Source organism: Phallusia mammillata, chromosome 2 (genome assembly GCF_965637545.1).
Source record: "Phallusia mammillata chromosome 2, kaPhaMamm4.hap1.1, whole genome shotgun sequence".
Classification (NCBI taxonomy): domain Eukaryota; kingdom Metazoa; phylum Chordata; class Ascidiacea; order Phlebobranchia; family Ascidiidae; genus Phallusia; species Phallusia mammillata.
Genome location: NC_137253.1, coordinates 32637140 through 32759035, shown reverse-complemented (window position 1 = coordinate 32759035; position 121896 = coordinate 32637140). Strand labels below are relative to the sequence as shown.

The 121896-nt window shown below is 39.9% G+C and overlaps 5 protein-coding genes, 1 long non-coding RNA gene and 1 other non-coding gene across 14 annotated transcripts in view; 3 read left to right on the top strand and 4 right to left on the bottom strand.

Annotated features, from left to right (window-relative positions):
* Positions 1-1807: 1807 nt before the first annotated feature.
* On the bottom strand, positions 1808-6536 carry LOC145212796 (uncharacterized). Its single transcript, XM_080081048.1, has 2 exons — positions 2047-6536; positions 1808-1881 (listed from the first exon to the last, which is right to left on the bottom strand). Exon 1 carries the CDS (start codon positions 6221-6223, stop codon positions 2360-2362), a length of 3864 nt encoding a protein of 1287 aa, XP_079937174.1. The 5' UTR covers positions 6224-6536; the 3' UTR covers positions 1808-1881; positions 2047-2359.
* A 5066-nt stretch (positions 6537-11602) lies between these two features.
* On the top strand, positions 11603-40794 carry LOC145212795 (protein capicua homolog). Of its 6 annotated transcripts, none has more exons than XM_080081042.1 (43): positions 11603-12479; positions 12956-13054; positions 13293-13439; positions 13924-14073; positions 14729-14880; positions 15235-15330; positions 15484-15555; positions 15626-15744; positions 16034-16186; positions 16504-16716; positions 16944-17022; positions 17339-17564; positions 17895-18245; positions 18802-19003; positions 19962-20119; positions 20740-20964; positions 21494-21835; positions 22876-23103; positions 23610-23791; positions 24185-24424; positions 24918-25132; positions 25421-25564; positions 26212-26428; positions 26899-27084; positions 27664-27820; positions 28361-28533; positions 28830-29054; positions 29517-29606; positions 30081-30204; positions 30836-30958; positions 31290-31651; positions 31872-32019; positions 32557-32698; positions 32859-33493; positions 33866-34074; positions 34937-35047; positions 35436-35596; positions 36448-36591; positions 37076-37227; positions 37655-37843; positions 38770-38886; positions 38955-39034; positions 39392-40794. In XM_080081042.1, the coding sequence occupies exons 1-43, from the start codon at positions 12224-12226 to the stop codon at positions 39455-39457; spliced, it is 7860 nt and encodes a 2619-aa protein (XP_079937168.1). In that variant the 5' UTR covers positions 11603-12223; the 3' UTR covers positions 39458-40794. The 6 variants fall into 6 exon arrangements, with proteins under 6 accessions (XP_079937168.1, XP_079937173.1, XP_079937169.1 ...); XM_080081047.1 differs by having other exon boundaries at positions 11604-12479; positions 14729-14871; positions 20752-20964; XM_080081043.1 differs by having other exon boundaries at positions 11604-12479; positions 14729-14871.
* A 375-nt stretch (positions 40795-41169) lies between these two features.
* LOC145212798 (general transcription factor IIH subunit 3-like) lies at positions 41170-43744 on the bottom strand. Of its 2 annotated transcripts, XM_080081050.1 has the most exons (6): positions 43441-43744; positions 42929-43122; positions 42695-42817; positions 42237-42370; positions 41651-41924; positions 41170-41417 (listed from the first exon to the last, which is right to left on the bottom strand). In XM_080081050.1, exons 1-6 carry the CDS (start codon positions 43632-43634, stop codon positions 41410-41412), a joined length of 927 nt encoding a protein of 308 aa, XP_079937176.1. In that variant the 5' UTR covers positions 43635-43744; the 3' UTR covers positions 41170-41409. The 2 variants fall into 2 exon arrangements, with proteins under 2 accessions (XP_079937176.1, XP_079937175.1); XM_080081049.1 differs by lacking the exon at positions 41170-41417 and having other exon boundaries at positions 41532-41924.
* An 819-nt stretch (positions 43745-44563) lies between these two features.
* LOC145212799 (uncharacterized) lies at positions 44564-98412 on the bottom strand. The gene is made up of 106 exons (XM_080081051.1): positions 98181-98412; positions 97688-97815; positions 97000-97144; positions 96386-96540; positions 95156-95259; positions 94622-94813; positions 94157-94260; positions 93622-93747; positions 93209-93371; positions 92238-92440; positions 91425-91609; positions 90900-91086; positions 90434-90618; positions 89795-90038; positions 89131-89292; positions 88659-88830; positions 88033-88187; positions 87422-87583; positions 86965-87120; positions 86379-86512; positions 85911-86045; positions 85577-85841; positions 85296-85355; positions 84964-85118; positions 84496-84652; positions 83892-84083; positions 83320-83529; positions 82763-82895; positions 82464-82583; positions 81679-81856; positions 80915-81128; positions 80540-80693; positions 80034-80159; positions 79806-79974; positions 79028-79262; positions 78276-78509; positions 77809-77925; positions 77353-77469; positions 76737-76870; positions 76158-76228; positions 75771-75892; positions 75283-75438; positions 74836-74954; positions 74285-74472; positions 73645-73942; positions 73413-73573; positions 73016-73226; positions 72458-72640; positions 71611-71851; positions 70900-71067; positions 70466-70585; positions 69848-69985; positions 69043-69322; positions 67866-68681; positions 67554-67651; positions 67130-67269; positions 66982-67063; positions 66441-66659; positions 66033-66190; positions 65846-65966; positions 65620-65782; positions 65013-65232; positions 64676-64893; positions 63415-63697; positions 62927-63110; positions 62481-62558; positions 61949-62095; positions 61295-61483; positions 60757-60847; positions 60585-60689; positions 59483-59703; positions 59018-59219; positions 58786-58953; positions 58407-58669; positions 58004-58087; positions 57728-57911; positions 57177-57336; positions 56639-56741; positions 55969-56175; positions 55341-55481; positions 54799-55042; positions 54009-54092; positions 53736-53925; positions 52983-53295; positions 52508-52669; positions 52076-52236; positions 51532-51660; positions 51106-51307; positions 50741-50815; positions 50490-50673; positions 50358-50422; positions 50174-50288; positions 49714-49869; positions 49033-49264; positions 48467-48634; positions 48181-48310; positions 47821-47925; positions 47640-47751; positions 47062-47210; positions 46468-46732; positions 45938-46135; positions 45682-45737; positions 45531-45620; positions 45115-45213; positions 44972-45051; positions 44564-44904 (listed from the first exon to the last, which is right to left on the bottom strand). The coding sequence occupies exons 1-105, from the start codon at positions 98394-98396 to the stop codon at positions 44983-44985; spliced, it is 17637 nt and encodes a 5878-aa protein (XP_079937177.1). The 5' UTR covers positions 98397-98412; the 3' UTR covers positions 44564-44904; positions 44972-44982.
* Trnas-gga (transfer RNA serine (anticodon GGA)) lies at positions 50025-50098 on the bottom strand. The gene has a single exon. It is a non-coding gene; the product is annotated as a tRNA-Ser (tRNA).
* Positions 95253-97386, top strand: LOC145212800 (uncharacterized). The gene is made up of 4 exons (XR_013856787.1): positions 95253-96107; positions 96393-96577; positions 96636-96746; positions 97011-97386. It is a non-coding gene; the product is annotated as an uncharacterized LOC145212800 (long non-coding RNA).
* A 12976-nt stretch (positions 98413-111388) lies between the features above and the next one.
* The window catches only part of LOC145212684 (uncharacterized), a 20511-nt gene continuing 10003 nt past the window's right edge, over positions 111389-121896 (top strand). For both annotated transcript variants that reach the window (XM_080080905.1, XM_080080904.1), the window contains exons 1-4: positions 111389-111684; positions 112239-112347; positions 113850-114063; positions 121827-121896. The exon at positions 121827-121896 is cut by the window's right edge and continues 19 nt beyond it. In XM_080080905.1, the coding sequence (XP_079937031.1) occupies positions 111512-111684; positions 112239-112347; positions 113850-114063; positions 121827-121896 (566 nt within the window). In that variant the 5' untranslated portion in view covers positions 111389-111511. The remainder of the gene's footprint in view (positions 111685-112238; positions 112348-113849; positions 114064-121826) is intronic.

The window sequence follows — 121896 nt, the reverse complement described above, 5'->3', positions numbered from 1 at the left end:
AAGAGGTCGCTTAAAGCGCGATTTTTTAAACCATAAAAAGACAGTTTTTCGAACTTTGACAAAATTTGCTCTCTATTTATAAAACAACCCTCAATAAACAACGTAGGTTTATATTTTGTATGTGAAGAAAAATTAAAATTTACAAGGAAACTAATTGCTGGTAGAGCAAAAAAATACTACGTGTGACGTCACAAAGGGCATTAGCTGGTTATTGTTGACGCAATGATGAGTAACAACGGCGATTGCATGATTCTCTAAGTTTGGTGTCAAATACAGAAACGTTTTTGTGGTGGTTCAGTTGCAATTGCCAATAAAAATTGGACTGTTTTTCTCAATTAACTGATCAAAGAAACCTTCAAAAAAGTGTTATTATTATTTGTATTATTATTTGTTTAGTATTTACTCAGTGGGATTGCAAAAAAGCAAGTTAGGAAATTGTCTCAACATGCAATTATAAGTCAGTATTTCATCATGTTAAATATGTGGTAAAAATAATTGTTACTAGCTTGAGGTATCGCTTTGGTCAACCCGTCATTCTGAAGCCACATTGGCTGGTTGAACGCCAGGGTTTCATATACGCCTTCCACAAACTTACGAGTTCATAAACAACCATCGGAGTGTTGTGCTCTCGGATCAGCAACTGTGAAGAGACAAAAGATAGACATTCGCTCGTCGCCGGCTCGCCCGCAGCTCAAAAGAGTGGGAGCACCTCGGTCACTCCAGCGAAATAAAAAAGAAAGAAAGCCGGAGCAGACGTGTTAAGTTTTAAACACGTTTTGAACTCGGCTTCGCAGTAAATGTTAGGTTATATATGGTTAAGAAAATTGCTTGTGCAGCCTTTAAATCAAAACTGTTACAGTATTAGGTTGAAATTTGATTAAAGAAACGTTTCTTTTTGCCCAACTTTCCATTCGCGTTTCGCAGAATGCTGCAGCAACAGCATGACAATCCCGTCTGAGCTGACTGGTGACGTAGGCATGAATGAGACGCTCTCGACCAATAGGAGTTGTTGCACCGCCCTATTGCGCAAGCCCGACCAATCAGAGCGCAGCTACTATTTCATTGAGAGAGTGCTCTGGAGCCCATTCATTGCATGATACTAGCTTTGTGAGGGAGTTTTACACGCAGTTTGGGCTGTTAGTTAAGGCCGGCTAAAACTTATTGGTGGTTTGCAGCACAAGTAACGTCTGGCGGATTTACGCAAGGTTGGGACATTTCTTTGTTTGCTGTTTTACAACAGGCGTTACATAAAAGTCAAAAAGGCTGGTTTGGTAACTGTTTGTGATAATCTAGTGTTTTCAGTAGGTCATTATTTTCGGTTAAAAGTTGTTTATTTTGAAGTTGAAGTATCAGTTTGGTGTGATGTGTAATTATTAACTATAAAAGTTTTATTTCTTCTAAATGATTTTGCAAAAATGAAACCTGTAACGTCCCGTGAACGCGCCCCGGTTATAGCGCGGAACGTCACACGAGGAGAGAATTGAAACGCGATTCCTAATAGCCTCCAACAACCAGTCCACACAGATAGATGTTTTGCTGATCTTATTAGGCGAATTCTTTGAATGTAGGACGATGAAAACGAATAGGAAACGTATAGGAAACGTTAGGAAACGTATCGGAATCGGTTTCTGCATAAAGCATGACATTAACACACTGCGCTTTAAATGCAGAAATATAGCACAAATCTTACCAACTGTTGTGGTAACCGGAGAGTAAATAGCACGGGTATTCAACTCGCATCAATTACTGGTACACACCTAAACATACAATAACATATATCACCACACTGTGCCTTTATGACGTCACACACAGTTCTTACCAAGCTATGTTGGGTGACAGTTCAGAATAAGTCACGCTTCACGTGAAGATAAAACAGAAATACTGCGTAAACAAAATGCAACTTAAGCACCTTGTCTAAACCCAATTACACGTACAGTACAAATATTACAAAGCGAATGACATATCAAGTCATTGCGGTTAAGTTCGCATTCATTACAATAATTCACATTTTGGGGTCATTAAGCACATATGTACAAAGTGACTCACCAATAATCGTCAACACGACAATAAATAGCCTTTTCTAATTCAACCGACGCAGCACCGTGCTCCACGGAAGTCAGCAACAAAAAGAACTGAACCACGTTGCGTTATCACACAAAACTGGCAGCCGATTATTACGTCACACAACGCCATAGATTACAACACAAGTTGTACTGAGGAAATGCGGGAATCAATAGAAATCTGCAATTACTGGCAAATAAGATGTAACATACCCCCCCACAATGTACGAATCCAAGGAGTACATTTACAACACAACACACAAACATCGGCAGTAATTGCGAACACAATAAACACACAACTAATCACGCATCGCGTCGTCGCGGCATAGCAAGCACAATTTTGCAATTGGGCGTCTGAGTGCTCCAGTGTGAGTCTTGACGATCACCTGACGCACTACTCCCTTCCGATCAGGAAGCACATCGGTCACGCGACCCAGAAGCCATTTGCTCCTAGGCTGATTATCATCCGCTACAAGCACAATGTCGCCGACCGTGAAATTAGAATGTCCATTTGCCCACTTCGATCTGGGCATTAGCGTCGGCAGGTACTCGCGCGACCATCGTCGCCAAAATTGGTCGGCCAAGTATTGTACTTGGCGCCAACGGTTACGATGGTAACAGTCCTTCCCCGTAAACAGTCCAGGGGACATATTCGGCGCTGCACGTTGCAGCAGTAGGTGATTTGGTGTAAGGGGCTCCTCATCCTTCGAATCGAACGTCACCGGAACCAAGGGACGAGAGTTCAGGATGGCCTCGACCTCCACCATCAGCGTCATCAATTTCTCATCGGACAATGTCTTCAGGGGGGCAACGCGTGCCTTGCCTATTACAAACGAGCAGTGAATGCATCCTCGCTCGTCTACCAGCCTCAGATAGGTCACCGCACCGTAAGCTGTAGATGACGCATCTGCAAAATGGTGCAATTCCGTTTTTCGCACCTTACCAAAATCGTGGGGCTTCACGAATCTTGGCAGAACGACGTCTCCTAACCGCGGTAGTTGCTGCAACCATTTTGCCCACGATTCGGAGTCTTCATCGGTAAGAACGTCATCCCATCCCAGCTGCTTTCTGCAGAGATCTCTTTGCATCGTCTTTGCCACCACGATCACAGGCGCTGCAAAGCCAAGAGGGTCGTATAAGGAACTTACCACCGACAGGATTGACCTTCTGGTGTAGGCTGTAAGCTGCTTTACATCGACATTGAAACCGAACTCGTCCGAAGAAACGTTCCACCGAACGCCAAGTACCCTCTCGCACGAGGAACCATCCACGTCCAGCTCCTTCACCGATTTAGCCCGTTCCTCTTCATCAATAGACGCGAGAACTCGCTCGCTGTTGCTAAGCCACTTGGTTAGCCGAAATCCCTTCTTCTTGAGAAGTGCACAAATACCTTTGACCAACTGAACTGCTTCTGCTTCAGTCGACACGGATTTTAAACAGTCGTCAACGTAGAAATTCTTTTCTACCGTCTCGACGACTTCCTTTGGAAATTCGCTTTGCAGATCATTAGCGGCTTGTTTAAGACAAAAACTCGCGCAGGAAGGGGAAGAAGTTGCTCCAAACAAATGAACGAGCATCCTGTGCGCGGTGGGCTTCTTCGACACATCGCCATCAGGCCACCACAAGAACCGAAGCGCATCGCAGTCTGTCGGCTTCACACGTATCTGATGAAACATGGCCTCGACGTCGGCGACAAGAGCTACCTTTTCCATCCGAAATCTTGAAAGAACTCCTACTAAGGAATTGGTCAGATCCGGACCCTGGAGTAAAGCATCATTCAACGACTGGTCGCGGTATTTGGCAGCACAGTCAAAAACTACCCGTACTTTCCCGGGCTTGTGTGGATTTGTAACAGGGTGATGCGGCAGGTACCATACTACCTCTGCAGACTGTTTCTCATCTGGAACTTCTTCGGCATAGCCCTTAGCTATGTAACCCTGTACCGTCTTTGTATACGCATCGCGTAGCACGGCGTCGCGTCTCATGCGACGTTCCAAAGAACCCAAACGATTTAGCGCCATGTCCCGGTTGCACCGAAGCGGTTGTGCGTTCGGGCGCCATGGCAACGGCAACTCATAATGACCTTGCTTGAATTGCACACTGGTTTTCATTTTATCCAAGACGAACCTGTCTTCACGCGACATAGGCATCGCGTCGGGGTTGGTGTCTTGAAAGTCGGTCTTCCACATTCGCTCTAACTTCCCTTGCAGCGAATCATCGGCAACTTGAGTAAAGTTGACGGAAAACAAATCGGTTGACTTGCTAGAGACAGGTCCTGCCAATGCCCATCCAAGTGGAACTCTAAATGCAACAGGTTGCTTCGGTTTTCCCTTTCGTACCTCTTGCACGAGAAAGGCCTCTGGAACGTCCAGCCCGATGAGCAACAAAGCTTCACTGCAATCTACCTGTGGGAATGACAGGTCTCTGATATGTGGCAGCGCATCCAATTCCGCGTTTCTCGGAAACTTGTTGGCGGCAATAGGCAGACAATCAACAGCGAACACCTCGGGAAGTTCCACAGTTGTGGAGCCATCGAGCGAAGCAACAGATAAATTTACTCTTTTGCCCTTGCGCCTGCGACTGTCCCCGTTGATCGTTTTAAGCGTCACGTTGCTAGGTTCACCTTGCAGCCCAAGCTTATCTGCCAGTTTCTTGTCGCACAAGGTAATGCCCGAGCCAGTATCTAAAAGAGCGTATGTATTAACAGCCCTACCGTTAGCACGGACTTTGACCGCAACCATCATCAAGTTGACGCTCTGTCTACCAGAGGAAGCATGACAGTCCTTTCCAATCGCCGACACAACCGAACAAACTGTCCGTTCCAGCGCAGGTCCTTTGACAGGAGACTCGTCCTCTCTCTTCTCTGGCGGATGCAACAAGGTGTGATGGGCTTCATTGCAGTCCCTCACGGTACACGCTTTGGGGCTGTTGCACTTAGTGGCAAAGTGCCCAAATCTGAAACAATTATCACAGAGTCTACGGCGCCGGGTGACGCGCAGACGATCGCGGTAAGGAAGGGATTTAAATTCCTCGCACTTAGCAAGCACGTGGTTTCCCGAACAGCACTGGCACAACGGGGTAGTGGGAAAATGGGAAGGTCCGGCACGAACCTTCGGCCTAGATTCTTGTTCGCTTACAACGACATGACTGGAAGCCTTTACATGACTACTTTTACCTTTCGCCTTCTTAGCTTCGTTGCGATGCTCATCGAGCATGCGGCTGAACAACGAATTTGCAATCCGATCCTCAGTTTCCACAAAGTCGACAAGATGCTCAAACAAAGGTTCACGGCCAGTATCTCTGAGGATTTTCTCAACACGCCGTTTCCAAGCCTCCTGCATCTTAAACGGTAGACGATTCACAACAGCAATCAACGTAGGGTAATTATTCATCTCGGAATGCTCGTCAATGTCTGAAAGTGTAAGTAAACAATCGCGCAGCGACTGCGCAAACTCGCTTAAACCAGCAGCATCGTTCGGTCGCAATTCTGGACCGTTGACAACACACCTCACACATGCATGAGCGATTATGTGTGACTTGCCAAAGTGGTCGTACAGTAACTGTCTCGCTTGTTGGTACCCGTTTACCTTTAGTCTAAAGCAGTGTTCAATCAATTTACGGGCTTTGCCATCACAATGCTGCGCCAAATATGACAATTTGGCACCGTCGTCATCGACCTTGTCGTCGATACGAGAATCAAAATTGCGGACAAACTTCCAATAGTCCATTGGATTGCCGTCAAAAACGAGAACTTTAGGCTTTGGTCTGTTTATGTGCTTCACAAGCGATGCAATCTCATTGTCATGTACGCCAGTTGGCTTGACTGAACCATATATACAAGAATTATTTACAATTGGGTTTGTTGCGGTGAAAGAACCTTTCTCATCAACCGAAGATTTAAATTTAGGCGCATATTGGGACAGGGGATCTGACGGAGCAACATAGTCAACCACATACCGCTGGTCAGGAGGGCTTCTCTGCGACGTGACAGGCGGTGACGTGAACAACACGCGACGTTGATCCCCGATCGGCTCCTCCAGGGGAGGCGTGGTCGATTCACCAGAACCTTCCTTCACCGTCACGTACTCCGTGTTTCCTGACATCTCGTCCCAAACCTTCTCTTCAATCTCTGCGGCTTGTAGCTGATGCTGCAGTTCCAACATTTCTATTTTATCTCTTTGGCGCCGTTCTTCTTCAGCACGACGGATTTCTTCTTCGGCCCGTCGTCTGTCTTCTTCTGCGCGTAGTATTTCCGTTTGCCTGACCAGCTCCTGCTTCTGCGCAGTCTGTTGAATAGCAAGACGCGCGAGCTGTGTCGTTACTTTAACTCTAGTTCTACTGTTAGTCGAAGAACTCGAGCGCCTACTTCGTCCGCAGAACGAGTCGTTGTCCTTTGGACTCTTATCACCGCTTCCACTCGGACTAGCTATGTTAATAGGTAAAACATTGCTAGATAAAGAATTTACGTCACGAACCCAGTGAAAAACACGGTCATCGAATTCGGTCTTGTTTTTTCTCACGCTTGCTAGTTCTTCGGCAAGATCAGGATGCGCCTCGTAGGCAGCAACAGCATCGACAAAAAGATGTTCAAGCGCAACCAATACCGTCTCGAGCATCTGCTTGTTGTGGTGGTCCTTCATCAGGTACTCGGCGACTAGGTACTGTTCACTGAGACGTCGACGACAATCAGCGACCGCATCAGGAGTCGTGACGTTTGATTGACTCATCTTTGAACCGCTTAAATATTTAACAAACGGTTAAACTTGTCTTCAACACACAGTTGAAGCTTATTTCAAAAAGCAGTTGAAACTTGATTTCAACTGCAGATTGTGTTCAACACCCAGTTGAAACTTGATTTCAACTGTATTGTTCTGTTCAACTAACAGTTGAAACTTATTTTAAGAAGCAGTTGAAACTTGATTTCAACTGCAATTGTCTTCAACAAACAGTTGAAACTTTCATGTAACGTCCCGTGAACGCGCCCCGGTTATAGCGCGGAACGTCACACGAGGAGAGAATTGAAACGCGATTCCTAATAGCCTCCAACAACCAGTCCACACAGATAGATGTTTTGCTGATCTTATTAGGCGAATTCTTTGAATGTAGGACGATGAAAACGAATAGGAAACGTATAGGAAACGTTAGGAAACGTATCGGAATCGGTTTCTGCATAAAGCATGACATTAACACACTGCGCTTTAAATGCAGAAATATAGCACAAATCTTACCAACTGTTGTGGTAACCGGAGAGTAAATAGCACGGGTATTCAACTCGCATCAATTACTGGTACACACCTAAACATACAATAACATATATCACCACACTGTGCCTTTATGACGTCACACACAGTTCTTACCAAGCTATGTTGGGTGACAGTTCAGAATAAGTCACGCTTCACGTGAAGATAAAACAGAAATACTGCGTAAACAAAATGCAACTTAAGCACCTTGTCTAAACCCAATTACACGTACAGTACAAATATTACAAAGCGAATGACATATCAAGTCATTGCGGTTAAGTTCGCATTCATTACAATAATTCACATTTTGGGGTCATTAAGCACATATGTACAAAGTGACTCACCAATAATCGTCAACACGACAATAAATAGCCTTTTCTAATTCAACCGACGCAGCACCGTGCTCCACGGAAGTCAGCAACAAAAAGAACTGAACCACGTTGCGTTATCACACAAAACTGGCAGCCGATTATTACGTCACACAACGCCATAGATTACAACACAAGTTGTACTGAGGAAATGCGGGAATCAATAGAAATCTGCAATTACTGGCAAATAAGATGTAACAAAACCCATTACTTAAACTACACGAACATGTTTAAATTATACAATTTAAACTTAGTGATTGTTTTGAGTCAAACTTACTGGTTGTGGTTCACACAAACATTTTAGTTTGTTGCTTAAATATTGGTCCATTTTTGCTTAATTGACAGGCCGTTTGGTTTCAATTCAAAAGTTGTTAGCCGTAAAGTTGCTGAAATTAAATTACTAATAAGCAACTTAATTTTAAATTGTGCTGCTACGATTTTGCCCGGCAAAATAAACTCAACTCGACTCTTAGAAATTGTGCTGTGATACTAGTGTTAGAATACTGGATTTAATCAATGTTAGTCTCAAATAGGGCTGATAGACTATTGGTTTTAATCTTAAAGCAAAATATTTGTCATAAACTTAAAAAAAATGCAATCTGTCACAGCAGTGATTATTGGTGTTTATGATTTAGGAAAATGACAAACTTTTACTCAATGCAATGTTATGGAAGTTGTTTGTTCTTAACATAACGGAATGGAATGTTCCAGTTGTTGTTTTAATGTTCAGTTGTGCATCATATTTGCATTTGTAACACATAATTGTAATTGCAGCATTTCGTTCAAATGGTTGTGGCCTTTTCAATGTTCCTTTTCAACTGCAGTTTTTAAATCAAAATTCTAAGGTTTGTCAAAATAATAAAACTGTTTCATCAGCAATTCATCATTAATTTTTTTCTGTTGTTTGTTATATATCCAAGTTATTGAATTTAAATACACATATAAACCAATTATCTTTTGACTTTTAAGGTTTATTGTAAAATAATGCTTATTTATGAATTAAAAAGGTTTATGCTTTTGATTTGCTTTTGGAAAAGTTATTGCCAATTGTGTTGTGCAGTGCTCTGGATAAAAACAAGAGTTTTTTGCAAGTGTCTTTATTGGCAGCACTGCATCGTTTGTGCACTCAGGCTGATCACTGGAGTGTTGGCTGCATAGGGTTGATGTCATTTCCTGCTAGCGCTGTTGCGATAGGGCAGGGGCTTCAAATGCATCACTACAGACATCTCACGTTGATTTGCTAGCGTATGAGAGGCAATAACAAATGAGTGGATACAGAGTAGTTGAATACGTGCCGCTAAAACTTGATGTATGCCTTCGAGCGTTAGCTTAATGGTCGCCACGCGTAGAAATTGCCCTTTACAAAATGCGGTCGTGGCTCCTGCATTGTTCAACGCAGGCTTGTCTTGTGACTTATACCGTGTAGAAATGACTGTTACACGCCTCTCTACTTGTCATTAACGCAAAAAAAAAACTATTGCACATTGCTTTGCCGTTAACTATGCAATGTCATTGTATGTGTAGAATTGTCAACGGCGCCTGCTTAAATCAAAAAGCGAAAGGTCAAACTTAAATGCAGCGAGCTTTATTGCAATCTTTTTGGTATTTCGACCTTTCTTTGCATGCTACAAGCGTTTGGGTTTGCAGTGGTAGCAGCCACGCAACTTGACCCAGTTGCATTCACTTCACGGTGTTGGGCATGACTCTGACTTAGTGAAGTTGATATGTTGCACGAACTTTAAAGGAACGTGCCAAAAATATAAATGAATGATTCCAGAGCTCTATTTCCGGTCGGCCTTTTGCTATCAGTCTATCACGCTATAGTAACTGCAATGTTTAGTGTCTTTTAGTCAATTTAATTTTTTACGCCGAAATAAGTGCATTTTTTTCCTTTTTTGTTTTGACTGTTGGTGTCTGCTAATACCTGTTTATGTTTACATAAATGTGTCCAAAAAATACTTAAATTACATAAAATATAAATTACAGAAACATAAATGTCTCCAAAAAATAAATCGTTTGCAACTTACGGAGAAGAAAGTTTCTGTACCGCATTTTAATGAACTATTATCCCGTTTTTGCTTGAAGTTCCTTTTCTGACTTACACAGAAGTTAATCATTTATTGAAGGGACGGGAGTAGTCTGTTTGGTGCCTTGGTCGATGCTTCCACGCTTTAAGTGTAACGCAATGAACTGCCATGTCACATAGCAAGCACATGATGCTTTGTGCGTCGTTGTTACCGCTTCCTTTGCTACGAGTTGCATTGAGTGGAGCTGCGCTGCTCAACGAGCAATACTATAAAGCTGTCTCTTGCGTTCTGACAAAATGCTAGTGTACATTTGGCAGAAAAGGAGAGTTTGTGCAGTGCAAGGAAATTTGTAGGATCAAATACACCACATTGAAAAGCTTACACCCTTGAAAAGCGGCCAGTCCAAGCACATTTATTTAATTGCCTCACATTAATGTGTAAAATTTTCAGGAAAATATACCTAAAAGTTGTTTTTTGTGCGCTTAGTGTTTTAGTGAAACCGCATTGCAATTTATTTAATGGTCCGGGCTGCCACGTGCTTTTGCTTTTCATTCGGTGTCAGGGGAACTGGCTGCTAGCAGTGTCGTGGAAAGGACAAACAGCGAAGGACGAATCCCTATCGATTTTTCTTTGTGGGCAAACGGGGAATGCCCGTTCATTGAAACTGGCAACTCAATGAGGCAACTCCTCCTACCCATTCCAGGCCTGTCATTAAGTCGGTATGTGGAACGACGCTTTGTCGCTGTGGAGTCGTCCCTTTTCACAAAAGCTGTGTTGTCTGGCCCTGTTGTGCCTTATGTACTGGCAGTTCTAGGACTTCATTGTACTGTTGATTGATAAGTTAGTTTGGTAATGCAGTAAAATCAACCTGCAGTTTTAATGTACATTGAAATTAAGGCATAAATGCGCGCATTTTCTTTGTACGTAGTTTTGCAGCAGTTGGGAAATGTACAGTGCACACGAGGGCGGTTAATGTATTTTAGATCCTTGTTATTCCATATCACGCATTGGGCTCGTGACACGCGTATGTATTGGTGTGTGACGCATGGAAATTGCTCCCTACGTTCAATGACAGCCCGAAAAACCGGCGCAGAACTCTCACACAAATAAACACGCCGGTTGGCACGGTAATTTGCTGTATCTCTGGTATGTTGTGCCTAATATCGGTTAGTGTATCTGCGCAAAAACTGTAACTGCAAGATAGTATTGGATAGTAATAACTAAAAATGTAATTTTCTTTTGAAAATAAACTACGCAAAAAATCGTGCTTTCAAAGGTGGCGTGAAAGTACATTACAAGAAGTGTTCTGGGTGCACAATAGCGTAGTCGTTAGTAGGTCAGTTTTTTGTTGAAAAGTTTTGGAGATCGGAAACAGTTAATGGGTTTTATTTGCTGACGGGAAGGTCTCATTGAGAAGACTCACAGACACTAAGTTCTTTGTTGTTTTGTTTGCTCTGCGATTTGATACTATCACTAGCTTGGTGGCAAATCAAAGCGACGAAAAACAGGTTGCTGCTTTTTGAGTTACACAATGCTTGCGCTTTTAAGAAGCAAAAATGTTTGGTAAATTTATTGATACTGAATGAAGTTGACCACATTTTGTACGCCAGGAATAACTGAAACGTGCTGTGTTTGAGGTGTCACACTTGTTGTGTGCATAACTGGGCGTAAGCTAAAGTCCATTGTGGTTTGTGTTAACGCTAAAACGTACCTTGTTAGGTCACCTCACCATTGTAAACATAACAATTACTGCTGGATACTACATCACTACTTTCCGTAACAATAACAGTATTCTACACACCAACTTTGTTTGTTTAATATAACACACACTTGAGAAGAGTGAATGCAAAAAGTCATTGATCAATAGGTTTTGGTGGCGGTGGAACTCACATCGTGAGCGTGACGTCACACGTTTGTTTGTTCGTTGTATTCCCTTTTTCCTTTTTCGCATTGTGTCGCAATAACCGGCTCGCAGTTTCGCTTGGCTGCTTGCGACCGTAGTGGTGGTGGTGCGATGTAAAAGGCAAACAACATACTTGCCTTGCGTCGCTGCTTTACCGCTGCGCTAGTGTGTGTTGGTCAGTTCAGTTGTAGTTCTGAGTTTTCGCATCAACTGTGTTGTTGTGTTAAAGATTTGACTTTTCAGTTTATGAATAACTCACTAATTTGTTTGATTGGTTTTATACAGGCTAAAGTCAGTACATCTTAATGCAAAAAAGTGTGTTTGGTTGTTTTTTATCAAAGATTTGTAAGGCTTACTTCTAGGGTTTTTTCAGTCGATTTTATAGATATGAGTGTGTTGGTTGTATGCTGTTGTCTTTTACTTGGAGTTTAGAAATTGTTAAGATACATTTGATTAAAACATGTGCTGTATTTGTTTTGTGATGACAGAATTTTAATGTAAAAAAAACTTTTTTAGATGAAAATAGAATAAAGTAGGGATGCAGGCCAAGCCCTACATAAACCTGATCTTCTGCTGATTAATCTTTGCTCTTATCAGTAACTTTCATGAATTACAAGAGAGGGTTATGGCTTCGTTTGTGGCGGGCCAAACCAACAATCCACACTCCCACAAGCCCTTGTCTGTTCCAGTCAATTCCAACCAAGTTTCACTCACAGCCCCCAATTTATCTGTGAACCACTCAGTAATTGTTGCTCCACATTCCGTTGCAAGCGGTAGCAGCAACGTGTCGATAATCCAACTTTCCCAAGCACCTTCTGCAACTATCAACGACAGCAATAACAACAACAATAGTTCAAGACCTCAATCACGAGACCCGAAAGGTTTGTGCCTTCAACATTGAACTTTATTTTGAGATTAAATTTCATTCACTGTTAACTACTGCTGTGCTGTGTTAAATGCATATGTTCCTTTCCTAGTGTGTATAATCAGTGGTGGTTTTCACCCGGTTCACACCGGTAATAGAACCGTCTCACGAAATTTATGAGATTAGCTAACCCGTTAGCATTACCGGTTACTGTCAATGGACTTTTTGTAACAGAACCGGCTGAAAAATATGACTTTTGTGATAGAACCGGCTGACAAAAAAATTGAATCCCACCACTGTGTATAAGTATGTAGTAATAAAATCACAGTTGTGCAAACTTGAAATTTGGGTTTGTTGCAGTTTTTAATTGTCAGTTGGACCCTGTGGCTTCTTTGTTGCTGATTTGTATGACAACTGTATAAACATATGTGTGTTTTTAACGTATCATGTGGTGCTATCTATTAAATTTATCAGTCTGTTTGTTTTTTATAGACATGTCCTCGCAAAGCAATGTTTCGGTCTCGAGTACATTTCTACCAATTTCAACAAACTCTGCGTCGTACCAGTGGGGAACAGAAGGCTTAGTGCAAGGTTGGCACAAATAATTTTGTTGTGTTAGTGTTGAACATTGGCTGACTGTCACTTTCATTTGTCTTTTTTGCAACTCGACTTTGCCATGTTTTTTCTGTAATATTTCAGAATATTTTCTGATGACAAGTTACAGTTTTTGATTTACTATACAGTAATTAACATTGTGTGTACAGCACTGAAAACAAACACAAATTTTTAATTTTGTCGTATTTACTTAGTGATTTTGTTTCATTTCTAGGGTCTGGTTTTGTGACTCCTGGCATCCAAGCCGGGATGTCAACAGCTCATTTGCATCCTTCTTCTTCTCAACTTCATCATGCCACCATTAAACCAAGTCTCTCTAACGAACTGGATGCGATTTCTTCATCACAAGGCAAACTCCAACGTATGACAGCTTTCTTTTTTTATATTACAATAAACTTGACGCTGGGTTGCAGTTTAATGGTAGCGTTATCCAAAATTACCCTCCTACTGTGAGCAGAGGTACACTAGTGTAAATGAAATCTTTCAACTAATTTTGTTATTTACAACAGAAACAAGGTGTGTTAAGTCACTACTGGCTTTTCACTGACCACAAAAAGCAATTTCTAAGTATGTAAAACTGCCTTGCTGTCATAAGTTTTGTGTGGCCAATCTGCTATAGTTGGTTTTCTGCCTAATCGGTGGTGTCCCACCTTCCAACCCCACCTTTTTTGGGCCCATCTTGAACCAAACTTAGTGATGGTTATATCTTAAAATGCATTGTTTTTTTTTAAATGATGTTTTTCTTGAAGTTAATCACTATTATTGAACAGTTTATTAAATGTTTGATTGGTGATTCCTTCAGCTTGTTACAGAGCACAAATCTATCTCTGTTTGTGTTTTATCAGATGCACATGACTTGACTTCTCCAAGAATAGTCCAAGCAGCCTCAGGTTCAATGGTTCTTCCCTACCCTGAAGGACTGGGTTTATATTCTTCACCACATTTACCACGAAGACATCCATCCGGTCCTGTGATGGATTATGGATCTGCTGCAAGTAAGTGCTGAAAATTGTAAATAAACAAATAATACTATGTATCTGGGTATCGGAGAGCTTTGTATGTTCCTATGACCAAGTAAAGCACTGGGCAATTGTAGTGAATGGCATTTTATGTTGGGGTTATGTAGCATTACACTTACTCATGCAGAGTTCCTGCGGGTATAGAAAACCTGGAAAAGTTATGGAATTTAAATTTGTATTTTTAAGGCCTGGAAAAGTTTTGATAAAGCCAACTTTTGCAAAAGTCCTTGAAAAAGTATAGAATTTGGCGCCTGAAAAGCCTCTTTACTAGTTTTACTCTGGGAATAGCTCGATTTTTTTCGAGTAAGGTTATGGAAATTTGTTTTTTTCCTTGAAAAGTTTTAAAAGTTTTTTTGAAAAGTCATGGAATTTGTGAATGAAAATTGTGCGGGAACCCTGCTCATGTTATCGGTATGTTATCCAGTGAGATGAAATGATGCATGACTTATTCAACAAAGTTTACAGCGTGCATACAGTAAAGGGACTCCCAATAGACCTTTATATGTGAACATTTAACTGGCAATTGAATGCTTATTACTTGTTTTACAGCCATAGTAAATTAAATAAAATTGTTTTTGTGGGATAAATTACCTTCTTGGTTAAAACAATTTACATGCTGTTGTGTTTTTAGCAAATCTCATGCGGCCAATCCCAAACACCCCACCTAGTGGCACAGTATCTCGGTGTTCGTCGTCAATGAGCGGAGTGGGGCTTGATGGGGGCGGGAAGCGGAAAAGAAGACTGGGAACTCCCCTACAAAACCCAAGCCAATGGGTAAATAGGGTATTTTCCTTTATAACTTTACTAATTATACAAGATTACTCATTTATGTGTTTTATTATGGGTCACCTTCCCTGAAGGGGACGCATCTTGAACCAAACTTACTGATGGTTATCTCTTAAAATGCATTGTTTTCAACTTGTACATGTGTAGGGACCCATAAGTTTCTGCCTGCAAGGTTATAAAATACGGTGGATAATATGGGACTTATTTTAAAATTAAGTGTAGGAAATATGTTTTAATATAGGTTATAGTGTATGTGCAAAGGCAATATGTGTTAAGCAACTATTTTAGTTTCTTGTCGAAATACAAGTGGCTTGGGTAAAGTTTTTCTCACAATTCTTATAATTTGATCAGACGCATCTTCGTCGTTGTATCGGACTTACCGTGTTAGCTCGGCGAGGAGATACCTACCGACCAGCCGAAGTGGTCAAAGTGAGGTCGGATGGACAGGTACTGGCACTGAAAGTATTGATATCAGTGGTTTACTATCTTTCTTTGAAAAAATACTTGCCCGTTTTTGCCTCCTTGCTTTTAGAATTAGAATGTTTGCCATTGCTTTTTTTTTTTAAGTTTTTTATCGAACTCAACTAAAAACTGTTTTAGATTGGAGTTTTATTTGTGGGAGACAAAGAAAAAGCAATCAACTATTTCATGGACCCAGAAACAACCAAACATGTAATTTTTTGTTAAAAAATAAGTTAAAATTCTGCACCAGTATGTTAGTACTATGAATTTTGCTTCACAGATAATAGCAGATGTCCCAGTTTGCCGAGATGCTGCACCGATGTCACCGGGACAAAAAGTTTATGTCAAACCTGCAGTGAATTCAGCGGTGTACAAAGCTGCAACTGTCAAGGAATTCCAGTAAGTTTTGCTATTGTGTGATTTTGTGACAAGCAGAAATTACTTGGACTGTAAGCGGGATTTCCCTGAGAATAACTCAGACATACAGCTTTTATATAGTTTTGGTTTAATTTTTAACTAAAAAAAAATACAATTTGCATTTATTTTACTACAGTATACCTGTATTGACACAATTGTATTTATGGTTGTTTATTCTCAAAAGCCATCCTACTGACTTTGAAGTAATCAAGACAAGAGTGCCCTTTTAGACAAATGTAATCTCTCAAATTGAACTGTGTGTTATTTCCAGACATGATAGAGACTCGTACCAAGTCCAGATACAATTGGACGACCCTGATATGGGAACCTCTCCTCGTGATATTGTGTCAATTCCTGTCGATCGAGTTCGTGCCGATATCGCCCCATGGACTTTACCAGGCCTTAAAACGCCACCTCCGGGACAGTAAGCATGGATTGATACCATAAACTTTAGTTTGTTCTTGCAATAGATTATTTGTACCAACAATTTAAAGTCCTAACCCAGGTCACATTGATTAGGGAAAATGGCAAATGTTGAATATTTGTGTATATAAGTTGTTTTTTGAATGCTTGGGGCAAAATCTTCCTTAGTTTTGTGATATGTCTGAAAATTGGTTCAATTCAGCTTTAGTCACTATGACACACTGTTACAAACCAGATTTTAAGACTGTAATCACTTTCTACATTGAGCCAAATATACATATCATAGGATGATTTTGCCCATATTTCAATATTTTTCAGTGACTCTGACTTGTCGGATGACGAAGTTACAGACACAGCTTCAGAATCGGACAGTGAAAACAATCAGTCGTCGACGGCAACCACTCCGGCTCCTGTTCATCACACACCTGTACGATATCACAATCACGGGAGTCGTCACGACGTCAGGTTCGCTTTTCCACCCTCCACCACTGCCAGAGGCCAATATCCTGAGCACGCCATCGGCATAACAAAGTGAGTGTTTTTGATTGATTGATTGCTTAAAATAGTTTGACAGCGTCATTTTTCAATTACAAAATTCAATTTTGATAAGGTAAAAAAAGATTTCGATTTGCCATTAATGTGTTCGTGTTGTTGATTTTTAAGTAATATTTTAACCTATTTCAAAAATTTAGCCCCAAGATTTATGTTTTCCTATTAATCTTCATGTTGTTGATTCTTAAAACATGTTTTTTGTACAGCATTGAAACATTTATTGGTGACCGACCTCGACACTGCTCAGGAGCCAGTGAAGTCAGCATCCCAAGTCCAAGACCTGAGGTGGGCAAACCTATGTTGTTTGTTGGGTGTAAAAATCATTCTTAACAGAGAAACATCTTTGGAACACTATACATGGATTTGTTCATAAGTTTTATGACTAATATAACGGCCCAAATAGACTTAAAAAGTGGCATGATTTGTTACTCAAACGTTTCAGCAAATGCTTGTGCAATCATCTGCTATATGAGGGGCTACATCAGTCGCACTTGCACCTGTATATAACCACTTGAGGTCCTGTTTGTAACTTGTTGCTTTGGTTTTAGTGTCACTTAATGCTTTCATGTTGTCTGTTGTTTCAACCTAAAACTTTTTTCAGACTCCAAGAAACAGTCGATCTGCAAGTCGGACTTGTACACCGATGTCGCCACAGAGCAGGGCGTTGTCTGGTTCGATCGCTGGTTCCAGACCGACGTCGCCGTTAAGTGAACGAAGTATTAGTCGTGCATCAACACGATCGGTGACTCCTATTGGTGGACCAGGTCATAAATACAAGAAGGGGGAGATCGTCACACTACGGACTGGTATAAGGAAAAAATATAATGGTAGGTTTTAATGCTCGATATATTCTTGTCCATTGGTTTTGTGTTTTCACTGTTCTTTGCATAAAGTTTTATGTTGGTAAATATTATAGATGTAAACCAGTCTGCATTGCAAGAATCACTGTTGGTAGTAGTACCATCTATGAATATTGTTTTTTGGAGCAATTACATTTGATTTATCACACTATGTTTACTTCTGTATTGTATTTTAATGTAATCTACAATTGGACACAAATTACATAAACCATAGTCCGAATGTCTAAATGTTGACTGTAAATTACCACTTCGTAGTTGGGCAACAGGATGGTAATATTTCAATGTTCAACTTTGCAGGCAAGCAGTGGAGAAAACTCTGTTCGAAGGGAGATTGTATGAAGGAGTCGCAGCGTAAAGGATTCTGCTCTCGTCACTTGTCACAGCGGAGTAAAAGCACAAACACAACACCGGAGGGCCACCAGATGGCGTCACCGAGACCCAATCGGTCCGCCTCGAACCCCCATCTTGACGCCCACACAAGCTCACCGGGGCAGGGCATGGTACAGCGTCGGCATGACAACCAGCCCCCTCAGTTACCCATGCATTCCCCTGTCACCCCGCGTCGCAACGTTCATCCGATCCCTGCTTCAAGCAAACGGACTCCGCTGGAGGATGAGCAAGCTGCTGCAAGGATGCTCTGTGCTCTCAGTAAGTTTGGTTGCTTTTAAATGAAATGTCTAAATTTTACTCAGACAACCAGCTGTTATCCTTCAGTGTGACAAACGTTTTTGTAAAGTTGTTTGAAACTTATAAAATTTCAGTTTATGGAACTAAATATTTGAAAGGAGATTTGGTAAATTGTTTTGCCTTGAAAGTTTATATATGTTGTCTTAGTGAATTAAACACAGAAATATGGCCTCATGGTTAACTATTTACACCCATAGAATTATTTCTTTCCTTAGAAGATATTTGTACTAAGCTTGAATGAAAGGGATATTTAGCTTGGATTGTATAAGCTGTTGCTGCCAGGCATAATAGAAACTCTATAGAGCTCTTTGGGCAGTTTTTTTTGTATAGCTTGGATTTATCCTATTAACAGGCAGAACAGTAGACTTTGAAAACAAAGCAGGTTATTTTGCAACTTTGCACTTGTATTAAAAGCAGTTAATAGTGTTGAACATTGTCAATGTAGCAGGCTTTACGGCCAATACAAACTTGTTGTACTCGGGACAGAAATATTACAGAAATATTTTATGATGTTCAGGCACGACAGGAGCAGGGAATGGAAACTCAGCTAACCTTCAACCGAACAAGCCACTTCACAACACAGCGACGTCTGTTCCTCCTCCAAACATGCCTCGTAACTTTTCACCCATTAATGCGGTTGGATGTGAATCTGGGAATACTCCTCGCGAGTCGACATGGATCGCCCCCAAACCTCGGTCTGCTACTGCTTCACACTACAGGTACAATACAGAGTACACAATACTTTAATATATTTGTTCCAAACTGAAAATAGTTACATTGATTAATGCAATTATCAATTTGCAAATACACATAACATGTTTCCATTTGTTTCTGCTTTTAGAAACAAACAGTTTTGAAACAAACTGATATTTGACTGAATGCAGGGTATAAATATGTATTGTATTGTTTATAGTGAACCTATATTTTTATTAAAAAGGTTGACTTACAACCGTAGGTGGGTTACAAGTGAGTGGATAAAGTAATAATACTCATTACCAAAGTCATATGCAAGTTACCAAATAGTTTATAGAGCAGGGTTTCCCAAGCTTTTCACAGCATGACCCCATTCAAAACTAAGCTGTTTAATACAACCCCAAGTCAATCCACAGCTTATAATACTGTAGGCCAGTGGTTCTCAACCTTTTTTTTGTTGCGACACCCATGGAAAAGTTTTCTGGACTTGCGACGCACCAGCAAATAAAAGTTAATGGGGAAAATTATTATTAAAGTTAGTTTTATTGATACAACAACAAAAAACCACGAACTACTGCCGTAGGCAACTACAACAATGTCTTATACGAAGTCACAAGAACTATATCTACACAGTTTCTATGCAGGTCTACACGAATACATATCAATGACTTTAAAATCACAAAATACACATACTGAGCTTGATACAAAGTTCTAATGTGAGATATTCATTATTAAAACTATACAAATCTCTACAAAGTACTTGATTCCATTCAAAGCATACTCTCTGCTTGAATGTTTGTTCACTTATTTCTTGACAATACCTCAATGAACCCACCGACCCCATGACCTGTGTGTGACCCCACATATTGACCATTTCGACCCCACGTGGGGTCCAGACCACTGGTTTGAGAACCTCTGATATAGAGTAAAGCCACTCTTCTACTGTTTAATTTGTTGGTTTTGAACACATCAAAATTGTTTCAGACAACCTGACATCAACCCTAGTTCGATGTTTGCGAAGAAACTAAACTTTCAGTCAAATTCCCACTCAAAGATTCGAGGTCCACCTGGTTCAATAGCACGAAGTGTAAAAGGTGACTATCTGAAGAATGAAAATGCCGACTCCGGCGTTGAAAGCATAGGTTAGAAATCTTGTTCCTGCATTTATTGCATTTCCAACCAAATTTGTATTTAATAATTGTCCAAGGCGAAAAAATTTATGCCCAAAATATGCATTTTTTGCACAATAACACTAGATTAATGAGGAACAAACAAGCCAGTATTTGTATAAAACATAACATTTCAACAATCATCTTTAGTCATTCTCAAATTTGTTTCTCGTTAAAAATTTTAAAACCATGAATTGTGTACCTAAACACTAGATTAGCATTTTTGAGCCAGGACCCTTAGGGAGGCATGATTTTTTTTCCAGGGTCCAGAAGTGTTGGCATCCACTAGTAATATCGGCCAATTGATATATCTAACTATAGACATCAGCGAATCAAACACTTTTTAAAGTAGTTTAAATGACCACATTGTATGGCATTTTGTGTTGAGTAAACTATTGTCCATTATGGTGCGTCATATTTCTTCATAATGTGCAGAATTCTTTGTGATTTCTTGTTAGCAGTTTACTTAGGAAACAGGCTACTAACTGTAAAAGGTTTAGAACCATGTGATTGTTGAATACTGTGTGTTACCAAGTAGCATAGTGTTTATACCTTTTAAAGTAGTTCTTGGATATTCTCACAAACAACTGCAGTATCTTTTCCAGGTCATACCCCCACACCAACAACCCCTGGCGTATCATCTCGACCGATCACCCCGTCAACCCACATCAGTCCCACTACAGTGGGTTCGGTTCACCCCATGCACCAATCCACGATCGTGTCACCCCCTAAACTTGGCATGAAACCCCCGCTATCGGTGACCGGACCCACTCCTGCTGTGGGGACAAGTAATGGGGCGTTTGTTGTGCCAGGTCAAGGTAAGAATGTGAAACATAAATATCAAACAGTGTGCACTGTCTGCAGCCTAAGAATATCAAAGCTTGGTAAAAAAATCCCCTAAAACAATGGCTCTTAACCATTTTAGTATAGTTTCCCACTTAATTTAATCAAATTTACCCCCCTCTGTTATTTTTATGATGATGATTTTTGCCAACTTTGATTAAAAATATTTCACTTTGTGACTAAATAATCACCTTTATGAGGTATTTAAAAGAACCACTGCCCTAAAAGTTTATTGTAAAAAACTGCACGAACCTGTGAGTTTGCAAAGGCTGTGTGTTGAAGTGAGTTTATGTGCATTTCAAGTGCTTGCACATTTTGGGATTTATGACAATAGTTTTTTACATATACCTGCCAGATGTATGGCTTGCGGTTTTATTACAAACAATCAATGTTTCGACGTCCCATACAAGAAGCCCCATCAGAAGAATGTCATTTCTAAAAACACAAAATCTTATGAAGCAACAAAAGCATCAAACTATTACTTAACCATCATGTCTCTTATAGTGTTAGAACGTCAGCTCCAACCAACCGATCTCTCGAAACACTCGATGAATTCAAACAAACTTCCCACGTCAATTCATCCTGCTCCGAACCTTGACAAACCAACGAGCAGCTCGACGTGGCAAATGTACAAGAGTGGTGGTGGCCACGATCCTGTCGCCCAACCGTTATCCGCACCTGCTCCTCATGTTTTGGACACTAGAGGGCAACAAGCAGCCAGTTATAAAGTTGAGAACCCGACCCCCGAACATTCTCAACATGTTCCAAACCCTCCAAGAAGCCGAGCTGAATCGCAGACAAACTTGGATGCTTTGCTCTCTGTAGCAGCTCAAGTCCGGGCCTTGGGTAAGTTTTTAATTGTTTTTGTAACTTGGTTTTGACAAAAATATTTCATGGGTAAAGCTCACAAAAGGTTGGGAAATTAAGTTAAATATATAAGCTGTTGCTGCCGGCCATAATATCAACTTTATCAAGGTATTCTGGCAATTGTATTTTTGTGCCAATGCCAAATATTACATGTTTTTTTAACAAAATGCTTTCTGTTAATTTGTTAGTTACCTGGTTTTGATGAAGCTGAATTCAGGGTTGATGTAAGTTAGATATTTAGGTGTAATTTAGGTTGTGTGATTTAAGGAAAAATATTTAAGCTTTGAATAAGAGTGGAAAACAGCATAGGTGTTTGACAAGCTTGTAAATACTACAAAGCATTGTTTTCATTTTCCAGTTATGACTGATGTAACAAAAGTTTTTCACAACTGCGAAATGTTTTCCACAATTGGAGTGAAACTGGTTGAATTTAACAATTTATAGTGACAGGAAACTTTTACATTTTACTTTTTGTCTGACTGACCTTTGCTCCTTGATTCCTAATTAATACCTAATGATACCACACTAATGCGCTATAATTGATTTTTCCCGAAGAACTACATATATGTTTCAGTAGGTTTGGCTAATGTTACAGTGCATAGTAGTGGAGTAGCAAACATGTAGATTTTAAATGATTTTTTTGTGTTTAATGCTTTTACTATGTTACCAACAAACTGTTAACTGACATATGCTACCGAGAGATGTAGCTTAATATTAAAATTTCGATTCTTAGAGGAATAAGAAATACTTTTTACTTTTTTTCCTTGTAACAGACCACATCAGAACTGAAATATTTTGATTGAATTGTTTTGCATTTAATGCTCTTTTCTGGTTACCAATAAACCATTAAATAAGACTCGTTACCAATAGACACAGTTGCAATATATATATACTGTGATTAATTATTGTGACAAGAAAAAAAAAAGTTTGAAAAGTTTTGTGTTTGTTTTTAAAAAATAAATATTAAAGTAATAAAAACACCATCATTTTCTAAACTTATTATGTATTTGTTATTTCAGACCAGCAAGCACAGAACATGGTTGCCGGTGTTCCACCCTCTGCCCACTCTACAGTGGTATATGCTGGCCATCCATCGCATGTTGCAACTGCTGGCAGTTCACAGCATGTCATGGTCAACCCTGTGGCCCAGAATCAGCCACAAGCACCATTGTTTTTCGCTAACGCTGCACCACGACTGCCTATGATGTACCCAAACACACCAGTATTACAATATTTGATGCCTCAAGGTGAGGAAAATTATTTGTTGCATGCAACATTGACATTGTTTATGGTTGAAAGCTTCAATTACAAATTATTTTTCTATTAAAAACTCATAGTTTGCCAGACCCATAGAAGGTGTTTTCATGTAATGCCTTCAATGGGCCTGGCATACTGTGATTTACATATGAGTGTGCTGTGATAGCTGGTCTGCATGAACACTTCAAGGCTGATCCCAGTTATTCATCTTAACAGAATGAAAACTAATGTAGAGTTATAGTATATTGGAGATTTCTTGGATAATGCTAGGTTTCCCCACTTCAAGTGAGGGAACCCATTCATTTTTGTTTGCAAAAACAACCATATATGTGGAGCAAATGATGTGTATAGTAAATTGGTAAAAAGGAGATAGAATAAATATTAAATGGAAATATATCAGAAAGCCACCTTTCTAGTATCAGAAAACCTATAATTTCACAAATAGCAGGTTGTTGGTTATGCATTTGCGAATAACCATGAAATACTTGTGCAACAGGAGATGGAACAGCTGTGCCTTACTGTGTTGTGTTGCCGACGAGCGACGCAAGCGGACAAGCTGCTCCTCGCTTGATGATGCTTCCTTCGATTGCTCCGATGTACGGCGCACAACGACCGATGTTGTTCCAGCAACCCATCCAACTCCCTGTTGCCGTGGAGACGACCAGCACAGAAGCTGAGGTGGGAATAAAATACTTGCATTTTTAACTTGTAACTGGTTGCATGTTTTAGTCGAAAAATACAGAAAACCTTGGTTAATCTGGACCTGTTAGGACCCAAACAATTTGTCCGGATTGGTGAAGATCCAGATTAACCGATGTCGATTAGTTAAAGTCTTACCACATTACAAATCATTTGTACCTCAAGTTTTGTCCGAATTAGGACGAAGATTTTTTATCACCCCCTCACTGGCACGAATAATATCAGAAGTTTATGCTTGTGTATATTTTGTTTTGTAGTTTTGTCCACTTCACAAAATGCCTTGACTAAAGAAAAGTATTAGTTACCTGTTTCATTTCCTTCTCAAATAAGGTTTGAACCACACGGTTTCAATTTTTGCGCTGTTGTTTTCAGAGCCAGCAGATCCCTTCATCATCTGTAATTGCATCTGCACCTGCTGTAACAACTACTTTACCAACACATACAGCCCACGCAGCACTTCCAACACCTGTACCACCCGAACCACCTGTACCACATGCACCACCTGTACCACCTGCAACACATACAGCACCCACCGTACCACCAGTGGCAATGGTTGCTCCGATGCCTGCTGCTGCAGATGAAACTAATCGTAATATTACTGGACAACATGTGGTAAGTTTGAAAAACATATTTTTTGAGGAACAAAGTAGCCACTGCTTCTTGGTAAAGTGTAGATTAAAAAATCACTGTTTTGGGGCATTTACTCTGTTTTTAAGTGTAAACAAACCGTGTTTAATTTGTTAAGGTGAAAATAAATTCATATCTGTGATCAGCCCGGAAGAGTTCATGCAGACCAGCAATCATGGCACACTCATATAGAAATCACAGAATGCCATGCGAAATCAGAATTTAATGGGTCTGGCGTATTGTGATTTGTTTAATTATAAATCTTTTCTGGTATATGAGGTCAAGTACAGTTGCAAATCATCGGGTATTTGCTGGCACATGGGCACCTTTGACAAAAACTTTCCATTTTTAATTTTCTGTCTGTGCAGTTGTGTGAGATTGCAACTTTACCAAATCATCATAACTGACTCTTACATACATTTTTAACAATTCCATTTTTGCAGTTTTATTCATTATTTTTCACTTCTTACTCCACCAGTATGCTGATGGAACTCTGATGTCGATTGGTGACCGTAGTGTTTACCAGTGGCACCAACTGTTGCCGTTCCTGGGTCAGGTACAACCCACCGAACAACCCGCTCCACAAAATTATGTCGTGTCCTCTTCCCCGGCGACATCCCTGCAAGGTAACCATGACAACAGCGACAACAGGGCACCGACTTCCCACAATGCACCAACTGCTGTCGATCAAAGGTGAGAAATGGTTTTTAATTTTGATGTCAGAAAAGTTTCAATACCCAAATATTAAGCAGCTGATGCTGGTAAAAACTTGTTTTATCATAAGTCAAGTTGTACAAATACCAATTTTGGTTTGTTAGGTGCCAATTCAATTTCTTGTAGTTGCCTTGCTTAATGCTTCAACATGAAATGTCATGGCGGTGTGTGTGTTATTGTTTACAAGCTAAAATAATGAAATGGTCACATGGTGAAACCGTATGTTCTTTGCAAGTGTGTGTTGTAACTGAGATTGTATGTTCCCAGATACCCGACCGGTCACCACCCATCAGGTCAGCAGTCGGTCGCTCACACACGCCACCGTGTGCTTGAAGTTGAACCACGTTTAACTCTACCTCACGAACCTGAAGCAGTGCCACCTGCTGGTCAACGAGAGTCAGAAGATGAAGTGTAAGTTATGATGTCTATTTTGCCAGTTTTTTCACAAACAAAACGATCAGATGATTAGATCCAAATTGTGGGATATTCGGTTGTGGAAGGTTTTGTAGGAATATTTGGTTGGATATTTGACAGCTGTTGTCCATTGTTATGTAGCATTGTGTAATTGGCTTTAGGATGTGAGAAAGTTTATCTTTTTCGTAGAAATCATCAAAACTTCCTCTATGTCTTATTGGTTCAAAGCATGATGTAACTTTGCAGCATAAATTACAGATTTAAGCTTTATAATATCTAGAACTGACCCTTACACAATGATTTTTAAAATATTCAGACAAATTCCAAGTTTATATTTAATCAATATTTTTCACAACTGCTCCTTTATTTTTCAACTCAAAGTTTTTTTAGCAAGTCTCAAACTCAGATAAAAACCCACTTATGTTGTCAGTGACATGCGAGTATTTCGCCTACCATTAACATTACCTCAATACCTGACTAAAAACTTTTACAAGTCTGAAGTCATGTTTTTTTCATGTTTTGTTTCTTTTTTCTGCTTTTTAAGATATATATGACTGTTGTTTCCATCTCTCATACTCTGGTGACTTGTGACTTTATAATACTACACACAGTTGATAACTCAATATCTGCTTTATGTGTTACAGATTTTTCCGATTCGGTGATTCAAATTACCACCAGATAAACACCGATGAATACTTGATGTCGCCGAACGCTCTTCACACCTCGACACCATCAACCAGCTTTGACGACCCAAGCGGAACCAGTGCAAGTCATTTTTCATCGGAGGACGGAACGCCGCCGACAAAACGACAACGTCACACATCTGAAGTTGATGACAAAGACCCAAGGAGTCCAAGAAAAGTAAATTTATTGTTTAAACTGATTCTGAATTATGGCTGGAATTTTTCTGACTAGATGAAAATTAAAATAAGTTATTGTGAAGTTTTACAAAGTCAATTTTTTATTGATTTAATGAAAACATCCAGTCTTATCTTTTTTTGAACCGGTTGTTTTTGTCAGTATACTTTTTTTTCTGTCCAATGCTGGTTTGTTTTAAGCATTTGGTCAAGAAAGAGTGCTTCAAACATGTTTAAATTTACATACATGTTATTTAGTTATCCAATATTGGTCCTCCTGAAGTATTTGTTTCACCTAAATTTAAATTTTGCCCTTTATTACAATTCCTGCTTTGTGCAATCATCATTCACTTTTCCTTAAGACTGCAACATTAATTAATTTAATTTATTCCAAGTACATCTACTAAGTAAAGTCTTTGTATACTTAATAACCCAGCAAATAAGTTTGACTGATGCAAAATTTTATTGTCACAGAAACAGGGCAAGGACCACATTCGACGACCGATGAACGCTTTCATGATATTCAGTAAGCGACATCGGAGTCTTGTTCACCAGAAACATCCGAACCAGGACAATCGCACCGTGAGCAAGATTCTCGGGGAATGGTGGTACGCTCTGTCACAGGGAGAGAAACAAAAATATCACGATCTCGCTTTTCAGGTAAACCGGACTTTCAACAAAATGTAACAAACCTGAATTACAGTAAGTCTTGGTTAATCCTGACCTGTTTGGACCAAACAAATTGTCCAGATTAGGCAAAGGTCAGGATTAATGTATTGTATTTTTTTAGAAATTTAGCAAACAACAAATTAAAAATGGTATTTACAAAATGCAGAAAAAAATCTCCTAATCTAGTAATCAATTAACTTTTTCTTTTGTGTCAGAGAAAATTTTTAAATTACAAATAAGCCAAGTGTTTGTATGCTTACTAGCTAGGTATATAATTTAAGAAATAGGATATTAGACACACTTAAACAATTTCCAACTTTGATAGTTGATTTTTGCTACCCTAATCAGAAAGATAAAACTTGTCACTTAATCTACCCATTTAAACAGGGTTTAGGTTGTATGTGACAATAAAAAATGTAGTAAGGTGGTACACCATCAGTATAAGGTTGAGAATCACAGCTTTTAAAAAGTTGAGAGCACTTAACATTATATTCCGTTGCACCACACAACTGTCAACATGTTTCTGTTGACAATTTTTGTACAAACTGCAACACAACTGCTCCTACACAGGTGAAGGAAGCTCACTTCAAGGCTCATCCAGACTGGAAGTGGTGCAGTAAGGAACGGAAGCGATCAGGGAGTATTTCGCGAGTCCGTAAAGCTTCCGAGTCATCAATTGGTTCGGTTGAGTCAGCTCAAATCCATCAACAACTCCCAACATCTGATGGTGAGTAACACTCCTGTGAAGTTTGAGATGAAATTCAGTAAAGCAGAAACACCTTTTCCTATCCCAGCACACCAAGATTAATTTATTGTTTAATTCAGAACTGGAAGTAACAGTGATTGTATGCGGGTTTAATTTAATTGCATAAAAAAATGTACACAATTATTCAAGATAAAAGAGTTTTTTTAATGTAATAGACTTACCTCCAAGTGGTACTTAATATTTAGAAAATTTTGATGTGAACAATTGGATAAGTTTTCATAAAAAATACTTCGGTATAGTTTACCTTATTAAATCTAACTGTTTTGACTATTGTTTCACAGCCCTACCAAACCTACTTGAAGTAAATTATGCAGTGAAAACTCAAAACATGTGATGTTAATGTAAAAGCAACAAGCCAAAAGATAATAATTTGCAGACAGCAGTACACAGTGTTTTGACCTATAAGGTCTCATCAGTGTAGCTGGTAACGAGAGATCGGCCGTATTGGCTAGTGTAGCCTAAACATGTGGTGTTAACTTTTACAAATTGTCATTTTTCCAGTTGCTCCACTTGGCATGCCTGCCATGCACATGCTTCCCACCCAACACAGCGGTAACATTGTGGTGCAAAGTCCTCATGAGACGTCGATCATGTTGGAAACATCCCAACATCATGTGAATGTTGCAGCCTCAACTCCACAGAAACAACTGATTCGAACTCCTGATATTACAACTGTGAGTAGATGTCAAAAGATTGATTCATGTTTCTTGCTTTGAGTTCATGAATTGAATTTTTTCCCACTGTAGTTGTTGTGTAATTAAGTGTTATTTAATATATTTAGCAAACATACTTTTTTTTAAACATAGAGCGGTGGACAAATGACTTAAAACCAAGTTAATGTTGGAATTATGCAATAGCACACCTAAAAAGATACAAATGTTGTGTCACTCAAAAGATAGTAAACCTATTTTGAAACAATCAGATTTTTTACCCAGTAAAACCATAATTTATGAAAACAACTTTTTCGCAGGGTGGAACACATTTCCAAGTTTCGATCGCAGCAACTACAGCAACTACTGAACACTTGGTGGTGCACCATGAAAGCAATCCTTTATTTTCACAACCTATTGCACCACCTAGTGGTCAGCAGTGGATGGGGCAACCTGTCACTCATGAGCGGTTGAGGGATATGGCGCTATCTGGTGCCCGAAGTCGCAACCCTTCGATGGAGATTGATTTGAAATGCAGTGAAAGAGTAAGGTTTTGTTTGATGCAAGCTTGTGTTGTAAAGTCTTAAACTTTCGCATTGGGGTTGCTGGTGTTTTTCCCGACTTAAAACCATCTCCATAGGAACGGTATATCAGATTAATCATGGCTTGATTAGAAATATAAAGGAATCTAGGTGTTTAATAAACTGCTCCTAGACGTTTTCAAACTTTTTCTCTGGGGTAGCTTTTGTTTTCAAACTTAAAAGCTCTTTCATAGGATTGGGAATATTATATCTGGCTATAAAGTGGGTAATGATTAGAAATAGAAAGAATCTGTTTTTAAGATTTCCATTAGCCTACAGTGGGACTGCTTTTGTTTTGCAAAGTCGATTGTTCTGTCCGAGAGTGAAATCATTCATGAACCAATTGAGTGTAATTTTTAGAGTTGATTCTTGAAAATGTACATCGGCTTAAAAATATTTCACCTTTAAACAATTTTTCGTTTGTAGGTGGTCACAGATAGTGAGGATGAAACTGATGGAGCGCGACAAGGAGGTTTCAACCGACAGAAGTTTCTCCCGAACAGTGCTTATATGCAGGTGAGGGGTAGTGTGGATACCACATATAGGTTGAAACAACTAGTCTTTTTCTGGGGGCTGGTATGAAGAGGCATACTTCACCTGTCAGTGTTTACTTTACAAGTTTTTCGTCTGAGTTAGCCAAACTTTTCAAACCCTTTGCTGATTATATTTCAAACTAAAGAGTATTTTATATCAACCCTGCCTTATGTTTTGTTTCTTTTTTGCAAAATTATGACCACATGAGAGTTTTACAAATTACAAACAAATTGATCAGACTTCGCACACTGCAACTTATCATGTATTGGTTTAAGGGTTAAATATTGATTGGAAAATGTTTTTTAACATAGGTTTAGGCAATTTGTAATCACAACTTTCATTTGAGTAATACATGGCAGCTTCAAGTAAACTTGCTATGACACAAGTGAATGACCACTGTTGTACCAGTCTTTGAACCTTGAATACAAAGTTTGTTGATCGAATTATTTTCGACAGCCTACTGGTTCACAAGGTTACAAGCGACCGAAACCGATCAAACCAATGGGAAGTGGGTCTGTTAGTCCGCTTGTTGGGAATGCGTTGAATGAGAGGAAAGATTCAAGTCCTTTCCAACCAACAGGTATGATGAAGTACGATATTTACTCGGTGATACTGATGGTGTTGCACTGGTCCCTACTATTATTTATTACATCGATTAGTACAGTAGTTCCCAACCTGTTTCTGGCCATGAACCACCAGTCCAACCAAACAAATATCGTGGACCATTCCATTGTTAAGTAAGGATAAAAAAAGCATCCACCACAAGCATGTTGGCTTGAAATATTTTTTGCAATGTATAATTTTATTTTAAGGAAAGATAACAGTTAACGACAAATGGCTATTAACTATACTAAGCTTTTATCGTACTAAATATTCAATAAATTATATGCAACTAGCCTATTTCCAATTTACCACCCAAAATAATTAACGTCCTATGGACCACCCAATAAGTCATCATGGACCAGTATTTGAGAACCACTGCCTTAGCCAAACACAATATTACCAGTTTTGACCCAATTGTGCCAACTAGTGTCAAATTCCAGAGGAAATTAGGTTTGAAAACAGTGCATCTGCTGTCACAGAGCATATTGTCAAATAATAATAACTGTTACATAACATTTAGTGTCTGCATTTTTTCTTTTTGCAACTGTTGTGAAAATTCAATGCAAGCTTAAATTTAGCACTAATGGTTTACCCATTCTGATACGCAGGTAAAGTTTTCAAGAGTCTGTCACCTCGCCTCGACAAAACATCGAACCAAGCTGTCGTTCCATCTGCTTCACATGCAACAACATCAACAGTGCATCTGTCTCAAACATCTGTGATTTCATCAGGTATTCAATTGAACAATGTTGTGCGCACCACTACTAAGATCCAGATTAACAGAATGTTGATTAGTTAAAACCTCGCCACATTACAAATCATTGGCAACTTAAGTTTTGTCAAAATTAGGTGAAGTTGTGGATTAACAAAGGTTTGCTGTATACCCATTTCCCTGCTAATGATACAAACCACTTACATCCATAACTATGTTGTGTTGTTGGTCATAAAAAACTTTTTACTCCATAGGAATTAGGAATCAATTCGTTTTCACCATTTGCACACGGTTTTTAAGCAAATCTAATTTAAAGTTAAAAACAGCTGAAATCACAAATTATTTTTCAGCTCCAACCAATCAACGACAAACCTCCAGTCACGTGACAATACCAACCAATCAGCAAGCAGTATTCATGGCAACAGGACTTAACAGCAGCATGAGCAGTAGTAGCGTCATCCAGTACATTCCCCACAACTACGTAGCTCCCTGTGGTGGCAGTAGCAACTCCGCGTCGCCTAGCAACCCAGCGTTACCAAGCAATAGCACCTCATCCAATCCCATGTTCAAGTACAAAACCGAGCCCGGTGTCGTCACGTCGTCATCATCGGTGATTGTGACGAAACAAACCCCTCCTGTGATGTATGAAGGAAATGTGGAAGCACCCAACTACCCAGTCTTGCTGCCTCACACAGTTGCCATGGCAACACAGGTTGGTTAAAAGTCAACAAATTGAAGTTATTGACATTTTTGGTGGGATCTTAGATTGTTTTCGATGCTTTTTTGTTGTTAACTTGAAGCTGGATTAAAATGATTTTGTGATGTTTCGGAACCAGTTTTGTTCTTGTACTTTTGCTGGCCTCGCCCACACCAGCTTGACAATTTTTAATGTTTTAGTCGCTAAAAATCGCCATGGTTTTTTTGACTTTCAGTTGGTGAACAGCGCACCTGATATTGTCGGTCTACCAGTCACATCGTTCAGCGCAACGACAGGCAAACCACCAGCTGGAAGTTTTAACTCCAAACCTGTGATGCAGCCTCAAGTCCGATATGTTCTCCCACCGATGCCAACCAACTCTGGTCAGTTTCGTGTAAAGTTTGAATTAATCCATGTTCACAGTGGCTCTAGTTTTCCTTGTTCAAACTTTGCTGGGGTAAAGTTTTGTTATTTTAAAGCAACGGTTTCTTGACCTATTTCTTTTCACACACCCTCACCAGCCAGTCTTACCCCTGGTTGTAATTTTCACATTATTCCATAGTCCTGATGCTTTTGGTTCTTTTACCCCCTATGAACAGGTCTTGCACTCCTAAGAAGTTCTCGCATTCCAAGTTAAAAACCACTGGTTTTGAACGTTTGCAAATATTCCTACTGTTTTCTAGAATGCAAACTAACTCATGTTATTATTTGATACCAATAGTAAAGCATTACTTCTGCCTAACAGTCAAGAAAATAGTTTTTTCTAAAAAAAATATATATTTACCAACATGTCACCCATCATTCTACGATTCAAATAGATACTACTATAATTGTAAGTTAACCACTAAAGTTTATAAACCCCATAATGTAGGGGTGCTTGTGCAATTACCCTAACCTGTATTATTTCACCCACTCCACAGGTTCTCGTGTGAGTGGGGCAGGCTACAGTGTCGCTCCCAGCCTTCCGACCCTTCACACTAACATGGCAGGAAAGACTGAATTGCTTGAAAGTGGAGGAAGAGACTCGAAACCTGGAAGTCCTGCTACATCTGCAAGTGCAAAGTAAGAAACATTGTAAATTGTATATCTGCCACAAAATATGTGTGTTGTCTTGAAGCTCCAAATTAAATACCAAGCAGTCTGTTTCCAAACACATCAAGTTTAAAAAGAAATATCTAACGGTCAGACTTTTTGCTAATTCAATTCTTCGTTTCTTTCACAGCAAAGTGAACAGTCGCAAACCGACATCGGTGGTCGAGCTTCTCGCGCAAGCCAGTGCCTTACAACCTATGGTGACACAATCGTTACCAGCTCCACCAGTCAGTAAAGTGAAAACACAGCATCAGCACATGCGACAAAATTCACTTTCCCCTGCTTCGAAGCAGATCACAGTGCCAAGCCACATGGCCCCAAGACTCACCGACACCCGCCGTCCCTCGTTACCCCCGATGCCCCTTCTACAAGAACAGGGTCGAGTTGGGGAGCCCCTTACTTTAAGGGTGAAAGCGCGGAGTATCCTTCCCTCCGCAGACAACCACACACCGGCCGAGGAGACCATTATGACCACAACCCGACAATATCATCCCTTCTATTCATTCAAGACCGACTCACAAGCGATGCAGGACGCGGGAATCCAGGAGCCAAAACGTTCGGAACAATTGATCACCATAGCGCCCTCCAGTGTACCAGTTGTCCGCTCTACTTCGTTCAGTCAAGCTGCAGCGTCCGACCATACTCTCCCGCACCACCTAGTGCCGAGATTCAGCAGTGTTATGGAGCAAAGCGTTCCTGTCGCGATTCCAGCAACTCTCACATCGGCTCAACACGTCTCACATTCTTATATCATGAGTGTTACAGGTTCGTACATGCAGAATTGGTTTTGTAACAAGAAACACAACATAAATACATATATTCTGTTTTTATTAATCAGTAAGCTGCAGACAGTGCACACTGTTTCCAACTTTAAGATCTCATCAGTGCAGCTGGTGATAAGAGATGGGCCGTGTGTTGCAAATGTTGCCAAAATATTTAAACTAGAGTATAAATATTCAAGTAACCACATATTTCGCATAATAGAGGGTTTTCCAAAATGTTTTTACCGCGTTTTGTGAAATTTTTGAGACTTCGAAAATCTTGATGTCGCTTTTTGTTTATTTAAGATTGTAAATATAACGTTTTTGATTTTTTTTCGTGTTTTCGAAATTTATTTAAACTCATTTTATTTTCCAGGATCTGCTAACATGAAGAACGGAGCGACCGAAACTGTTGCCATAGCAACGGTGAACTCGAGCGGGAGCAGCGTGGTCACGCTTGAGTCGCCAGCCTCCGCGCCACAGGAGGTAGCACAGGGCAGGTGCGGATTGTTCCAGAAAGTTCGAGCTTCGGTCGCATCAGTGCCAGTGATGTCAGAATCTTACGTCAGCACACAGCCACATCAGGTGAGGTTTCGTGAAGGCAGATGTTGGTTGATTTGTGATAAATAGTACAAGGTCTTAAATTAACTCAATATATAAGCTATTGCTGCCAGGCATAGTATCAAGTTTGTAGAGCTCTTGTGGCAATTGTAATTGCCATTTGCCAGAAGAGCTCTACAAACTTGAGAAGGTCTTAACCTTTTCTTGTTCTTTCCCTGATTCAAGATACAGTTAAATGCAACTCAAGTATTCTCTAAATAGATATTAGTTTATTTATTGGTTGACCATTAAAGGTTATTGACCAATAATGTAAGGGTGCTTGTGCCCCCATACATGTATTGTTTCACCCCTTTCCAGTTTAGTAGCAACTCTTAGTTAAACACATGAGGCAGCAGAGTTCTCAACTTTTTCCTTGCGCTTGTCCCTTTGCCAGATGTTTAAAGACATAATATACCACATCTTTTTCTTTACCACAGCAATCCCACTTGCATGGCTGTAGAGTTAGTTTCAAATTTCTGCCTCAGGTTCCACTTATTTTATGTAAGCAGGCTCCAACACCATAACAAAGCCTTAATGCTGATGTTGCACAATATATTTAAAATTGGCTGCAAGTCAGAGCCGTCAAAACTTCCCAGCTTCCAGATTTGGGGTAAATGTAACCCCAGTTAGGGTTAAGAGGCAATGTTGCTTGCATTTGTTTCATTAAAATAGAAAAACAAACTGTGTATTTGACATGTTTAATACAACACCAAAATTTGCTGGTTTGCAATAACATTTATGTTAGTGATCAGTTGAAACCTTTATAAATTCCCCCCAAAACAGCCTTTAGGGCCAAAGAATAACTTTCAAGATCTGGAACATCATGACATGTTTCCTTTCATTTCAGATCACAATGAAACCTGACAGCACAGTCAGCACTACGGCTTGCTCAACTCAACTTTCATTAACTACATCAGATATTGTGGTGGAAAATAAACCGGTGGAATCATCAGTACAGGTAAAAACTTGCTTTACATCAGTTACCGTTAATTGAGACTCTCCAAGCTGCATGTGCTATGATAAGAGTTAAAATATTAATTTTGATGTTTAGAAAAATTATATTAAAGCTTCTGCATTTCAAATTCGTTTCCATAGTAACTAATACACAATCACAACACAACATTCAACCAATTTAAAAGCCTGACAAACGGTTAAATACAATTTAGATGCAAGAAAACCTGATCATAAAACCTTTTTAAACCGGGATATTGCATTTGTCACTTTTAAAATTCCTTTTAAATCGAAAACAGAGTATCAATGGGACCAAACCGATTAATTTTGTGGAAAAAAACGTTGAAAACTTTGGAGACGAACTTTTTCAACATGCTCTCTGCTTTCCACCACAGATATCTCCACCTTCCTCTACTTCAACAGCAGCGACATCTAGTGACCCTGGTGGAGTGTTAAAACTTCGTCCAGTCCCACATAAGTTCCCCTCTCGGCGCCGTCAAAGTCTCATGCAGTCGACATCAGAAACATCAGACGGGGAAGGCGACAGCGGACAGAGGTGGGTTGTATGCAATAGAGTTGTAAGTCGGGCCGGGTTCGAGTTTCAGTTTCCTACCAATAACGGGCCTGATTCGGACCTGACTTTACACTCTGTGTCAGTATTTTTGTTGAATAAATTAACTAGCGAAGTAGCCAGTTGCTTGACCTGACCTAATGTTAAAAACAGCCCTGAAACGCCTTGTTCAAGACCAATGTAAATAGGCTTATCAAAACGATTCATGTTGGGTTTAGGGCTTGTGCTTTCGGGTTCCGGGCTCCAATTTCAGGCCCGTTTACAGCCCTGGTATACGTACTGTAGGGAATGTATGCCATGGGTGCAATGTATGGTTTGAACCTGAACACACTCATATGTCAATAACAGTACGGCAGGCCTATTGAACGCGCCATACCGATTCAGCCGGTTTCATACGCTGACATGTGCAGCGTACAAGGCAGGCAACGGTGCTTGTGATTCGACTTGCGGCGGATTCTCCACTGAGCCTGCGTAGCTCTGTTGGTAGAGCGCGAGTCCCAGGAAAGACTCCTGTCGTGGGTTCGAATCCCACCGCAGGCTAGATTTTTCTAGACTCTGCCTTCCCATGTGGGGGTGAATGCTTGGTGACTGGCAGATTCGGTAAAACGACCTCAATGGACCTGGCGTACTGTGATGTGAATAATAAATTTGGTTAGTGGAGTAAAATGTTTAGCAGCCCTGGATTGAACTGTTGGGGTTTCGGGGGATTCTAAACTAAAATAAAGGCGTATAAAATTATTTTTTTCGCAACTTTTTAAACTTATCTGACAAATAGGTTACGAAAATCTATACCTGCTTTAAACCTTGACATAATGTGCTTCTAAATGTCTTTGTAGGGAAGTTGATTTTGATCCACTAGGGGAGCCAGAGGGTGAACTTGTGATTTGCGAAACTCCGAGAAGCGAAGAAGAAGACGAAGTTGGTATGGAAAATGTGGAACTGAAAGCTTCAATGAAGGAACAGGATGATAAAAGAGACAGGTATCGATGTCACATGTGAAAAAACATGATAAAAGATTGTTTGCATAACTTAAACCTTTCCTCAACCATGGCCTCAAGAGTGTTAAGGCCATCAATCTGGTTATCGAGTAACAAGAAAGTAAGCTTTGGAACACTGTACACGAATCTGTTCATAAAGTTTAATGAGGAAATAACGTGACAAATAGGCATGAGCATTTGCCGAAACGTTTAATGGTAAAGGATGTCGCTTTTTACCTCTATTAGTGCCATTATTCTCCACATTAAAGAAAATAAGAGCTGTTATGATTCAGAAGGTGTTGCCAACAAATGTGTAGAGGGGCTCAATGTGAAAATGCGCCCCCAGTCACATTAACATAGAAATTGAATGACCTTGTGATAAGGCTGGTGGTCCAAGCCCTGAGAGGCTAACTTTGTGCAGAATAAGCACACCTACTATTGATCAATATATAAATTTTGCCACAACTTCAACAACAATCTGTTGCAGGATTTTGGACCAAGTCAACTTTAAAGCCCAGTTCAGTCAACTTCCCAAGTTCAAACCTGAGCTGATTCCGACACCGGGAACACCCAAAGAACTTCCAACCACTCCTGATGTTGTGCTGCAAAGCTACAGGAAAAAGAGGAAAAACTCAACAGGTATTTAAGTTGCTGTAGACAGTGCACACTGTGCCTACCTATCAGGTCTCATCAGTTCAGCTGGTGATGAGAGATAGGCCCCATTAGCTAGTGTAGTCATCTGACGACACTCCAGTTTGTTGGGAGTAACAAGCCATGCCTCACCTATTCTGTTCGATGCCACAACTGGACATTCACCACTAAGTAAACTGGCTCACAATGGCCAAGCAACTGCTTTGAAACCAAAGTGAATTCGGCTCAGTGTCACAGTATCTATGTAAAAGCATCCAGCCAATAATTGATAAGCTGCAGACAGTGCACACTGTTTCGACCTATAAGGTCTCATCAGTGCGGCCGGTGACAAGACATTGATCGTTTTGGCTACCGTTTTTGGCTATTTGGAACCGTATGATGTTAAAGTTTGGCCAATTCTTTATTCTTTCCACAGATTCTCCTGTTACCCCAAACTCTCCCTTACACAAGAGACGACAGAAACAGCGCAAGGGGAGCAACACAGCCGGGGAAGTCCCCATCACTCCCCTGTCAGCAGCTACGTCAAGTTCAAATCTGACGTCAGCCACAAGATGTGAAGGAGATGTTTTCACTTTCGATAATGGAGAGGCCGTCACAAGAAAAGGTTGGTAGTTAACTTTCATTCATTGCCCTAAATTCTTGTGGTTTAATAACCTGGAGTTCCTCTGCTCATATTGTTTAATGTATGTACAAAATAGATTCTTTTTCCACCCGATTTGATAACAATTTGTACAGACTTACAAGGTTTTCGACCTGTGCGTTCTACATTGTAGTCTTTAGTTCAGTGGTTCTTAACCTGGGGGTCGCGGACCCCCAAGGGGTCCATGAGATGGTTTCAGGGGGTCCACAGAGGGAAATATGTTAAGCATCATTAACCAACAGAAGAACATTTTTAAGTATCTCAACCGTTTTTACAATCCTGCATATGAGTGCGCGCTGTTTATTACACCTTAATTATGCCAAGAACAATTACTTTTTGTGATTGTCTTCCCTATTGTGACATCATAACACAAATGGACAATAGACTTTATAGGACGTGATTTGTGAAATTATATACACCATAAATATTATCAATTAGATGCGTTGGCCACTACAATACAGAACGTCATTTAATTTAAAGGACTGTGAAGGCGGATTTAAATGCTTCAAAAGCATGACAGGGTATAATGCAAGAAGCGTGAAACATAAAAAGACTTATCGTAAATTGCGTTGGGGGTCCGCAGACTTACAAAATTCAAAAAAGGGGTCCGTGACTACAAAAAGGTTAAGAACCACTGCTTTAGTTGGAGGCAATATGTTATATGTAGGCTTCTACAAAAATAATTTGCGCTCATCGAATTATGGCGTGACAAAGTATATTTTTTGTGTTTCATTGGCATTTGTATTTTGCGTGTAAAAATGCTTAGATGTTGCTACACTAGATGTCTTCTTCGTTTTATGCGTACTTTAATAATGCAATGCGGTTAGAGCAGACTGCTTCGTTTTATCGTAATCTGAAACATTCCGATATAATCATTTTATTGTGAACAGACGAGTCTGACACGTCAGAACCTCCAGATTCGAAGGGAAGTACGTTACGTCAGATTCTGGATCAACGAAGGTTGCTCGTCATTCAGCTATTTGAGGAACAGGGGCTTTACCCGAAAAGTAAACTCTCCTTTTGTATTTTAACGTAAGTCTGCTTTGGTCGAAATTACATGCAACTTTACTCGCAGGCCAAGTTACTTCCGAATTTCAAGCAAAGCATTCGGATGTTTTTCCATCCAAAAACTGTCTCCAACTCAAGATCAGAGAGGTGATTTGCCGAGTTTTTTTGGGGAAATTGTAGCTTTTTAGGATGCTCAAAGTCAAATATGCACATGTTGCAATGTGAAGAAATCTTGTAAACCAGTGGTTCCCAACCGTTTTCGACGAATTCCTCACTTAACAAATCAAAACATTTTCAATCCTCCCCAATAGACTACATATAGTAGTTGCTGAACCCGACAAAGATCATTTAAAATTGGATATTTTATCAACTTCACAAGTTATATTCCCAGAGCTTAAGTGTCAAGTTAAAAACCGCAAGTAAATATTAAAGTAAATTCCTCTCCTTAAGTTTTGAAATTCCTCCCCACGTGGAAACCAATGTTCTTACCAAATGCTTGTTTAGGTTCGCCAAAAAATGATGCAAGTCCAAGACGAAGAGAAGCAAAAGCAGAGCAATGATCTGGAATGAGCTTGAGAGGTTACTTTTGGTCATTTAGAGTGAGCTTGAGAGGTTACTTTCGGTCAGGTTGAAGGTGTCGATTGTTTTTGTAAGGTACACACGCCAAATTTGTTGTTTCTATGTATCGTTCTTGTACGGACACGGTAATTGTGCGGTGTGAGTGTGGGTGGAGCGGCTGGACCGCCTCAAACAATGAAAACATTCCGGTATTTGTGTCTGAAACAATTGCGATTGTTCACGCGTTGAAAAATATTGCGAGGCGGAAGTGTGGATCTTTCCCGATATGAGAGTCGCCAACCGCGGGTCGTTCCTCTTCAACAAACTCAGTTCCACTTTTCCTACACTTTATCTCTTCTATTTTTTGCTTGTTCTTATCACAACTTTTTCCCGCTTTTACTGCGTTCTTGTAAATTTTACTTCCCGTTTCCCGTTTTTGTACATGGCGGCGTTTAATCGATGACGCTGTTTTAAACATTTTATGCCAATTATTTCGTGTTTTTTTTCTTCGCTTTACTGCGTTCGTTTTGTACATGTGTACAGAGAGTCATCATAACCCCCTATCTCCCGGTGAATCCCCTTTTTAACCCCCCTGGCACCCGAAATTTGTTGCGAGGTGCTTTTTTTACATCGACACCTGCATAAGTGTCCAGTAGAACCGTCTCACGAAATTTTATGAGATCAGCGAACCGGTTGGCATTACCGGTTACCCTCAATTGAATTTTTGTAACAGAACCGACTGAAAAATATGACTTTTGTGATAGAACCGGCTGACAAAAATGTGAATCCCACCACTGCAAAAATACCCTATTACCCCTCGAATTCACCCCTACGTACGTGACTTATTTCCATTTATTCGGTACCCTGTGTTGCCAGCAAATAACGACTTAACTTGCAACATACGTAACAGACTTCAGTATTCTATTTCCGCCCACGTGTTGCTGCCATACTTGCTCCCCAGCGCCACCCAGCTGAATAAGGAAGTTTCGAACACTCGATGGCACAAGAGCGCTTGTTGGTATTTCTGCGATGACACATTTTTAAAATGGACGTAAAGCACTTTTTCAGTCCATGCTAATTGATTTCCAGGGTAACGCACCAAAGTTACACTCCCTCGAATTTTAGTGTTTCTAAACGCCACTTTGCCTAACAACTTTTCTCTATAAGTTCCATCGACTAACGACGAACCTGTTAAGATTTTGCGAAGGCACTTAGAATTTACTTCAATCTTCGATAGACGCTTCCACACGGTGTCGCACTCTGACCCCCGAAATGTGCCGCTTTGCACTCCCTACATTTGTTTCCTTATTGTTTGTTAACAATGAAATTCAGTAGACTGCAGATTTCAATGGTTTGTGTGTTGATGTTCAAAGTTCAGTAGCTAGTGAGGTCAGGTTGGGATTTCTTGATATTAGTTCTTGGCTGTGATTTCACAACTAGCTTGATTTTAATTACAGAAGCGGGAAAAATTAAATGGCGTATTGCTCTTTGCTTGATTACGGAGAAATATTGCTCATAGACATATTTTTAGGAACAAAAATCATAGTCTAGTCCAGGGGTGGGGAACCTTTTTGTTTGTGAAGGCCGCCAAACGGTTTATTGACACTCGTTCAGGCCGCACAGACTATTTCTCAGGCAAAGGACAGTGGCATTCAAACTTTTTGACATACAGAATGGTTGATCCAAGCTAAATAAAATTCGTCACTACATTTCCACCCTCACTACAACATTCACGATTTTATTAACGTAGAAACTCGCTTGTTTATCAATATCAATCTAAGAGCAGCTTGCGACATCACAGACGAGTTTAAGACATTCGATTATGCGCAAACAATTGTTTTTTCGCAACACAAGTAAGATTGTAGAACCTTGGTCTCTTGGCAGTGTTCAACATCCAAAATTGTATTCTGACATCGAAGGCCGCAGGTTCCCCACCCCTGGTCTAGTCTTACTGAAAAATGGATCTAAAAGCCTGCAGTATAAATTTTTACATGTTAGCCTCAAAATGCTGTTCGAACATTTGGAATGAAAGCATTTCACCATTCTGTTAAAAACCTGATCAGTAATACAAAATTGAAAACGGGGATCTTTCTGTGGCAATGTTTAATAAATGAAAAAGTGCACAATGAAAAAAACAAACAAATTCATTTGACCCTCTATTATGAGGCAGACAGAAATGTTAGGCAAGCAATCATTTCAATACACCTTCAGTGTAAGGTGAATTAGATCGTCCTGCAGGCAAGCGTCGCTTTTTTCTGCTCTTTGCTGACATCGGTGGTGGTTTGAAAGCAGTTTCACATGTTGAGCAGATAGGACTGAATTGGCAAAATATTGAAAGACACACAGAACACACAAAGCCGACGTCAACTAAACTCCGGTGGCAGAAACACGCTGCACGGTAATCAACATCGCGAGAACTGTTTGTTTGTGAAAAGTTGAAACTGGATTTCCGAACTTCAGCTTCAGAAAGGAATGCAGTCTGTAAAGAAAATCACAAAAGTAGCAAGAATTTGTTTCGGGATGTGAATAAATGAATCCTTTTTTAACACTCTGGTTCATAAAATTTTAGGCAAATAAAACAATGTTAAGATTATGGTGCAGACAGTGCACACTGTTATAAATGTAGCTCTTATGACACTCCAGTTTGTTGGGAACAGCAAGCTGAAAAAGCCATGCCTCACCAACCTGTTTGATGCCACAACGCAGACCTTATAGGTTGAAACAGTGTGCACTGTCTGCAGCTTATCATGTATTGGCTCTATGCTTTTATATTCATAATGTTAACATTCACCAGTAAATATTGCAGCAACACATCTTGTGTTGGGACTTTCAAATACATTCCACCCGTCATGTCACAAGCCTGTTGTAGAAGTCCAGAGTCTTGCCCAAGAACACAAGCATCTATCACCACATGCTCCTTTTGAGCTGAAAGAAAAATAATTTTGAACAAATCACCTCAAATCCTTGGATAAAAAAGTATTGCTGCAATTTAATAACTGGTCAATGAAAGAGACTAGATTTTTACCCATATCTGGTTTTGTTGAGTAGGCTTTCAGGGTTTATCCAAAAAGCAAAGGTGTTACTTTAATGTGCTACAAGTTCTAAAATTTAGTTGTTAAATATGTGGTTTTCAACAACTACCAGCTGCCTTGATATTCTGACCAAAATCATGCCCAAATTTATACACAAACTGTTCAATGTAATTGCAAATTTGCAAAGACAAGTTGAAAAATTGCTGTTGATGCTAACCAGCAAATATCACATTCATGAAACTCATATACTGAGCGGCGGCATCATCTGCAGCTTTTACCACCAAAATCCGCGGGTTGATTTTTTGTCTCGATTTTGCTTCTCGCATTATTCTGTGTATGTCTGAGATGTTTGTCAGGTTAAGGATGCAATACAATGTAAACCGAATAATAATAGGCTATTGTCTTCACAAAGTCACTTCTATTACATCACAGTAAACAATATAAAGGATACAGCATAGGGCAGTAGACATTGAACCAGCAATTAGTGAGTCACTTCGAATATCCTTATCTTCACAGCCATCTGCCATTAGTTGTCTGAAATCTTGAATTATTGAAGAATCCACTCTTGCGAAATGTTCGTATCTGCCGTCACTAATTGAGATAGATTGTTCACCTTCTTGCGAAGAGGAAGGGTAGAGAAACACACTGCAGAAAGAAATTATTAAACCATAGTTTGCAACCTTAATTAACGTTTGATCTTTTGCTAACATTCTACAAGAAGCATGAGACATCAAAACATCGAATGATTTGTTTGTATTTGCTGCTTCAACAAAAGGAAAGTTTATAAAAAACGCCTGGCAACAAGACTAATTTATTCTACAAGTAGGGTAACACATCACACAAATTATTGGCCCTATTCTACTCCTTTAAGCCTATCTAATACTGCCAATGTTTTAACTTATATAAACAATAGTTCCTGTCTTGAACATTTCCTTTTATATTTAATAAAACATAGGCACTTACCTTTTGGTTGAATGACTTGCAATTATAGCAAGTTGGTTGTCATGACGTAACATCAGAAACGAATTGACAAAAACCAGCAGAGCATCCAAACATTTTGTGATCTGAGCTTCTCCATGTAACGATTTTAAACCCCACCAAACCGGGTTGACGTCAAATATCACCACAAGGAGTTGTCTGTCTTCGCTTTCGTCCATATTTTCAGTGAAAATTGTTGAAAACTAAAATATTCCGTTTAATACAAAGTTTTGCACACTGGAAAGTATCAACAAACACCGCGGCGCGTTACGCATGACTTATCACGAACCCTGCCGCATAGGATATTTGACATTGGCATATTGTACTGCGACCCGCCGGTCAAATTTTAAACTTTTGTGTTTCTGTGAAGTAGTAATTCTAAATTTTAACAAAAAGCTCAATTAACGCTTAGTTTTCAGGGCCATACTGCTCAGAGGAGTTTGAAGATATATTTACTCAACTCAACCATAGAAGGCAAATCAGTTTTTTAGGTCTTGGGATTAAATATGCAATTGAATTTTGCATATATCTGGATTCTGGATTTTATTTGGATCCAAAATTTAGAAACGAAAAACCAATGCAATGGAAAATCAGGTACTACGTTTTTGTCACTTCACAGTTCTGGTCTTTTGTTTGTAATGACAAGGTTGAGTATAAGTAAGCAATGTATTTTCAAGTGCATTACAAAAGTTTTTCCAGAAAATTCCATGTTTATGCATAATGAATCCAAAATGTAGGTATTATTTGTTTAGAAAATATCCAGGTTAATAAAAAGTAAATAAGACAAGCAATTTAGAGTTTCTAATAACCAGAATCATTTGTATTGAGATATGAAATGTGCATTGGACTGCTTTGGCAAAAGCATTCTGTTCCGGTCTTCACATTAATTTGAATTCATTGTTGCAAGTCTTGATTTCAAGACAATAATACTTGAAATCAAACTTCTTTAAACTGATGGAATAGACAAAACAATCCTCACACAATTATTTATTTCCACAACCCCAAAATCATTCATACAATTTTTTGAAACAGATCTAAAGCAGAGATCAAAGGAACACCATGAAACAAACCACGCTGGAATGTTGAAGATAATGAGAAAATGCAAAGTAATGGTGGTAGGTACAATTGTTTGTAATTTCACAGTAGAGTTAAAAACTTATATAAAGCAGGTAAATTATACAGAGCACCAATAAGGTAAACTGTTCACTAACAAGGTAAAGTAACACAATTTAATTAAAAATGAGCACTACTGAACATGCATCACAGTAGTTGTGGACAATAGTGTAAAAAACTTTTTGTTGTTGTCAGTTTTGCACAGAGTCAGGTAAAATATTTTGGAATAAAAAGTGTGCCATTTTGATGGATGCAATAAAACTAAAACACTTCAAAAAATCACAGTGAAATTTTCCACAAAATTGTCGCATAAGATCAGATGGAATGTCTTGTTTCCTACATAACAAAGTAAAATGTTGGAATTATTGCAAGCATATGGTTAAAAAGATAAAGACCAACCTACAGGATAAAGGCTTATGGTTCATCTTCTGTGGTCTGCCCCTCATCCAAGATAGTTTGCAACAAACTTCCTTCCCGCTCCAACTATCAGATAAACATTTATGTTATTTGACTCTGCAACTATGTTTATGATGTCTATAGTGGTACCTGTGTGTCATCATTACTTCCTTGTTGAGACGGATCAGTATGAGCGCCATCTGGTGACTGAGAGCGGCCCGAATCAGGTTCAACGTTGGATTGAGTTTCCTGTCAATGAGCAGAATAGGTTTGTTAGTTTTGTTTAAACCTAATGTTAGCCACCAAGTAGTCGAGGGGTTGGTTTTACTGGATGAGCAAACATGTTTCAGTGGTGGGATTCAGTCAGTTCGCATCGGTTCTATAGAACTGCCTCACGAAATTTTATGAGATCAGCGAACCGGTTAGCATTACTGGTTACTGTCAATGGACTTTTTGTAACAGAACATGCTGAAAAATATGACTTTTGTGATAGAAATATCTGACAAAAAAAAAAAATTGAAACCCACCACTAAATACATGTTTCTGTTCCCAAATATTGTTTTTACCTCTTCATCGCCCGTTGGTGGATCTTGTTGGTTGGGAACATCACCACCATGTGTCGCACTTTCGTCTCCCTCGGATAAAACTTCAGATTTCTGTTTAAAAATTTCTCCACATTAAATTTGGATGCATACTTCCTACTGACGTCATACTTACCAAATGTTTGACGTCACCATTAGCCAACGGTGGTCGAGTTTGGGATTTTTGTTGATCTAAAGTGAAAATAGATTTTTAAAGATACCAAAAGTTTTTTAGAAGTTCTATTTCAATAAGTTACATGATTGCCTATTACTTAGGTGAAATATATTTATCTAAACACAAAAAAAACGGTGGACGACTTCAGTTTTCAGTCTCATGTTTTTCGAAGTGTGCAAATACCAAAGTATTTTTTCAAATTGAGAAATTGTCTCACGTTCGTTGTGTTGTGTCAAGTCACTGAGTGATGACGCAAGACTCGATTGTGATTTTTGTGAAACGACGAATGTATCTTCGGGGTAGAGTTGGGGTCGGGATTCGATCCCTGGACCTTCTGCTTGTTGGCTCGAAGCTACCTGTGACTTCAACGCGGTTGTGACGCTCACAGGTAGTGATGTCACTGACATACGCGGACCTGAAAAATAAATGAAGTAGTTTAAACTTTATGTTACTTATTTTGTTGAAAAACTGAGTTAGTTCTTTACCAGTGTCGCTGTTTGTTGCCTTACGGTGCAATAGCAGTGAAACACTATTCTGTTTTACGAAGAATTCTTGTGATTTTAGATCCAATAGCGCTACTGAGCATTTTGGCTCCAACTTCGCCAAAGCTTTGAAAAAAACTGTTTTGGGCAGAATTTGTCCGAAAATTTAACACGTAGTCTGAACCAGCTTAGGTCTGCTTTCCACACTGTGCCACTTAAACCTACGTCAATTTGCTTTCCACCCATGATTAATCATCCAACCCACCGGATAACGAGTGTCTCGCCGAGGACATCCGGGTTCCTGACCTCGACATCAACTCGCTGACAGCCGGCGAAACACGTGACCACTCTTCCCGCCTTTTGTGCGCCAGGTAAGCACGTGACTTATACGTGTCGCGCTGTGATAGGTCGGGGCCGTCCTGTAGGATCAATCCACAATCGAACGCTCGCGCTGTTTCTTTCGGATGACGTCGGTAGCGACTGACGTCACTCGATGGGAGGGTAAAATACGTCACAAGGCACTGACGTGACTAAAAAGATTAAACTCATTGTGAAAGATGAACATATTCATACTTGGATAAATCATAGTACGCCAGGCCCATTAAAGGTGTGTACCAAATCAGCTGGTCTCCCAAGCATTTCCATACAGCTAGGCACACGCGAGTCCCGGAAAGACTCCTGTCGTGGGTTCGAATCCCACCGCAGGCTACATTTTTCTAGCCTGTGCCTTGCTGTATGGAAATGCTTGGGAGACCAGCTGATTTGCTACACGCACGCCTTTAATGGGCCTGGCGTACTATGATTTATCGTTGTGAAAGAAATCGAAATGAACAACAGATTCAGAAATTTTGACACCCACCATGTTCACGTAGACCGGGTATTCCACTACGTCATCGCTCGTTTTCTCCTGCTCCTCCTCCTCTTCGGAGTGCATTGTGGGAAAAAAGTACATGCGAGGACACGGATGAACGCACACGGGTTCATCTTGGTTCGTTCGCTGGAAGCAACCTAAAGCAAATTTGCTCGAGTTGTTCAACCAAATATTTCAAGTCTGTCTCTCAGTGTGTCGGTTGAAAAGGGATTGTGCAGTTTAAGGGTCTGATCTTGATTTCCGACAAGACAAAAGATGAGGCAAAATGCTCTAGATGCTGGAGTCGAATAACCATGGACATGTGTGTATTATTGGGATCATCCTTATCGCATTATGTTTTTCTAAAACAGTTGAAAAAAAGAAGAGAAGGTAACGTTCTTGTCTATTTTTTGTCTGTTATAATTCATGGTACCCACGGCAGCTGCCAGATGTTTTGATATTGTCACCAAAAGTCACCGCTATATACCCGAAAGGGTTTTGGCCCTAGCATCTTTATATTCTATATCTCAAGCTCGAGCCAAATCCCTTTCGAAACCCAAACACATGAGTCCTTCCCATCCACGCACCTCTCTCTTCATCCCACACACAATTCATGGTGTGAACATTTTCCAAATACATTCCCGCCGTGTGTTCTGTGATGTCACTATCATGACGTACGGGCTTGCAACTGATGCGGATCTGTAACATTGTGTTCAACATAATACGTATTCAGACGTAACAAATGCTATTGTGATGTCAGAATGGTACCTGGTCATGTGTAGTCTCATGTGCGGCCACTGCTTCGGTGCACAAAGCCATGAGCAGGGCTCCAGGGTTGACGAGGCCGCCCAACCAAATTGATGTAACGGGGCCCTGAATAATTTAACTGTGCTGGTTACTTACGATTCTACTTTACTTTATCAACACATCACGACGTAATGTATGGGTGTGCTAGTCAGAAGAAATAGTCAGTAGTCCCTGAAAGATGTCAAATTTTCAGATTTGTAGAGAGTAAATACCCACAGGTTCAGAACCACTGGACTAAACACTGAAAGCCTGCCGATTTGACCCATTCCTATAATCAAGTCTGTTAACATTTGGATTTTTGTTACATCTGTTTATACTCACCACAGGGGTTTTCCCGTCCACCGGAACCATCCCGGTCTTGACCCACGACCTCATTTGCATATACTTCTTTGTGACGTAATCCAACCACGTGAGCAGCACGTGAGTGTTGGGGATCTCGTTGGGATGTTGCCTGAACGAAGCATACACATGAATACCAGTGGTAACCAGTAATGCTAACCGGTTCGCTAATCTCATAAAATTTCGTGAGACGGTTCTATAGAACCAGTGCGAACCGGCTGAATCCCACCACTGGATACAACTAGTGTTAAATGTTCAGGTGACTTACCATGCGAGGGGAACTTCTTCGTGGTAAAGGGCGACAGCGGTCTCACGCAGATCGGGGGCGAGTTGGTAGTCGGAAGTCACGAACAGGTGTGAACGTATGTCGTGCAACTGCTGACGCGCCAAACACACACAACGATTGAACCAGATGCACTCTTGCAGGAGCACGAAACTGTGTGAAAAATATAGAGTATGAAATACAGTATGTCAGATCACATGTAAGGCAATGAAACTGACATAAAGCGGATTATTGACTTGCATGTTAAAATTTTCAATGGACATCGCCATATACAAGAAAAGGGCGAATTTGGTAAAACAAAAGTTTGAGTTATGCTATGGTGTGAGGAAAATCTCCAGCACCACAGGCCTGTAAGATAGTTTATTTTTATTTTTGTTCCTGTATTGTATTTTGCTTCTGTTACTGAACTAAACAAAAACGCTTGCAACATCTGAGAAGCATTACAGAAAAGAATGTAGTTTAACAGCGACTTGGATTGATCATAACACTACCAAGTGTCAGGGGTGGGATTCGAACCCACGGCAGTAACATCTCTTTTATCTTGAGCTCACCCAATAGATTCCGGCATATGAGGCATCCCCGTCTCTTCAGTGCTTATTACGGATGGTCTGTGATATGGAAAGTCGTAAGTTTTCAGTCTTCCCTGGTTCGCATCACCAAGCTCCAGCAGAGGAGGGAGTTTCTCTGCGCATGCGTCAAGGACATTCTGCAACCTGATCAAGGTCAAAGTCGGCTTGCTTACGTCACTGGTGCTTCCCGGTGACAGGAGAGTCGACTCGTAACCTGGGGGTGCAAAATTACGTCGTAAGTGTACAAGAAAATGATACAAAACGAAGTAGCAGTTTGTACGACAGACCCATTTGAAGGCGTTGTGCCAATTAAACCTGTTCCCCCAAGCATCACCATATGGCAAGGCATAGGATAAAAAAATCTAGCTTGTGGTGGGATTCGAACCCACGACAGGAGTCTTTCCGGGACTCTACCAACTGAGCTACACAGGCTCAGTGGAGAAACCGCCGAAAGTTGAATCACAAGTACCGTTGGCTGCCTCTTACGCTGCACCTGTCTGCTTCGTAGTAGGGGATCGCCATTGATCAGCTAAGATGAACATACATTCATACTGTGATCAGCCCTGAATGAAAGTAGCAGTAGATACGACACCCCATAAACTAAATCCGTTTGTTGATAATCAGGAAAAAATTCTCTATTGAAATCAGATTTTCACAATTTACCTGGTTCTTGCACTGCGTTGAAAAGATTTTGCATCTGCGTGAGAATTCTCTCTCCCCTCTGCGACGTTCGCCACGAGAGGGCGCACTTGGGTAGCGACAGGGAGGAAGTGACGTCAAGAGCATCTGGAATATTCTCGCGAAGCCAAGATGCGATGTCTGGGAAAAACAAAAAATACATTTCCGCACTGCTGCATATATGTTTGGTTGTTAAACTCCACATCAAATAATTCGTCCCATTGAAGGCGCTATACCGAATCAGCCGGTCACCAAGCATTCACCACCACATAGCAAGGCGCAGCCAAGATAAATTTAGCCTGTGGTGGGATTCGAACCCACGACCGGAGTCTTTCCGGGACTCGCGCTCTACCAACTGAGCTACACAGGCTTAGTGGTGAACCCGCCTAAACGCTTTAGGGCTGATCCCAGTTGTGAATTTATGTTCGTCTTAACATTTACTGACCATTGACTGGCACGTTGCTAGGGGGAACGGGCACAGTCACGTGATCTACTTGCACGGAATTCTTCGAAGTTCCAATCTGCTCTATGACGTCATCAAACAATCTCTCCATGAAAATCTGCATGAGATTTTAGATCGGCAATGAAATCCTTGACAATTACGTCTAATTTATAATTACGTCACCTACCTGGTCTGTGTTTGTGGTGATGACGTCCGTGTAGATTTGTTTCAGTGACGCCACACTACCTTTGTCTGATTCGAAAAATACGAAACACCCGCTATAGTGACATCACAAATACAAATATACTTGCAAACCGACCTTTGATGACAAACAGGAGAGCTTGGTTAAGAATCGACTCTTTGATCGGATAGTTTTCGTGGTTACCATGCCAACCGAAACACTGGCGAGCCAATAGGAAGGCGTGGCAGATGGGAACGGCGTAAAGCAGCGACGCTGATGGTCCGGATACCTCAGACCATGACGTCATCACCTCTGTGGATATCTGTGAAGCATAAAGTGAGAATGAGGAACTTCGCTTAAGTCAGTTGATGAGATCAACGCGATCCTACCTGGGAAAATGTTGAGATCAGACAAGATTTGAGGATTGAACAAGTTGACGCAGATAAGGCAGCAATCGAACGGTCCTGCATAAAGACGAAGTTCAGTTGTTACCAAGCGACTACATATGTGTGTATGGGATCCTAGATAGAAACGTTTCCACACAACTAACACACGTAATATATAAACTATTGCTGCCAGGCATAATATCAAGTTTATAGAGCTCTTCTAGCAATTGTATTTTTATAACGACGTTTCGACGTCCTATACAGGTCGCCTTCATCAGGGTAAATAACACAGAATGCGACTAGTGCAGTGCTCGATAAACAAAGGAAAAAAGAATTAAGACACGTAATATTGGCATAACGTGACAAACCTCGACCACTAGCTGCAGCAGAGAGTCCCACGACATTTTGTAGAGATATTGCGTCAGTAGCGAGGGCAACGAAGCGTGAGATTTTGACGTCATCCATACTTGGAAGTGCGCTCCTTGTGACGTCACAGTACTCCCATTATCTCCTTCGTTCCGACTGACGTTTCCGACTCGCGCCAGTTGAATTTGGAGGTCTTCAAAAAATCTAAACCGAAGCGTTGAGTTTATTTCGCTTGGTGAAAGAAAACATTTTTGCACTAAAACAATCACCAAGCCGGAAGGAGCTGCGCAACGTTGAGACGTTATGAGGCGCATAAAAGCGTCGGGCACAAATGGTGGATAATGGCTGAACGAGCTGCAGCTGCACTGTAGTTTTTAAGATCGCAAAATACACAAAGTTTCTTAGGGCCAGCTAAAGATATTACTCACTTCTCAGGCGCTAGGTGCAATCCATGTATTAGAGCCCAGCTGTCCTGACTCAACGCGCTGTCGATGCAGCGTGTCGCTTCTTGTTGGTAACCGTCACCCAACGTCACTGTTTCCATGGTTACCTTCAACCTGCATGACAACATAAAGTTTATACGATTGATGTAGTGTAACTGAAATTAATTAGGTGATCCCGAACTTGGCCTAGGATTCAGGCGAGGTGGTTAACTTTACCTTCAACCTTCATGACAACATAAGGTTTTTCCAACTGATCCTGTAACGCAAGGTACGTTTCACAGACAATTAGTTCAAACCAACATGGAAGAAGAAGTTTTTAGTTTTTACCGAAACTCAATAGGACGCCGAAACTCAATAGGACGTCGATTATTTACAATAAAACTTCTGGATGATCAATACTCGGTTATACATTATGCCTGGCAGCAACAGCTTTTTTAATCTTTACCCAAGTTTCAACAACCTCACAAAAAACACCGGAATGTTATAATTCCATTTTAGTACACCACAATTTCAAGATTATTCCACTCACTTTTCTGCAAGTCGTCTGATTGCGTCAGCGGGTTGCGTGGATACGCGTGACGTCACTTCCGGTTCGTCATCGTCAGGAAGCAACACCAAAATTCCCAACGTGTTTGTGACGTCACGGAAGAGCGTCTCGGCGTCGACGGGAGGCGAAGAAGTGGAAACAATCTGAATGGAATGAATCGAATTTAACACGTCTACGTTGGATTGACGACAATTTTTGACAGATTTTGAACTAATACACTGCAGGTTTTCAGTTTATTTTGATATTAGTCGTAAAAAACAGCCTAAACGCACGGTTCTGCCTGCTTTTTATTACCATTTAAATCAGCTGGCACAATAAACTGCTATTTCACACACAAAAATTGGCACGCCTTTAGGTAATTTATCATGCGGCGTTTAAAAAGTTGTCATCCCTTGGCATTAAAGAAGCACTTACGTCATGTAGGGGGGTTTCCCCGATGTACTTGGTGACGTAGGAGTACAGAGCGGGTTCGAATCGGTCGGGACGAAGAGTTTTGATGAGGAGCAGACGTTGGAAGTCGGTGAGCTCCGGTTTGTCATCCTTAACTTCATCCGGAGGAGAGGGAAGATTCACTTTCTGTGGTGGAAAATTTTGACACTAATGTATCAACTTGTTAAGCAAAAAAGTCGGATTAAAATTAGACCTTGATCAACGTTAATAAGAAAAGCCAACTTAAACCTTCAAAAATCTTGTGTAAGCATTTGACCTGCTTAACCGAATATTGCTTATCCAGCAGTTTTATTGTAAATATTTTACGTCTTATACAAGACGCCTTCGTCAGGATAATGGTATCTCTTGCAAGACAAAATATGATCTGCTTATTTCATTTTCTTACACGTATCTTTTGTAAACGTTTTAAAGGTTTGATTATTGAAATGCTTTTTCCTACCTCTGGATTTTGGAGCTCATACCAGCTCTTCCAGTGATCCTCATCCTCAGCCACGTGGACACAAATCCCCTCCAGTGCTCCCGGAAGAACAGAGTATGCGAGGAGGTCCTCCCATCGATCCGCTGGGAGCCACTCAGGAGCAGAACCATCACTCCCAAAATCCGACAAAGAAACTTTCGTCTCCGCTCCTAATCCGGGATTTCCGTGAACGAGAAGATTTGATTCTTCCTCCGTGAAAGGAGGTTCGGCCGCATCCATCTGGATGTTGAGGAGCGTCAATGTTGTGATGAGGATTCGATGCTCGGGATGAACACTTGAAAAATAAGAATCGAATCACAAGGAGCAGAACAAGGTAATCATTACTCAGTTTTCAAAGGAAATAAACAAAGTATGTCTGACTGATGAACAGAACTGTAAAACCAATCTAACATTTGCAGACTGATTAAAATATGCCAGGCCTGTAAAATGCTTCTTAGTTCTTACTAAATGCAGCCCGTCTTATAAACATCCCCACGCTACGAAGCGTAGCCTAGAAAAAGTCTAATGCGCTTCTGAACAAACATTTAAGAAAGAACTTGGTGACAACAGCGATAATTGGAAGGTCTGCACTAAAATGTACTCTATACACGAGTTCTCTGTGAGTTATGTTTTCGAATAATTAAGAACGAACTTGGTAACAAATTGGACCACTGCTTCAGGCGTGACCGCCACTAAATCGGATTTGCAACAAAACTTCGGCTTATTTCAACCCACCTTCCGTATAAGTTCGCAAAAACTCTTTTCGTCAGCTCGTCCACAATTTGTTTCACTTTCTCACTAGGGAAACCCCCGAAATCCTGGTCCTCTCCCCTCATTGACGTGACTTCCGGTACGATGACGTGACTTCCGCCTTCTCCCGGTTTGCTTTCTGTGTCGTCATCACTGACGTGAGCCTCGTCAGAATCTAAAACATTGTGACGTAATATTTGAGTTTGACGAAACAAATCAATGTCAGCAACTTAAATTGAAGGATAGAAATTTGCTTACCACTTGTCTTCTGTTTGTCGCTTGAATCAGTGTCAAAAATCTCTTCCTCATTTTCATCTTCGCTTCCTTCAGCAATTGCAGCAACTGCGGAAAACCACAAATTACCACAAAGCGTGGAAAACGTGACTTTCGATTTGTTAACAGTCAGAGCAAGTTCATGAAAAAAACATTAAGTCATTCGTCCTTGAGATTTTAATATATACATGTTTCGTGTTCACGGCATCATCAGTATCCTTTTAAAGCAGGGGTGGGCAACCTTTGTTACTGTAGGGCCAATTATGAATGTCAAAATTGGATCGCGGGCCGCACATGTGCATGACAAAAAGTGATTTTGCTTTGTTTCTTACCAAATATGCATAACTACAAGTATAATTCGTATTTGATTCTATCCACATTTTGCCAGATCGCAGAAAACTAGCACCAGGCGCATTAATCAGCTCAAAAATATGTAATAATTGGACTCGTTTGCCATTACTTTTGAAATCCAAGCGTCTCTGCGGGCCGCACAACCTTTAATAAAGGGCCGCATGCGGCCCGCGGGCCGCAGGTTGCCCACTCCTGTTTTAAAGGTTCTTGGTGATACTATATTTAAGTTTGATGTACAAGTATTACATCACAAGCACAAATGATCGAACCGCTTACAGCATCATCATTATCTTATTCAAATAGAATAAGGTTGCATATAGTCTTCATCCACCAAGCAACGATCTCGGAGATTCTATGTATTGTATTGCACTCATAGCAAAAGCAAATTTAGGCAGTAAAAAGAAAACAACTTCAATCCACGAACCTCTTCTTCCCTTCTTGAGTTTGTGTGAAGCGCTCCCCAACCTCAAACTCGCTTTCCTCCTCGCAAGAGCCTCTCTCCTCCTCTTGCTCTCCTCCGCATCTCCGAGCTGTACGTCATCACCTACGTCACTACCGTGTATGATCTCGATGTCCTTCAGCACGAATGAACTCCCCTCAGCTTCGTCGTCCTCAAAATCGTCGCCAACCGATGTGTCGAAGAGATGAAGGAAAAACGGGAGCGGAATCTGGAAAAGGTGGAATCGAGGAAATAACGGAAAAGTAAAAATGACAATTTGTAGGTAAAAGCATCTTATGGTTACTCAGTATTACAACCAGTGGTGGGATCAAAATTCAAGATTTTTGCCAGCAGGTTCTATCACAAAAGTCATATTTTTCAGCCGGTTCTGTTACAAAAAGTACATTGACAGTAACCAGTAATGCTAACCGGTTCTCTGATCTCATAAAATTTCGTGAGGCGGTTCTATAGAACCGGTGCGAACCGGCTGAATGCCACTACTGATTACAACCAGTATTAGGGCAAACCTGGTAATGTATATTGAGAGCAGGGATGGCTCGGCATATGGAATGAAGCATCGCGGCTCGTTGTGCTATGGGATAAAGCTCTTCTGTAAAATTGTTCAGTGTGGAAAGAATCTGTTCGGCTTCTTCGAGTTTATGGGAAACCTGAATGAAAAGGGAAAATGATTATTCTTCAAAAATCTACGAAACGTGTTTTAAATAAATTTCACGACAAAGGGTTTGGGAATGTAAACTGAACTAAAAAACATATTAAGGACACTGCAGGAGAATCGAATTAACTGTTTGAAGCAGAGATGTAAGCGGGCTTGAAATTGAAGCCCGAACCCGAAAGTTTGATTGACAGTTCCTATACATTGAAGCCCTAAGAAAGACAACATACACAATGGACAATAATAGACAATTGGTCTCAAAACATAGCGCGTTTTAGGACTGTTTGACATTAGGCAAGGTCCAGCAACTGGCTACTTAGCCAGTTAATTTTATTCAAGAAAATACTGACACAGAGTGTAAAGTCAGACCTGAATCAAGCCCGTTTTTTTTTTCAAGAAACCTACGCCCAAACCCGGCCTGAAAAGCCCGCTCCGAACTCTGGTTTGAAGTAAGAAATATTCCAAACTCATTGTGACCTCACCATTGCTTTCAGTTCCACGACATTCGAAAGAAACTTGGTTGAGTTTTCGATTGTTTTCGGATCATCCCCGGTCACCAGCCTTTCACATAAAGTCGAGTCCAACTGCGCCAACGTGTGGCGATGTTGTCGCACTGCTCTGGCCACGTGGCGGCGCTCGCGGTATATATCAGGCCGGATACGCATGAGTGCCCGCAGGAGAAGATCCTCCTGAGGATGTGAAACAGAAATCGTTAACTTCAACAATTAAATTGAGATAAATACATAGTAAAGTCTGTTCCTCTTAGTTGATCAATGGTCGAACTTACGATCCCCAACTACGAAGCTGACATGTGCAGCATACAAGGCAGGCAACGGTGCTTGTGATTCGGCTTTCGGCCGATTCTCCACTGAGCCTGTGTAGGTAGAGCGCGAGTCCCCAAAAGGCTCCTGTCGTGGATTCGAATCCCACCGCAGGCTAGATATTTTTAGCTAGTGCTTTGCTATATGGATTGCTTGGGAGACCGGCTGATTCGGTATTAAGCCTTCGATGGCGTGCTGTGATTTATTAAATTAACATCTAAATTATCCAAGTTTGTTTCTGGTTGTCAGGGTTGAGCAACATTTGTTTTCTTCGCTTACAAATCGTCCTCTATCAACAAGACACAAATCACACTTGACATTATTAACCCACCTGAAGCGTTTCTGCGTTGCTGACGTAACTGATCAGCTGTGTGGCGGCGATGACGTCAGGATGTATTCGAGCTGACGTCATTTGGGTTGTGGTGAGGTAAAGTCTGGATTCAAGACAGAACGAGTCATTACTACTTTCGACCATTTAGACCTGTCTATATCATATTACAACCAAAGAGTTCCTCGCAATACTTAACATGGAATTGCTATTGATTCTTTTGGTACATTTTCTGGTTCTTTGACCTTTAGAACGGCGCTTTATGTATAAAACCTTTCAGCAATTACTTATGCCACCAACATTGATACGATAGGAGTACATCCAGTGGCGGGATCCAGTGGTGTTCTATAGAACTGTCTCACAAAATTTCATGAGATCAGCGAACCGGTTAGCATTACTGGTTACTGTCAATCGACTTTTTGTAATAGAACAAGCTGACAAAATACGACTTTTGTGATAGAACCTGCTGGCAAAAATCTTGAATACCACCACTGAATACATCTAACATGCCGGGATTATACACCGGGTTGTTTGTGTTTACCTGAACGTATCAGGGCACACAAGTCTTCTTCCCAGGAAACGAACAGTCTGTGATTCATCCGAGCGCTCATTGCGACCTCCAGCGGTATTTGCGTAGTGTATCAGTGGCCGCACGAGGGCGCCAGCGTGGTGTTCGCAGTCCATTAAAATCAGGGTGTTGCCTTAAAAACATATATAGCTTCGATATAAAACGGCCTTGATGGTGAAATTGATAACTGATATTTCGATGATAACAAAATACTCATCTTCACAAGTTTCAAATTTGGGGGACGATTTTAAATAAAGTTTTAACTTCAACAACCTCTTCTGCAGTGGTTGGAACCACCAGTCCATCAGGAGTTCGATACTGGGCCGCATATTTTTTCAAGTTGAAAAACATTTTTGTAGGAGTGCAGTACATCATTGCTGAATATAATTTTTTGGAAGGCCCGTCGGGGATTAAATTTAAATTTCTAAACGGCCCGCAGTGCAAAAAAGGTTGCCGACCTCTGCTTTATTGGCTTTACAGCTGGCAAACAAACACTTAAAAATATCAACTTTCCAAACTCTCACCTCCCAACACAGATTTCTCAATCGATGTCACGTGACTTGAGTCGATTTTGGGCGCGAGATTAACCGGGGTGACGGCCCGATTCTGACGTAGGTGGACCGCGCACCAATCAACGCCCGTCAGGTAGGGATCCAATAGCAACGGTGGGCGTTGCCATGACGACAGCATCACCGCAGCGTTTTGTAACTGAAGTAATACGTGGATAATAAAATAATTGATCAAATTATTAACTTAAACCGAATCATATTTATTGACACTGGAAGGTAATATGTTGTTACCTGGTGATGAGCGAATCCTTTAGTTTTCCATTCCTGCAGCACATCTTCACCCACAAGCACTTTGATCAATGAACTCAGATAACTCTGCAACATAGAGGAAACATTTTATGTAGTGAGTTGATGTACAAGCAATGTTGCCTCGTCTATCCTATCACTAAACGCCTCAAACGCAATAGTGGTACTTGCAAATCTGTTCTTAAATGGAAGCATATTGCAAAGTGGAAGGGTAACATTGCAGCGATCGCAAACAAATCACAAGCGCGACGGTAGCACTGACCCTGCAAAAAGTTAAATAAACACTTAAATATCAATATTTTCGGACACATGGAAGGAGTCGGTCCAACATTTTCAAGTCAGGAATTAAATGCACCGCAATTACAGGAAACATCCCAATCCCACGCACCTGGTATTCCTCCTGACTAATGAACCTGAGGTTTTCCACAGTGTAAGGTTGGAACAGAATTCCCTGCGAGATTTTACTCGCTGTTGTTTCAATTTCAGGCTGACTCGCTTTCCGCGCTTCGCTCCTCCGATCTTCCACTTGCTCATTCTCTTCACTGACGTCATGCTCTTCGTCAGCACCTACGTCATCAGCTTCGTCATCGGCGTCGGTTTCCTCGGCGACGGGTGGGAGCGTGTTGATGGCTTGGTTCGATGTTTCCATTCCTAAGACACAGAAAGTTTTCACAAATTAAAACAACAAAGATGACGCCGGAAAATATGACGTCATAGTAACAGAAGTATGCTATGTCACGTGTTAAATGAACTGAAAAACTAAAAACCTTCATTCGGTAAATCCTCAGAACTCGATTGGTTAAAATCTGCAGAAGGGGCTTCCCCGTCGCCCTCCTCTTCCCCTTGTGACGTCATATTGCCTGCGGTTGCCATGACAGCGTCGAGCATTGCGTCACCCTCGCTCATTTTGCGCGGGCTCACGTCCATAATGTTTTCTATTTCCCCAAAAACAAAGTTTCAAAGAATAATATGGACATTATTGACGTCACAATCACTAACCGTTGACGTCAAGCATGAACTCGATCACGTGACCGTTCACGGGGTCAATCGAATCGAAGACGAGGGGAACTCCCCGATCCGCGAGGCAAACAGGCCAGTCTCTGGTGAGAATCATCCGTCGGAGGGCGTAAGGGTAAGCTGAGAGGTAAGTTGCGAAACCGGATGAAACCGCCGCTGCCCCAGTCACCCAATCCAGCCGATCCTGTCAGATGAGTGGTCAGTATGTGAAAGACTGTACTTAGGGAGATCAGTGGTAAAACACAACTAAAATTGCGTACGACTTGTTTTATTTATGTACAAATAAGTCCCTTCTCCAAAGGTATAGGAGTCCATAGCAGTATACACTAACAACACAACAAGCAACATAAGTGGACGGTTTCAGGCCAGGTCTGTTTACTGTTTTTCAGTTCTTCAACTTGACATTTAGATCTCATTTGCAAACAACAGTAATTTAACCTCACCCACCTCGTATGTGTTGAGCACACCACAACACCGTCTATGTTCCCCAGCCAATATCTGACGGAATTGAGCAGCAACTCTCAGATGTTCTTCCATTTCACTGCGTTTCTCAACCTGAGTATTTTTATCTGCTGTTGCCTGCTCGAATCCATCCGCTAGATCGCGCAGTCGAGCTTCCAAAGCTTCTTTCTTGCTCTCCAACTGACGAAGTTTGTGTTGGGCGTCACCTAAAAATGTATAGAAGATTAATACACGAATAATACAAATCTCATCGGTAACATTTTTGTGCATGTTTTTGGAATGGGAAGCTCAATATTCTACGCCCCTGTTTTTCATAAAGGAAGTAATCTTTGAGTACTGGGCTTATGTGGATGTAATCATGCAACGCATTTGCATGTCTATTTCAAATCTACTGCATTTCCTATAAATCTAATTCAACGTAAAGCTTTTTCATATGGCAACTTTATGCGCTCACTCAAACTCAAACACCAGGACCAAAGTCCAGCAATAACACCTGATCATTCGCATCAAATATTTGCATGATTCTAAACCAGGGGTGGGGAACCTACTTAGTACTGCGGGCCGCATGAATTGCACAACATTTTCGGGCGGGCCAAATATTTTTTTATTTTCAAATTCCGTGTAATATTACCCTAAGCACACAAGTGATTTTATATTTCATCGCTGCAGATTTGATTTTTTCTTTGCTGTTACTTGTTTGCAACAAACAAGGCATACAGGTTTATCACTTAATTCGACTAAAATCTGTCCATTGTTTCTGGAACACCCTATAGCTTCATTTAAAACTAACACCACATGGCAAATGATTTGTTACTGCAAGGAGAGACAATCGAGTGACTGTTACGTCACAAATACAGCAAGTGGTTGAATGTGTGGTAATTTTAATAAGTTTGACGTCAAATGCAGAAAAGTCGAAGTCTTTTCAAGTAAATATATTTACTATTTTACGTACAATTGTACACAAACATTTTATTATTGTTTTTTTATGCTACGTTTTATGTTGTACCTTAACAAAATTGTGACGCGGGCCACATTAAAAAGGCAAGCGGGCCGCAGGTTCCCCACCCCCGTTCTAAACCACACTCACCAATCGATACAGAAGTTTCCTCAACCTTCTCATGGAGCGGTTTAACTTTGCTGATCAGTGTGGTGTGATACCTGAAGACTCCCTGAACCCATTTCACCAACGAACCTGAATAGACATAATGTAAGTTTTCACACGGTCAACTACTTTCATTCATAAATTTCACAATTCCCACCAGCTGCGGGGTTTCCCCCTGCTTTTTGCGTGAGAACTTCCGGGGCAAAGGTTTCTTTCTCCAGAAAACTTTCAAGATTTTCCAAAGTTGCCTGTGACGCATGAATGAGAGTTTAAAGTAACTGTGTTGAAATGTTAAGTGGCATGTGAAAAGAGTTGATTCTTAGCTTATAAGCAAACATGATATCTACAGGGAAAATGGTCTATTGATAAAGCCCATGGATTTGGTATCACGTATAAACTACTGACAAAAAGTAATAAATGGACTTGTTACATAAGCAATCACGGGGTGTGAAGACATAATTGGGATAACGAACTCAATAAACTGGATTATACGTTGGCAATAAAACAAAAGTCTGCATTGGGAGTTGATGTTAATGCTACATTACATGCTTTCAGCTTGCTTTGCTTTTTTCAATTGCATCTATAGTCACAGCTCATTACTAGATGATGATGTTCAAAAAGTAAAGCTATATGCTGAGGTGAAAAAGCCTGCGAATTGTTATTGACTTGACACAATATCAGGTACAACATCTCACCAGTGGAAGAGTCATCTCATCAAAACTCATCAGCTCATCCAGGAAGCGGTCCAGGTTTGCCATCTGCCTCTTCGCACCTTTGCTCCACGAAACATCGGAGTTTGGAGATTTCAGGATCATTATGATGGCTGCCATCATGTCTTCCACCTCTGCATCCGGCTTCTGGAGGGATCGGAGCTCCTGAAGAGCCTGGAGACGAGGACGATAATAATAAGAAGATCGAATATCACTAAACCAGATGTTACAAACCGACGACGTCAATAGCCGAAATTTATATTCTTAAGTTTTTATTGACTGATTCTGTTTCATGGAGAATCTGTTTCCATATTTAGAGTTGTACTTGAAAAAAGTGATCGTCGTTAAGTATGCTGCCTGTCAGAGGATCGATACTTCTCGTATGTTTTATTCTAAGTAGTAAAACTACAGTCTACAGTCTTTTGCTGTTTGATTTGCAGGAAAAAGATCTTGTTTTAGGACTTGGTGTTTTGTAATAGCTTTTAATATTTTCATTGTAAGTTATTGAGTCAAAATGAGATGAAGTCACCTGGGAAAGGCGTCAAACTGAACAATGTCGATAGGTAGAGAGCACTGAACAACATTAAGCACTACTGGTTTCCTTATTTTCTGGTGAATGCAACTTTAAACATGGTTTACCTGAACGTCAATTTCTTGGACAACTTTTTTAGTGTCGGCAACAATCGCCGTGGTTTTGTAAATCGCCTTTTCATGTGCAAGTTGATATTCCGGTAAAGTTTTCTTCAGATGTCGAATTCTCTTAATCTGTCGCTTCACCGCTGAAACCTGGAACAGGGATTACAAAATATTGAAAGCTGTTGATATTTACTGAGCTGAACAACTTTAAATAATCAGGTTTTCTAACTGGTTGTTAATTTGAGTTGAGTTTATTTCACTTGGTCAACATAGCGACACAATTGCACTAAACAATCACCAAGCCTACACCGTATTATAAAGAGTTGTGTGACTGGGACTCACAAGAAAGTGAGGTTGGTGCATTGTGGGTATATACGACTGGGAGACAGTTTTGCTGCATAAAACGCTACAACAAAATTCTTTAAAATTGCGTCAGCCGGGGGCTATAGAAAAATATAAGCCTTCCAAAAACCAGCAATAAAACTTCCCACTTCGTTTTTCAAGCACAACAGTCCCTATATATTTACAAACTCACCTGTTGTTCCGTTATCACCATGTCCTGTCCGATCTGTGCAAGTAATTGTAAAGTTCCAGCTCTGTGCTCCTCAAGAACCTAAAACGAAAAAATTTAAAATCACATCCCAAAAACATGGAAGTGAAAGAGTCTGGTTCTATTTTTGCCAAAACTTTGTTTTTTGTTTTCCAAAACGTTGTACTTGCCACACTATTTTGAGCATCATGGTATACATACGAATCCGGTTAATCGCAACTCCACTTTGCCCACTCTATCGTCCCAATTACCGGAATTTCCCGATTAAGCGGATTGCATTAAAATTATTTCTAAACAAATGCTCGCCAACGGTTTACGATTTACAAAACCGTCACGGTTAAGTGGATCGCAGCAATTAAGCAAACTAGTTCGGAATGACGAGGTGAAGATCAGCTGTTTTCTGCCACACATCGAACAGTTTTAGTTTTCACCTTTTGCTCTCTGTCCAAATCTTTCTGCAAGACTTCCGCGACCGAGTTCTCGCGATCGATGTTCTCAAGGGCGCCTCGCGTGGCCAGGTGACTCTGCTTGACCGCTTGGCGTCGCTCGCGGTACAAGTGAACGAATCTTTCCACTAACTTTTCGTACGCATAGTTGCTTACGTGGCCCGGAACCCTGGAAAAAATATTATTGCTAATAAAAATTTGTTGAAGTAGTGCTTTTGAACCAACGTTTAATGTAGCTGTGATGGTAGGTTAAATGGGTAGGTTGGAAAAATTAAACAGTCTAACGGCTGACATTGGTTGAAATGCAACTCTTGCGTGAATTGCATAAATACTATTTTTTAGATACAACAGCATCACGTTTTCAATGCACAACTTTTTCCAATATGATAAAGTAACAGAATAAAGTTCTGTTCACACAGTTTTCACATCTGAGCACGCTTCAAGCTAGCTTTGTGCAGCCAACCGTATCTGACCTGTAAAATTTATTGTCGTCCCTAATCCGGACCAGCATGTGCATGTTTGCTAACAAGTGAGCGACATTCTCTTTTCCGCGCTTATCCATCACGTGACGTCGACCACGTGACCCGGGTTTGGTTGTTACGTCATCATCGTCCATTGTGACGTCACCGTGACGCTTGTTGAAGTGATAAAGGGCGTTTGTGACGAGTTGTTCTCTGTTCCAGTGATGCAGGGCTATCATGTTCATGCGACTGAACAAGGATGGAAATTCTAAACTTTTCTCCATGAAAGCGTCCCCTGCGTGGAAAGTATTGTTAAAAAACTTAGTTTTTTTGCAGTTGGTAGTTACTTACAACTATCAGCTGGTACTTTTCGTCCTAAATAACTGTTCTAGTTACGGTAACATCAAAACAGACGTGATGCTTCCAGCGTGCTACAGGCAACTGCTTAAAGATTAGAGGCCCAATCATTCGTTATCGCGCAGTGTTTTCCTTGCATTGTTGCGTACTTCGTTTAATTCCTTTTTTACCTTTTATTTATCGTGCACTGCTACGCGCATTCAGTGTTATTTACCCTGATGAAGGCGGCCTGTATAGGACGTCGAAACGTCGGAATAAAAATACAATTGCCAGAAGAGCATTGACGTGTTGACGTGTCGGCAGCAATTATTCAACAAGGTTTTTTTGTATATTACATCGCACACAGCAAGATCGAGGGGCATGAGCAAATCACTGTTGGTGCTCGGCCGTGGCCAACCTTCCGAATTTTACCATTACCGCGGCACCGTCGGTTACACAGCCAAAAACTTGCTTTTTAAAATCCAACCGAAGTCATTTAGATGTTTGGTAACAAGTTGGAGACTCATTTAAGCAGATTAACCACCATTGACTCGTACCATACCCAGACTCCTAGATTTGTTTGTCCCACGCATTAACTTTAACATTCAGATAAAGTCTGTTTCTGGTGTATGTATATGTTCATCCAGCGTCAAACTGAAGCGTTCCACGAACACGTATTTGAAGTTGACCTTCCACTGCACTCTTTGCACAAACTGTCTGACCTAGTCTTCCATTCGAATCTGGGTGCCATTGTGATTAAGAATCAACTGGAAAATTCGACGCCAGACAAAGAAAGACACTGTGCATAAATGTTGAGACAAAAACGCTCTTGTACATCACTGTCAAATGACGAAAACGACGAAGTGACTATAAAGTTGATATTATGCCTGGCAGCAATAGCTTATCTATTACTGTTTTAGCTTAAATTGACACTTACCGGTGTTGGAGCAAATGAGGACGATCCTTAGATTGTTGCGAACCGTTGTGAGAAAGAAGTGCCACGCGACTTCCTTGGAATAAGTGAGACCAGCCGCAGTCACTTCGCTTCGTACAGAGTTCGCTATGGTTGTCTGTTCATCGGGTGTGAATAGGTGTGAAATCGCCCCGTAGCAAACCAACTCTTCGATCACCGTCAAACATTCGTTGTTCAGCTCTCTGTAGTAAATACGCCATAAACAAATAACTTACAACTTATGACGTGTATCATTAGGCTAGGAAGTAAGCAGTAATGAAAAAATATATTGTTACGTAAGCAATACTGTATTATGACGTACTTATCATCATGGAGTATGAAGACGATCTTTTGACCTTTAACCCCAGCATTGTTGTAAAGTTGAACCAGGAATCTTTTGAAATGTTGGAGACGTTTCTGGTCGGGTTCGGCAAGTGAGGCTGGGGTCGAACTGGTGGGGTTCGGGTGATGGGGGGAATCACCCGATGACGGGGTTATGAGTGGGGGGAGGGTGACAACACGGAAACCACCCAAGTGGGCAGCTGCGAAAAAAACAAAAGGAAAAGGTGATGCAAATTGCGAAACTTGATGTTGCGGCAAGTAAGTTGCAGACGGTACACACTGTTTTGACCTATAAGGTTTCATTTGGGACAGCTGGTGACAAGACATTGGTAGTATTGGCTAATGTATAGCCATCCAACCTATTAGGTGAAAACGGTGTGTACCGTCTGCAGCTTACTTGTTATTTTTTGGCTTGATGCTTATACATTGATTTTGTTTGTTATCGGAAGTCTTGGGAATTGTTTCATTTGCAAATTTCAGAGTAAAAAAGGTCAGCTTCAAAAAGTTTCTGTTATGTTTCCCACACTAGGGTTGGAACCAAACCCTTCTAACTTCGCTATTTGTTGTTTCAACTTCTCCCAACTTACATATGTTGACGATTAGCGCGGCCATGGCTGGACAACCGTCCCCAAACATCACAGAATGAGACTGGGATTGAGAACTCTGAAGAATTCGAGAAGCTCGGCAGATTAACTTGATGGTGTCATCGTAAAAGTTCAGTCGCATCTTCACGTTTACTTTGTTGTATTCCTGAAAAGAAATGTAAAATATCGAGAATAGTTATGGAGTACAATGTATGTTTGAGTGTCCCACCTTTAACGCCTCCAGTAGAAGGTCGTGTACTTCCTTCTGATTGGCTGCAACCTTGTAATAGTCGGTCACGTGAGCAGTGGTGACGTCAGATCTGCGATTGCTCGAATTTCGTCCGAAGTTTCTGCAAAACCGAAAAGTTCATTGTAACCACCAATTTAAGCCACAAGTTGATGGAAAGTTCGCTTACCTCCCTGCGGTGATAATTCCACTCTCCAACTCACGGACGCTGCTGAATAGAGGCTGCTTCGAGGCTAGCAGCAGGGATAGGAATTTGTTCTCGGTTAAATATTTGCGCACCGAAGTATCCATGGCTTGCTGGTATCTCTCACAATCGACGTTGGAAACCTGTGACCAGCCAAATTATAAAATAGAATATTTCACCAAACCGACTGTTTTGTTAAGTTAAACTAATAATAGTCAATGGTATGGAAAAAAAGTTCTAAAATAAAATCCAAATTTACATACCATGGACTCAAAAACAACAGAGGATTTGGAGAAGAAAAAACAGAAACATACCATAAAGGCAATTTCACCCAGTTGAGAATTTAAATTAAATTATTTAAAGTTTTTGATTGCTGTTATCATGCCAACCCACCATGCGCTTCATGTACGTCCAATCGCACTCGTGTCGCCATAGCAACAACAACTCGCGCTGGCGACATCCCGGTGCCAGTGACGTCATGAGGTTACGGAATATCTTCTCAAGGTCGCCGAGGGCGAATGTGTAGTGGGCTCGTTCGGGGGTGCGCAGGTACATCCCCCTCAATCGCTCCTGCAGCTCCACCGTTACTATGGTGATGTTCGAGAGGAGGGTCTGTGAAGAGGAAGAAAATATTGTGATGTTCAGAAGGTTGATGGTTCACATACTGACACTTTTTTAGTCTTTTATTTTAACAGTGATTCTTCACAGAAAAGTTTAAGCGAGTCTAGGTTGGGAATAACTGTATTAAAACAAGAAACTTGGGCTACGTTGCTCCTGCAAAATGAAACTCAAGTTACTTTTTATTGCCCTTATAAACACTAAAGATGGTTTTTAGCAAAATATATTTGGTTCTTTATAAGATTGTCAACTGATATAAACCTGGAAATAAACATTTCCCAAAGATTTTGAGGTAAGGTTTCGACATTTTTCTCACCTCCATTGGTTTTTCGTTGAGAGCATCGGACGAAGTAGGGGAACCACCGTGTGTGAGAAGCAACCGACTTTGTATGAGTGTGCTGCGGAAAAAGAAATGGACGTTTACAAAGTCACAACTTCTACCCCAAGTAATGTTGTTTACTTACCTGAAAATGGAGTGTTGCGTGGCAACGGACGGATACGGGCACGAAAAGACCGAGAAGTGCCTCGTCATGCGCTGACTCATCACATTTGAACACGAGAAGGGCCGGGGATTGATCGTTGTGACGTAAGCGGTGTTGCTAACCTGCGAATAATAGTACCTCGTTGCTAGGCAGGACATTCTAACTATCGTTGTTTTTGCGGCAATTTTATCTTTATTATTCGGCGTGTCGACTTCTTCTTTGTGACCTCTTTACCAGGGTATAAACGCACCAAATAGCATACCCTTACTGTTGAACATGTAAAATCATCACTAACACAATTGTTGCCACCACAAAACACCAACTTTTTGAAGATTTGTAAAATATATATGAGCTATATAGTTGTATCTGCCACAAGCACTTAAGTGTTGCAGTTTTGTTGTTATACCTGCTGCCATTTATAGGTGACAGGATTCCTTACTCCTCCCACGTCAAGATGTTGACGAACCAATTCACAAGCTGATTGCAGGTTGGGGGATTCACCTTCTGAAAGTAAAAGAGAAGCATTGAAAGATAAAAATGTGGAGAAAGAAATTGTCTATTAGGCCTACAGGGAATATTAGCCTCAGATTCTAAGCAATTGCTCAGCGCAGGTCAGAAAGTCTAGGCTACGATGGGATTCGAACCCACGACAGCAGCATATTAACACCTAACTTTTCTGATCAACCAATGACAGAATTAACACAATTTTATCACCCACCTGATCCAATAGATCTTGCGAGATTGAGGTCATCAACCATACAAAGCAGCTTCTTGTTCCCGCGTGGAGTGAATGTGACTCCATGTTTCCATTCGAGATGTTCCGTAATCCGCGTCCACAAATTCCCAGCCTCCGTGAGTCGGTTACAATGGACAAACAAACTCAGCACTTCCGCCACTTCACCACTGCTCACGTTGTTAACACGCTCCCGCACGATGGCGCTCTTGCCACACCCGAGCGGACCGGCGAGCATCGAAGCATGACCGGCGTCCATCAGCGCACCAATCAGATGCATGAGTTGACTCGCGTCAGGCGTGTGAACGAACACACTTCCCGAACCACCAGCGGAACCAGAAAACTGCGGCAAGTGCTCCTCCCAGCGGACGAAGTTTCGGCTCTCCGCGTCCACAAACTGGCGCCAGGGATCACCGAGGGCAGTTGGGAAGGAGTTTGGCCAAATCCTGCACCACCAGGAGGAGAAGAGCTCCCTCGAATCCGCCTCCAAAGTTCCTCCAAAGGCCCAGAACGCACCATAAGCAACATATCTCTCTCTCTCAACGGGCGAGGAATCACTCGGCAACAGACAATCGAGCAACTTGCAGAAGGTACACGTCATCGATGACGTACTGACGCGCACGGTCTGACGTAATCGGGGCGTGACGTCATTGTCGCCGACGAGGTGGGGAGGAGTGGTCGAAGAGTTGAAAAACGTCACTAGCCGGGGAAGATAACGCATGATGACGTCATGGGTGAAAGAGCGGGTGACGTCAGAAAGGTTCTTGAGCCAGTGAGTGAGATGAAGATCCCAGCTGAGTTCTGAAAATTAATCAGAGGTCCAAATGACTGAAGGGATGCGACGCACAGAAGGTATACGATTGAGGTGATAGGCCATAACCTTTGCTGAGCACTGTGAGCAGCATGAAACGTAACACTTTATTTTTTACTCAAACTTACGCGGTATTTAAATAACGTTTTATTGGTTCTATTTGTGTATGTTTTCAACAGTTTTCATTTTCCAATCCAGAATTTAGCTGTAAGAAACATTTTTGCCAATCGTTTTGTCATCATACAGGACTTTGGAATGTCCATGTCGAGTTGATAATGACATGCTTGTTTCAGATTTGAACAGTGCCCAAGTTAAACGTAACATATTTTCAATCCATTCCTATCAACTCACCAGTTCCACTAAATCCGAGAACTCCAAGTTGTGAAAGAAGATTCGGAGCAAGACATGATAAATCGGCAGCCTCCCAGATGACGCGGAGATCAAGAGGAAGATTCAATCTCTCGTTGTTAGGCAACGACAGCCAGGAGGAGCTTCCCACATGTCCGGATGTTGGACCACCAGATGCAGCTGATCCCGGTTCGGAGCGGAGGAGCTGAAGGAAGATATCGGCATCTTCTGCTTCCATCCTCCCGTCAACATGGAGGAGGAGGACACTCGGTTTTGTGGATCTCTGCAAGTGAACAAATAAGGTTGAGAGCTTTTGGTGATTAATTAGTGGGGAAAACGCAATTTAGTTGGCGCATTGGAAGTGGTGTGCCTTTCTATAGGCTTCTATAAGGAATATATCTTTTTTCCAAGGGTTAAACAAACGTTCACGATTTCTGTATGATCCTCAAGTCCTCAATATTCACGTTTTAGTGACAGACTTACATAGACTTGCACATTTTAAACGTCCAGGGTAAAATGATATGACTTAAATAGTCAACATCACCCAATAATCAAAGTACGCCAGGCCTATTAAAGACGTTGTGCCGAATCAGACGGTCACCAAGCATTCCCATTTGGTAAGGCATAGGCTAGAAAAAAACTAGCCTGCGGCGGGGTTCTAACCCACGACAGGAGTCTTTCCGGGACTCGCGCTCTACAAACTAAGCTACACAGGCTTAGTGATGAACCCGACGAAACTTACCCATCCAATAAAGATGTTTTTGTAGCAATCGGACTTCAAACGATTTCCGTATTAATATACACTCACCCCTGTAGAAGTAGGAGCGTCTTGTTCCACACAATGCGGTCTGATCATTTGTTGAATTAATCCATCTTTCCACTCTCGGCCTTCAGGTTCGAAATATCCGAAAACTTTACGACGGGAATCAACTGCGTTCACGAAAACCTGAAACAATATTCGCAAGTGGTTATACTGAACAATATCAGCCCCTCCAACAGACAGCATGGTCATTGAAGTTCATTGTTTATGACAATAAATAGGAAGCTAAGAAATAAAAATATTTTATCAAATAACAGAATCAGTCAATGAATTACATGGAATACAACATTTCGACCAAAAGAAGAAACGAACGCGTGAATTTGATGGTAAAAAAACATGTTTATGTTACAATCTCAAGCGATATTTGTTACTGATCTTGTGTAAATGTGGAGCGTCTGAAGGTAAAACATGTCGATGTTAGTATATTTTTCGCAACAATTACGAGAAGATTTTTGTTTTGCGTTTCCATGTGATATTTGAACCCGAGAATCATATTGCATTGTAAAATAAAGCAGCACCAAGTACGAAAAAACACCCCAAACTATCTGTACAAATTGGATAACATACACACAATAAGAAGCAAAACATGTCAAGAATGAAACTTACCTTCTTTGTTGTTACTTTAAAACCAAGTTGTCTCTGAGTTTCAGCATAAACATCAATACACCGGGATTTTCCACAACCAGCATCTCCACACACTATTACTGATCTCATGGACTCGGCGAGCTGGGAAAGAAAAAAATGTTAACACGAAAAACACTAATGTCACGTCAGTTGCTAACAAATATGAAGAAAGCAGCTGAATTATTGTCTATAAAGACCAACTAACAATTCTTTAATGGCCACAGGTGTATGGGATGTTATTTGTCCGTTTATGGATTAGGTGCAAGAAGAAATACATTTTAACATTTAGTTACAATAAATGCCGCAGTGGTTGACTCAAATGGCCACATGTGATATTTAGGCCACAGGTTCCCTGTCCTTATATAAAAGCTTTAGCAAGTCTAGCAATAACTACATTCGTCATCACACAATCCCACCTCGGCCAGTTGCGCAGTTTTGTTCTGCAAGGCTGCTGCGGGACTAAGTCCGCATTCGGCGGTTGCCACGGCAACGGCCGCTTCCACGTCGTTGATTGGTTCATGCTCGGATGGTTTCGGTTCGAAAGGGCGAGAATCCGATTCCAACCGGTGCTCCGGAATCGAAATCTGCTCGTACATTAGTTTTTGTTTTACGATATTGAACTTGGATCAAACAATTATCCATATTTTACTGAAATTGACATTCTGCCCAGTGCCGGATTAAGGGTCTGCTGGCCTGTAGTCACATTTTATAAGTGGCCCGAAAATCAGGGTTGCCAACTAAAACAATAGAATTATCAGTGTTGCCAAATCATTGTCACAAAGATCGTTGTTGTAAAGTGGCCTGGATTTTGGACTGGCCTGTAGGCACGTGCCTACTTTGCCTAATGGTTAATCCGGCACTGATTCTGCCCCCAATTTTGTTACAATATACAAATTTGACCTTGACTTGAAACAAGTGACTTTAAACCATAACAACAGTCTCATAACCTAAAGATTTCATAACGTAAAAAACATTTAAAGGAATTTCAATCAACTCAATTTTATCCTTACAACACACAACTTCTGCTACAAGGATGTCATGCTGTAGCAAAAAATTGAACCTTACAAAAACTTGACCAAAATAAACTACACAATTGCTCTTACACAGTTTCCACTGTTTTCACTCACTTCCAAATTCATGTCTCCTCCCATGCTCTGCATCAGCTCCTCATCTTTCACTTCCTCATCATCCACCACGAAGTCGACTTCCTCGGATGCTGCAGGGAAGAGATCAGTGACGAATGTGAAGAGGAGACTCCGCTCCTCCTTTCCAGGGAGTCGAGGGAGCAGGATGTTGCGGAGGGCGGTGATGAGAGCAATCTCCTCAATCTTCTTCATGTTTTCAGCATCAGATTCAATAAGTTCACGACTGAAACAATAATTGGAGTATTTACTCCATTTCGAAGTTCGATCACAGGACATTCCCGAACATTAAGTCTGTGTTTGAGTCATGTGCCAAGCTTTCTATTTAATTACTGTACACTGATCATCTCAACCTCGGCGCCTAAGCAGTTTACATACGCTGAAAAACAATATATCATGTTCTGGACGAAAATCTTTTTGGTGAAAACGACTCAATGATTCCACGACTAAAAAATTAATTCAAAATGAAAGGGTTTTGAACACAGGATGCTCCACATCATGTTTGTATATGTGTGCATGAATCATGTGACTCACATTATTCGGCCAAGTTTTTACCAAGTTGTTCAAACTACTTTACACAGGGTTTCTCAAGCTAGGCGCCGTCCTCTTTCCATTTCATAGGATTGGGTCGGTGGCAAAAACTTTACATACGATACAATAAAATAGATTAATTTGTGGACAAATTTTTATTGAAAATAGTAATATACAAGAGAGTAAAGTAATTTTTACCTTTGTACATCAACGTCAGCTCTGGACTGAACCACTAAACAGGTTTAAGAGGCTTCACAGCGCGTGACACAATCAAACAATTAAACATTATTCGTGTGCTTACTCCTTGCTGATTTGGATCGCTTCTTGCGTTGATTGGTCCAAGGATTGTTCCTGGGAAGAAGAAGATAGTCCACCTTCCACTAGAGGCCCCCCTACAGCCACTAGAGGTCCTCCTTCCGCTCCGCTGTCGTCAGCAGCTGTTGAACTTGCAGCCAAACCTCCAGAACTTGACATTAAACTTGACCTGAAACAAAGTTCAAGTGAATTGAAATTAAAAATCGCCCAAAAAATTTTGCATCGAACGTGTTGGCAATAACAGAGACTACTTGGAAAGAAAAATCGTTTGTAAGCAATCTCAAAAAGGGGCAGAAACGTGATTTTTTGTATGGAAGTTATTGAAACTAACTTATATTAACATATCTATGAAAAAGGAAACAAAGCCCTTCGCTACAGAAAATATGCTGCTACTCAAAAAAGTATGCGATAGAACAAAGTTGACGGAAATAAATTGGGAAATTGGTCTTGCGAAATAAAGTATGAACGCGTAGCTTTCGTGAAAAATAAGAAGCCTTGCACATTCAAATAAAAGTGAAATTTTTCCCGCCTTGCAGACCGTCACCTGTGTTTCCATATATTGGTAAACTTTCTGGTCTTCTGTGTGATCATGTCTCTGTATTCCTGCTTCAACTCCAACTGTTCACGCATCAGAACATCCAACGAGACGCCCGCACCCGCGATCACGTGCTCAATCAGCGGAAGTGACGTCACAGCGTTGTCGCCGTACATGATGTGTAGTTTGCTGCCTCCAGCGGCAAATTCTTCTCTTGGAGCTGTTTCAAAAAAAGTTTTTTTAGGCGATTTATAAAACTTACCTACATTTTACCTACATTCAAAGTTAAATTATTTTTGACCTTCTAAAGCATTTTATTGATGTAATACTATTGTTGCTTATTAGAGTCGTACTGAGTTTTCGAGTTGAGTTTCTACTTAAAGAAGAAAAATAATCCACAGTTTACCTGTTTGAAGAGAATTGGCAGGAATGGTTGAAAGCAGCGAACCACAAAGATCCAGAAGATGACAAAGTTTTCTCGATAATTCGTGAGCCTGAGTAAAACCTTGCGACAACAGATGGATTTCCAGAACAGTTCTTCTGTCAGGCTGTGTTGCGTAGACAATCCTGCATTTATGACGTCACAATCAATATAGGAATTCTGTGAAATTACGTCAGTTCTGGTAAAATGAGTTTACCTGAAATATCCAACACATCCCTCAGGCAAACTGGACGCTACACTTGGCTGACTTCGGTTTAGCATAGCCCTTACATCCGGGACTCTTGGAACCGGGTCAAGCGTGACGAAGCAGGCTGCAGTAGGTGAAAGGTCAATGTCCTCGCTCATTAGTGTGATGGAACTTTTCCCGGCTCTCAACGCTTTTTGAACTTCACTTGCGAGTTGGCCAGCCACAGAGAGTAGTGAGTTGCGGAGAGTGTTGAACCTCTGTAAGCAAATCCAACATCCCGTCTCTGCTATCCCCTTGAACAGGTCGCCTGTGAAATATTTCTGTTTATTACACTAAAAAAATGACAAAATTTGTACACAAGGCGTTTGGATTTTAAGGACTTAAATTTGTGCACATCCCCTTAACTTTCGAAAGATTTCTGTACGCAAACAAACAGAATTTTTACATAAAGCCGCTTTGGTGCTAGGGATGTGCTTGGCTACCACATGTTATTATTCTGAAACCTTTCATCAAAAACCTTAGATTTACTATTTGCCACCACTTTTCTATGTTTTTGTTTAAAGGATCCCATTAAACATCAACACTTGGTCTTGATGAACCACAGAAATTTTGTTCCAAACACACAAAAAATCATTTCAGAAAAGCCTACCGAGCATGAAATGATCCATAGATTGTGTGCAAAGTACCGAGTACATTCCTCTGCCGAGTTGATATGAGAGTTCAGAGAGCGTTTCTGGAGGAGCCATTGATGAGGAGGAGATTGCAACTCCGGAGAAGGATTGAAGAGCTTGGCACATTGAGAGGAGGACGCGGTCACAAGAGGGCGTAACAACGTATCTGGGGGTGCAATAATTATTTGAAAAACTCGTTCTTTCAACAAAAAGATACAAAGCAGCATATCGGTTGGATAAATGGCAAAGTTTCCTACATTTTTCTGCATGAAGTATTTGAAACCGTGATTCGTGTACAAAATTTATGTTGGAACAATATATACGGATCTGTTCATAGGTTTATAGGTGAAAATAAATAGACGTAAAAAAGCGACATGCTTTCATGGCAAATAAAGCATGTCGCTTTTTACGTCTGTGTGGGCGGTTATTTTCACCATTAAAATTTATGTTGTTGAAGAACATTTATTGACTAAAAACCTCAGAAATTGACCACATCCAACGTTAAAAGTCGCATTGCAATTTTCCGTACCTCTGACACGAGCCCTGATATTCAAATCCGTAATCGAAGTTCCACGTCATGGTTTGAACTTTGACCCCCATGTCGTCAGGAGTGTAAACGTGTTTGAGATGAGCTTCCCAATCGAACAACTGATGAAAAAGACAAAACTTACGGAAGTTAGATACAGCAAAAAACAAGTTGCTAAAAAATTAAACTAGTTTCTCATATCAAATTTACAAAGCTATTCTGGCAATTGTATTTTTATTCCGACGTTTCGACGTCCTATACAGGTCGCATTCATCAGGGTAAATAACACTGAATGCGCGTAGTACAGTGCACGATAAATTCAACGCAAGCACGACACAACGCGACGAAAACACTGTGCGATAACCAATGATTGGGTCTCGAATTTATCTAAGTCCCTCACAGCTTGTGAGTAATTTTCCACTTTTTGAGATATTTTTTTAAATTTCTTACCTTTTCTGTAGATTGATTGGCGATCGAACTTCGCAAAAGATAACAAAGATCTCTTTGTTGCGTCAATAATCCAATGAGACCGCTGATTTTGCGAATTTGTGATGGAAAGAGCAAAAGTTTGCCGTCAGATGGCGCTGTGCTCAATGCTTGTTGGTCCTAAAAAAATTAATCACGTTAAGTGCCGAGATTTTTTATCGTTATGTGCTCAATTCACGATTTTAAACAATCAAGGGAAAAAAGCCAGTTCTGCATTGTATTGCATACTACGGTTTGCTAACCCAGGTTTCTATTTTTGCTTAAAAGGTCCAAAACCAACAAAATTGTTACAACCTATTAACAGATCTTGCTAAAGATAAACAGCTTTAAGAATCTTTTATGCTTTTTTCAACATCAGAAGCCAAATTTAACTGAAGTCAACAACGAGTATAAATGAATATCAAATAGAGATTTCTTCGACTTTAAACATCTGCAACTTTGAAGCAACCGACCTGATCCGTTCCATCTCTCGCATTCTCTCCATCCAACACATCTCCTCTCGTTCCTCTGCTTCCCGATCTAACTTGCTCGGTGAAAAGCAAACTCTGCATCGTATTTATCGGCCCGCTACGTCCTGCATTGTGACGTCAATAACATCATTATGACATTATTGTGACGAAACAGTGTAAATTAAAATGTTTGGGTAATTGGACTGTGAACTTAATTAAAGTCTCATATTTATTGTGTATCAGCCTGGTATGTTGATTCTCTCTGGCGACTCGTCATTCATATTTTCATGAAAGGTTCTCAGTGAAAGTTACTAATGCAAATGCGGGCTAGTGAAAAAGGTTGTAGTTTTTTTTTGTTAAATGTTCAAAACATCTATTTTGCTACCGTACCTGATTCTCCGACCATTGCGTCATCAACATAGGAATCCTCTCCAATGTCCATGTCGTCATCCAACATCGATCTGTTAATATATACCAGACAAAAGTTCTAATACACGATGTTCCTCATGCTATTAATTAGGGATGAGCCGAGCCAGAACCCGAGTACTAGGTACAGAGCATCGCTGTTTTTCATGTATACGAAATTCTGTTTGAAAGGGTAAGAACAAAAATGGCTGTTTTTAAATGCGTTAGATGGTGGAAAAACGTGTACTTCTGGGGCCTGTACAGCCTAATACACAGCTGGTGACACAAGGGACCTTGGAAAGTTACAAAACTAGCGCGGAATTGGAAATGTTTGTGACGTTACAATGCACCGAGCGTGCTCGACCAAACATAACATTTGCTGTTTTGGTCCATCCCTACTATTAATATATGCCAACATGTTTTCTTAAGGTAGATTTGTCTTTTACTGAGAGCTGGGGATAAATTAATGGTCAACAAATTCATACTGACGCCTCTCACTCAAATATGCTACGAAACATGCTTGATTTATTCACAGTCCACCGAAAAAAGTTTTTCATGTCTTACTTGGTTGAAGGAGCTCCAATAGAGTCAGATCCATCAGAGAGATTCCTTCCCTCATCCTGATCCTTCTCCCGTCCTCTGCTCCCAACTTTCTTCTTCGCACTTTTCGTGTGAACCATGCGCTCATCTTCTATACCCTGAAAGTGATGTATGGTTGGATGAGACGTGAGACGAAGCGTTACAATAATTGCTATCTTTAAGAAGTTAGTGCTATTTATTTGTGTTTGTGATACAAACGAAACCACACACAAAACAAATACATTCTTGAGTCTATCTACTATCGGAGGGAAAGGTTCTCATAATTACTCATAATTAGTCTCTGTAGAAGAGAAGAGCGATTGTCTCAACTTGGAATTCAAATTTTTGTCATCCGGTTCTATTACAAAAGTCATATTTTTTCAGCCGGTTTTATCACAAAAGTCATATTTTTCAGCCGGTTTTGTTACAAAAAAATCCATTGACAGTAACCAGTAATGCTAACCGGTTCGCTGATCTCATAAAATTTCGTGAGACGGTTCCATAGAGCCTGTGCAAACCGGCTGAATCCCACCACTGCTTAAACCCATCCAATTTGTTAATCTATAGTGTATTGAATATTAGTTTCAAGATGATTATTTACCTTCAGCATAATCACAGCGGCATGAAGGTTATCACTGATGTCATCAGCAACTTTCACCAAAGCAAGGTGATCCCCTTCAGATGTTGATTTCAACGCTTCTTCCATTCGGTTGTTTAACTAAAACCAGGTGAGATAATTAGGTTTAAAGTAAGAATTTCAAACTCAAGTTGCAAGTGGAATAGGAAAGTTCGTTTTTCGCTCTTACCACTATCATGGTAAAAAAACTTGATGGCCCAATACTAACAGAACGTTTGATGTGTAAGTTTCGAAAATTAAGTACATTAGTATTTCTTCATTGAAAAATTTGTATTTTAAATTTTTTTACGGTATCTCTTTATTGAAAAAAAAATGTTTTTTACTAATTATTGAAAACATCTCATCACAATAATACACAATGTTCGGTTTTCGTAATGGTTTCATCTTCAAGCAAGTAATCAAATTGCAATCCCAAGTTACCTTTACAGTTGTTGCAAGCAATACAACTTGCGTTGAATTGTCCAATGTCCAGGAAACTTGGCTGTTTTCTATCGAGCCTCCCAAGGTAGCGTTGAGTTGAGCAGCAACCTCTGATCTCTAGAATAAGTTTTCCAATGTTTAATTTCATTTTCTCAACTCTAAAACTTAGAGAGGCATTGACCCTTATAGTAGACTTGTACAATGTCTTTCGTAAGGATTTGAAAGATTAGGTACATGTGTTACTTTAACTGATGATTTTAATACAGGAACACTAGCCATAGATTTTGAAGGAAGCATGTTCGGCAAAACGGTGTGTTTTTAACACACAATCATTAAATAAACACTTTTTGTCATTGAACTAATACGGAGAATTGAATAATGTCAAGCGTTCTGTCATATGCTTTTTCTACAATCCCGGGGACGAATCCCGATACAGATTTTTTGGTCTGTACATGGGTCAGGCGTACCTGAGGTGGGACACCTAGTGGCTGATCTTCCTTTCCTGAATCGCTCTCTGACGCCACTTGTGGTTGCAACGTGGGCGACATCGCCACCTTCTGGACGGGATCGGATCCTCCAGATCGTTGCGAGATGGCGCTAGAGGGTCGACTTATTCTCACCCTGGACGCTCCCACGCTCCGAAGAGTTTGTTGGATCTGAGCAGGACGAGGATCGTTGCCAAGGGAAACGTGAAGATGCTCCTGGGAACAGGGATACAAAAAGTTGCATAAGAAATTAACATCACAAACACAAAGGTGTATGAATTGAAGAGATAACGATGTTACTGCATCGTATTCAGTCATTATCCACCAATTGTTCTGTCCACTGTTTTGCGCTGCATAACGTCTCAACGTATTTCCGACTTTATGATTGCTTTAGTGCAGGGGTGGGCAACCCCTGGCACACGAGGTAGATATCATGGCACGCCAAACGATATATCAAGCAGACAAGTTAACCTGTTACAGTGCTTATTTTTAGGTTGTTGTTAAGCACTAGTCTTAACATCCAGTCAACATGCACAAATCTCTCTGCTCGTATCGCCTAAAAAGGTTGCCAACTTCTGTTTCAGTGCATTTGCGTCTCTATGTATTCATTTACCCACCGAAACAAACTCAACTCAATCCTTTAAAGCACATCAGTGTTAATACAACATTCCGTTAGAAACACATGGAGACGAGTAACAACTACTAAGTTAATATATTTCAAAACGTGAACTGACTTGCAATGTAGCTTGGATGGCCATAAGAAGTTGTGGTAACCATAGCGACATCGGTCCTTCGTATATCAAGGGTCGGTGAAAGGTCATGACCTCTCCTGCCGTGCTCGACACACCGGTGACCTTGTACCTCTTGCGCCCACCAGCGGAGGCACGACCCGGGGAAGGTTTATTCACTACTAGGGGCTGCTCAGTAAAGACGAGTCGACCGAGATGCGGCAGAACTTTGCACAAATATCTGAAAATGAAACAAAGTTAATAAGATGTGCTGCTATTGATTCTTACTAAAAGTTAACAAACACTTAAACAACGGTCTACTTCACAAAACTGTACGTATGAGAACATAATAAAACTCAAAATCAGAAATAGCAAAAAAAGCAAATTTTTAGAAACGGTTACCACTTAGCAAATTATATAATCGTTTAAATCAGTGGTTCCCAAACTTTTCGACGAATTCCTCACTTAACAATTCAAAACATTTTCATTCCTCGCCAATATACTACATAGTAGATGCTAAACCATACAAAGATCATTTAAAAGCAAGTCTTTTATTAACTTCACAGGTTATATTTCCAGAGCTTAAGTGTCTATTTACAAACCACATGTAGAAATTAAAGTAAATTCCTCCATCCAAGTTTTAAAATTCCGCTACGGTTGGGAACCACTGGCTTAAATAAGGTAATTGTTTTGCAAGTTTTAGTAATCTCACTTCAAGTCAAACGCAACATTTGTGCAGCGAGGCTATCAGTTAAACTTAAATCAACTTATCCATGCAACCCACTTGTTGACCGCGTTCAGGTCGTATCCGTAACACACGATGTTCATCACATCTTCCGGCGACAGGAAGTAAAAGCGTGGGAAGCGCTGACGTCGACGCTCCAGGTTGCCTAGCAACGCGTGACGACACTGTTCCATCTTGAAGTCCATTTTCTCGAGCATCGGGAGGAGACCTGCGCGATGATGCGTAACGGTTGTCAAGGCAACGTGGCACGTAGCAACGGTTACCAACCTTTCCTGGAGCATCCCTGAAGCACGTTTGTGTTCTTTTCTGTGGCTCGCATCAGCAGCCTGAAGTCTTTGCTGATCACAGCGAACATGTTGGCCTCGTGTGCTAATGCTGTGCGAACATCTGCACCTGTTCATAGGTTGAAACGGTGTAATACAAGAATACATATACAGGGAGTTCGTGCAACAGTGTCTGGTATGATAGTAAGAGTTTCTATAAGCCCTACACGAACTTTTGAGCTCTGCAGAAGCCCTAAAGGTTCCAAAATAGTGTTTTATATTCATTTCTACAATTGACTGTTGAAAGAAACTAAACAACTTTCTATCATAAGCAATTTTAATAACCTCTATTTTTAAAGCGTATTATTTATCCACGTTCTAACTGCATGAGTTATTATCTACCAAAAAAGCTCTGCCTCATTTGTTACGACGTGGGGAATGACTTATGCGACGACAAATTACGACAATGGATTTTGTGGATCTCTACGGTAACTTTGCCTTGAACCAAACCTGAATATATTTCATCAAGTTGAACCCATTTGCTCTGCACATTCACCCAAGCCTCCAGCACTGCTTCTATCAGATGCAAACGTTTCTGCCACTTCGTAACTTCGTCAAGGAACGAACCAATCGCGCTGTTGCTCTGCATTCGCGTCAGTTCCATCTGTGACGTCACAATCCCCAAGTTAACATCAGATATTAAAAAACAAATACGACATCGCAAAAATCAGGATTAGTTAATGCAAAATTTATGCAATTTGTTTTAAAATGTAAATTTTTTTGAAAAATTGTTAAAACTTGGATTTAAGAGACAGTGACGTCCCAACTAGATGACGTCATCATAACGTCATCACATGATTTCAAAACCAAAATCATTTTGTCCACCTGGTGGTGCTCGAGATCGGAGAATATTTTTTCGACATCTTTGAGGAGACAAATCGGACTGGGATCGTCGACCAGGTTGAGGAGACTGATGGGGAGCGAGAGGACGGATGTTCTGCCTCCTCCTCTGCCTCTAGACACCGATCCTGCTCCTGTTTTATCGGATGATCTACTGTGAGGTCCGCTCTTCATGCTCTTAGTTCGAGTTCCTCCAGTTCTGAGTCGGAAACGAAAGTATTTACGTCACATCCGTTTACTTTGTTTTTTGTTTTTCTTTTTACACTTAACCACCGTTTTATATTTTTCTGACTCATTACGATGATATGACCAGGTTTTTTTTAAGGTTTGGTTTGGGTGACCGCTAAGTAGTTTTAAGAGACCGCAAGTGTTTCATTTAAATACCAAAAAATAGCCATATTTGCTTAAACGAATTATTTATTAGGCTACTGGCAAATTTTGGGAAACCGCTGGAGAAATTTGGGGGACCGTTTCGGTCCCCCAAAACACTTTAAAAAAACACTGGATATAACAATTGAAATGTTTAAAACGTTTGCTAAAAAAGTTTCCATGCAGAGAGATGTTTAACCGGAGACATAAATCTAACTAGTAAAATTTCAGGGTAAATCTAACTAGTAAAATTTGTTTGGCTACAGTAGGAAAAACGGAAAGGATAAATCTCAGACAAACAAGTTCTCTGGCAGATTTGTTTTTTGATTTTTTTAAGTTTACATCTTTTAAAGTTCAATATGTGTTTCCACGTCACATACTTGCTTCCCTCGTGTGTTTGCAACATCGCATGCGGCATCATCTCACTTCCGGTTGCGTCACTTCCTTCAAGATCCGGTCCGATGTTTTTAGTCTGACTTCTTGTGTGAGAGCGGAGTTCGAATATTTTGCTCAACCAAACTTCCTCGCAAGTCTTCAGTGAACTCTCGATCGTCAGGTCTGCAAGGAAAACGCAAAATTAACCATGGAATCTTCTAAGTAAAGTCTGTAACTTTTGCTCTCTGGTAACTTCGTTTCTTTGAGTTGACTTAGTTGTTTTCGATTTTTGAGCATTTTGATTTACTTTACCAGTCTACATCCAAGAAGGGCAAAGGGACCTTATAAATAATTTTGTGTATGTTTCATGTTTTTATGGCTATTTATTCAGAAACTGTAACCCTCTTCAATGTGCAAAATTAATGAGAGCCTGACTACAGATAAAAACAATTTCTTGAGTCATGGAATATCCACCAACGGGGCAACACAATGAACATCAAAACAGACGTGATGCTTTCAGCGTGCTACAGGCACCTGCTCAAAGATTAGAGGCGCAATCATTCGTTATCGCGCGCACATTCACTGTAATTTACCCTGATAAAGACGACCTGTAAAGGACGTCGAAACGTCGGAATGAAACTACACTTGCCAGGAGAGCTCTATAAATTTGATTAATAAAGTCATAAAATACGATTTGCTATCTGGTTACAATCAAATTGCACAACCGACAGCCCAGATTTGTAACTTAATCTTGCACGAAAGTTACAAATAAGAATGTTTGCCAACCAACCTTTGACAGCCCTCTGTACAATCGCCTTCACTTCATCGGCATGTTTCTGTAATCCCAACTCAAGCAAATCGCCGAGAATCATTTTCCTCAAGCTGTCTGTGTCAGTTTGAAGCAAACCACCTGAAAAACACTGGTTGTTATACGATAAAACTGCCTATTTATTTGTGAAGAAAATTACTATAGTATTTGAGCTTCACTTTTTATGCCTTATGTATGGAAGTAGTTTTTGATGAAGCGACAGAATAAACATGATTCGTTGTTGCGAAAATACTTGCTATGCTTTGAGAAACATTTTTTACCTGTAATTCTGACAAGTTGTTTCCAATGTCTCGTTCTCATCGCCGGATGGTTCAAATCTTCTACAAGTGGCAAGCACTGCTCGATCACAACGATTGATGCGATCATTCCAACATGCACATCCCACTCTGTCGTCTGTACGAGTCAATTACATGTCAACTACTACAAAACGCAGCAAGGTAAGTTACAAACACAGAAAGTTCTGTGATATTGATGTGTGAAATGTTTCTCTGTCTAACACAGTGGTTCTTAACCTTTTCGGTGTATTTTCCCGCCAAAGCCAATTTCAAGTTTGAATTTCCCTGTGTCATTTTAAAAGTTTGTGCCGAACATTACCAATATAATGATCTTTAATTGAAAACACTTATCTTTGTGACTAAACAATCAGATTTATGGCCTTCGATAAATTCGATGTAACATTTAAAGCAAAACTTTATGTAACATTTTTTGCCTCTGCCTGTACATACTTTCATATTACATACTTTCCAACTACTAGGAAATTTCCTATCGGTTAAGAATCACTGGTCTAACACATTTAGCACCACAGCACCCTACTGACCTCTGGTGGTAGCGACTGGATCAGATCTTTCTGCTTGTGGATATTCTGATGCAGATGTTTTGTGTCGATCTTCTGCCAGTGCTTCCTCTTCCACTCCCTCTGCTCCTCCTCCAGCATCCGGACATGCTCCCACACCAACTTCAAGTTGCGGAGGTCGCGCTGATATTGGGGGAGGACCGAGAAATTTACAACCGCGTTCTCCAGAAGTTCCTGTAAATGTACCAGTCGGTAAACTGTGTAGTTGTGTGCATCATCGATACATACGTTACGTCAGATCCCAATCACGTGACCAAGCTGTTTTTTATCATTACGCAAACACACCAAAAACGGTCATTGGGACCAGAACAGAATATAGCACCTAATAAACAGCGGCAAGTAAGACTAAAGGTCAGCCCACTTAACTATATAGTTTCTTAGCGTTCAAGCACTTACATATTCTGACTTTTTTACCGTCTTAAAAAATGAAATAAACAGGGAGAGCAAGGGCAATTTCCCAGCATACTTACAACGATATGTAACAACCCACGCTCATAACAATAAGCATTTCAACAAGTCATCTTTATGTGACCTACCTGTAACTCGATAAGGTCTTGTGCTTCGGCCTGTAGCGCCTTCAAGCGGCGGAAAAATCCGTCAATCATGTCGTTGGCGTCGTGGATGGGACATTCCCGCGAGAAAACTTCGGATGAGCGCAATTCAGATGCAAGAGCTTCCACGCGCTCACTGAAGCGTAACAGGTCACGTGTGATCCGGTCTGATTCTTCCTGTTGGTGAAAAAGCATCGAAATGACATTGACGTCAAAGACAAAAATTAGTTCAGCAAAGGAGTGCACAACTTAAATGGCGTTGCCGGCAAAAAGATCGCACATTCTAGTTCATTTTTTGTCTCTCTTTCTATTGTTTGTTTTACATTGTTGTCATGTGACACACCATGCTCAGACAACTGCTTGCATCGTACAATGCAGTATTTTCTTTTTATATATTCTACAATTCAACATTCATTTTTTGATCCAGAACAACCAACGAACTAAAAAATGTGTGGACTTAATTTTTTATATAACGAATCAACACACTTCTGCAACAAAACAATTGCAGAATAATCTATAATATGATTGATTCATACAAATCCAAGTTATTTCTACCAAACAACTTCACTAGTTTAATTCCATAACTCGCCTGTATTCTAGGCCCAAGCCTCTGCTTCGCAAGCGATACTTTGGTTTTGAGATGGTTCCATCTGTCCGGAGCAGATTTAAACATTTCCTGCGTTTCATTGGGAAGTTTCATGTCGTATTTCTCCAGTAAGTCAACAGTTCGTTGCATTACAGAGAATCTAAAGATGATTTTGATGAAAAGTTTACTTTGGGTCAGTTTTGCTAAGAACATCTATGCAAGAATTGTTTGTTTTTATGCAAGTTATAATGCTCGGAATTGTTGTTGTAATGTGTTTTTGCAAGAAAAAAAGTTAATTTTGGAAACATAGAAAAAGGACCACACACATGCTATGTAGTAAAATGGCAATAAATTTCTTTCAGAATGGACAATTGTGTGGTAGTATTATAAGAAAATGTCCTTTTCCAATTCTAACAAAGCACCTTTTTTACAAATTTACACATCAACAAAACCATAAACAAATCGCCGCACCTGCTATCCATGTCTTGTTGCTGTGCTGACACTTCGTTGAACAATCTCATCATCTTCATAAACGATGCTGTGTCTCTCTCCTCACCAGTGATGCTTTCTATCTCAGGTTCAGTGCGAGCAAGGAAGTCGGCCAGTGTGTCAAGCGAGTCTGTCACCTGTTGTGAAGATTTATAGGTGATTCTATGTGAATAGATTTTTCACCAAGGTTGAAAACACTTAGATATTTTTTTTGTAACATGTTGTTTAATAAAGGCTTGTTAACATAGAAAATGTGTTTTCTAAAGAGTAGAGTAATAAAAAACTGACTTTGCCGTTTTTAACATCATATTTACCTGGTCACACAGAAATCGTACAAAAGTCCACATCCACTTGCTGGCGTAAGTGGTCAGAACCTGAAGTGAAACAAAAACAGATTTGAGACAAAATATACTAATTTGTGTGTTTGTGTCTGGAGTGAAACTTTGGAAGTTGAAACTTACACCCTCAAATAACTAAAAATGAAAATGATATTTTTGGTTAAAACGAAAGTACTTTTTGCTATAACAGGCGTTGTTTTTGTCAATAACAACAATAAAAGCGAAAAGAAACACAATAAGCCCTCCTTGCAATTTACCTGTTTTATGGGCTGGAAGTCAAACACGAGCCAACCGACAGATTTGCGATCGGGCAATGCCAGTATGTTGTCTCTTGCTGTGCGATAAATCCCGATCTCATCGTCGAAGTCCGACAAACCCGGAACCACAATGAACTCGTCACCCGATGACCTCATGTCGACGTCATCCTGGTTGCCATAGTGATGGTGGGTGTCGGTGTGGGGGGTGAGAAAGCTGCGTTCCGCTTCGTTAATCACATCCGGGCTGTGGACTGAAAAGCGCGATCTGCAAGAAAATCAAATTGTTGGCGGAAAACTTTACAAGTTTTGGCGAAAAGTAAAAACTTCAGGTGACCTTTGACCCGTTGTGAGTCTGCTTCCGTCACCGCGCTTCTGATGCGACTGCTTTGAGACTCGTAGCGGATTGGGGGAGGGGCGACCGTTGAGGAAATCGCGAAATGATTGTTGGACGTCCTGAACCCATAGAAATCTGCGAAATATGTATGCCATGTCATTATGACTGGACAGATTTTGAATGAAGCAACACAAAAAAAAAGAGTTCATAAAGTAAATACTTTTACATTGACAAGAACAACAGCGATTATTGCACCGTCTACGAAACAATGGATTCTCTGTATACAGCTACAAGCTCTTTGCATTTGGGTTTTTCACCAAGATACTTTTCTTCCATACATAAAACGTTACATAGAAAAACAATTATTTCGTCACAACAACCAGCACGTTTTCGAACGTTTAATTGTTTTTAATTCGAAAACCAAAGAATACTCAGTGACGTCATAGAGACATGACAGACAACACTGACTTGTAATCGTCGAATATTGTGAGAAGTTCTTTGCATTTTTCCGTGTTTTCTTCAACCACGGTCCGAATTTCCTCCACAACTTCCCAAACGTCTTGATCGGAAGTGAGAAAATCCTGGTAAGTCCCGGTTGCGTCCTGTGGAATTGCAGTCAAATATAAATCAATTACAATCACTGACCACTCTTGACCCGAAATATCATGATCTGTTAAGACATATTAGGTCCTCACTCTTCAGCTTATCATTTACTGGCTCGATGCTTTACCATCATAATCAGTGCTACGGATTAAGAGTTATGTCTGAAATCATTTCCGTACTTGTCCCGTACTACAAGAATCAAAACAGCTACGAATCTTGAAAAACAACTAGACCATATTTTTATGACTAGCTCTTATTTTTGTTCCCTTGAAACCGTTTTCCAACCCCTGAGCAAACTCGTTTACCTAGTGTGACTAAAGCTCGGAAACATTTTATCCAATTAAGTCACAAAACATGTTTCCAAAAAGAACAATCGGAAAATTCGTAATCTCAATTACCCTTTCCTTTACATCTGTTTGAAAACCTTACAGGTAATCGCAATTACTCTTACCGTGAGTCTTTGTATGAGCGTCGACCTCTTGAGGAAGATTGAGAGCCAGGAGGAGACGGCGTCCTCCACATTATCCACTGATGCGGAACGATCAAGAGGAGGAGAGAAAGCGACAGTTTGCTCCACAAGCTCCAGGCGAACTTCAAGGACGCAAGGCTAAAGAAATCAAAACCTTTCAAATTCGGCTTACTAGAACAGCCAGTTTACTTTAAGATAAAACTACCAATATTTACTTTTAAACAAGAATCACCCAGCTCATTGCTCGGTGAATGAAGATTAATAAGCTTAATGTGTTCTGATTTATTATTAAATAAGATATCGAAGATGGTGTTAAATCGAAATATATGTATTTTAAAAGCTTAAGAACGATTGACTTAATGTTTTTCATAATCTTAAAACTTCAATTTCGAATCTGGCGACATAATTTTCCACCAATTTGGTTTGAATAGGCTCTTACCCCTTGTTCTACATCCTCCCCCTCTCCGTCTATTCCAGCCACCGTTCTATACATCGCATCTAAACTTGTCAGGATGCTGCTCTTTAGCGCCATCAGAACCATAGCGTCCATTTGCACAGTGTAGAGTTGCCAGGCTGGTGATGCCTCGCTCATTTCGACCGCCTGCTCAACAAGTAAAATTAAAGTTTATCACTCTGAAAAACGCTTTGCGTGATCCTGGTGGGGCATTTTGAGGCATTACTTGAATGATAACTTTAAAATTTGTCCAATGTGCAGACGGAATCAAATGGAATATATGCGCGGGTTAGATTGAGGCAACCTAGAAAATTCTAGACATACAACCAACTTAAATGCTTCTTATACATGATTTCTCCCCAAAAATAAGTCATGGCTTTTCAGCCTGTTATTCTCAACAAACAGGAGTGCTGTGGCTACACTAACCCATACGGACAACGTCTCGTCACCAGCTGCACTAATGAGACCTTATAGGTCTGCTGTCCATTTACAGGTATTGTAGCAATGACGTTGATATGAAACAAGTAGTTTGAATTCAATATTGAATTTTATCGATTATTTTGTTTTGTTGGGCGATTTCCTTAATGTGATCTTGCCTTGAAAGAATCTTGCAGAAGAAGATGAATTTCGTTTCCTGCAGGAAGAAGCTTCCTCTTGTAATCTTCATCCAACTCTCCCTGTTCCTCCAGCAGCTCCTTCAAACTCTTAGTCTTCTTTTCAAGCACGTGACTCGTGAAAATGTCAAGAGCGCCTGTCAATCAAAATATTATCAAACGAGTCATTTTTTTGGAAACTGGAATGTAAGAACCTACACAATTTGATATGACACACATAGGCCTGATGCAGAAGGTTTTAGGCACTGGTACCAAACCTACAGTCATTATAGATCATAGAACCAGCATACGCTTATCTACTTTACAGTCAGAAAACTGGGTGTTTTGCAAGCAAACAACATGTGTAGTTTTTGCATGGATAATATCAACCTCTTGTGTTCCAAAGTAACCAATGTCCTCATATAAATACTATATGCCGCGAAGATGGCCGGGTTATAAGCTAAAGTGCCTTGTCTACAGAAGGTTGTGGGTTCTAATCCTGTATCGACCATTTGTGTTTCCCTGAGCAAGAAACTTGAGCGGCTTTGCTCCAACCCAGTGGTTCCCGATGAGTTAAAACTAAATTGAAGTTGCAATTCAGGAAATTTCTACATCACACAGGTTCTCACCTTCCGACCACGAGTTCGACATCGACCTCACTTTATCCCAGTTGTTGTGAACCCGTGTGAGAATAGTGTGTACGTCATCACATACGATCGATGACGATTTCTCGAGGAAGTCATCGAGGTCAGCTGACCCCCAAGTTATTTTCTCCTTACCCTCAGAAATTATCTCTTCCGCCTACAAACGTCAATGATTGTCACGTCACAATATTCTTGTTTAAAAGGCGCTATATGGAGTATTTACACCATGAAATAGAAGAGAACATTTTATGATATCACAAGACATAGGTGTATGACGCAACAAAGTTTGTCGCGTTTTTATTATAATTTGTAACTGTCGAGCACGTTAGATAAGAGTGACATCGAAACAAACATTGCGTCATATTTAATGACGTCACAAGCACAGGTGCGTGACGTAACAAAACAGTCTCGTTTATAACTATACTAAATGCTGTGAACCTAAAACACCAACGTATACCTTCTCCATTCTGCTGTCGAATAACATATCCTCGTACTCCTGCATGTATTGGACGATGTGATTGTACTTGGACACGATCGTTCGAAGTCTGGTTGCTCGCTTTTGCAGCATTGAACTGTTGACTGTGCGTAGAAGGGCTCGAACTGAAGCTGGTACAGGAACCTATGGGAGGGTTCGTGTGTTATGTGGCTGTATATAGAGACTTGTTATGCAACAAGACGCAACTTCGACCAGTGTTATGCAGTAAACCTCGGTTAATCGGGACCCGTTTGGACCAAAAATTCACTGGATTGGGCGAAGATCTGAATTAACGGAAGTCGATTAGTTCAAGCCTTACCACATTACAAATCATTCGTACCTCGAGTTTTGTATGGATAAGGCGAAGATCCGGATTAACCGAATCCAGTTTAACCGAGTTTTACTGTATTTTGAAAACTCTTTTATGCAGCAACATGCAGGAAGAATGCATACAAAGGTGTTATGGTTTGCATATATTTAAGTTGTAGAATCAGTCACAACTTGTTAAAACTTGAATTACCATAATTTACTGTGAATGATTTGCAGGAACAACCAAACTTTGGTGACTGTCTAGTGTTATTTTACTCGAAATGTGGTCAAAGTTACTCGACTTTTATGCGAGTAATGTACTCCGCACTCAACTCACATCATGAGGAGATCTCTGCAAGTGATGGACATCTCTCAACATTTCAAGGAGTTTGGGGTCGAGGTTCACTTTCAACCCCGATACGGTGAATCCCCTTCGCCCCTTTTCCGACCCAACTTCGGTCCCACCTCCGTTTGACACCGATTCGCGCGCCGATTGTGGATTGTTCCATAATCGAGAATCGCTCTGCCCTCTGGCGGCCTCCAGCGGCTCAGTGGCCAGCACGGGTTGCTTCAATCTCTCCCTGCAAGTATAGGAATACATTTAATGAACACATAACTAGTTTTAAACTATGAACACAAAACTGATATTCGTATTCAATTTATTTTGGCACAAACACTTATGAAAGGCGAATGAATATATTTAACACAACACATATTTTTCCCATTGTGGCATCAGCAAACGTTCTGATTCGTATTTCTGGTTATATGTCAATGTTTTTCATTTACCTTTCAAAAGAGTGTCCATCATTTAAGGGACTGTGTATAAAACGAAGTGTATTTAAATCATTCAAAGGATCGCAAACATGAGATTTATTTCCTAAAAATTTCGGAAAACCTAAACTACTCTTCTTCCCTAGTCTCGCACTGTGCAAAGCAGAACCCAAACTTGTCAATAAACCAAAATATGATCGCTTACCTGAGATCGGAGTCGACACTTTTCGCCCACGACACGAGCAATCTCGTCTCGTATTTCTCCAACTCGTTCATTGTTTCGGTAAAAGCGTCGCGAAGCTGCCACCCGATGTCGCTCTCGAGCGCGTGCGGACAAACTTGACGAACTTTCGTCATCGGATATCCTACGCGCTCCTTCATGCCACGCACCTGTGACGTCACAATCGACAAGTGTTACGTCATAAATACGATAACAGGTAACAGAAGATAATGTTAAGAAAACATCCCTTCCAAGTGGGACGATAGAAAACATAAACATTATGACGTCATTTTGGATATTTGTTAGTGTGACGTCACAAACAACAAATAATACGTCATAACTGCGGTGACAAAAAACAAAAGACAAATATCTCATCCAAGTGAGACGCTACATATCTAAACATTGTGACGTCATTTCAGAAGTTTCGTCACTGTGACGTCATAATACAAACCCAGATTAGTTTGCTGACAGTCGGGGGAGTGTTGACGTGATGTGGAACGTCATGCATGGATGATTCGAACATGGTTTTGACAGATTTGAATTCTTGTGTCAGTGACAATATGAGGGAGTGGTTCTCAGTTTGAAGTTCTTTCTGCAAGAGTTCGCGAGCGCTTATTCCTTCGAACACTTCCAATACTCTGTGGGTAAAAAAATTTTTAGTTCAGGCAAAGATGACTTTAAATATTTATTTAATTGCGCCACAGTCAAAAGTGCTAGTTTAAGAAATTTATTTATGCCATGCATTCAGTCTATTTTGAAGAAATTTGTTACGAAGATGCACCATATACAAAACAGATCAACTTCATGATCCCATGCTGCTAAGCAGTATGAAATTTTTCCAAATTCATCTGTACAGTTTATTATAACCATACTCTTCCAATTGATGTTTCTCAGTAAATGTATTAATTGTGCCTATCTGCATGAAACATTTTCTAACAACCAACAGAGTAGAAGAAAACAACATTAGGTAATTTGCCTGAGATGTGACATAGCGTTGGGACAAAGCCTTATTGCGCTTCTCAGCACTCCAGCAAGCCGATGCTCCAGAGTTTTTATCACTGATCTGTATCTGAAGAAGGAAGTCTCGAAATGATGTCGGTCATCTATGGTGAGAACGTCCCGGTTTCGACTCGTGAAATCCCGAATGGTTCGAGTGAAAACCTGCGAAAAGTAAAGAGGTTTAAACCAAGATCAAAGGGTTAATGGTTCAAAACTCAGTGTCACCGTTACGGAGAGAGAGAGCACAAAACTAGGAAAATGATTTACCTGATTTGCAGAAAATTCTGAATCTACAGGGTTGTATAAACCCAACAGGAATATTTCGCTTAACGATTATCACATAGTTTCGCAATAATCTAGCTACTTTGTTTAGTTTTGTTCCCACGATCTGGGTCATTGTAAACCTGTCCTATTGACCTTGCGGCGAATAGAGTTTCTTTTGTTTTCAAAACACAAACACTTTTCAAGTGACGTTTCCTGGCACGAAGTAAAGAGATTTGAAGCAAAGTCGAAGTGTTAATGTTTCAAAACTCAGTGTCACCGTTACGGCGTCTCAGGCAAAAAAACTAGAAAAATGCTTCACCTGATGGGCACAATAAATTTTCCAATCAGTGCTGTATGAGTTAACAGGAATATTTCGCTTAACGGAGGCAACAAAGTTGTGTAATAACCAAGCTACTTTGTTGCATTCTTGTCTCCACAATTTGGGCTGTATGAACTATGTGCGTAAATTTCATCTCATATATTCAAACTACCTTGAAATTTTCACTTCAGCAAAACCTCAATCTACCTGGTGAATGTCGGCTATCAGTGCGTCAAGAGCTCGTGACCCAGCTCCACCAATCCGTGCCGCCTCCTCAAGTGTAAGAAAATGTCGTGTCGTTTCGACGAGGTCCAGAAGATCGTTGCACCGCTCGACGAAACGACTGAGACCCATGAAGCATTTTGTGTTGCGTGCAGGCCAGGGTGAATCTATCCAATGATCAGCCTCGTCTGTGGTAAAACAATAACTTTATGAAATAAATATTAAAGAGCTGATTCAGCTAGCAAGTCAAAACATGTTGCTTTTATATTTCTCTAAGGGTTTAGGCTGTATACTACATAGATCTAACTAAAACCATGCATTTGACCTTGATTGGAATTTCGAACGTGTTGTTTTGGAAACACGCAAATGGGTTTAATCTAAGATCGTGTGTAGGTCTTGTTGCACGACAAAGTAAAATTTGTCTTTTACTATTCGGAATATGTGCGAAGAAAATCAATCAGAAGAAATCATTTTTTTGTTACATGCTCTTATATCCATTTTTACTACTAATGCTAAGACATTTAAATCAAAAAGACTTTTTTTTCTGTAAATCGAAGAAATAACAAAGTTCAGAAGAAATATTTTTGTAGAAGTTGATCCTGTTATGTAGACAACTAAATATTCTTTCTATGACATGCATTCCATCACATACCTGCAGTAAATCCTCGACTTTTCAGTGAAGATGCTACATGAAAGTTAACTTGGATAACCATTTTACAGAAGGAAGACATTTGTGAAATTGTTAAACTACAGCAATGTTTTCTATATTTGCAATGTGTCTGGGCATACACACAAGCTTCCTGTACACTGATTAACATTGTGAGCAATGTCTATGTTCGAATTATTTTTCAACAGGTAATTTAAGCAAAGTCGCCTGTTCCAGCAACAATGTGAACGAGACATAATGAACAAATGTTGGAACTGATTGTAAAACGAAACTTGTCTTAGATCCGTACCTTCAGACTCCTCTCTCTGTCCCGATCTGGACAGCCACTCCTGATACCCTGCAGGTCCGTACATCCTAGTTCGGAAGAGAACGTTTTTATCCTTGGGTCGTAACCGCGCCATTGTTATGACGCTTGACTCCACTTTCTCTCGGTTGTAATTGTTTGCAGTTTCCTGTGTGAATGTGATGTCATAGGTAACATCCGGGAAACTTACAGAGCGGTGGTTCTTAAATAAATTTATCGTTTTTCCAAACTAAGTTTTGTTGCACTTTGAAAAGCAGTCCCAAATAAAAAAAACAATCCTGCAATTAACCGGACCTCGGGCACAATTATTATTAACCCTTCCAACTCTACAACATGACATAGACAAATATTATTAAAAGCTCATTGATGCTGCTTTGTGATGTTGTAACGAATCTCACCTTGAAATCTAAGTAGGTTCCTCGGAAAGCCGCACAAATTCTCAGCGCATCTTTCAGTGCTTTGTACGAACGCTGAGTATCGTCGAAGGGGTTGTCCCCTACAAGACTGCGAGCCCGTGCAACGATCTGAAGACACGGAGCAATAAATAAGTGAAAATTGTAAGCAGGCAAAATCTGAACACGATAAACATACTGATGATGACACGAAGAGTTGTAAAAATACTTAACAAATAAAGTGTGTCACCTTATAAAACTATACGTGTTTTTAATCACAAACATGACTGTGGTAGTTTTTTGATAATCAAAACAATTATATATTTAAGAATTATGCAGTGAGTACATAAGCTATCTTTTTTAACTGATAAAGGACATGATTAAAAAAATTGCCACAGAGCTTGTATAGTGTAAATATACTTTATGGCGAAGTTTCTGTGAATAATGGTGTTTTCACTTCAAAATCAAGTTCAAAATCAGATCCACATATGGTTTTGTGTTTGGACACAGAATAAGCCAAGTTTCATGAAAAGTGTCTCACCTCGTTAGAAAGCATCTTAAGGAGCTGAGCAAACGGTTTTGGATCGTGGTAATAATCTGAGTGCTTCCAAATCAACAGGACAGTGTGTAGCAATGCGGGAAACACTACAAAAATTATATGTTTACCATCACCAGTTACGTATTAAAGATGGTTTAAAGTAATTTATTGGATTTGCACAGCGTTAATGTTGAAACTAACCGCCCATATAGACGTAAAAATCGACATGCTATATGCTTTATCGCTTTTACGTCTATTGGGCCGTTGTTTTCACCATTAAACTTATAAACAGATCCATATGTAGTGTTTGAAAGTCATGGTGTTATTTATAAGAAATCCTAATAAAGCCAGGCACCCTTTTATTTAAATAAAACATTTTTTTTATCATCCAATTTTTCAGAGTAATTGGGTAAAATTAGCTACAATGCTTAAAAATACACACAGGTGATTGTGACAAAGTTTTTTCACCTTTCAACATTCTTTCCACCGATGACGTGCGGTACATATCTTGTATCCATGGCAACAAAGTCTCGAAACAGCGGAGACGTGCTTTTGCCTCGTCAAGTGCTCTCACGATTTCAGCTTGAACTTCGCCGAACGACTGCGCGTAAGTGCTGTTAGCGTGGCTCAAGTTCATCAGGATGTCCGACGCTACTGGCGCTGTGGAGCAGGATTTTAAGAAAATTAACGAACCATGTTGTTGAATAAATTGGGAGCAGTCAAATAAATAACGTAGGGCAAATCGAGAAATCAAGGTTCAACCTTTGGGTTATTATTTAAAAAAACAGCTTGCATAAGTAAAACCGGTAGGAACAATCTACATTATGCCTTTGAGCAGAGGTTTTGATTCAAGAAACAAATGATTGTTTTGCTTAAGAACAACGCACAACATTTCAAACAACAGTGCATAAATACTTATTACATGACGGTTTTAACAAGAATATTAAACAGTATTAGTCATAGGGTAACATCGAAAACTGATAACGTAAGTGCTGTTAAAACCTTCCAGTTGTTGCAGTATTGAGGTTGTGTGTCCAATGTATTGGTTCCACATCGCGATTTCGTGGTGAGGTCGGATTGGTTCGTTTTCTTCTTTGCTGATTTGACTGAAACAAATAAAACCTACTTTGTGAATTTTAGTTTGCATGGCGTTAAACTGAACGAGATCTGAAACCGAAACTTGGTAATACGAAACTAATAATATTTGCATTTGTTTTGCATGATACGGCTTTTCACTTTCAGTCTATTGCACGGGGGAATTTTTCGATAATACTACTTGCAATCAGGGCTGCCAAAGCTTGGGTTTTGCCCCAAGATCTTGGGTTTTTACTTGACGTCTTGGGTTCTTGGGTTTTATTTTGAAAATTATAGCAATTCTTGGGTTTTGAGTCTTATTGATGAAATAGATATATGTAAGAACTATTTTAACGAGAAAAGTTTTTCGGGTAGCTGCACTGTTTGGGCCCTTTTATTTTATTTTCTCTCTATTCTAGACCTTAATTCTTTCTAGATAAGTATACAGTGAAAGCAATCGTTACACTTAAAAATGCAAATAGATCAATGTTCGTTAAACATAAAAACTGCGAACCATCAAAGAAGTTTTAAAGCTTTTAAATATACTGTAGACATTACTAATTTTATGAAAAAGAAAACAGATGATGATCATCAAACAGCCAAGAGTGAACTGGCGATTGCTGCATATTTTATTGAACATAATATTCCCTTTGCTTGCATTGACCATTTCCTACCAAAAGTTTGTAAAGTCGCATTTCCGGACTGTAAATTGTCAAATATTTGTCAATGAAACAAGTAAATTTGCTAATTAATTGCATTTCTAACCACATTTTGCATTCTTGGGTTATTTGGCTGTGAGTCTTGGGTTTTGTTGAAATTCTCGTTGGCAGCCCTGCTTGCAATAATAAGCTGTTGTCGCAGGCACACATCTTTGATTCTGGTAAGTGGCCCCAAACTTCTAATGTACACTTATCCGCATTGTTTTGCCCTATTCTCACACCATGTAACACCTTGTGCCAAAAAAGTTGTTGTAAGCTAAGTTACCCACATGTAAACGTGAAGGCAACTGCGTTTATTCAGCAAATTATCTTACTTCTGTGAATAGCAGACTTTAAAATATATCCACTTGTTAGTTGCTCTACAGAAAACCTTTCATTGATTGTGTTGTGTAACACTTGCATACTTAAATGACATATCATAATGTTCAGATAAACTTACATTGTAGCTGCAAGAGCATCGTGATGTAAAACATTCTTGATTTGGCGAATCCAACCCACCACAGCTGATTCCAACACATGAATAACTGCTGGTTGTCGTTGGTCGAATGCTGCTGCCTCAGCCAGGACTTCAATGCACGGAAGTGCAAGGGTTACCTAAATAAACAAACAACGGTTATATGTTTATATTTTGGTAAACATATTTCATTAATTTTGGTAAATTACAAATGCTGAAATTTTTTTATCTGCAGCTTTGGGCAGAGAGTCAACAACCAACCATTGTTTGACTGTTTATATTGGACACAATGCAAAAAATGTACAAAATAAAAATGAGCAACAATTCAAGGAGAGAAATGGCAAAAGTAAGTATTATTGATTGGTATAAAGACATGATCAAAATGAAGTGAAACACAATTTGATAACATGCTATAACAGCAAAATTTTTTTTACATCTGCAGCATACAAAAATGCACATTATGGTATTTTACAAATTTTGGGCTCAAAAACCACATTCAGGTAAAATTTTGCCACAGGATTTTTACCACAGACATAAGGAAGACTACGGTGTAAAGATTGAGCAACAGTATTAGGTCAATAATTTAAATCTGGTTGCACCTTTCCTTCAGCTACTCCACGTGAAACTTCAATGTTGCCTAGCAACCTGTGAAGAATGTCCATGAGTTTATCCGACGTGATCGTGAGACCTGGATCTGATGATAGAAGATCGGTGTCTGTGCACAACAATGGCAGAAGAATATCCCTGTGAAAAACATTAATATGAAAAGCTAGTTTAAACAATATCTCTTTTTTTAATCAAATGCGTACAAAGTAGTAACAAAGATATTAAAATGTTTTCTTCTATTTGTTGCAAAATTTTGAATATCAAGTGTCTAAATTAGAATTCGGTTTACTTCAAATGCAACTATCTTTGTTAAAAAGTTACACAAACAAGCAAAAGCATTGATGGACACTATGATCAAAATAAACTTGTTGGTTAATGTATGTTATTTGTAATAATTGCTTGCCTTTACTTTTCACACTTATCTGTGAATTGTTTCAGTTATATATTAGTTTAGTGATAAAAGTTGATGATAAAAATTATTAGAAGAAACATGCAGCAAAGAAAATTAAGCCAAAATTTATCTAAATTTGATAAATTGCACACAAATACCTCATCAGACATAACTTATTACAATCTTGACCTCACAAACAGTTTAAGTTTCATGTCATTAAAAAAATACATAGCCAAACCATACCGGAATGCATCGAGAAACTTAACTAAATACATGTTAACCATCTTTACCTCACAAATATATCTCCATGTGGTAAAGCATGGGACCAATCGAGACATGTGAGACCGTCATCAAAGTTTCCAGCATGAAGTTGAGATGCTGAACCAGTTTTTACAAAACAAATACATTTCTCAATCACCTGAGAATTGTAAATAGAGATAAAGCAGTTAAAGCTCATGTTTTTATGCTGAAATCATTTTTTTACTGTAAAGTGATCAAATAATTTTTTCAAAAGTAAAACAGTACAATCCTATTTTGACATATCGCCAACTGTTTTGAATGATGAAAATGTTTTTGTAAGATTCATGTCTTTGGTTGTGCATTTTTAATGTATTATAAAATTATCAAATTGTTTAATCCTAAAAATAACGGAATCAATAACATGAAATATGCCTGGCAAGTGGCAAAAACACTATCACTGGTAAACTTTTAGATCTAAAATGTCGTAAATTTTGTTATTAGCAGGTTGCGCAAAAATTATAGAAAGTATAGAAAACTGATCACCTTTTTTGGCGCATTTAGTGACACTTTCAGACCTCCACCCTTTTCCTCAGATGCAAAGAACACAAACAGATGATGAGCTTCATCATTTGAAAAGAATTCAATCAATGTTGCACGAGATTCATCTCTCACAAAAATTCCTCGCAATTCATCAGCTCTCGGTCTCAGAGACGAGGAAATTCTTGTTTCCAACCACTTCAACCTTTCATCAGTATCCATATCTCGTTAATTTAAACATGCTGAGTAAAATAAAACATTACTTGCAAATAAATAGCAAATACATAGATGGTAAAGAATAACTTTACATATGTTTCAGTTTGGTCATTATCACTGAGTATCGATATCTCATTAAGTTAAACATGCTGGGTGTAATGAAACATTACTTTTAAAAGCAAAATAAAATTACAAATGTATGGATAGTAAAGAATAACTTTACATAAGTTTCAGTGTTAGTCATTAATTATCATTGGGTATCCGTATTTTATTGATTCAAACATGCTGGGCACAAAAAAACATTTTGCGAAATGAAATAAAAATCAGTAACATATTACCTTGCAAAACAAATAGCAGAAATATGGAAAGTAAAGCAATAACTGAAAATAAGTTTCAGTGGTGCATACAATCAATTTTGCTTATTCTGAAGGCTTGGTAAACTGCAATTTAACATTGATTGCTCAGTAAGTGTTGCTTGCTTACTCTAGTGCAGGGGTGTCCAACCCGTGGCCCGCGGGCCACATTAGGCCCGCAGGAAGGTTCTGAGTGGCCTGCGCGGTATTTTTCGAAATAACTTATACTATGAACTTTAACGCCTGCCCAATTTATGGCGATTTACATGCCGAGGATTGGCATTTATTGTTTGCCTTATTTGTTTGTTAACAGAGTAATACACGACTGTTCAAGTTACTTTTATTACGTCACAATGCACATTGTTACGCATCACATTTTCTGCATTGTTATGTCTTGCTTCAAGAGTCAGTCAGTCAGAAATATTTCTTGCCTTATTGAGGTTCATCTGTTATCATATCAGAGACTCGCGTAAAAAGCATTTAGCAGTGAAATATCTTCAGCACTCTGCAGTGATGTAGATTATGCCAAATAAGAACCGAAAAGCAAATAACGCTAACAGAATATTCTAAGAAAAGTGGACATGGACAGCCATTTTAAGATTACAAATTAGCAGTAAACACTGCGCAATCATTCGTAAACCGCATGTGGCCCTTCGGTCAAAAAGGTTGGACACCCCTGCTCTAGTGATAACATTTTTGTCCCTTATCAAGTAGTTTAAACTATTACTGATGTTTGTTACAATGCGGCCTTGCTAAAGTAATGTAAGCAAAAGGAAGCAGAAATTGTAAAAAGCGGGAAAAGTAATTAAAACAAAACTGCATTATTAGCAAACAAACATCACATTGTTTGATCTAACAGTAAAAAATCAAACTGCAGTTACTCGAGCGTGTCGTAACCGGTTTCCACAGCAACGCTTGTCATGCTCCATGATTTCGCCGAAATATTATTTATCTAATCTTAAATAAATACCAATAATGGCAAATTTGAAAATATATTTGCATATCATTTACAGAACCATTATAGATTTTTTTGACCTGAACTTTATTAATCCATTTTATCTACACTATGAACCTTTAACGTAACGGCTTACTGGTTGTAGACAAATATTTGGATGGGGTTGCAAAATTTCTTTCCTCACAGAAGTTGGCAAGCAGTGTTTGCCGAAAACTACTCTATTTTTAGACTTGCAAGTTTATTTGGATCCACAAATTTCGCTGTTTGAGCATGTCCTACAAAATCATGAAAGACAACTTTATTTTTTTTTTGGAGTAACATGTGTTTATTTCGTTTGGTGAACATAGCGACACAATAGCACTAAAACAATCACCAAGCCGGAAAAAGCTTCGCAACTTTAAAACGTTATGGAGCGCAAAAAAGTGTCGGGTACAGTTGGTGGATAATTGTTGAACGCGCTGCAATTCCTGACGTTTTTTCAACTTAAAAATTTCAGTCACTTGTTGTAAACCAATTAATAAATAGGATTATGCTACACCGTAAAACATATTCACAAAACATTTAATTCATAATGGGGCCAATTAGGTCTAATCTAATGTAACCGCCAGGGGAAATTTCCTATTCAACTTTCTCCATTAGACCGAAATGACCAGCGGTAACCGACTTGGGCCATTGTTTGCGCAACTGAGCAACCGTTCGTGACGTGACAAAAGGCAGACCCTCAATAAAACATGACCCAGTTAGCGAGCAAGCGAAGCGTGGACACAGTTACCCAACGTCCAGTCTGTAGCAGAAACCGCCCACTAGAAGTTGACATTTACATTGCGTTAATTTGTTTGCTAACTTTGCTGTTGCACAAATCAGTTGGCAGAGTCAGATTATTAGAAAATATATTTTGCAATTTTATTGCAATAGTGAACAAAGAATTTTATTTAGTTTCAAAAGTTGTAAAGCTTGTTAGAATTTTAAAGGAGCAATGACTGTAATTTTTTAAAAATCTGTCTCAGAAATCAGAAGTAATATCTTGCTTTAAAAATTTCCTTATTATTTTGCAACGAGGCTGCAAATCTCTTAACTGACACACGCGCATGGTGATCTCATATCTGACATTATTACGTCATAGTCAGAAAGACCCTTCTATTAAAGGGAATTGTTTTGAATCATGTGTGATTCGAGACACGTTTTTGTCTATTTCCGTCGAGTTAACTTTAAGGAAAAGTTTTGTCCTGTCCGGTTCGGTGTCAGGGGTCAAACGCATTGTGACAACATAATTGGAACACAGGCAACATGTCACAGTCATTCCTTGTAAGTTATGCAACAAGCTAGTTGGGTTATTCATGACATGTGGAAGATAAAAATATTTTTTTGTTTTTAAGAAACTTTGAAACATTACTGAGCAAAAGTTTTATTACATGAAGGTTTCGTCCATGTGATGTAAAGTTCACTTGTCCTAAATACTCGTTTTTCTTCAAAATTGTTTTATTTTTACATAGATTAGAAATTATTTAAAATTTTTAAACCGCATTAAACCATATCTGGTTAAAAATAGACTCGTTTTGCAAAAAATAGAAATACATTAGTTGGCATTGGTGACAGTGAGAAGATAAAAATACTTTTGGTTTCAAAAGACTTTGAACAATTACTGAACAAACGTTTTATTAGATAAAGGTTTCGTCTAAGTGGTGTGCAGTTATACCAAGTATGTTCTCGCTTTAAGTTAAAAAAAACTTGTCATTTTTTACACAGATAAGACTCGTAAATTTTCTATTTAAAAACCGTACCAAATCATATCTGGCTAAAAACAGACTCGTCTTGCAAAAAAATAGAAATACATTTAAACACAAACATTTTTAGCTTTGGTTACTATATTTGAATCGTGTTAAATCTATGAGTCACCACCTCTTATTCGAAGCAGCAACATTAAAGTGTAATTGTCCCGTGATAATTTCCCCTGTTTTGTCACAATCTAACTCTTACCATGACGGAGGCAAGGTATTTCCGTCGAATAGCGGGAAAATTTTTGATGCTACTGTCGGTAAATTGTGACGTAATAATAGACATACGCTTTTTCGCCGCGGGCGACAGAATTTTCAACTGTTGAAACTGATTCGGCGCAGAAAGTTTTTTTTTGGTAATTTTATGATGTAAATTAATGTGATGACGTAATTAACCCTGTTATTTACGTCACCAGTTTTATCGGTAATTATGTAGTTTCGTTGAAGAAAAGTTGAAAGCCAAATTCGCCTCATGTCTTTTCTAATAAATGTTTAAAAGATTCGTTGTCGTTGGAAATTATACCATGCAAGATTCACAGCGAAATGTTTCACTTTTGCCAAAAAAACAAAATTAGTTGCACTTTTATAAGATTCAGCTACACTCCTGGCAATTGGTTTATTGATGGTAGTTTTCAATTATTCTAAATATTAATTTATAAATTTACGTTACGATAAATTTTCAATCGTAGTTCCGCATTCAATCAACTTAAAACAATAGTAAAGTCCACATCAATGCGCAGTTGGGTTTGCGATGAATTCTTGGTTGCGGTATTTCGACGAAATCTCTTTTGTTTGACGGAGCCACCGTAGATATTAGCTGGTATTAATGCCCTTAGGCTCTAAAACTAAGGACAAAACTTGCTAAGACCTCTTACTTCCTGTTCGGGGATCAGTTCAAAAACTTTAGAAATCTTTCGAACAAATATAGTCCCTACTGTTTTATCTATAAGTTAAGTTTTTGCAACCAATTTTACAAAATTTTAACAATGACTGTTTTGATTAAAGAATTTATATAAGTTAGTTGAATAACTTAAAACTGTTTGACCCACCATGTTTATTTTAGTTTATGTATTTGTCATTTTACCATATTGAATTTAAAAAAATATGTCGAGAATATGAGTAAATTAAATTGCATGCTATTTAAACGTATAAAAATATATTTATGTGACAAAAATATATTTCTTATTTAACTTAGATTTAAAAAAATGATCTGCCAAATGACATGAATCACATAAATAAGTATTGGCGGTTTATCTAAAAACGAGTTGTCTACAAATCACGGTGGTAAATTCCATTTGGAGTTTTTATTTCGATTGCTTAATTCGCGTGGAACGTCTTACTTTAGAAGTAATATTCTTTTACCTAAATTATTTTTTAAAGTCATATAATTAGAATTTACTTGCAATAAAAATATCTTCGTAGGAATAAACTTCTGTTTGCAGAAAACTAAGCGCTAATTGTCTGTTACGTCATAAGTGCTTAGAGTCTTTCGTAGAAATTTGGAGAATTTTTGTGCTTACACCTGATAACTTCGTTAATTTTAAGAGTTTAAGTCAAGTTTAAACGGATTTGTGACAAATAACAATGTGATGACCATTAGGTTTGACCATAATTCATCAGGTAAATTTCTCGTTGCCAATTTACATCGCAACCTTTTAGCAACTTCACAGAATCTTTCAATGTTTAAAAAAATGCGGTGTATTCTGCATATTAAAGTTCAACAATTCCATTGTATCATAAAACTTGTCCAGAAAATTTTTGCCACGCATGAATCGAAAAGTTTTTATCGAATTGCTCAAAGTGTTTCAAAAGAGTCGCTTTTTTTACAAAAAAATAACTATAAAAGTTGAGTGAAAAAGCGTAAAAATAACACAGTGTGACGGTAAAGCGGTTTGCAGTGTATTATTTCAGGAACTTCTCCCCTTGAACCGAAACTAAACAACGTGATATTTGTACGTGATCGCCTGAAGCCACTTTCTCAATCATTATGTGAAGGCGACCTGAACAACCGGGCAACGTTTGTTGACTCAGAAGTTAAACTTTCGTCAAAAATTTTGTCGTGCGAAAAGTGAGAAAAAATTCCGTGTGCTTAAAATCATATGGTTTTGTTTTCTTAAGTTATATTTCTTAAATTTCACGTTTTTAAACCATTTACTTAAAAATATTCCATGTGCTTAAAATCATATGGTTGTGTCTTCCCTTATATTTTGTAAACTTCGTATTTTTAGGGTATGAACTTAGGTGCAAAAGAATTGGGATAAAATTTAATTGTAGTGAACTGCAGCGATGGCTAAAACGTCGTCAGTACAAATTATTTACTGCACGAAAATTTTCTGGCAGTTTTGTTGCGGATCAAAAGTCTGTGTCTGGTGTTTCTAATATTTCCACTTTGTTATGTTGGTGACTTTCGCTTCCCTTGGCTTAGGGACAGAACGCGTGCAGAATTTCGCGACGTTGTCAAGTGTTTGTCAACAAACATTGATTAAACCCTAATCGCTAATCACATTGTCGTTGGGAAATTATACGACGCATGAAATTTGTCGAACAACAATCAAAACCGAAACAGAAAACGTCTAATATGTTCGCCGGCCTTCCCCAAGCGTGGAGAACCGGAGACGTTCCCGCGATACGCAGTTGAATTTCGAGGCAACGAAACCGCGCGTACGGTTCGGTCGACTGTGGGTTCGCGAGTATAGGTTCGAGTTGTGCAGTGCAATGGTAAAACACCGCCCCAGGGTTGGGAAGCTCTACAGTCCTTCCCCGTTCGCAAACTGCTATTTATTGGCGTCTGCCTTCGGGTGTCGGAAGTTTCAGTAAAATGATTAGTTCCTGTTGTGTTCTGCTGTTGTGTGGAAATCGAGGAACAGATGAAGTTTGTTGCTGTGTCAGTAGAAGGGATTATTTCATAAAAAAAACGTAACTACAAGTTCTTGGAAAAACAACTAGTATTTTGTTTAGCAATAAAGCAGTTGGACGATAAATTTGTTAAATATGCAACCTGGTGGACGAAACGCTTGTTCGGTATTTTCAAAAACATAACTGCCACAGTTCCAAGTGGTTATATAAACCCGGTTCTAGCTCGATTTAAAACCTGCACTGACGATGACAACAGCGATTGTTGAAACGTCTGCATGATGTGCTCTATAGACACCAGCACTCTGGCAGTAATGTTTTTTTTAAATTACTTTCTAAGCATAGTGTTTCTAGGTATTATTTCGTAACTTAGAACAGACGGAAGTGATTGTCGCGTCACAATATTTTGCTTGGGCTACAAGGTTCTGACCGCAGCGCAATTTCACAATTTGCCTTGAAGCAAAAGTAAGATGCCGTGGTTGGTGGCACTTTCTGTGAAGGTTTTTATGAATTCAGGTATTTAAAATTAATTGAAAAGTTTCTTAGTTCTTGAGGTTAAAAAGCAACAATTTCGTCGTGACATGATTTTGTTTTTGGTAATGCGGCGGACAAAAGGTTTTCCAAGTTATATTTGGTTTAATTTTTAGCGTTTAAAGTAAACCTAAGAAGATTTTGAACCGTGGAACTGAAAAGATTTGTAAACTGCTGAGGGTGGATTTTTGAGTCATGATGAGCTAACAAACGCTCTGTGTTGAGTCACAGTGCTTTAGGTCGAACAACAATGGGTTTGTGGACTTAAAGGCCCTAACAGTGAGCAAAATGTTTAACTTACGACAAGTTTTCGTGAAAGTTTGTCACGTGGTCGCTTGTTTTTCCCGCTTTGAATTTAGGAATTAACATTCGCTGCGAAAAACATTCTGGCTCATTCTGCTATGTAAACTTTAATGCTTAGATTTTTGATTTCAAACGATATTAAAAACGTCCAATACATTACCAAAACATGTTTGTTAATAGGCCAAACGTTACACAACCATATTTTTTCGAAGTTTTGGCAAATCGAAAGCGGAAAAGCAACGGAATGAAATGTTTGAGTTGAGTTTATTTGCTTGGTGAAAGAAAACATGGCCACACAATAGCACTAAATCAATCACCAAGGCCAGAAGTTTTAATGACACGTCGAAGTTTGTTGTTGTAGCAAATTTGCGACCGCATGCATAGTAACTTTTACATCGTTCTTGTACTGGAATAGATTGATCAGGTTTGGTTTGGGCGACGGGCAGGGACAGATCGTACATGCGATGACGCAGAAACGCCGCCGTCTCGCATACAACAGGGGCCTGCCCGTGTCGGGTAGGGACAAGCCCAATTGTTACGCAACAATGCACATTCACGTTACGGGTGATTACCCTTTCGACGCCTACGTAGGCGTTTCGCAAAACTCAACCAACATTTTTTTCACGTAGGCGAAATGCTTCGTAAAATATGCGTATGAACTTCCGTATACTAGCGCGTTGTGACTCATCAAAGATTCTGCTTGACTTCACATCGGCACGTGTCATTGAACATTCGAGCGACCGAATACGCGTGAACTTAAACTTGCGCGCTATGGAATTGTGGGCTTACAGATGACGCGGAGGGAATGGGAATTATGTTATTTGCGTGCCCGAGTCATCACGTGTGTTTTCACCCTACACACGTCGGGAAGCGGTAACGTCAATAGGAAGGGCTACTTGTAAACTTGAAATGTGTTTGCGCGAGTAAATCACCTTTGTCTGTTGGACAGAATAACAAGAATAAAACACATCTATGTTTCTCTACGTTTAAACCTTGTAATCATTTCCAAAGATGGTTATCTATGTCGGACTCGTGATACAGACTTATTGCCAAACTATACAGAGAATAGAAACTGATTAAAAGGAAACATAAATTTTTCCCTGGAACAAAACTCCATGTTACTTTCGAACGCCAAGGAATTTTAGTTTGAATCGCTTGCCTTTCGTGTACTCTACCGGGAAAGTCCCTTATCCTCATCAAAAGCCCCTTTGTTGATTAAAAATTTCGATTGAATAACGTGGCAATACTCGTAATTGAAACTTAAAGCTGGAATCACCCAGTCCGTTGCTTGGTGGATGAAGACTAAAAAGCCTTATAGCAATAGATGTAAGTTCAAAAAAACAACAACAGTCGTTCACTCACTTGCTTTCAAAGATATACATATTTCGCTTTTACAGCATGGTCAGTATCGTCAGAATAATGTGGCTTGTGATAGTAGGGGTATCGTTGACATGAAGTGTCACCATTTCAACCCCATCAGATAAACTCTAGAACCTCGTGCCATTAACGCCACAACCCTTACATCACCTCATCCTTTCTACCTTGGTGACGTCGCACGCCTTGTCAACTTGGTCCAGTAATTCGATTCCCAAAGGTGTTCGCGCCTCTTTGCATTTTACAGGATCCCCCAATAAATATCGACCTTGCTATTTCGTCGCGTTAGAAACAGTTTTTTCAGCGGTTTTGCTGTTCACAGGTTTGTGTGTAACAATGATCATGCAAAATTTATGTGCAAAATCATTTACTTAAATCTGTGCATTTTAGACAGTTTTTTGTGCAACATTTTTACGATTATAAACCATTTGTTTTCACAGACGATCAAAAAAAGTACATTTTACTAACATCCAACTGTATTTAAGCATTTTTAACAAAAATTTGTATTTAAGCATGCAACAAATTTATGACATTTAAGTCTGATATTTAAAACAGTCTCAAACTCAACAAACAGACCAAATAACTGCGAACAATAACAACAGCGTTTAGCATTTTTTTTCGGACGCGTAGAGGTTGTCACACGAAAACAATTTTCAGCCTTAGTAAATTTGTAACATGTTTTTACACTTCGAGCATAAAAACGTTGCAAATCGCACTTGCTGAGTTTACAAGCTTCTGCGAAGAGCGGGTTTCGGAAAAATCTTGTGGTGGGTTTGTAAGCGGTGAACTGAACAGCCAGGACTCTCCCATACTGATGTGTTTTGCATAGCGTCCGGTCTCTCCTAACTTGCTACGCAGCACAACTAACGTTTTAACGACGCCAACTCATGTCCATGCAAAGCGTTCAAACTCGTCCCTACCTCTGTATAATGTTCAGCAGTTGAAGAAGTTGGTCAGACATTTTTGTGGTGATGTTTTTCAGCGTTAGGAGTTACCGGTTACATATTTTTTTGAGCCTATGGAAAGTTTTCAGCACAAGATTTGGTCCGTTTCAAATTTGGAGATTCGCTTTAAATAACTTCATAAATTTTGCGTTGAAGTTCTGAAACTTGAAACGTGACGGCGACAATCATCGCGTAATTCAGAAAATAATCGTGAAAGCAATTGAATTTATTCAGCATATGAGTTTTACATCTGTGATGAGTTTGGTTCAGGTTTGACAAGAATTGGCAGGTTTTAGTGAGCCAGTGGTGGTAGTGGCTACATCCGTGCAGTTTGATCTGTCCGTATTGTTGAGACACGAAAGCAGTTACATTTTTTTTATGTCTCATCACCTTTTGGGTTTGATATTTGTTTGTGAACTTAACTTATCCAGAAAACATTCGTTTGTAACAGTTACACAAGAAAACACAAATAGCAACGAATGAAACTCCAAACGAATTAAATTGGGGTTGACAGTTGGTTCGAAATCGGAATAAATACCGCGTCTGTTCATAAACTCGCCGCTCTAGAATCGGTTTCAGCAGCAAAATAAGAGCGTCGGTGCAAGTTTTTGGTGATTAAACCTAACCGGCAATCTATAAACATTACACCGTGCCCTTATAATGCAAAACTTGTGCCTCTCACTGTCAGGCAGCATGTAAGTTCCTCATCAATGCTTTCCAAGCACGAGGCGCCGGGAGTGGGAGTGAGAGGAGCAAAGAGGAGCTCTTGCATTATGACGTTGGATACGCTCCAACGAGCATTCGTCGTGACGCGTCGAGCCCTTGCCGCGATTGTGTAGGTCAAACCGTTTCGAGGATTCAGAAGCATGTGTGTGGAGTGGTCGTGGATTGGTAACTGGGTGCGCAGTGTGTGTGCGCGGTTTTTATATGTCAGCTCTGCTGTCCCTCTCTGTCTGCAGCCGAGTTCAATGAATTGCTGGAAAGCCTGCGATTTCATTTCGTTCACCTTGGTATGGTAGCAGTTAAATTGTCATTGAACTGTTTGAATTCATGTCAAGTGTTAGACCACGGGTTGCGTAGTTTAGTATCAACACAGTTATAATATTATGTAACTTGTAGATTGAAAAAGGTATTGATAAACTTGCTGAAAGCGGTGTATGTTTTAAGCAATGTCCAGCGATCTGCAGTTAGAGGTTACATTTGACCAGTTGTACGTGGGATTGCTGGTTCAAAAATGTTTTGCTTTGCGGTCTCGTAAAAGGCACTTAACGACAGCAGCTTAAACCAATTGCAGTAAATGTTATATTGTCGTGCGTTGGCCCGTGACTGGCTTCTTGTGTGTTTGGCGTTCTACTACAAACAAAAGCCTTTGCAACGTCACAATTGACATAGTGACGAGAATGTTTAATTTTGGGCGATACCAGTAAAAAGTTTAAGAGGAAAAGCTTAAAACTTGTTTCCCAGTTCACCTGGCCTGCTGTTGTTTCATCATAAACGCTTGTGTTTGAAGCAGTCACGGCTTTTACATGTAGTTTTTTGTTGTTGAACACGATTTATTACAATTTGTACCTTGGACTGCAGACTATTTGAATTCCTTTTTAAGTGCTTGAAGTGCACTTACGATTTTTTAAGGGTTGGTGACACGCTGAAAAAGTTTAAAAGCCGAGTAAAAAAGTACAAAAGCGTTTTTAATCGGGCGTTTGCCAGCAGTTTAGTTCTCAATATAAAGTGACCTTTATACGGAGTTCTTAAAATGGCAAACGTTTTATTCACTACATTCAGTAATAGGTGGGGCTTTTTACGGAACTAAACGTCTAAGAGAAGAATTATACGGAACCCAACCCAGCACGTCTATTTTCGTTTCCGACGCGTTTTTGAGGCGGTGAATTTTCACCAAGGTGGAGTCGAGTCGTACAGTGCCAGTCGGGCTCGATGCCTTTTCTCCAATTACGCTGCGACTGAAATCGTCGCAGTTGTAACGTCGAGGCCAGTCAGCAGCCACGCCGCGCTTTTAGGGGAATTCTGCTTCTGTGGGAAAGTTTGAGAATAAAACGGTGAAGCACCAGGGACTATTTGCTTGATTCTGACATCACAAACACCTTATTGAAGGCTATTAAATGCGTATTTTTTTTGAAAATTTATTTTAGTTGTGAGATTTAGCTGAGATAGCATCAGAAATCTAGACAATTAGCTTAACTGAAAATGGCGCCAAAATTCGTACCTTAGTTAATAATATTGTATTTGTTCAAACAAATATATGTTAAATTTTACCTTGAGAAAGAAATAAAGAGCAGCGTATGATTTAAGGAGTGCTTGAACACGACAGCATTTTTATAGAGTGCGTCGTCTGGCCGTTCGTCCGTTACGAACGGTGTCGAGTGAAACTATACTGTACGCTGGTTTCAATGTTCTGACATGGTATGCCGTTTTGTATTTTTAACAATTTGATTTGAAAGGACCAGTGGTGGGATTCATTTTTTTTGTCGGCCGGTTCTATCAAAAAGGTCGTATTTTTCACCCGGTTCTGTTACAAAAAGTCCATTGGCATTAACCAGTAATGCTAACCGGATCGCTGATCTCATAAAATCTCGTGAGACGGTTCTGTAGAACCGGTGCGAACCGGCTGAATCCCACTACCGGAAAGGACATGAAAAAGGGAGTACCATTTCTTGTGTTTTTGTTGCTTTCAATATATTTCTGAAAGTGTACGTGATTTTGTAGCAAACAGTTTGTTGTTGAACTCCAAATTCTTTCTGAGCCACGTATGCAACGGTTCTGGTTACTCTGGGGAGCGAAGTTATTCCCAACAACACACTGGAGAATAGCCAATGTTTCTGATTGTGTGTGTTGAGAATCGCCTTGTTGCTATGGACGACCGACCCACCTACACCGCGACGCCTCAGCTGTGCTATTTATATTCCCATCAAAATGTGCTTGAGGTCAAGATAGGTTTACGACTGAATCAGAATTAACAACTAACGATTCTAAAACCGTCTTAAAACAACTGCGTTTGTTGCGTCACAATAAAGGTATTTGTCGTCGTCACAGCGCTCATGACAAAAGTTTCATAAAATCCCCACCGTCAGAAGTCGAGTTTTTCACAACGATTCAAACACCTTAAAATGTGAAGTGACGTTTATCTACAACGTCATCCCGCATTCCGGTTTCATTGTCAGTTGTAGAATTAGGTTAGAACGTGCGCGTCGGCATGAGCTTTGTATCGTTGTTGCGTAACAATGGGTGATGTTTTCTTTGGAATGTCCCTATTGTGTGTATTTGAAGGGAGTAACATCATCAGGTAGTTTATTCATATAAGACTGAACATTTCCACCGAAGGTTCCATACAAAAGGAGTTTTGTTTTGTTGTCTTTTCTTGTGACGAGGATTTTATGACGATTTTTGTGACACTTTTTTTAGCTAGTGATTGTTAATGCTACTGTTTTGATTGAAGCTCACCGCGATCAGGTTTTGTCAATACCATTCTTTGGAAGCTGATTTTGATTTTGAAACACATGTATAAAGATTTGTGTCGTTGACTTTGACGTTTACAAATTTACCAAAAGCTTGCATAGTTCATAGGTCTTTTGCCAAAGATTACTAGTTACTGTATTCCTTATTCTTTTGTTAGTATTGAAAAGCACTTATGTTAGTAAACTCACCGCTCTAAAATCGGTGCAGCAAAATGAGAGCATTGGTGCAAGTTTTTGGTGATTAAACTTTGATTGATCTATAAACATTATACCCTGACCTCATAATGACCAGTTTATGTATTTCTTATGTTAGCATTGAAAAGGGCTTTTTGGTGTTAGTTAAAACCTCTAAATCAACCAATAAAACTCAGAATTCAGAGTCTTATGTAAATTAGTATAGTCTGTCAGTACAATTGTCTTTTCATGGTTTTCATGACCTCTCTTATTTAGTAGATTTCATTTCCATTGCAGCGACCCTGTAGGCAATGATTGTACATTTGTAATAAGTAAACCTTCCTCTTTTTTATGCGCGCGCAACCACTGCGCAGTGACGTCACACAACAATGGCCAAATCTCCCCCATCCCTCAACCAATCAGAGGCCTTCCTCAAGTCAATCCAACTCTATTATTACGAACAGTTAATGCGTTCGAAATTACCGCAACATCCCAATGCACATTGTGACGAAACACAGGCCCGACTGCAGTGGGCAGTGAGACGTGACGAGGACGGAGACACGTAAGTTATGTGTAGTTTAGAAAAAGTTGTAAAAAGTTTTAACTTTTCCTTAACAGTTCAGACTGAATCCTGCAATATACATTTAACACAAGTTGAAATAGTTAACGATCTGATTTGGTTGCTTTGGTTTGTCAGCATTTTGTTAATAAACTAAGTTTGTTCGTCCATGTTGTATATCTTGTATTACATATTTGCCCAGCGTTTTCTACATTTTTTGCACGTTAAATGCCACATGTGGTGATTTATATATTTTATCATCTTAAATAAGTTACCTTCATGTTACGTTAGGTAGGAAAAAACTCTCTAAGGTAATGATATTATTTAAACAGACCAAACGGAATAGAAAGAACATAATTCAAGTTTAGAGCAGGATCTTATTAGCTTCCTTTAAAAATTCCAATATTTTATTTACTATCCGCCATCCAGTGTAACTAAAAAATACCTTTGCAAGATTCCATCCCGATTTCAATCCTAAACTATTTTTATCACGGCATTGTGGAGTAAGTTGCATTCATGGCGGCTTGTAACAATGCTTCCATTGTTGTGTCACACAGACCTTTGCACATTGCGGTTGCCAAGGGCGACGAGGTGTTAACGCGGGAGTTGATCACGTGTTTATCAAAAGGCAACGTCTCTATCGATATGAGGAACAATCTTATGCAGGTCGGTGAAAATCTATCATGTTTTTTAAGTGATAATCGAATGATCGTTTTAAGCAAACTTTTAGCTCCAGTAAATATTGAAATCAAGTTTTAAGCGTTTTTTGACAAGCGTTTAGACAGCAAAATCATTATGTAAGCTATTGCTGCCAGGCATAATATCAAGTTTATAGAGCTGTTCTGGCAAATGTATTTTTATTCCGACGTTTCGACGTCCTATACAGGTCGTCTTCATCAGGGTTGATGAAACGTCGGAATAAAAATACATTTGCCAGAATAGCTCTATAAACAAAATCATTGTACGCCAGGTTCTAAATGAGTGTGCCGTGATCACTGGTCTGCATACACGCTTCAGGGCTGATCCCAGTAAAGAATTTGTATTCTTCTCAACTAAGACAGAAAAATGTTCATCTAAAATCCCTCTTATGATTTAAATCGGGAAAAACAACCCATGCAAGCACTGATTTTTTTGGTATTTGTTATAATCAAGCTGTTTTCAAGCTTAGACAGTTACACAACAAACCGGTCGTTACCTCAACAAGATTAAACGTCACAATCGTATCTGGTATTATTGCGTCACAGACAATCCGCTATTAATGCGCGCCACCTTAATTTCTGTCGATCCCGCCCAAAAACCATTCTATGAAACTTTTCGTCCCCTTGTGACGTAACATAAGACTATATTACGTCATACTCGGTGGGTTCACTTTGTGTAAACCACAGAGGTGTTCATTTTTGCATATGAAGCTGAATTTTATTACTGAAAGACTATTTTTATTGGTCTTTTGTCGAAATCGATTTTTTAAACGTTTCGGTCTTGTAGGGAAATATTGATGTGTGAAATATATGGAAATCCTGTAGTTTCGTTTTCATATCCGTTTTCGAATAGGTCATCGCGGTGCGTTTGTCATGGAATATAGTTTCGAGCACATTGAGCACTGCAATGTGTTGTAAATTCCAATCGTGTCAAAATCAACGCAGATTTAAGTTTAGTTCATGACACCCATGTACCGGGTTGTTCGATGCCAACATTCGAAATTACAACCTCCACATCCAAACACTTCGCCCTCGGGCAGTGAATTTCTTGCGCTTCTGATGCATTGCGGTTTCAGAACTTGACTCGAAGTTGCGTTTTTGTATTGTCTGCAACTTAACAAGCCGATGTTTTAATACTAGTAGACTCTGTAATGTCGCTTTTCCTATGAGACCCAGTTGGTAAAATATTACCATGTGGTTTGTTGGGTTCTTATTTCTCTAAACATTGTCTATTTGCCACAGACCTTGTGTTATATTGTTTGAAACAGATGCATTAAACCTTTTCGTTTTAAATTTTTTAAGCCAACCCAGATTTTATACCTCGCAAAATTTGTCATTTGCTTAAAACCTTAGAAATAGAAAATGCCAGAAGTGGCCACCAACGGAATTTATTGTGGACCATATACTATAATATTGGAGTTGCAGTTAGTTAACCCACATCTTTTAACTTTGTTAATTCTTATTTCCCAGACTCCCTTTCACATTGCCGTCATTACCGACAATCCGACACTAGCGGCGCTGTTAATGGATGCCTCCCCGACATGTATTGACGTCACTGATCGCTATGGCAACAACGGCGTTCATCTGGCCGTTCAAAACAGCGGTAGGGAGACGGAATACGCCATCTTGCGGAATGTAGTGGCCTCCGCGAAACTTTCAACCCTCGAGAAGAAGAATTTGGATGGTGAGATTGTAAATTGCCTGCTTTTGTGTTGGTTAAAACGTTTTTTATTGTTAGTTAAGGCGTTTAATAATAAGCACCTAGCAAAGAGTTGGGTGAGGCTGTGTGATAAATTCGCAAGCAGAAAGTTTGTTGTAAAAATAAAATTCATGAGCTGCAGACAGTGCACACTGTTTCGACCTATAAGGTCCTATCAGTGCAGCTGGTGACGAGAGATTGTCCATATTGGCTAGTGTAGCCATCCAATGGCATTCCAGTTTGTTGGGAGTAACAAGGTAAAAACCCATGCCTTACCTATTCTGTGCGATGCCACAACTGGGCATAAACCACAGAGAAAACTGGCTCATTGGCTGAATGCTTTTACATTAAAACTTAACTTTTGCCAATCTACGTAGTGCAGTCGGGACAGCAATTTAGCGTAAGTGTTTAAAAGCAATTAAGATTCTTACCACAGATTTTTTGTTAAATATTTGAAACAAATTCTTTAATTATTTTCGCTTTAAAAGTTTTAAGCCAACCCACTTTTAATACCTCGTAAAACTTGTCATTTGCTTGGCCAATCAACAGACAGCCTTCGGGACAGCCACGTAGCTTACATGTTTAGAGGCATTTAACGATGTTATGTGCTAGAAGCTGGATGAGACAGTTAGCTGTTGAGTTTTAACACACGTGCTCCGTTTATGAACTTACAATGGTCTTATTCATTTCATGTTTTCCGACGCATGACAAGATTGGTGCCGGGGTCGAAAGTTCACTGTATTTTAGCGAGTATGATTCATCCGATACTCGGGTCAAGTTCGCGCCAAGCTGTGACAGTCAATTATAACTTGACCTTCACCGCAAGAAGTGGGCATGATATGGGCGCGACACAAATGCATTGAATTGTGCAGAACCAAATTTTCTGGTTTTGTCTGTTTGTGAAATCTTGGACCGAATTCGTTGGCGTCATTTGCGGCTTTGCTTGATATATTGCTTGCCCACTAGGTGTCGTATTAGAACAGCATTTGTGGCTAAGTTGGTCAGATCAGTTTAGTAAGTCCAATCCTGTTTATAAATTGGGTGATTCTGCTCTTTATAGTTTGCTCACAAATAGGTTTTGTTTTCCGTCAGACCCGACATTGAAATTTTTAGGATTTTGCTCCAAAACTTCTCAAATTGTTTTACGAACCATTTTCGAACAACAACGTCTATTACGATCGGTTTCGACGCTTAGTCTCGTAGCAGCCCTAGCCCCAGGGCGTCAGATTTTTTGGCACAAACCGGAAGTTCACGGTCGTAGAACGCCACAAGCTGTAGAAAATGCGCCCGCGGGCTTTTTACAACTTTCGAGGTTTCTCAAAGTCACCTGCTGTGTGGTCACGTGATTAAACAACATCAAAATGCGACTGCGACGAGACTACTGATCGTGATTTAAATAGTTACTGAAAACAATGAATTGTCTTTTAAGCAATTCATTGTCTTTTTGCGGAATTTTCATATTTGCGTTTTCCTACGCAATTGACTTTCACTTTCAGCTTGGTGTGATTGTCAAGGCTTTGTCAGCGAACAATTGCCGCTGGCAAAAGTCATTGTTCGCTCACATAAAGAGGTTGGCTAAAACTCATGATGTCGGTGAATTTGGTTAAACCCAAAAAAGGAAGGCGCCATAGGCAGGAAGTAATAGGGCTTGATACGCGTGGTGCTCGGGAGAACTGAAAACAGGAAAATAATGAAACATTCAGGCCAAGGCCAGAAAAGTTAGCAGCAAACTTGTGCCATGCGGTGCTGGGGCCACGGCAAGGTGGTCTGGATGTTTGTGCTGAAACTTGTTCCGAGACCGGTAATGGACATGTTCACTATGAAAGAAGTATTGGTGGTAGAACGGGTTGTAAGATGTTTCGGAAGCTATCTTTTTTAAACATTACGGACACGTTGGAATATATGTACCCACATGAAAAACTGAATTACACAAATTATGAGATATAAAGTTGATTAAAAAAATGAACCAAACATATGTTAAAATTTTGTGATGGTTTGTTGTTACTTGAACCGACAAGGTTGAAAACAAATCTGCGACAGTTGCTTGACGTACCACAGGATCGTAGATGTAGCTTGAAATAGTGAGTTTTGTATGTAAAGGTTTCACAGATTAAATGGCACAACAAGATTTGGTATTTTCCAAGCGCGTTTTCGAAACTCAATTGTGTGTTAAAAAATTCAGTAAAGAATTCGAAGGTCGAACATTTCTCGGTGATTTCAGGCCTAAACGAAAAAGTGAATAATTCGAATACGCCCTGGGCTTGTTGCTCTAGATATCGTAGCATTCTTGACAGCAGATGTTGTGCGCTGGCTTGCCTCGGGCCATTACAACCTTCGAACATCAGGCAGCTTGTAAAGCGCTCTATAAGCCAGATGATGTCAGCAAGTTCAGCTGCAGGCAAATTACTCCCTAACCTCAATATGATTTCGTGTGTTGTGAATTTGCAAGCCTTTTAAACTGTATGAATTTGGAAACGGCTTCGGGCAGATTACGCCTATACACCGTGAAGTTATGTTCATTGGCTGTTGATAAGGGATTTAGCATATGTGCTGTGATTCGTATTAAAACCACTGTAGGCGTTTTCACAAAAATCACGACATAGCTGTTCCTTATTGTGATATCACAATGTCGTAGAGCATAATCGAAAGTGCCTCACGCGAAAAGGTACGCAAATATAAGATACGAAACTTTACTTGTAGAGCTTCAGTTAAATTGGGTATTTTATATTTCTGCTTGGACAACAGTTCGTAGAAGGGCAAAGCAGGTTTCGTTCACTGTAGCTCGTGTCATGAAACAGTTATCAGTTAGACTTTCATATTGGCATAAGGAAAGAACAAAGTTTCGTGCTGCCAGTGACTAACTATTTGAGCTCACTACATCGCCCATATACAGAGTAGGGAATTTCTGAGTCGTGCAAGAGGCAACAACAGGATGGTCACGAGCCGAGTTTTAGCCAAGCCAAAAAAGGATGCTTCCTTTAAAGTTTAAATTACTTCAGAAAGATTTTTAAGCAATTGTTTTTTACTAAGGGTGTGCCGACTTCCCGTTCAGGTAGTTACTGAGATAAATGAGGAACTGTTTGGTTAAAGGTTGACCAGGGTAACTTGCTAACAATGTGTATTAAAATTATTGCCACACTACACTATGACTTAGTATAGGCCTGGGGCAGTTTTATGCTCTGTTAAAAGTCAACAATGAAATCTAAGCCTTCGTTTGCAAAGTTGTGAGTAGGCAAACTTTGTGTCGAGGTGTCTATCGAACAAGAGTTAATGTGTATTGCGTATTCTCTACACAAACGGGTAATGAGCTTGCTCAGTCTGTAAACGACCTCTGTTTAAGTTCGATTAAACTACACATAAGTTTAACACATGTTACAGCGTTGAGCCCCAGGCGATAAACTAAATCGGTTGTGGAACACGAGCGCACAAACAAGGCCGCTATGAACGGATGCGAACTAACCGCAAGTTTCGAACCTAGACAAATTTCCTTCTTACTAGTATCCTGGATGATGTAAGGTGGCGGTTCAAAATCGTGCTAGCAGCTTCCGCATAACCTTCCTGCTTTCTGACCAGTCGTTTGAGGCTGCTGTTGACCTTTGTAGAATTTGTGAGTTTGCTAATTGTATATTTTAGTTTTTACTAAATAGTTGAGTTGTGTTGTTAATATCAATGCATTATAGTGCAAACATTTGGCTTATTTGTGTCCAAACTGGCCAGTAGCTATGAGTTTTTTTAACTTATATACCTGTCCAAGATTTACTATACTTGTATATTTTATGTTATTTATTTAAAAACATAACTGTCAGAGAGCTTGTACAAATCGTGGTACAGACGTTTTAGCAAAATGTTTTCTATGTAAACAAGTTAACTGGCAGTTATGTCTTTGATGAAATTAGTTTTAAGTCCGTGTATGCATTGTTCCTAAGTTGTGCTGTTGGTAGTATCAAAACATCAGCATTGCATAAATTAAACGTTAAAGCTGGAATTCTGTTTGTTTACATGCAAACCGTTGGCGGATTTTCGTTCAAACTTTTCCATAGATTGGTGAAACACCAAAATACCTCAAGGAGGAAGTGATTGGAACAGTTGCACTTTCGCACTGCTACTGGCAACTGGTGCTGCTGTGTTGTGTGTCCTACACGAACCACGCGTTATGATGTCATAATGGCATTTCGCGATACGGTCGTGATGTGCGTTGCTCATTTTAAGCGGGAAGCAAACATCAGAAGAACTTTCACTCAAAATTTTACCCCGGCTGCCTGAAAACGTGAAGCTTCTCTGCTCGTTTTTCGCATTTTTTGCCACAGTAACCACACGACGTCGAAGTTTTCCACAGTAGAGCTGCTGTTTTGGGTTTTAGGGGATTTATAAGGTTGAAAACTGAGTTGCGTTTAGACTGCTGGATTAGTTTGAGTTTGTGGCTTTAAAAAGGTCCAGACAAGTTACATGTATTCAGTCAGATAAGTTTTTACTGTTTACTTGAAAGAAATAGTTCAAATATTGACACTTGCAGATAGATGCAGCAACAAGTTTGGACATCTTCATGCTATGCTAAACCTCCCTTGTTTTTAGCCACAAGCAAATTTTGTTTAAAACCGTTGAAAAATGTTGGCGGGTTTTGCTAACGAAAAAACTTTGTAATGGAATATTTATTTGCAAAATTCGTCATTTCAAGGCCTTCAAAACTGCTGTTTATTTCTGCAGTGAGCAACTTTTGTCCTTTTTTGTCATTGGTGAATTATTACGTACACAAGCGGGTATTGTCGATTAATTGTGTGGTTGTGTGCGTATGCGGTTGAGTGTCCAAATGATTAATCGTTTTTTTTGTCCCTGCAAGTCGTGATCCGAAATCATCACGAATATTTTCACACCAACTGGTTCAACTGACCCATCTTCGGCAAATCTGACCGCACGAATTTGTTTTTAGTCATATCGTTACGGTTCATTGACTGGCGAACGAGTTTATCGTTCCGCTTGAGCTGCAGTGTGCACTAAAGAGTGAAACACTCGATGTCTGGTCTCGCAACCGAAAGCGGAAGTGCCTTGCAAGGTCGAGCACAGGCTCGCGCCGCTGTTCGAGACATTAAAATTCCAAATATGAGCCCAATACGCGATTGATTGACCCAATAGCTTGTTTAGGAGCCCGAGTGTTTTTCATTTTGCTTCAGTTTTGTTGAGCAATGTGCATTTTATTTCTCAGGAAATTCTTGCAGACCAACTACTTGGGAAATCAGTTTTCAGTTATTTATGTCAACTACTCCTTCTACCAGCCTGTTCAATATCAGTCAATAACAGTTTTCAGGCAAAGGTTTGTTTTTCTGCTTGGACTGTTACGAAACAATAAAGGCCCCGCCCGGTTAACGCCGGTTCATTCCTGACTGACGAACCAATCAATCAGTTTCTCGTCTCCCGGGTATTTCCTTTTTCGTTTGTTGGTCTTTTGTGGCGAACAAGTAGGAATTGTGAATCAAAAGCATAAACGGTTGCACTGTTTGTTGACGACCGAATTATTAATTGGTTTCGTTGATGACGTATTATGCAAACTTTGAATCAGTCGTGGAACCTGTTCTAGATCCGGATTGTTTCAGCTGTAGTGATTTGGATTAGGGGAAAAGGCAACGGTTTGTTGTGTGAAAATTCACAGAATATTTATCTAATAGAAAAGTGCAGAATCCGTTTACAATATATTCGATGCTTTGACAATGGCTAGTTGTGACGTAACGATGGCAGAAGTTCCTCAATTAAGCAAGCCAGCATGTGACGTCACAATCACTTGCACTTTACATGACTTGTGTTTCCACTGTCGGTTCGACTTTTCTCTCATCATGTTTCCTGATGTTGCGGTTGGGTGAGTTTGTGGCATATGTGCAGTGGCTAAAGCGAAGTCTTTCACAGTTTTGCAGCGATTGTAATATTAGTTAGTCTAGTATTCGTGTTGGTAAACTGGGATTCGTTAGTCTGGCATTCGTGGTGGTAAACTGGTATTCGCTGTGGTAAACTTGTATTCGTGGTGGTAAACTGGTATTCGTTAGTGTGGTATTTGTGGTGGTAAACTTTGGTATTCGTGGTGGTAAATTGGTATTCGTGGTGGTAAACTGGTATTCGTGGTGGTAAACCAGTATTCGTGGTGGTAAACTGGTATTCGTTAGTCTGGTATTCGTGTTGATAAACTGCTATCTGGTAGTTGTCAATCAGATATTTGCAGGTTCCTTATCAGAAAATAGTTGTTGTTGTTTTTCGTGCCAAAGAGTGCCGGGTGATTTGCGGAAAGCGTTTCTTTTTTCCCATGGTAAAACCTGAATCGAAACGCGGCGTTTGTGAAAGCATCCGGTCATCAAATAATTCTATTGAATAAATGCAAATGACAGCGACACGAAGGACCAGGGTTTGGCTCCTATTCTTGGCCATATTTGCATATTAGTCGGTAGTTAGTTGGAGGTTGTGCAGACCGCCATGGTCTCTGGTGGTTGTTTTGTCTTACTCAAGTTGTAGAGTAACAAAGCGACAAATTTTGCATATAAAATATAAATGCGCTGTTTTACGTTGAAAAGTTTACATAGCATTCAGTTTATCGTTTGTTGCAATTGCATCACAATGTTTTATAGTAGGCTGGATTGGTTTGTTGTAGAATTTGGAGCTGTAAACATATTTTATAAGTTCGTGCTATCACATGTGGTAATATGGGATTAATTTTGCTTGTTTGTAATGAAACGCCGATCAGGAAAATATGTACTTCTTAAAAATTGACCTCGTTGCTGCCTCTGGGTTACATGATGTCTGTGCCGTTTCGCAAGGCTTCAAGTGGAAAGTTTCTTATGTTTTTTCCACCACAGGATCTACTACATCCGGGACTCTACCTCTTAAACCCGCCTAGCCCACTCGCCCACGTAACTTTGCGATGTTTCGTTGCGTGGTGGCTGGATTGGGTTTTAGTGACATAACAATGCTGTTATGATGGAACTGTAATTGTTTGTTCAACGTATGTAGATTAATATGGGTCTGATTTAGACTGGAAGCTGGGTTGTTTTGATGCAACATAGCGTAACTACGAGTCACCCGAGACTTCAAGCGTATAATAAGGAAACTTTGTAGTTGTGGACCAATTGCTTTGGTTAAATGTATGCATCTTAACATACGATGTTTGAGACTTTTTCAGGCTTACGGGCTGCAGCAGTTTCTACATCAATCAGTAGGACAACATTTTTTTACCTTATAACGAACACGGAAATACCCGCGAGTGTGTGAACTGCTGTAAGGGACACCTTGAAAGCGGAACTACCTGCTGTGTTGCGTTTTTGTGCCACAGTCATCAATACCTGATGCTTAGTTGGAGGGTCTTTCCGGGTCCAGAATAGAACGGTTGTGTGAAAAAGGTTGCTAGATAGATTATATCTGAAAGGAAGTGATCTGGTCACAGCAGAAACAGGATAATCAGCGAACAGTTTCTCAGCAGACGTACAGTGTTGGTCAGCTGGGTTGAATGTTGAAAATGGTTTCAGTTTATGCGTGTTTTTCCACAAGGGCTAGAACAGGACAGGTTAATAGCCTACTTACAGTTGTAACAGGAAATAATTGGAAGGTTACTGAAAACAGAAACTTTGCAATAAGGGACGTTTTTAATACTCCCAGTACTTTAAAATACAAATTGTAGCAGTATATCATATTAAATTTTACCGTTTTGTTGTTTTTAAAGGGCTTTCTTTATTTAATTGTTACGTAACAACTTACCTGTTTCCTCACAATTAAAGGATTCGCTCCAATGCATCTTGCTGCGCAGCTCAACAATTCGCGTGCTGTGACGCTTTTACGACAGGGCGG

Excerpts from the sequence above, each read along its gene's own strand:
- LOC145212796 (XM_080081048.1), bottom strand. The coding sequence starts at position 6,223 with ATGTTGGAACTGCAGCATCAGCTACAAGCCGCAGAGATTGAAGAGAAG.
- LOC145212795 (XM_080081042.1), top strand. The coding sequence starts at position 12,224 with ATGGCTTCGTTTGTGGCGGGCCAAACCAACAATCCACACTCCCACAAG. Across the intron at positions 30,205-30,835 it reads AAGTCCTTTCCAACCAACAG|GTAAAGTTTTCAAGAGTCTG; the intron begins GTATGATGAAGT and ends TCTGATACGCAG. Across the intron at positions 31,652-31,871 it reads CAGTTGCCATGGCAACACAG|TTGGTGAACAGCGCACCTGA; the intron begins GTTGGTTAAAAG and ends TTTGACTTTCAG.
- LOC145212798 (XM_080081049.1), bottom strand. The coding sequence starts at position 43,634 with ATGGACGAAAGCGAAGACAGACAACTCCTTGTGGTGATATTTGACGTC. Across the intron at positions 42,818-42,928 it reads AATGTCTACTGCCCTATGCT|ACATACACAGAATAATGCGA; the intron begins GTATCCTTTATA and ends CAAACATCTCAG. Across the intron at positions 42,371-42,694 it reads CATGAATGTGATATTTGCTG|CTCAAAAGGAGCATGTGGTG; the intron begins GTTAGCATCAAC and ends TTTTTCTTTCAG.
- LOC145212799 (XM_080081051.1), bottom strand. The coding sequence starts at position 98,396 with ATGGATACTGATGAAAGGTTGAAGTGGTTGGAAACAAGAATTTCCTCG. Across the intron at positions 89,293-89,794 it reads TGCAGAGATCTCCTCATGAT|GTTCCTGTACCAGCTTCAGT; the intron begins GTGAGTTGAGTG and ends ACCCTCCCATAG. Across the intron at positions 86,513-86,964 it reads CGCTCATACAAAGACTCACG|GACGCAACCGGGACTTACCA; the intron begins GTAAGAGTAATT and ends GCAATTCCACAG.